We start from the raw sequence: 118,904 nt of genomic DNA on the forward strand, positions 1-118,904 counted from the left end.
CTCAAAATACGTCACTGTAACACAAACGAATGTTATTTCATAGTTCCCTGAGACAATAACTTCATGATTTTACACAATAAACCATTGAACATTGTCATGTGATTTATGACCAACTTTCTCAACAATTATGAGTATACTTCTACCTTGATACAGTTTCATGTAAGTTTTTGGATTTTGTTTTTATATTTTGCAAATAGATTGCTTATTGCAGTGTTTGAACTTCATAGAGGCATCAAAGACTGCCTGACTGCCCTGATTCTCAAGGAGTTTTCCATGGTGTCCTTTCAAAAATACAGTTTTAAAAATACTATCATAAAAAGTATTAGCCAAGGTAGTTTTATCAAATTTTGCCTTAAAAAATGTCCTCTCAAATTCAAGCCCCATTATTGCTAGACAAAGGCATACATAATTGGTCAAATACAATGTGTACTATGATGTAATACGCATAAAGGATGAAGAACACATAAATGTACTCATTACGACAAGAATTGTTTTCACATATAATACTGAAATCAAAACAATAATGACAGATTTCAGATTTGTAATAAAAATAACAGACAAAACCTCAATTAAGCACGTTGCACAATTTATCTTCATGGCATTCCAACAACGCAAACTTGTTATATTTTTTTTGTATTGATTAATATTTCAATTGCTATATACTGAAAGAAATATATATTTCTGAATTATTATACTATGTGGAAACAAACAAAATTGGGGACATGGACTGAATTTTGGAGATAAACATAATTTTACTTTTCACTTATTATCGGTATTAACAGGGTACTTTATAAGGATAATTTATCTAGATAATAAAACAATACCTAGTGTACCTACAACACTTTGTGCCTCCTCAACATGTCTTTGCATACATACATACATACATGTAGAATTGTTTTGCTAGGGAGGTTACACAAACACACATACAATCATCATAAAAATACTCCATCGTAGACATTATAGCGCTGTATTTGTGTGCGATTTGATTGATCTTCCACATCTAGTTTATCGACTCGGCTTTACAGCATTGATTATCGCACATTTATATGAAGACCTATTTTTAATATAAATCACTTATTCCGTTATTATTTTTATCAGAGATTACTGACATGATGCATATCAGTTTATTTTGAATTTTGTAATATTCCTTCATAATATGAAAATTAATAATGTGTCAGGATTGAGTTCCATGTCGTGTAGTTTTACCTTTCCACCACCAGACTTTCCCGCCCAAATTTTTCTGCATTTTTTCTTATAGTCTTTAATATTTCTAGGGATTAACCCTAATTTTGGAGCCAACAGACAAAATTTTAGTTAATTTTGATTTTACTAAAAAATTTGGCTATTTTTGTCCCAATCTTCTGAAGGAAAGTGCAGACTATAAACAGAACTATTTTGTGAATTTGTGATGAAAGAAAGGGAACTGGTGGTGAAAAGGTTAAAGTCAGTTGATGACTTGTATCTGAATCACTAATTATGTAACACTTGTGGTAAATGTACATTTTTATTCTTTATATATGAGGTTGAAGACCTCAATACACTGTATGTGTTCTGAACTCTGTGTTTTTATTTAAGACATTAACTATCATTTGTATGTAACTACGTTACTCAAGTCGTGTAATTATACTGGTGATGACTTTCACAAATTAGGATTTTCTGCATCTTAAGTAGCGTCTATAATAGACGTTTTTGTTATCTAAATAGCATTCCTCTATTTTGGAGCCAACAGACAAAATTTAAGTCAACTTTCAGTTTTTACTAAAAAAAAAATTGGTTATTTTAGTACTGACTATAAATGGGTCTAATTTGTGAATTTTGATGAAAAGAGGAAAGTCGGTAGTTGGCCAGTTCTGTCAGCAAGTATGCGTATATTGTAAAATCTGTATTAGAAGCCGTAGCTTCTATCAAAATGATACAATGCAAGAGAGGGAATGCGGCTTCTATTAGAGCATCTGCATGTATGAGAAATAATGAATTTTTGGTTCTCAATTATTCCAAAACAATGTGTGCGACTTCTATTAGGGATGTGGCTTCTAATACAGATTTTACGGTACTACATGTTAGTATAAGGGTTACTAACCTATACATAACATAACTGTATAATGTGATCTACACGATAAATCAAAAATGCATATTTTGACGCTGCATACTGTCATACTTGTAACATCCAACCAGAAACTTTTCCAGACCTTCCCAGTTTAATATGGCTTGATAAATATGGATTGCGGTACATTTAATGCTAGCAAGTTCATATGTGTAAGTTTCACAATTATTATTCAATCACTTATTGAAAAAAAAAAAAAATTGAATGAAATTAAAAAAAAATGAATGAGCAGAATCATCACATCGTGTACGCAAAGTGTTTGCATGAAATAGAACACTGTGGCATCAACGAAATTAGCATAATATATGTGTACAATGATATATTTGTATTCAGTACTATTTCAGCTGTTGATTCAATTTTAACACACTGATGTTTCACTTTTTTTCATAATATGTCCGCGATAAATGTATAATGCCATGATGTTTTCTCTTTGGTTGACGAAAGCAGACACTCGTGATTAGCCTACGGCTTGGAATGTTGCAAACCTCTAACGCCAATGTTGTTGTTGTAAGATCATTTGGCTTTGATGAGAAAGCGGTATGATTTCTTTAAAATAAAAAAATTAGCTCATTGTCGAAACGAAGCTTATGCATTCATGCTAGTCGTAATAAACATGATACGCGTCAGGAAAGATTAAAATACTGTAATTTAACAGCCCAGGGTGAATATATGGCAGAATCCGGTATATGTAGCTTTTATGAGATATCAATTTTGTGATAAATAAATAAACTTTATATAAGTTTTTGAAAAAAAAATCATGCTTCATCTTTGGGTATATCTAAAGACTCCATTACTACTGCTACATTTGTACTACTGCGCTGAACGAAACATCAAAACTGTTGATAATTTCAATTGTGAAAAACCGTTGGACTATTTCAGTATTGGCCGACAGAAACAAAAATGATTTATTTAAGAATTTAATTTAAAAACATTATTTACAGTTGAAATCACAAACATATTTATATTTTAAATAATTTATCAATCTAAATATAAACACATCATAAAGCTTGTGCAGTTACGTCATACCAAACTTGTTTATCAATAGAATTAGTGCAGCATATGGGATTCACTTGTGGCTTATGAATATTAATGAGCTAATGAATATTAATTGGTCACATGGGCAAAAATATTGTTTGTTTTTTATTTTTCAGGTACAAAAAAAAGGCATTGTACAACAAGATTTGTTATTAGAAAAATGAATTAAAAACAATCTTTTTATTTTTTGTAAAGAAAATGTCCAAGCAATACTTCCAAATCAAAATTGGACATCAAATAAAACAAGAATTTCATGTAAAATTTAAAATAGTTTGATATTTTTGAAATGTAAATGCTGCGGACTTAAACACTGCTAGGAATTTATTACTTTTGCAATGTCTATTGGGAAGGGTCAAATAAAAGTAAAACATTGTAAATGTTGCAGCCAGGAATACAGGAATATGTTACATTCTATTTTCCTGCAAAAACAGTTCAAAAATATTGACCACGATATTACTTTCGATTTTGATGAATTAACATAGCTTGCAAACAATCAAAGTTATAACATGATGTTACTTTATTTTTGAGGCTAAAGCAATATTGTTCAGTTGTGATGCCATGCAAAAAATGTTAGTTCTTTGGTTTGATATGTAATATAGGTAAAATTTGACATTGTTTCATCGCGAGAAAATGATTGCTTCGGTAAAAAACACAGATCTACCATCCTTTGTCCCAGTGGGTTAAGAATGCTATTACCAAATGAGAAAGCCACATTGTACGGTCAATAGGATTCAGAATTCTTCAAATGGTAGTGATCATGAAGAACATGTTGCAGAAGAATGTGAAATTATAGTGTTGCAATGGTGACATGATTGTAAATAACAAAACACGAAGTAATGCAGTTTTGATAAACTTTGTGTATTACATGCGTCTTCAGACTTGCACCGTAAATGCAACAAACACGCTATTATGTCCTTGGTTGTATTTTCCTAGAATCAGTTTTACAAAAAGAAGAGATTAGTTTTCGTGAGCGTCTATTTTGGGCAACGACTGTAATCATCATGATGGATTTACACAAATCTGTAGATGAGAAAAACTAACCACTTCACAGGTTTCACAGATGGTAATAATTGTCTCTTTTTTTTATTCCCAGGAGCGTGTAACTATGGCAACATCTTCCAGTATCCGTGGCTGCAGTGATTTAGCTGTAGATCCTATGATTTCGTGTAAATTGTGTCTGTTAGAACAACCACTCCATAATATGCATCAGATGCAACAGTGCAGCTGCATTTATTGTTTGCCGGTAGGTATGAAGATCACTTTAAAAAAAAAAGCTTTGTTATTTTAACGAATTTGTCTAAATGTGTGAAATGAAGTGCTGCAGTCACTGAGTGGTGCGTGTATTTCGCACGTATTGTGTATATTGCGTGGAATCCATATCAAACATTAAGTGACTTCAACAGTACTGAAAATTGACTCAAAAATAGAGGAATATTATTTAGATATTGAAAACGTCTAATATAGACGTTACTTGAGACGCAGGAAATCCTAATTTATGAAAGCCATCAACAGTGTACTTACATGACTTGAGTAACGTAGTTACATACAAATGATAGTTAATGTCTTAAATAAAAACACAGAGTTCAGAACACATACAGTGTATTGAGGTCTTCAACCTCATATATAAAGAATAAAAATGTACATTTACCACAAGTGTTACATAATTAGTGATTCAGATACAAGTCATCAACTGACTTTAACCTTTTCATCACCAGTTCCCTCTTTTCATGACAAATTTACAAAATAGTCCTGTTTGTATTTTGCACTTTCCTATGAAGTGCTGCAGTCATTGAGTCGTGCGTGTATTTCACACGTATTTTGTATATTGCATGGAATCATAAACATTACGCGACTTCAGCAGTACTGTAATTTTGCTAAGATGACATTAATTAATTTTGTTGTCAGAATCAACACTTTAGTGACTTAGACAAATGGATTTTATTGTTAGTGAGAGACGCAAGACTTCTTAGTGCCCCTCAAATGATGTTTCTTTCTCTCTCATCATCACAACTGCTGTTCCCCTAATCTATGTCACCTTGGTAACAGTGACGAACGAGAATGGAATACTATTTTTGGGAAAAAACATTTTTTGTAGCCCTCTCAAATGCAATAAAATCTTGGCATTGGAGTCTAAGGTCGAAGTCTAATGCCAAAACGATGCCTTTGAGCTTTTGTTGTTACATTCAGTTTTTGATCAGAGTTTTAGTTATTGGTTATACTTATATCAAAGGTGATACGACTTTGCTTTTATGCAGTAGCAGGTACTGTATTTTCTCTATTACTAGCACGTACAATTACATAAATGAAAGAGATGTGTCATTGGTGAATTTTTTTTATTAACAAGTTTTGATTGGTTCATGTATGATTATGTTTGAAAGGCACTTCTGAATACACTACTTATCCTCAATTCTGATTCATTACAAATACTGTATAACAGTATTTGCATGCACTTTCATAAATGACAGATATGGTGGTCAAAATAAATTTGAATGATACAATGAATTCAAATTTTGGTTTATTCACGCTTTTTTTTGGAGATGTGGTTTTCACCTTTTCACCATCAGACTCGCACTTTTTTTCTTATGGCCTTCAATATTTTTGAAAATGAACCGTAATTTTGGAACCAATAGTAAATTTTCAGTTTTTATTCCTTTTTGTACCAATCTTTTGAGGGAGAATACAGACTATAAACAGGACTATTTTGTGAATTTGTGATACATGTAGGACTTGTGATTGCACACTTAATAAAGTTTATTGAGAAGTTAAAAAAAATACATATAGACATATACAGGTACATATCTTGTAATGATAATAATATAGTATATTGAATGTTTAGAAATATGAGTGTCTATCAGTGTGTAACAATAACATATTAATAATGGATATAATAATTCTAGTAGCTCGTAGTCATATGAAAAGTAGATGAATTATCTCCACAGTTTGAGAAATTTAAAAGTTATTTTCGTATCATCCATTTTTGACCCAGAAACTGAAGTTGTTGGACGTACACATTCGCGGTGACACGCTTTTGACACTTACATCTATAGGTTAGTTCAGAATAAGTGTGCATCGATCAGTGTGTCGCTGAAGCAATCTAAATTTAGAACAGCTATAGCTCAGGGCTAGACACACAGACCGCTTACAATCGATATATCTAATGACGTGTGAACGACGCTCAGCTGACTATATCATTCAAAGTCTTCTCAAGAAATGACTGCACTTTTACAGACAGATCTGTGATTCATCACATAACATGCAGTCTGAATTTAGCGATAGATTGTGGTTCGCTTCAATTCTGAAAAAGCGTAGCATGGTTTTCGATCTGACTACGATTATCTTTTCCCCTTTTGATTATATTTTCAAAATGTAAATATTACCCAAAGAACACACACACATAAAGTAAAATCACTTTCCACTTACTGACTGCATATTAATCTTCTAAGCCATGCTGACTTGCATTTCCGCCAACTTAATCTCCACACGATCTCCCGCACCAGTGATTTGCAACACCCTCCATCTCCCAAGTGGGTAAGAATCAAGACTCTATTGATTTATTCGAAAGTTCAATGAGAGCAAGTCTTATTTAAAGGCTGCTCTTATCGAGAAGATTTCAGTTACTTGTTACAATAGGAATACGATCACAACGCTGCCCTTACTATACACTCACTGTGACCAGCTATATAAATATAAGCATTTCTTGTGTGTCAATAAGATTTACAACACAATAAATTAACTGTCTATTCTCTAGACATCAATCAGATTTATATTTTACATCACTGACTGTTGAAGGGATTGTCCCCGCAATCTTTCTGCGGACATGAACATGCTATAACCTTTTCACCACTAGTTCCCACTTTTCATCACAAATTCACAAAATAGTCTCGTTTATAATCTCCAATTACCTTCAGAAGATTGGGTCAAAAATAGCCACATTTTAAAAACATGAATTGACTCTAATTTTGTCCAAAATTAGGGTTTATTTCTAGAAATATTGAAGAAATATAAAATTTGGGCAAGAAAGTCTGGCGGTGAAAAGATACTACTGTAAATTATCAATCGGAAAGAAAAAATGAAAACTAAGTTGACGATAACCTGCCCCTCCCGATGAATATGCATACGCTGATTTCTAGTTGCATGGTTCAAATGACGACAATCGGCTTTTCGAGTTCGTCACAGTGACAGTTTTATTCGCTGTACGAACTGTGTACTTTATTACTCCAGCTGAGTGGCAACTATTGTTGCATATCGCCATGGAAATCAACATCATTATTGTCATTCTTGTAGTAAATTGACTTTGACTGTGATATCCCGCTTAGCGCCAACGTCAACTGTTGTATTATTCAGCTAATCAAATTGGATGCAGTCATTAAGTTTAATTTCATCGAAGACAAATTTTTATAAATTAAAAAAAAAAATTTTGTAGTGAAATTTTCACAGCTGTTATTTAGACAGAAGGTCACAGTGACCTTAAAAATCAGTTTAAAATATAATTTAGTGAGATATATTAACAGTAATTACTTTGTGTTTAAGATTTATTGGTTTTACACACCACAATTACTGAACGTATTCAAGCTAAAGGACACATGTAGACATAAACCGATTTTCATCACCAGTTCCCTTTTTTTCATCACAAAATAATCCCCGTATATAGTAACTTTCTTTCAGAAGATTGGGACAAAAATAGCCAAATGTTATGAGTAAATATTTACTCAAATTTTGCCTGTTGGCTTATTGGGGTTCATTTCCAGAAATATTGAAAAATATAAAGATAAGTGCAGAAAAAATTGGGCAAAAAAGTCTGGTGGTGAAAAGGTTAATTGAACTGTGAACTTTTCCCAAAGATGTCATGCTCAGATTACCAACGGCTTCATTATATGTTTTACCAATCATAGTCAGATGGCGCACACGTGATAATAAATAAATACGATATTTACTATATGGGGGCCGCCATCTTGAATGTAGCAAATCTTTTCATTTATTTCGTCACTAACGTCGTCTGTTGACGATTTATAAACCTGCAAATATTTTAGCAAAAAAGAAATGCTTCACTGCACCATTTTTGAAAGCCAATTGGACCAGAAACATGATATTTCAATGTTGTGCAAATTACTTGTCCCAACACATCATGTTTGGTTTATGTCCCATGGGGTGCGTGTGTGAAGTAAATTGTTTATTTACATAAATTTAAATATTTTAAAATAATTTTCTGTATCATTGCTTTCAAGTGACTCCTGGGTGTCTGTTTAACAACGATACGTGACGTGACATTTCAAAGAGATGTTTCATTGCAATGATGATATGTATACTTGCTTTAATGAATTGTAGATGTTCTCAGTTCGTCTCAATAGGTTAACGGTTGAATTGCTGATGAAATAGGTACACACGTCTCAATTCCGCTGTCATTTCTATCAACTCTTCGACGCCATGTTATTTTTTTTATAAATTTATAAAAGATGTCCCTTGTGTTGTTGAAAATCGTAGATTGCATTTTTCAAATTTGATTGGCTCTTAGTTGTTATATGTAGCTGTCATAACAAGAGACTGCCAGGTCATCTCTTTCCTTGTTGATAATGGATAAAAAAAATAAAATTGCTGCAAAAGGAAAATGTTCACCGAGTTATCACAGATTTGATGTCACAGAAACATTCCCCGGTTTGTGGTGGAAACAATACATTCTCTGCTTTATTTCATAAATATCACTGGGCTTTACGTGAATACACTTAGCTGTGAAAAATAAAACAAACAAAAAAGCAGCTTTTATGCCCCATGTGTAGGATGACAGTGCAGAATACTGACTAGATCTGTTTCTAATCATGTAATCACATGATCAATGTATAAGGCCCAAAGTCCTGATTTGTATACGTTTGATTCCAGAACGTGGGGGTAGGGTAGATAAGATTAATGTTGCCAATCTACCTACCTTCTCTCTCATCAAATATTGATCTATATGTATTAATACTAACCATTCAGCTTGCCATCATCTATTCTCCAGTAGGGTACACACCACGCCACCCTGGGTACACGGCACGCCACCCTGGGTACACGGCACGCCACCCTACCCTGGGTACACGGCACGCCACCCTACCCTGGGTACACGGCACGCCACCCTACCCTGGGTACACGGCACGCCACCCTAGGTACACTGTATGCCATATAAGAGTCTTACAATTAGATATACATAATGCTATTTGACAGGGATTTTATTGCGTTACACATCACAAATGGATTATAGAAATCGCACACTACAGTGTACATATACACAGCCAACATTTGCACATTGCTGTAGAAATTGCTCAATCCCCGAAGCAGACTAGTTACCATGGATACATTAGATTTACTGTAATCATTAAACTACATCTTTTACAATAAACACTGTTTGTTGGAGCCATTTCTCAAACATACTTTGACCGATCTCATTCAAAGGCCATGTATAAAGACATACTTATGCATGTTAATTGATTTTTGTTACCATTTCATCAAATATGGTTTCAAAATTTGCTGAATTCTGTTATTTATTCAAGTCCAGAGATAAAGGTCGACTTTATTATAAAAGTTGTATATTATATTTTTTTCCAGATCCAAACAAACATTGCCGACTGGCAGCCATTTTGTTTTTATTGATGCTTATTTCAATTCCTCAATAATAGATAGCTTGCATGCAAGTACTATACTCATAATATCAACAAATCTTGCTTCTCAACTTTGAAAGATAATTTATAAAAAAAAGCAAATCAACTCACTTTTCCCGATAAACATGCCCTCTGCTGACAGATTTCTTCTATAACACAAATAGGTGATGTGAAGACCGCTCAAAGCATTGATATTATTTTGATCTGTAGTTTATTTATCAATGAGGTCTATGTTTTTGAGGGATTTTGCTATATGCTAGGTGACAAACGATGTCAGTAAAACATTGATACGCCATTTTGACACTGAGAAAAGCCCTCCATTGCTCGTGGACACGGCTTATACAATTGACATATTGCAGTTCATTTTGTAGAGTTTACGTCTTGATATAAAATTAATGACTAAGTTGAGACTAATCTTGGATTAAAAAATAAGATTATGGTATCAGATTCTCGTTCTGCGCTATCATATCACGAGATATGGGCCAAACAGAATGTCTTGTACTGTGATGATCATCCAATACGAAGTCACCACAATGACTGTAACCCATTCATATTCCAGAGTTTTCATAAAAATGAAATTATTAGATTATTGAATACTTAATTTAATTTTATGGATTTTCTGGAATATATAAACCAATTAATATAAAGTGTCTCCCTCGCTAAGTTGTGGGTGTTGGGATTCAAACGAAAAACGTGACTCGAGAGCGGAAAGACTGAATAGCTTTCGTTTATATACGTTGTTCAGTTTGAAACTAGACATCACATTGCAACAAGTTTTATAGGTTTTATCAAAAGCAGTATTGGATACGGAACATGTATAGTTGCAGTATCTCGGTAATTGACAAGGCATTGGGTGTTAAATGACGAGGGAATCGTCATGGTTTGAAAAATACAGGCTTCGAATGTCTCTCACCGGCTCTTTAACAGCTAATCAAATACTTCTAACAAATACACCATGTTTTTAAGAGACACTAAATTACCTGCATGTTAATATCATGATTTACTGAAGCGCTACTTAACAAGGGGGTCACATGGTTACAGGTTATACTTTGCTCGGTTAGTAGCGCATGCAGTTATGTAAATAACAGAGGAGTGTTTATGGTCTCACTAAATCACAGTAGAGTTTTTAACGGTGTGTACGGTACTCATTGAATATCATGATACAGGATTTCCAGCTGCTGTTGCCATGAAGCAAAAAAATTGCTAAAAAATGCTGCCCATCAAAGTCAAATTATACGTCAGTTTTTTTTCACCTCTTCAAAAATCTTTCTTGGTAAATGAATTAAAGACATTCACTCTTATTTTTGTTTTCCAGTGTTTAAAAAGATATCTAACGATTCTAATAACAGAAGGCTGCGTGTCAATCATAACGTGCCCTGATGCTTCGTGCAAAGAACGAGGCAAATTACACAGTAATGAGGTAAGACTATTAAAATTGGAATCCTTTGACTACTTGAGATGATGTTCTAATCTGGAGAATGTAATAGAACCAAGGACAGAATAGCATGCATATTTCATGTATGTTGCGATTCTGGAGACATCTAATACACAACTTGTCCATCCTACCTTTGTGTTTTATTATGTACTATCATTGTCAGAATTGTCTGGCAAGCCGCACATGCAATAAATATAACAAGCAGAAATCACGACAGTGTGCGGTACAGATTTAATGCGCATTATTAAGCTAGTAGTGATTTCTATACACAACGGGATGATGCTAAGGGAAATATAACTAGTTACATTAATACATGTCACAATCCATAAAACGTCATACAATTATAAGACAAAGTAGACTACACGGTCATCAAAATTACAATAATGCGTGAAGCATACACGTTATAAGTACAAGCAGTAAATAAAGAACTGGAATTATAAGTTGTTAATACAACTGGTTAGACCTAATGAACACGTCACACAATAACAGTTCAGACTGTCCTAATTTCCGGTAAGTTCAAACTGTCCTAATGTCCGGTAAGTTCAAACGTTCACTTGCTCGACACTTGCTTCAATCCACACAATCCAGAATTCCACTTCACAGCCTTCCACTCAGACTGCGCTCCATGCTCCATGCATTACAACGGCTCATCACTCACAGGTCATCTGGAAAAGGGACAAGTACATTCCATAATACCTGCCGTTTTAAACACAACTAAAAAAACGTAATATGGATGTATTTAATCGGGCTACCGTACCCGATACAGTTGAATGAACTACTAGGAAATGATTAAACTGAAATCTCAACTTACAGTTTCTATGTGCTGGCGTCTGGACCATCTCCCTCACCAAAGGGTGGAAATTCCAAGTCTCAGGAATATCCCCAAGCTGCAAGACCAATTTGGCAGACCTCTACTCCATATTCTTGGCTGACCTAATACAGCGAAGTTACCACTGACTCCCACCAACTCAAAGCCTGAACACCTTGCCAGTTGATAGTAAAATTACGAGTCACCACAAGTAGAATTGCAGGAGATGCTCACTTCTGGACAACTGATGGACAACTAACTGCATCACACTGCAAAATTACCAAGCACACTGACCTACCGGGTACTTTGCATCACAAAAGCAGTTCTATTCATCACTCCAGCCTACTCTAGTAAACTTCCATACACCCACCTGTAAGTGCATACCACTAACTTCCAATACACACTCACATACCAGCACACTGCAAATTAAACTATGACCTGATTCATGTACACCTGCACACTAGTTACTAAGCAACAGACTAAGCACTATTGAATATATTATGTGATGAGTTTATTCAATTAAGTTACTTTTACCGTACTATGACCTACATACATACACAAATTACTAGACAATAACAAATAACATCTAAAATAGTGACAATTTGTCACAATCGTGTCTCATTTCAGTGGCAGCGTGTACCCTGTCACCAATGGCAACTATTGGGAAATACAGCCTATCACAGGCATAAGTTTCACCAATTGTTCAGAAACATGATTTTTGTGAAGAATGATCAGAAAAAAAAACTCACTAAGAGTATTTTTTTTTTGGCAATGCAATTGCAATGTCTCATAACTTAAGATTAAACTTTTTTTTCCAAAATTTACAGAAATATAATTATACACAATATGAAGCAAATAAAGACAGATTCTCAAAGTATTTTTCTTTCACAATGTAAATCTATAATTTTTGCCAATCATTTTGAGATGTGGATTTGTACGATGATTCTTGATGAATGAGCTTTACTTCTTTGGAATCAACTTTACGAACAAAAGGACGTACCACGTGATGAATATATACTTAGTTTTACATACATAATTACATGATACACAATTAAGGTGCAGATTGGTTAAAATTACAATCAATGGTCCCGTACATTGCACAACATCTGAGTGGCAACAACCCAATATAAACTTGCGCATGCACACAACTGGTCATGTCAACTTCCGTGGCAGTCGCCGTAATTGGCGAATCACCAGCACTGCCCACAGTTATAGTATATAAAACACAAAGAGGATTTAGTGCTTAATGAAAAGACACCTTTTCTAAAAGTCGCTCCCATTACCGAAAATCGACTCAGTGATGTACATGTGGGTGAAAGGCACTGTTCATATCATTGTAACTGTTCTGATTTCTATTCACCCATCAGTGTAATAACACTGCGATTTAGAGATAAACAACATTCTGAATGACTGCCAATGGTTGTTGATTTAAACCGCTTTGCTTTAATACACTCCAATCTGTCATTTTGACGTCACAGAGACATAATAAGTCGCCTGAGGGCACAATTTAATTGGAAGGATGTGTTCTCATGAGTTATAACGACTACTGTGGAATACTTTATTTTCGCTGGAATTAATTTTTGTTGAAAAGGCTTTTTGGGTGTTGTATATGGAATTTATTTTCACTGATTTTTGATGAGTTTAATGTGAAATATAGGAAAAAAGGTATATTCGCTGGATTTTATTTTCACGAAATCATCCCTTCAGCGAAAATAGCGAAAATAAAGTATTCTACAGTAAATGAAAAGTCTAAGATCATATTGAAATGAAAGGTGATAGCTGGTATTTAACCACACATTATTGATATAAATATAGGGTTTTGATTTTGGTATTTGGCATATTTTTGGGAATTCAGACTTTGAATTTGTTCTTGCTAACATGTGGAGTATCTGTAGAAAAATCAGGTGGACAACTCAAAGTGTGCACATTGATCAAAACAGTGCAGCAGATTTTCATGTCCTTCAACTATTACATTTTTTTAAATTCTTTTTCAGATTAAAAAATTGGTTGCTAAGGATACATATGATAAATATCTCAAATACAAGTTCTCATTAGGTAAGCGTTTATGTAATGTCCTATAAATTTAGTACCTGTAGTGTTTGTACTTTAATCTGATTGGCTCTAGGTGTACATGTATAAACGACAATACTTCAGTATGCAAATACTCAATCCTTTTAAAAAGAATTTGAAAAAGCTTTCAATAAACAAGCTGCTCTTTGATTGGTTAGTTGGTAAGCCAATCGGGCACAATCTTGTAGCTTCACATTGACTGAAATTTGTTGTTGTTGTTGTTGTTCCAATAGAGGTAGATCGTGATCCCAACAGAACATGGTGCCCTGCAGCTGGCTGTGAGACGGTGTGTCATGTTTGTACAGGGGAGTTTTCTAAGCCAAAGCATGTACACTGTCCAACAGTGAGTATTCCAAAACTAACAGTACCGGTATATACCTATTGCTGAAGTCGCTATAACTCGCATGATTTTGGTTCTAATCAATGCATTTTCGTTTTTTGAACGTAGTGCGGCTCAAGTTTCTGTTCCCTGTGCAAGGCAACATGGCATGCAGATCTGACGTGTGATGAACACAGTCAGTGTAATGAAGTGGCAGCTAGTACAAAGTCAGGTGATGTGGGGTAAGTAATATTATTGTACATCTGACATCATATATTCCAGTTACAGAGTGATGTCATTTTGTGGTACTGTAAAATACCTTATTTTTTTTATTTTTTTTTTTTTTTTTTTTTTAAATGTTTTTGTGCCAGGCGACAGTTCCGGACATTGAATGTTGCTGTTGTCACTCCTGACTATTTTTTTTAAGTGCAAATTGCAAGTGCTAGTGCTGACACATAGTGCATTTTGCCACAGAAGTCATTTCCTGTTTGGGACTACATGACAGGGCTGTGTGGCCATCTCCCTATCAAATGGCAATTTTAATGCTCTATCTTTGCGTCAACCAGGCTCGGTCGAACACAAGCACCTGTGGACCTTACCCAAGGTTCCCCCAAAGTCGCATTCGTAAGTGATGGAATCTCGGCCAGTGGAATTGGCATTCCCATTGAGTCTGTGGCACACTCACCCAGGGTAGGGGTCAACCCTTTGATGTTCAGCCCAAGGTAGGATTTGAACTTGGGTCTACCGATCATGAGTCTGATGCGACAACCACTATGCTACCAGTGACCTTATTTTTGCTGAAGGAATAATTCAGTGAAAATAAAATCCAGCAAAATCAGTGAAAATAAATTCCATATAAAACACCCCAAATGTTTTCGGCGAATATTAATTCCAGCTAAAATAAAGTATTTTACAGTATTGCACAAAATATCTGCATCTTAGCTTATTAAGAAATAAGAATTCCAAATATGGAAAGATTACGGATGTGTTTTGAAAAAAAAGGTTTTAACTTAAGAAATTTCAAATTTTCTAGCCCTGTGTTGGGATTCACAAACCACGTCTATTACATAGTCATCGCTTGCATTGAATCTGCATGACAAGTCCACAAATCCCATGTTAGGCGAAAAATATCTCTGTTTCTCGTTTCTACGTGCATCATTTTGAACTATGCGCCTCAAACGTTTTTTTTCCTTCTAAAGCATTCCAAAATGTGCTTGTACTCGCACTTGTCCTATATTTCCACCATGTTAGCTCAGTATTCAAAAAAAAAAAAAAAAAATCGCCTAATTTTAAAATTGTTATGAAAAGAGAAACAGAGGTTTTTTTCCTGGCCTTATGTAAATTCACTCCACGATTTGATAAATTACAGTCTGAGAATAACTTAACTTCCAAGCTGGCTTTGCTTTTCTTGAAACTGCAATTTTTAAAGTTCAACTTTTTTTTTATTTTCAGCATACCATTCACTAGTGATGAGAATGCCCCAATAAAAAGATGTCCGCTGTGTCGCGTGCCGATTGAACGAGACGAAGGCTGTGCACAGATGATGTGCAAAAGATGTAAACACGTGTTCTGTTGGTATTGTTTAGCTTCGTTAGATGTAAGTATAGTCAAACCTCGCAACTGGTAGTACGAACTAAAAATCTTTTACATCAAACAAACTGGAAAGCAATGTTTGTCTTCTAGGCTAATATTTCGCACAGGCTTATTTGTCACGAAAGTCTATTAGTACTGAATTTTGCTGAAACATACTAGTTGTTTGCAACACTTATAGAGAGCATATTTTTTTCGAGCTGCATGTAAATCCCCAAACAAACCACTAAATCTCCGATGTCATACTTCTGCTGTTGTGAACGTACATCAATCGTTAATGTTAAATAAAAAAATGTAGCCATTCGCATTCAAACTTCAATCCTACATCATACATAATATTATCAATCTGATTCAAGATATCGAAAAGGCGGCCATTTTTGTGCTGAAAAATGATCAAAAGAAAGCATTTCTGGCATTCCGGAACCGGATTTTGGTACATATATTGGAGATTATGAGACCTTGATGCACACCATTTTGTTTTTCAGATTGAATTCAATATGCCCGACCGGTGGCCATTTTGTTTTAATGAATGCATTAAATTTGATAAATAACAGGGACTGTGCCATTAGTGGCCTGTTTATTCTATTTCAACAGAAAAACCAGACAACAATGGATCGTGATGACACAATGTGATTTTTTTCACCCAGTATCTAAATTGAAAACACCTTCATCCCTTCCCTCTGAACAAAGTGATTACATTTGTTATGCGCATATTTTTAAATGATTATCCTCAGCACAATGACTATCACAGAATTAACCATAATTTTTTTGTAATGATATTTATTTTATTCGCAGGATGATTTTTTATTGCGGCATTATGACAAAGGACCATGTAGAGATAAATTAGGGCATTCCAGAGCCTCAGTTATATGGCATCGAACTCAGGTGTGTAACGAAGATGAAAATCAATTGTATTTACCAACTTATTTTTGAAGGATTGATATATCTTAAACAGGAAGTTAAAAATCGCTACAAATTCCTTCATAATATTCTGTACCAAACAGAAATGTCATGACCCCCCCTCCCCATATTATCAAACCTTACTTAGACAGCCATCTTGAATTTAAAACAATTCGACAATTCTTTTGCACCGTAATCTGGTTTGTCAGTCCATGATGATAATTTAAATTGTGATAAAGCCATTAGATATTTTCAATATTACACATGTTATCCGTAATTTAAGATTGTAACTTCATCATCTGACAATCTTCTCAGATGGTTAAACATGCCTTGTTTTCCAGCTAGACAATATATTTATGCAATAACTGCTTTAAATATAGTGAGTTTGATTGCCTATATAATAATAGGATAGTTTCTGAAAGGTAGTGAATTGTTTGAGTAAAAACTGAAAAAGAGTTCATTTCAAGAAATATTAAAGAACATAAGTAAAAAGTGCAGAAAATTTGGAAGAGAAAGTCCGGTGGTGAAAATGTTAAGACCACTGATAGAATTACCTCAAAACATAGAGAAAATTATGTCACAATAACTTACAATGATTTATATTTTGATCACAGTGATAAACTGACCATGAAGCTTTATTCAAGGAATGGCACACACACTAATTACAATTGTGATATTCATATTGAGGAAATAGCTGGAAAATCTGTAAACATATGAAATTACAGCTTTTATTCATGAGTCACTCATTAGATATGCTATTTCTCTTATGTTAGTGTAGTTTCTTCTTCCTCATTGTTATGAAAAAACTATTTTGAATTATTGGTTTTTTTTTTAGTTATTGTTCTTACTCCTTCTGTTACATCTGTTGTCATTTTCACCTAGGTGGCCATAGCAACAAGATGTTGTTGTGGGGGAAGGGAAGGTTCGGGTCTTCTCAGTCACAGAAGTGAACACTGAAACGGACACGTCATGTAACTGAAACTCAATCTCGTTTATTCTTCAACAACAACGTAATACAGATGTTAACTCGTAAACAACTGGAAAGCAACTGCTCAAAACGAGCGCAAAAACATACAATGTTGCCAATATCGCGTCAAGTAACAATTTGTAGGGCGGGAGGCGTTCTCATTGCCCGATTACGAATACGGTGTTTACTCTTACGTTCGGAACAAATATTGGCCAAATTAAAACTGGGTGTGCTAGTTTCTCATAGCATTACATGCAAACAAAATGAAATACGAAGAAAACATGGTTATGAATAAAAGATCAATAATTCAAATGAATCTCCCCACAGTTGTATTGTAACTGAACTATGACTGCATAGAATGAATATGTATTAGTAGCTAAGTGTGCATGTTTGTGTTGTTGTAGATTGTCAAAGCATGGTGGTCAAATAAATATACTACATGTATATTGTTATCGGAACTTGGATGTGGTGGTGTTATTTAATTAATTAATGTACAGAGAAAACATAGAAACATTATAGTAACCCTGTAACCAGGGGTTTTTCTAGAAAAAATCTGCAAGAGGGAGCACTGCAATTCAGCGGCACCACCAAGTGGGGAGATAGGGTTCTCCCTACCCAAGGTGTGGAGTTTTTGATAATTCTAAGTTAAAACGAAGCATTTCTTGGCTTCCTTGGGACCAAAATTACTATCAGACACGGTCACAGTTGAAGACTATGGCCACATGTGATCCTTGGTCAATCAGAATTTAATGGTTGCCAGAGGATCTGCTCCCCGGGGTAAGGGGGCGCATGGCCATGGCATGAGGGCGCTGCACCCCGTTCCCTTGTTTAAAAAAAAAAACTGCTGTGTTACTATAGGAAACTAACAAAATCAGAAACAAGTATCACTTTATGGATTGTGGTTGTTCTAAATATTGTTTATTCTCTTCGCAGGTTGTTGGTATATTTGCTGGCTTTGGTGTCTTATTATTAGTGGCGTCACCGTTCTTACTTTTAGCGGCTCCTTGCATACTGTGCTGTAAATGTAAAGTTTGCCGTTGTTGGGAAGACGACGACGATGGTATATCTGGCCTTCCGTCCTGACGACCATATATGGATACGCTGTTGTCATGCTGATGGTATATTGCTCAACTGTTGTCATGACGAAATGTGGCTTGATTATTGTCACAAGAACAATATACATGTATGATGTAGGGTTGCCATGACAATGTATGATTGGGATACTGTCAAAATAACAGTATCTACAGCTGCACTTGTTGTCATGGTGACTGGTCAACCCTTGCATAATCATTATATTTTAAATTATTGCCTAAATTAAGCACCATCTATCACAGGAGGTCACTTTCCAGGTATTTTGTTCTCTGGTTTGTTAAATTCTGTGATAAAATTGTTCAAAGGAAAAATGCTTATCCTTGAACTGTGATGTATTTTGTGAACGTTTATTCCCATCTATAGTGAGAAAAGGTTTTCTTTAAGGTGGTTCAAGTCTATCTAAAACTTGGCCCTGCTTAGCATGCTATCGAACATGTATGCAATGCATTGTGGGAAGAACTTCTCATTGTACATTATATATACTGTAGAATACTTTATTTTCGCTTGGAATTTATTTTCGCTATTTTCGCTGAAGGGATGATTCCGTGAAAATAAAATCTAGCGAATATACTTTTTTTCCTATATTTCACATTAAACTCATCAAAAATCAGTGAAAATAAATTCCAAGCAAAACGCCCAAAAAGCCTTTTCAGCGAAAATTATTTCCAGCGAAAATAAAGTATTCCACAGTAATAGAACTCTGGAAACTCGCTAAATTATATGTCAATATTAAGATCATTAGTGTAACTTATGATTTCTTCATTTAATCATACTTGCAACAATTTTGAGATATGAAGAAATAATTTCACCATGGAAACCAATGTAAAAATACAAATTTTGACCTTTTTCCATGACATTCTGGAATCTTGTATTTAAAAAGAATATTGTCTTCAGTCATTTTTTTCAACATCATGATGAAATTAAGAAGATTTTTTTTCAAGCTTGAACCATCTTAATTGCCCTTCTCACTGTCCGATCGTTACCTATACTTAAATTGCCAAAATCAATAAGTTGGAACAATATTACAATTGTGTACTATAAATGGTGTAATGGTCTGAGACTGATTCAATGTACACTAGATTTTATACAAAATATGGGCAGTTTTATGCTCATTAAAAATCTAATGCATATAAATCCCTGTAGGCACTGGAATTTATATTTCGCTATGACCTATGACCTTTTGAACGCTGAAACGATTGACATCTTACACATATCTTTTTTAAAATATTCTGATTAAATATCGACGAATTATACCAAAATTTGGGGAAAAATGTTGGCGTTTAAAAGATTGAGTCTTGTTCTCTATTGTCTGTATATAGGGCACTTTTGTATTGTATATTTTTTAAATGTTTTTCTATGAAAGCTTGTGATAATTCAACATGATGGAACATTGTAGTATATATAAGTATATATATATATCGTGTACAAGGCCTTGTTATCCCTGGTAATATCAAGAAGGGTGATTTATAAAACATCTCAGGGTAATTCAGGTCAGAAACATTTGTCACAAGTTCCAGATGTGCTCAAATTATCATAGACAACCTCGCACATATTTTTCAACTAAAACTACAATGAATTACATTTTATTTTTCATCTACTCTAGTAAGCATATTTGGAAGGAATCTTTATCAAGGGTGTTTAAATTGGTTTTTGTAGTCAGCTCAAATGCCTTCAAGAATACTGCAAGAAGGCTGCAGCTGATGGAACATATCACCATTTTTGTATGTGTTTTGTGGTTAATGCGTTTGCCCATTAATTGAATATAACAAATCGTTTAATCCTTTCAAACATCATGTAAGTACCAGGATGTGCGACCTTCAAAGGTCAAGCAAGTACCAGGATGTGCGACCTTCAAAGGTCAAGCAAGTACCAGGATGTGCGACCTTCACAGATCACTGAATTGCAGTCCTGTAAAGGGGGTAATTATTCACTGGGTTTTAATTTAGCGTATTTCGCTGACTGGAATAATGTGCTAAATTAAAACACAGTGAATATGTAAAATTTAGCATAGAACACATTATCTAAATGACGAAACCCTGAATTTAAAACCCACTGAATATGCCTGAAATGGTAAATCAGTGAAATTTAAACCCAGTGAAAATTAGTCATTTCACAGTATTTTGTGTGCAGTATACGATTTGCTGACGATTAAAGATGGCTTTAAAATGATCTAAAGTGAATAGGCTTAAATCAGACGTTGCTAACCCAGGGTATATGATTACACATGCACGATAGTATGTTTTGTCAAAATGTGCGACTACGGTATGTAGATAATAAATCAGTGGTAAGTGTATCAATAATTGTTCTCTCAAAGCATCCTCAAGTTCAAAATTTTGCCTTATAAGGACATACTCATTAGCATATTGTCATTCCACCGAAGTAGAATACACAGAGTACAAATTAAAAAAAATGTTGATTGTAGTAACTTATCAAACAAATGCCTGTTTGTTAAATTAGTCCAATTATGATGCTATTTATTGCAGTGACAGATTGTTTTTTTTTTATTTAATTTTTTTTTCATTCATATCTTATTTTAATACACTTACACATACAAAATGAAATGTTAAGTTTGTGATCATACTGTACGTATTTGAGTGTATTGTGGCAGACTTTACATGTATATATCGACAAAACATTTATCCGTTTTCTTGCATTGTTGATTTTTATTTACACAAGTGTAATCAAAACAAGATTTCATTCCTGATGGAGTTGTGGTCGCCATGACGGAGTGCATTGAAATTCTGTGTGAATATAAGCAGTACAATTGACCCATGTATGTATATATCGCTATGCATAGTATGGGACCCACACAGAGTATTATAGCATAGAGGTTCTCCACTCTATGATTTTGGATAAAAAGATAAAGCGTAATTATCATGACCATGAATACATTTAAGGTATACATTGTTATGCAAATTAGCCAATACAATACGCTATATTCTTGGGTTAAAAACAGAGACATGAAGTAAAATAGCGACCACCCCTCTTTAACCTAAGGGACCAATGTATATAATTTTGTAAAAAACATGAATATTTAAGTGTGTAGAACAATCTAGAAAAATATCAATTGGATTTTTAAGCACAGGTTTTATTTTCCGATTTAAGTTTATTCTTTGTAAGAAAATTTGTTTTTATTGCCGTTTGATGTTGTATATTTATGTAACCGTGATGTTTACCTTTGAGTAGAAAGTAAATGTTATGCTATGAACAATGTAGCAAGAGTTATTGTGATTATTGTCAACATCACACACTGGATTTTTACTCCCACACACCAAAACATTGCCAGCAAAGTTGCCGACAACAAGCTGGGACAAACAATCAACAGGAGACACCTGTACTAAATACAGGTCAAACTTAGAGGGCGCCATGGGGCAACAACCATACCACAATAAGTACAGGCGTCTTGGATCCAGTAGTGGTAGGATTTATTATTTATAACAGAAACACAATGCAAAAAAATACATTACACAAAGCAAAATGCTCAAAAAAAAAAAAAAAAAAAAAAAAAGGCAAGAAAGCAAACAAGATGGCAGTAAAAAGAGACTTAGTCTTTTCCACAAAACGAAACCCTAACTCGCATTTTTTTTCATTAGCCTAATATCTGAGAACAAAATTCACACTGAAACACAAAATGAATAGCGCCAACAGTGTTTAACAATTCCACAATGGCTGTCATGAAAAATTTATTTCAGTGACGTCACAATGTTTGAAGTCGTTCAAAATTTAGGGTTAGGGTTTCGTTCTGTGGAAAAGACTAAGCCGTCAAAAGATGCATTTCAGAAGGCAGATACAATTGCCCCCTGTCAATTATGATAAAATCTGAGATTCCACTTTTTATTTTGCCACATACCCTGACTTGTAATTACGCATTTGAGCGCGTCTATAAACTGCATCATTATAGTTATCCGAAAACAATTGTGTATTCCTTCTATCTGGGTCATGACTTACTTGCCAAACTGGGTGATCCTTCCAAAATTATTTTTTTGACATACTGGGTAGCATACTCTGATTTTGGATAAGGTTTCCTACAAGGTTCATATGTGCAACCTTTAAAATTGCAGCTACCCCAGGTACCTCTGTTGTAATTTAAACGGACTGGCCTACCAGAAGAATTATCAACTCAAGCAGATGGTCTGCTAGCAGCACGACAGTTACCAGGCTAAAAGCACAAATGGTCTAGTACTAGTAGGGGAAAATACGTTTTTCTCTTTAAAAACACAGTGATAGGATGGGGTATATCAGTCCCCCATGGAAATTTGTCACCTGAAATTGGCAATCACATTACGAAACTGATGACTAGATATATCGACAGGCTAGATGTGCATGTATTGCAAATAATTTAGAATAGCATTTAGTTTAAGTTGGCCACATAAAATTAATTCATATAGAATGGCAGCATTGACCCATTGACAAGTGGAGACTTTTTCAAACGTCCTTTTTTGAAGCTGACTCTAGTACAACTTGAGTCCCATTTTTAACTGAGTCTGTGCGTCCAATACAGGGTCGTCATCATTTGGCAAACAATGTCTAGCATTGTTATAAATTCCCACAAATAACGTATTCGATACAAGGGCTACCAACTCTTCAAAGTTAGTGACCATGATACAAAGTTGGTGCACCAAATTACATCGTACCAGTGCTGTTCAAAAAAGTAGGAGGACAACAATGTTAAAAATCGTTGCGGCCAGGCAGAAAACTTGATGGACTTGGACCACTGGGTTACCTGGTAATTTTAAACACTAATGTCTAGGCATTTCTCACCTTTTCATATTTACTTGCGAACCAGTGGAGCCTGATCAGACGAGAAAAATGAAAATTGTTAAAAAGAGTTTTTGTGTTTAGCTGTGCATGCAGTAACTGTTGGAGAGCTGTTGCTACTTCATCGTGTAATGCTTGGTCACCAAACGACGAGCACTGCTGAAACGCAGCCGTCGGATTGGATGTTGATGCGTGGAGACAGTATTGGAGGCCATGATGTTGTTGACAAGATGCTGCTGTGCATTGATGGCGCTGTTCACAAGTAGTGGAAGTCGTTAGCCTGTGTTCGTGCTTTGCTGTCTTAGTGATGCAACTGCATTTTCTTCTGCACGTATTTGACCCAATGCCGTTCTACATTTTCTTCAAATCCGTGTTTAATTCTTTTCCCAACCAACCACAGGTAGCTGGAAAGCCAATTCCACCAGTTTTTTCACATTATCTCGAAGTTCCTCCCACTGTAAATCTACTCGCTTTTCCCCCAACTTTTTTGTGAAATTATAAACTGTTTTGTCGTTTACTTCTTGTTTCAATACATTTTTGCTAAATTTAAGCTGTGATTTGAGAGCTTCAACTTTTTCTTTAGTAGATTTTAACGAGTCCAACATTGTATCTACCTGCGCAGAATTCTGCCATAGGCCCCAATTGATCATATCACTGGTGTCCTTCTCCAGACTAGCTAACTGTCGCTTTTTCTTTTCTTCCTCTTTTCGAAGTTGCTCATTCAGATTCTCCTTCTTTTGCTTCTCTATCTCCTTGTTTTCTTATCTTGTACAATTCTCTTAGATCTTTAACACTTCTTCTGGCATTATTAACCAACTTTCTAGCTGTTTCTGGATCCTTGGCAGCCAACCAATGCTTGGTTTTATTGGCGGAAAACATGGTGTAAGCCTCTGCTGCTAGTACCTGAACATTTGGTTTGAATCTCAGTAGCTGGTCCATGTACCCAAATAACCGTTCAACAAATTTGTTGTGTTTCTCCATACTATCCAACTTTGAACGTAAGCTCGGAGTTGGGTGCTCAAACTTGCCTCCTGGTAGCTGATCCTCAAACTCCTTCTCCACCAATTTTGCCAGTGCAGGTAACAGGGCACCTAGGATCATTTTAGTCTCTGAATCATACTGATTTGAAGTTACAAGACACTGGTGGATATTGTCTTCTCTGATGGCAACATTCTCAAATGGTGTATTCTTTCCAGCCATGAAATCATCTATGTTAGTGGCTGCATCTTTTAAAAATGTTAATAAGTCCAGGTAGTAGCCATTCATATCAAGAACATGGATACTTTTGTCTTCCAATAGTTTCCATAATGGTGTTGTTACATACTTGGAGACCAGTCCCAGTGCCCGGGTTCCTGCAACAAAGAATTCATTTTTCAAGGACTGTAGAACGTATTCTTGTAATTTGTTTCGAACTTGCGTTTCCAGAAAGCTAATCATCTGTTGATGTAAAAAATATACATGTCCTGCATTTGCAAACAAGATATTGAATCGATATCCACGATAAGGTACAAGTGGTACTGAAAGGAGGTGGTTTTCTTTCAAAAAATTGTTCAATTTGAGATATGTTGTAAATGGACGATGACATCCAGACTTTTCATCTGCTCCTCTAGCAAATGCCTTGCATGCTATACGCACCAAGTGTAAGGCAGCAGGCTCATTACCTTGTCTGCACTCTTTAGGTGTGTCTGGAAGACTTGGGTTGGACTTTTCCAATTCAACAAACACATTTCTTGCAGTTTCTGCCATGTGAACTAAACTATGTAATCCACAAAAGAAATTAGTCAGATTATCTGTTGCAATGCGATCATCCTCTAACAGTTGGCTGTAGCCTTCCTTGATCTCAGGCAGTACTTCCTTTCTGTACATTTCAAGTAGCTGATTAAATTTACATTCTGTGGCAGCTTTGTCACTCATCGTATTAGCAATGTGGCATAGAATTTTTTTACCAATATCACATTCAGTTTCTTGAGATCTTTGTTTGATGTCTTGTAGAACCATTTGGAATGTATCTAGGGTGTCTTGGGCTGACTTTGTTGGCATTTCTCTTAAACCAAGACAGTAATAAATACCTTCTTTGTCGCGGGCAGCAAATGCACCATACTTATCACCATATTTGGAAGTTTCATCAGTATGTAATGTTGTCTCCTCCTTGTCAGCATAGTCTTCACTAAGTTGTTTTTGAGATAGCCAGACTCTCTGTATGTTTATATTGTTGACTGTTAATGGGCAAGGCACTCTATTTGGTTTTTTTCCAACCAGTTTTAAACATGCTTCTATAACTCCACCAACATTCTGACTGCCAACATTGAGTTCCAGCAGGGTATACACACAAAGCTGCAACTCAGCTGTGTACTTTCCTTCTTCCTCATTATAAATATAAGCAACTTCTTCCTTCAAATTATCTACCTGAAACTGTAATTCATCAGCTTGTACTAGACTGTCTGTTAGCTTTTGCTTCAGGGTTTTCACGATTTCCATTGGTTCTGGCTGCTGTTGTTTTTCCAGTCTGGAGGATTTGGCTCTCCAATAGTTTTCGCTTTCTCTTACTCTCTTTAGTTGTTTTCTTTTCATTTCAACACTGTATTTAAGATGTTCTTCCTCAGCAGTTTTCTTGTCTATATCTTTGCTCAGTTTTTCTACTTCCATCACTTTGGCTTGGATCTTTCTCTCCATCTCTTCTTTCTGAGCAGACTTATCCGCTGAAATCTTCTGCACCTCAGACGCTAATGAAGCAGTAACTTCTTGGTAGGCTTCAATGTAAAATTGACTAGCTGAAGCTATGCTAGAACTTTTTACACCAGGATTGGTTGAAACTTCAGGAAACTTGTAGGGTTCCTCAAGGAAGGACGTCAATTTGAGTGCACCCTCTGCACGTTTTTTACTCTTGTTCAAATTGCGGTAGTGAATAACTAAACGAGAAACAGAACTGATGTAGGTATTATACTGGGGCATGTTGGTTTTAGGATCCTGTAACTGTAACCAAGAGGCTGTAGCAGCTTTACCATATTCTTTGAAGTGATCAATCACCATACCGTTAGTCACGAAATCTGAACTTACATGTGCATTCTCTGCTTCCATCAAATCCATGACTGCAAACTGTACAACAAAAAGTGCAAAAAAAAAAAAAAATATTGTTTAGTTCTAGGATGGGCACAGTCAACAAAGCACATATCCAACACATCACCCATGGACACGGAGTATAACTGAACCACAACATGATACAACAGTGAGCATGCAGATAACTCAGAGGAAGTCTAAGAATTGACATGCCCATTCTTCCATAACAAAACTAGAATTGTAACAGAAACAAGCCTATAATGCCATCCCACTTCTTTACAGAAATGGAATCTTTTAATTGGCTGAAGTGTCAGGATGATGGAATCTTTTAATTGGCTGAAGTGTCAGGATGATGGAATCTTTTAATTGGCTGAAGTGTCAGGATGATGGGCCCAAAATCCACAGACAACAAAAAATGTATATGCTTGCTGTTACACAACACAATGATATTTATGAGCCAAATTGGTCTGGACATCGAAATGCTTGGAATGTTTGTAGATCTTAGATCTTAGTACTGTACACCAACATATCACATTGGGTTATGGAAAGCATACATCAGTCTATAATCAACAATGAGTTGAATGAATACCAAAGATTTTATTTAAAGGACATATGTAAGAATGTCGTAGATTATATTTCATTCATGTTATACCTTGGTTATTTTATATTTAAGAAATATATTATGATTTTCCAATTTTCTACTGACGACCCAGACTTATCTGGTCTTTCTGATGTTGAATCTATTGGCAATTCAGATACTGCTGGAGTTTCATTGTGAATAGAAATATCTCTATTTTCAGTCTGAGTAAAAAACTTATATCCGCTTAAAATAAACAAATTTCTATTAAACTATAAATATATTGGAATTCCCTTGCTCTATTTACTTGACAAACAAGCTAACAATGGCCGGTTGCTATGTTACAAAGATTTCAATAGGACAACGCTTGTTACTTAGTTAAATACAGGTCAAACTTAGAGGGCGTCATAGGGCAACAACCATACCACAATAAATACACAACACACAGGTGTCTTGGATCCAGGAGGGCGAACTGAGTGTCCAGACATTTGGACGTGAAAATAATCAAATCTTATAATAATTGAATGTCAAGATAATGTCTAAATAACAACACAATTGTAACATAATGAAACAATGACAAAATAATATTGTAGCAATTACACAATAATTAAGAAATAAAATTAAAATAATGTAACAATATCAATACGATGCTGTAGTAATAACAAAATAATGGAATAAACACAAAATAAAATTTAAATAAAGACCAAATAACTGAATAATGACCAAATAATAACACAACAAGTTTCCAAATAAACACCGAACAACTGAACAATGTTCAAATAATGACACCCAGCTAATTTTGGCGGTATTCTCACCCCATAGCCCGTAACTCGAAGTTCTGTTAAGTGTCAATTGGTCATCGAGTTACAATTTGGCCATGGTTTTGGAAAAAGTGGGTGTGGTCATTTTTGTAACTCGATGCCTCAAACAATTTAGCACCTTGCCAAATAATTTCAGTACAGTATGCACTAAAATCGCATCTTCTCTTTGGTTTGATTCCTTCAGTAACATTCTTTTTTTTCCCTCTAACAAAGTGTCTGTCTTTCTTTTTTCTGGACCTTTTCTCATTTTACTCCGCGTCGCATTGTTGTATATGATAAATAAATCTTGGGATATAAAATAGCTGATGTGTTGCGTACAAACGGCATTTGTGAAATCATGGAGGTAGCTCCATGGTGAAAGAAGTACACAGGAAACGAATAATCAACATTAATTAAGCAACATTTATGCAAGTTAAACAGTTAAAGTAACACGTGGCACACGTGTGTGTTATTATTAATTTTAAATCTAGTTTATTCTGTGCTCTCGGCGGCTGTCGCTCGCAAATGTCGTAAATTACGAAATTTGGACAAGATTTACGAACAAAATAAATATCTATTAGTAAGATTTACGAACACATTTTGTACAAAATACCCTCGCAAATCGCCCTCATTTAATTGTCAAGACTCGACTGTGGTCATCACGCGTGTTACGGTTTGAGTGATTGCCATTTTAAAGTTAAACAATGTCCCGTTACTTCTAAGATTGCAAAAATTGTTAGATGGTGATCGCGATCAACACGGAACTGCCACTGAATGTATTTTTCCACTATAAAGTTATTTTGGTGTTATAGCACATGCGTAGTTTAGTCGACATGCGTTTCAAGATACCCCGCGACATTACTCTCAGTATGGGACGGTTTCGTGTCGCCCTTATCAAACACGTGATTTGTTTATTTATTAAAAATGGAGACTACGTCAAAAAGGAGTAGACAACTGCTCGACGAGTATTTTTCACGACGAGATGGACTCAGGAAAAACCGCTAAATCGTGTTCAGAACCAGAAACCCATGGGTGTCCTAACCCTGACAGCACCAAGAAACGGAAAGTTGATCGTACTGCAGCACGATTTCAGAAATAATGGAAGGTTAGCTGCGGTTCCGTAGCTCTTTGGTGCGACATACAATCCAATTTTGCCCTAACAATTTCACTCGGACGTCTTGTTTTTATTTTTGTTGTTGTATGTCGAACATGGGCCGGCCAGTGTCTGTCACGTAAATAATGCGGTCGGCAACATAGGGCTATGATGCCACAGCTAATGGAAGGTGAGACAATGTTAGCGAATCGATCGAAAAATACTATAATTTGTGTAACATTCTTACCGGGCATTCTTAGCATTGAGATCGAGTTACAAGACCGAAAGTTACTTTAGTTACTTTTTCACTTTAATTCAGAAATTTCGATGAAAATAAATAGTCATTTTGTGTCGTCATAAACGTCAACATGCGGGTTTTGCATGATGAGCACAGGAGATTACTTCATAATAATATACAGCTTTTTGATTTTTTTCTGAGAAATTTCCCGTGAACTTAGTGAACTTTTGAATGATGACTATTTTTCCCACTGTTAACAATGTGAGCTTATTATGAATATGTTTAATTAATACTGAGTTATTCAAATAAAGGTTCTGGTGTCTACATTGCATATTTTGTTGTGATGTTTTGTTGTACCATCATAAATGGTACATTTTGTGAAGCAGACTGCCTAATTTGATGTCATGAAATTACACACAAAATTAGAGCTCAGGTTGCACCAGCAAGCACCATTTTTAGCATGCTGTTCTTGTTTTCGGCGGACGACAGAGGGGACACCTCCCTCTCCTTCTCTCTTCCCTGTTGTGCTCGGTCACGGGAAAATGCTCCGCAGTTTCCAGACAAAGTTTACTAATACTTTTTTTTCTTGATTAGTAAATTTACTATTACCTAGCAAATTCCAGAGAGAGCCCAGTTATTATGTGTTCTACTCACAATAGAATTTTGAAATTTTCACTCAAGAACAAGGACGTTTTCTGCTATATAAAAAGTTTAAAAAGTGAAATTCCACTAAATGCATTTACACTGCAACGCCACCTTAAGTTGGCCAGATAAAATTAATCCATACAAAATGGCAGCATTGAACTTGTGACCTTTTTTTAGAGCTGACTCTAGCACAAGCTGAGTCCCATTCTCGGCTGAGTCAGTGACCTGTGGTGGGTTCAATACCGGGTCTTCATCAAGAACATGTGACCATGGACGTCCATAATGTGACAAAAAGTCAACAAAATCTAGGTACTTCTCACCTTTTCGTGGGTCCTGATCGTTGTTAGCTTGTCCTTATCGAGGACGAGAAAAGTGAAAATTGTGAAAAAGACTTTGTAGTTTGTGTGTTTAGCTGTGCATCCAGTAACTGTTGGAGAGCTGTTGCTACTTCATCGTGTAATGCTTGGTCACCAAACGACGAGCACTGCTGAAACGCAGCCGTCGGATAGGATGTTGCAGACAAGTTTGGAGGCCACGATGTTGTTGACAAGATGCTGCTGTGTGTTGATGGCGCTGTTCACAGGCAGTTGGTGCGTTTGTAGCTGCAGTTCTGTAGCTCGCTTGGTTTCGCTGTCGGTTATTTTGTTCGTCGTGGTGTTAACGTCGTGGTGTTTCGCGTTAACACCACGACGAACAAAATAACCGACAGCGAAACCAAGCGAGCTACAGAACTGCAGCTAGTGCGTTTGATTTGTCAATCATGATCGTTTCAATCAGTTTCGTTGTGGAAAATCCTACTTGGGGATAGTTTTGCGATGTTTGGGGTTTGACGTCTGAAGTGTTGGATCATTCTGCTTTGAAAGATTTAAGAAATAATATTCGTATTAAATATACGCATAAAACTAGATACTGCGCCATTGCAATATAATATTTAATCTCCTTTATCATGTACTGGATAAACTGAGAAAGCCGTAAGTTACTAGTATCAACAACGGCGGTTATGTGGCTAAGACGAACTGAACATCGTCCGCCTCCACGGTGTTGTTCCGTTCGGACATTTCTTTCCATAGTACTTCGCCGGAACATTCACTTTGAAAATTTAAGATGGAACTGAAGGACATGCGACAGTACTACAACCATGCTCGTCTAATACACGTTCAAGTATCCAACTTTTCGATAAATAAACGTGATTAGTAATCAGAATTAATTTCTAGTACTGCCTGAATTGCGTATTATTAGTTGTCATCAGACATATCTCTGTACAGGATTTTTTAAACAATGTCTCAAATTTTCGAAAGAATGTTCGAATAAGTTGGGGTGAATATGAATTGAATATCCATATGATCTTTTGAAAAATCAACTTAACAGTTCACCGCCACGATTATGGTGAATTGGCGAATTATCAACGAGACAACGTCTCCGATCATGAGCAGAGTTTGCTGCGTCTTGGAAAAATTAAAAGTTTAAACAAAAATCCGTGTCGGGGGAGCCCTTCGCGATGTTTCAAGTTGCAGGGAAATTCACATGTTAACTAGCTAAACGAGTTTTTTGCATATCTTTAGATTTAGATACAAACACTAGGGTAGCTGAATACCGAGGAAGGCGCGACATTGCACTTTTTAACGTTATCCGATATTATCGTCTAAAAATGTCTAAGTTAGACAGGTCTGTCTGGGCAACTATTGCGACAGTTCGTTTTTCTCCGATATTATTGATAATATCGTCTAATGATATCTAAAAAAATCTAAAAATGTCTAAGTTAGACAGGTCTGTCTGAGCAACTATTGGGACAATTCGTTTTTCTCCGATATTATCGATAATATCGTCTAACAATGTCTAAAAATGTCTAAGTTAGACAGGTCTGTCTGAGCAACTATTGGGACAGTTCGTTTTTCTCCGATATTATCGATAATATTGTCTAACAATGTCTAAAAAAGTCTAAAAATGTCTAAGTTAGACAGGTCTGTCTGGGCAACTATTGGGACAGTTCGTTTTTCTCCGATATTATCGTCTAACAATGTCTAAAAATGTCTAAGTTAGACAGGTTTGTCTGGGCAACTATTGGGAAAGTTCGTTTTTTCTCCGATATTATCGATACTATCGTCTAACAATGTATAAAAATGTCTAAGTTAGACAGGTTTGTCTGGGCAACTATTGGGAAAGTTCGTTTTTTCTCCGATACTATCGATTCTATCGTCTAACAATGTCTAAAAATGTCTAAGTTAGACAGGTCTGTCTGGGCAACTATTGGGAAAGTTCGTTTTTTCTCCGATACTATCGATACTATCGTCTAACAATGTCTAAAAATGTCTAAGTTAGACAGGTCTGTCTGGGCAACTATTGCAACAGTTCGTTTTTCTCCCATATTATCGATACTATCGTCTAACAATGTATAAAAAAGTCTAAAAATGTCTAAGTTAGACAGGTCTGTCTGGGCAACTATTGGGACAGTTCGTTTTTCTCCGATATTATCGTCTAACAATGTCTAAAAATGTCTAAGTTAGACAGGTTTGTCTGGGCAACTATTGGGAAAGTTCGTTTTTTCTCCGATATTATCGATACTATCGTCTAACAATGTATAAAAATGTCTAAGTTAGACAGGTTTGTCTGGGCAACTATTGGGAAAGTTCGTTTTTTCTCCGATACTATCGATTCTATCGTCTAACAATGTCTAAAAATGTCTAAGTTAGACAGGTCTGTCTGGGCAACTATTGGGAAAGTTCGTTTTTTCTCCGATACTATCGATACTATCGTCTAACAATGTCTAAAAATGTCTAAGTTAGACAGGTCTGTCTGGGCAACTATTGCAACAGTTCGTTTTTCTCCCATATTATCGATACTATCGTCTAACAATGTCTAAAAATGTCTAAGTTAGACAGGTCTGTCTGGGCAACTATTGGGACAGTTCGTTTTTTCTCTGATATTATCGTCTAACAATCGGAAAAATGTCTAAGTTAGAAAGGTTTGTCTGGGATAATTGTCCAATAATGATTTATATGACATTGTCGCGCCTTCATGTGAATACCGATTAATCCATAAATAAATCCATAAATATGATATGGTAAGGGTCAATTTCCTGCAGTCCTTCAAGATAACCTTGGGTGGGGATTAAATTTGCCTCAGAAAATATTTCTAACACTGGTCTTGTTACCCGTTTCCATGTGCATTTTCAGGAAGTCGACATATTACAATGTCGAACACACAGTCAGCTGGCGCACACGTGATAATAAAATACAATGTAAATACGATATTTACTATATGGGGACCGCCATCTTGAATGACGCATAAAACTAAATAAGAGACAAGTTGTGAAACGCGTTTTTCAGATTCCTACAAATCTGGACAAAAATACCAATCTTTCACAAAAATGCGATCCATTGAGGTTATATTAAGCCAACCGATAACAAAATTCGGCCGAATTCGGCGTTTTTGTGTGGAAAAATCCCTTGCATACGAACACCTAATTACGCGAAGAACCTAGAACACTAAGCCGGGGTATTTGAAACCGAAATTGTCATCTAAGCGTTAGGCCGTCGCTGATTGGCTGCTGAGCTGGAATGCCAATTTTTAGTTTACAGATCAGTACAATAAGCAATATTTACAACTGTCGGACGAAACTTGACCAGTATATTTACCTTTCAGTCGTGTATATAATGACATAAATATTTGCCGAAAATAATAAGATTTTAATTAGTAAATGGTTTGTTTCGCTAATTACAGATAATCGGAAATATGTAATCAGCCAAACAATGGTCTTACACTTACAATATTTACAACTGTTGGAGGAAACTTGACCAGTATATTTACTTTTCAATTGCATGTATACGTGCGTTGAGAAATAGCACAATTATATTGCATGAGTGAAAGATGCAGTGGCGTTATTATTATTCCCAAAGAAGAAAGTAGGCGTGTGCATGCGCAACAGATTCTACTTGTCAGACCATGCATGCGTTATAGGTACATGGAACAAGTCAGACCAAATGCTGTCTTTCTTATTGGTTGGCAGATTACAATTCATTCTACTCATTAGCATATTTAACAACCACCCCCACCCACTCCCCACCCCCAGTGACAGAGATAGAGAGCATGGCAGGACAAACCAGTCGTGAACATTTTGCGTAAATCATAAACATTACCGGTATGTAACATTCTAATCAAATTCTATACTGCAAAATGAGCAATAGTCCCAGGCATTGAACAAAGTACCAATGAATTCTTTCCAAGTGGTGTATTGTAAAACACTGGTCTTTACCCATAAGGGCAACATTGCATCACACATGTGCGAGATATATGGGTTTCATTTAAACACAGATGGCAACTTTGACTGTTGCGCAGATAAACGAGTACAGACTGAGATGTTACCAAGCTTTAATTAAGTATTTTTCAGGTGATTGGAAGGTATCAAAGGAGTCACCGGCGGTAATTAGTCCAAGTCGCGCCATGGTCAAACCTCGTACTTATGATTTCCATTATAAATTCGCATTGGATTGTGGGAAAATCAATGTTTATCAACACAAATGTCACATATGCGCAGCATGACGACCACCATCCCTTTAAAACAGCATGAAATTTATAACATGTAGGTGTAAATGAGAAATTGGTAAGCACTGATTTCATAAACAAACTCCCTTGATACAAATTTAGTCTGGTTAGTAATTTAATTTAGTAATTAAGTTTTTCTTGTAGACCTTGAACATTCTTGCCACCAGAGCTTTTTCGCGATTTGACACTGCATGCTTTAATGAGGCAGTGATGAAACCAAAAGATTTTAAGATTCTGAACTAAACTTACACATATCAAATAACACAAAATAGAAATTTTCACCACTTGCCTTTAATATCGTTACTATAGCAACAACATACACCACTACCAATACACAATAAATTGCAACAACCCCGAATGTATAGGAGGATGAATTAATTATATACAGAATTGAAAACATGTAAATATACCTGAAATTATTTCAAAAAATATTATGAAAAGGTCCTTTGATTAAAAATAAATCTCCAAATTTAAACGTTTATTTAAACAGGCAATATTCACCATTTTTAATGATGGGTGTTTTTTAATGAGCAGATGTATACACAGAACTACATACTGTAAGGTTTGTGTGGTTACAAAAAAACTGAAAAAAAGCTGTTTAGGTTACATTTGTAATTATAATGGAGATGCGCTTTTGTATTAGAGTAAATACCGTTTGGAAGCAAAGTCAGAGAGGCAACGATAAATTGATTGAAAACACTAACAAGGAGGTGATATGGGTATAAACAAATTGGTAGCTAGTACTGCTTTATGAGATATTGTAGCTAGACTAGCTAGGTGTATGACACCCCTCCTGTCAACGTGCAAGCAAGTTGGCCCTCTGAAGAGAAACACAACATGAAACCTGTACTTGTCAGATTTCGATGAGATCTGACCATCATCCGAGCCAATTACTGTAAACATTAGTTGTATACAAGTACTGTAATTGGTGAAAGTGCATTGCAAGTATTATGTGTGAGGGCACTATACTATTGAGAGAAGTATGAGGGTGCTATTCTAATGAGAAATGTGAGGGTGCTATACTAATGAGAAGTGTAAGGGCACTATAATAATGAGAAGTGTGAGGTCACTATAATAAGGAGAAGAGTGAGGGTACTATAATAAGGAGAAGAGTGAGGGCACTATAATAAGGAGAAGAGTGAGGGCACTATAATAACGAGAAGTGTGAGGGCACTATAATAAGGAGAAGAGTGAGGGCACTATAATAAGGAGAAGTGTGAGGACACTATCCTAGGGGCGGAGCAACGTCACAAGACGTTCCACGTTGCTAAGACGCGCTGCTGTGGAACGCTGGTCGAGCCGGTGAAAATTCGAGAAAACAACACAAACTCAACTTTGAAGTAATCCCGAACAACCAAATTCATATATGTTATACACGTAGGGCTAATCTTGTTACACTGTTCAGGGGACTCTCAACAACCATCCCAAAGTACCGTTTTCGGTGAGTTTTTGGCGGTGAAAATGCCTGGATGTCCGCCCCAAAGATAGTCATGAAAGAAATGTGAGGGCTCTATACCAACGAAAGAGGTGTGAGGGTACTATACTAAGGAGAAGTGAGAGGGCACTATACTAATGAGAATAGGGTGAGGGCGCTATACTAATGGGTGAAATGTGAGTACACTCACTTGACTGAGGTACATCTGCAGAGAAATAACATGCAATCAAATTAACATCACTCAAAAATAACATTTCAGTCAATAATAATTATTCTTTGCAAAACAGATAACTTCATATAAGAAATGAATATACATGAATATGTGATAGTTTCTGGGGATACATATTTTCAGTACACTGGAATACATACTAGTACATGATACATTATACACACACACACAATACAGAGATATATAGATTGTAACACTAGTAGACAGTGTAGAGAAAGCAGTCAGAAACTCAAGAAAGTTGAGTCTGAGTTGGAAACCTAACTCACAGTTTGCGAGACGAAAACATTTTCGGTCAAATTTTCATAATCTTAGATCTGGATCTACCCATACAAATAATAAATTGTCATCAGCACCAAAGCAAATTCCAGTGAAAACCAGAAACCACCTCCACTTTTCGTGGTTTAGTTTTTTCACATATACAGTAGACTTGTTAATATCAAAATTCCTAAAACACCTCTGTAAAATGATTTTATTTTTTTTTTAAATTTTCAGTTTAGACAGGTTACACTGTATGGACTAAAAAAACAAACTCCAGAAAATATCAAGACAAAGTTTTTCAGAGAATTACAATGAACATGGTTAGAATCAGGTCAGACTACTGTAAAATCTGTTTCAGAAGCTGCATCCCTAATAGAAGTCGCACCCATTCTTTTTGAACAATTGAGAAAAAAAAAATTCATCATTTCTCATATGTGTAGATGCTCTAATAGAAGCCGCATCCCCTGTGCTGTATTGTACCATTTTAATAGAAGCCGCAGCTTCTACTGGTAATACAGATTTTACAGTAATTAATCCTAATTAAAATCAACAGAAAGGTAGAAATATCCTCATTACCGGGGTATGAATGGACCTTGCACTAATAACAAATTACTTAACCTACTTATCTATGCATAAATAACATATGCTCTAGTTTATATTTCATATATTGATATGCGACCAGACTCCCAAAATCACTTTTGAAACTCGTACAATGTTTTCTTTTTTTTGTTTTGCAAGATAGTGGGGGTTGACATTTTGCCCAAAATGCCACTGCATGCTGCAAGATATGGAAATTCAATTTCATTTCATCAACATAAATAATTTAGAAATAGTAAAAAGTTGTTTCTTAATATGCACCTCTGTGCTTCTTGAATTTTGACTCAAAAAAATGAATTTACACTTGCAAAATCCATTGAGCAATTTTCAAGGGGGTCTAGCCTAAAATTGTATAATTTAAAATTGATTAAAGGTTCTGGGTGACTGATAAGGTCAATTTCATACTGACAATTGCCAGTATATAAAACTAATTCTCTTGCTGTATTAAATTCTGGTTACCAGAGATAGATTTGTTATTATCAATAACATTTATTAAAGGATTTTGTAAACTCAGGAAAATGGTATTTCTATTTACAGTTGAAGGTAGTGACAGTGATAAATACAGTAACTCTTGAGTGTCAATTTTTGTCAACATTCACAAAATAAAACCCATATTTTTTCCAAAATATCGATGAAACCTGTAGCTACTAGGACATTATGTTAATTTGGTCTGAAATTTTCAATAAAGTTATAGAAAAGAAATGGGTCAGTTTTAGCAGAAAACAAAAAATATGACACTCAAACGGCTAACATTTAGTTTGTAATAAAAACCTCACAAATGAACTGTAAACCATTCAGTAATGTAATAGGAATGGATGACTGGGACTTCATGCTTATTCTTTTTTATGTAACTTGCGCTCTCAAGCAAGCAACGTCTGAAAATGCACAGAGCCCTGTTCTCCTATATCACAGCTTTCCGACAAAACGCAGTCCTGTTCTCCTATATCACAGCTTTCTGACAAAATGCATTCCTGTTCTCCTATATCACAGCTTTCTGACAAAATGCAGTCCTGTTCTCATATATCACAGCTTTCTGACAAAATGCAGTCCTGTTCTCATATAGCACAGCTTTCTGACAAAATGCATTCCTGTTCTCCTATATCACAGCTTTCTGACAAAATGCAGTCCTGTTCTCCTATATCACAGCTTTCTGACAAAATGCAGCCCTGTTCTCCTATATCACAGCTTTCTGACAAAATGCATTCCTGTTCTCCTATATCACAGCTTTCTGACAAAATGCAGTCCTGTTCTCCTATATCACAGCTTTCTGACAAAACGCAGTCCTGTTCTCCTATATCACAGCTTTCTGACAAAATGCAGTCCTGTTCTCATATATCACAGCTTTCTGACAAAATGCATTCCTGTTCTCCTATATCACAGCTTTCTGACAAAATGCAGCCCTGTTCTCCTATATCACAGCTTTCTGACAAAATGCAGCCCTGTTCTCCTATATCATAGCTTTCTGACAAAATGCATTCCTGTTCTCATATATCACAGCTTTCTGACAAAATGCAGTCCCGTTCTCCTATATCACAGCTTTCTGACAAAATACAGTCCTGTTCTCCTATATCACAGCTTTCTGACAAAATGCATTCCTGTTCTCCTATATCACAGCTTTCTGACAAAATGCATTCCTGTTCTCCTATATCACAGCTTTCTGACAAAATGCAGCCCTGTTCTCCTATATCACAGCTTTCTGACAAAATGCATTCCTGTTCTCCTATATCACAGCTTTCTGACAAAATGCAGTCCTGTTCTCCTATATCACAGCTTTCTGACAAAACGCAGTCCTGTTCTCCTATATCACAGCTTTCTGACAAAATGCAGTCCTGTTCTCATATATCACAGCTTTCTGACAAAATGCATTCCTGTTCTCCTATATCACAGCTTTCTGACAAAATGCAGCCCTGTTCTCCTATATCACAGCTTTCTGACAAAATGCATTCCTGTTCTCATATATCACAGCTTTCTGACAAAATGCAGTCCCGTTCTCCTATATCACAGCTTTCTGACAAAATACAGTCCTGTTCTCCTATATCACAGCTTTCTGACAAAATGCATTCCTGTTCTCCTATATCACAGCTTTCTGACAAAATGCATTCCTGTTCTCCTATATCACAGCTTTCTGACATCACTGCCTTCTGACAAAATGCAGTCTTGTTCTCCTATATCAAAGCTTTCTGAGAATGTTTACGTGTACAGTAAGTTACAGAGAATGTTCTAATTACAAAGAATTTTTCCCACTGTCGCTACCAACTCATTTTGAATAACAGTCTATGGAGAAAAATGAATATTTACAGACCATTTGAGTGACTTTGACGTAAACATACACAACTATAAGTTTTTTTCTATTTCAATCAGAGAGAATTTTCTTTAAGAATGTACATTCAGACTCAAATGCAAAGTTGATGTCCGCAAAAACAATATGTAATTTGACTGCCAGGGAGTATTCCAAATTCAAGTTATTAATTGTTATTGTTATTTTAGAGCACCACAGCCAAAGTTTTGTGTAATGTTTGATACAACACAGGATTTATAAAATGGGGGCATGAAAGAGGTGTAAAATGCGACGACGGCGTCATATGCGAATTGAAAAAAGTCATTTGCATCACACGCAAGATAAAAAAAGAGTGTATGCGAAAAAACTTTTGATTTTCAGCTGACTCAGGTATGCTTGTGCTATTGCTTGTTCAAAAAACATGTATATTGTTTTGCGTTTCGAAACACAGCCATCATCTTATTCATTTCTATTTGTTCAATCAAATATTTCCAATCCTCCATTGCACTATGAAAATTCATGCAATAACTTCATCGCACATCCTAAATATCCGAGTTATATATCCTCCTTATCTTATAAATCCAACCGTATTAGCTAGATTAGAGGTACCGTAAAAACTGTATTAAAAGCCGCATCCCTAATAGAAGTCACACCCATCCTTTTTGAATAATTGAGAACAAAAAATTCATCATTTCTCATATGTGTAGGTGCTCTAATAGAAGCCGCATCCCCTATATTGCATTGTACAATTTTAATAGAAGCCGCGGTTCCTAATACAGATTTTACAGTACTCATAGAAGTAACACCTGTAATGTACATATAGCAAATACTGTATATGATTTCTTACTTTTTACTGCATGACTATCACAATGCTTTATTCAAATAAAAGCATCTGATTTAATTTACCTGATTACCTGAGAACTTAATATAATTAAACATATGATGCTTGGCAGGACAATGAAATACATTATGTATTATATTAAGTAGATGCTGATTGGTCTGTAACATTAATACTTGCAGTATTGTAACCAATCACGTGCAGTGTTACAGTCACATGGTGGGACATCATCAAGGCACCATCCAAATCTGAATTGTTCATCCATGTAGGGGGGGGGGGGGAGTTGCTGACTGGGTAAGTTCATGAATATTCATGGAGTGACTTGGTAGCTGGGTGTATTCGGGTTATTTCTTTGGCCATGGAACAGCCTTCACTCTGTAAAATTTAGTACCCGGTGGAACCTTGAAACGATTCTGTGCCTGGAAAAACATCCAAATAAAGAAGTTTCAATCATTGTGATGTTCAACCAAAGGTAAAACACTAAGATTGTAGGCAACTAAATAACAAAATGGTGAACTTGAGGAAGTACTCAGACGAAAATATCATATGAAACTGCGCTCATTTCTCTTCCTGTTTTTTTGGTGTTAATAGTAAATGTTTCATCTAGTATGGAAGTGATTTTGAGAGACACACATCAAAATAAAGAAGACCCAATCATGTGATGTTCAATCAAAGGTGAGACAATAAGATTGTTAGCAGGTAAAAAAATAACAAAATGGTAGACTTGAGGAAGTACTCAGACCAAAATATCATATGAAACTGCGCTCATTTCTCTCCCTGTTTTTTGGTGTTAATAGTAAATGTTTCAGTTAGCATGGAATGATTTTGAGAGACACACATGCTGAGATACCGGTACTTACCTTCTTGGCTTGGCAGTATTCTTTATCTGTAATCTGTGCCAACACCCACAATCTAAAAATTAGAATGCAATATATTTTATACTGAGAACAGACAATAAAGACAGACAATGGAATTCTCATTCAGTGAGTAACGACAATTTGGAAAAAATCTGTTTTTAAAATACTGTATTTGTAATTGCTCTTTTAGAAAAACATCCCTAATATAAGCGCATGTAAACCAAAAATGAATATATATACTAGATGATTCAAATATACGCTACTAATGGAGCAAATACGGTAAAGTTTTTGCTATATTCAAAACACACGTGCATAGAAGCGTACACAAACTTAACAATTACATTTATTGGATCATTAAAATGTGACTAATTTGACAATGGTAGAACACATTTTGCCGTGGTCTGAATTTAAATTTCGCATGTTTATATGTTCGTAATTTACCTGTAAGTATGTTCAACCATAGATACACTCATCACTCACGTAAACATATACACTATTAATCAGACAAATAATATCATGCTTTGTGAAATCATTTGAAAACAAACGATTTTACGAGAGAGAACCTGGACTTACTTTCTTTCTTGGCCCGGCTGCTGTATCAATTTCAATCCACTTACAGAGTCTGAGTGTATGAAGTAAAGAGTTGGACCCATAGTAAACACTACATAGTTATCCCGATACTCATCAAAACATACCAGTACAATGTCACCTATTGAAAAACTAAAACAAACAACTAGCTTTAGAAATGCATTAGAACTCAGGCAAAAAAAGATTGGGCAATTCATTTTTTGAAATTGATGTATGCACGTGGCTTTTTATTTCAAATCTGAAATTGACAAATATGATTTTTAAATTTTATATTTTCTAAAATTCTGGAAAAAAAAAGAAGCTATGACAAGCATAATTTAAACTGACACATGTGGCCAAATATATGAATATTGTTTATTTGTTTTTTGGCGTAATGCCAAAGTCAACTTTTAATACTTTTCACAACTAAAACCACACAACTGTATTTATATTTTTCACCAACTTTGATCAAGACTTGCAGGCAATTGAAAAAAAAATTACATTTGACTGAGAAAATACATAAAATGAACTCTAAAAATTAAATGACTTCAGATATCAAATCAAGGATTTTGAGGGCAGTATTCCAATAATTATAAACCAATATTGTGAAATTTTTAATTTTCGCTGTCAGAAATGTTCAAGTTTAATAATTTAAAAGCGTTTTGAGGTCAACATTTTGTGAAAATCACTGTGATGAAGGGTTCTCAGGATCTCAGTGACAGTTGTAATATCAGGGCACTGAAAAGTCACAGCAAAGTAACACAGTTGGAGTTGAAAATTTGTAGCAGTGAACATTTCTCTTGGGTCCTAGGACATGAAGTTTCAGCGACTTTCACAAAATATTCATAGAATCCTGAAAACACGAAAATTTCTAGCAGTGAAAATTGTAAGCGGTTAAGGTAGAGATGCAGGTTCGTGGGCACTTGGGAGTGAAATTTTTTTTGCTTTTTATTATCCAAACAGTCTTGGCTATAGACTGTTAAAATTTTGTACAATTGTGAATAGTGGAACATACTCAAAAAATGATTTAAAAATATAGATAACAGGTGCAAACATTCTCTCTTTTGAATGCTTAGCAAGATTTAGCAAGGCTTTACATAAATAAAAATAAAGAAACATGGTGAAAAAAAGAAATGACGGGATCTCCATAATATGCACTATATTTAACTTTTAACAAAACGATAATACATTTAAATTTGGAACTGTTACAGCCATTTTAATTATGAGCATTAGCAAACTTCCTACTGAGTTAATTGTTCTGTAAATTAGAAATTATCTCAGCTTCTTTTTAGTGCACATTCCAGAACTTTAAAAAACAATAGCTCCTAGACGCTTTGACCTTTTGTTTTGAAATTTTCACAAATGATTGACAATGTGTTTATCTTCAAAAGGCCGTCGGGAAATTGTTTTTGGTTGAACAGTGTTACAACAATCGTACAGACAACTAGCATGGGCGTTAATTTATGAATACACTTGAAGTAGTGAAATTTGAGCTGCCGCCCTGTAAAATTGACAACTGGTAGACAGTTTTCAAGACGGCACTTTCTTCATAGTAAACAGATGTACCCATAAACCAAATTTGACAGGAAACAGAAGCATGGTTTAGAAGCTATTTTTATTAAAATCACTTTTGACCAAAAAAGCACATTTTTGTGCATATTTCAAACTACAGTGACCATAGAAAAAAAATACTAAGAAAATTTTAAAATTCATACAATAAGCTTTCCGAAAATGTATAGTTTTGTGGACAAGGGAGGTCATCTTGGTTTCCTAATTAATTAATTAAAATACCTGTCAGGTAAACTGCATCTCTACCTTAAGACAAATGAATTAGATTTTCTGACCACATGCGATGCAGTAGAGCTGGACTCAATATAAGGACAGTTTCTATCGCAGGAAGACTTACTCTTTTATTGTTACTTTATCAGCTTTGATCGAGGCAGCTTTGGTCAACTGCATCTGTGAAGAGACAGACATAACTGTCAAGACTGAACATTGAATGCATTTACACCGTTGATTGATGTTGATTCCAAAAAAACATATACATATACAATTTTTTAATGTACGGCAACTGCAACACTTACACAATCACAATTACACTTACAAAAAATGTACAATTAAAAATCTAGTTTAGATTGTAAGCATAAATTAAAGTTTTGTAGCTAACAATTTTGATAAATGAATAGGACATGAGGTAAAGCCACAGAGACTCCCTAGCACCACAGGGAAAGTCACTGTGACTCCCTGAGATCCCAAGAAAAGTCACTGTCTAGGACACCAGAAAGTTACTGAGACTCCCCAGTGAAAATCATTATGACTCTTTAGAACCCCAGTGAAAGAAAATGCGACTCCTTAGGACCCAAGATAAAGTTACTGTGACTCCCTAGAATCTGAAAGTCACTCCTCTGAAACTCGTCATTTGGTGGGTTACTCAGAATATACCTCATGAATACTATCATAGAACAGTAAGAGTGTCGTCTAGAAACTTCCTGATCCCTAACTCTATTTTAGAGAGCCAAAATGTGAAAATGGAAATGCAGACGTACAGACCCCTTACCAGACGCTCATTCCAGTAACTTGATACTTTGAATAGATTACATACCAGCCTTTGATTTAATGTTGTACACTCCTCTTCTTTAGCTCTAAGAGTTACTTCTAACATGTGTATTCTATCTCTAGAATCCAAACTAGCAAACGTGATGTCACTGTCAGAGATAAAACATTTTACACATCGTGAATATAGCACATAATTAATTCATAATGATAAATTTTTCAATGATACCGTTTTTCCAAAAACACAATGTAATAATTAATGCTATAAAGTTTGACCTACTTTTTATAATACAAATATTAAATAAATAAATGACACATATGCAATTTACATGTAAAGTGACCTGTATAAAAAGACCACCTGGATATAGTGACAACATATGTGCAGTCCCAAGACAATTTACATGTAAAGTGACCTGTGCATAAAGACCACCTGCCTATAGTGACCACATATGTGCAGTCCCAAGGCAATTTACATGTAAAGTGATCTGTATAAAAAGACCACCTGCCTATAGTGACCACATATGTGCAGTCCCAAGGCAATTTACATGTAAAGTGACCTGTATAAAAAGACCACCTGCCTATAGTGACAACATATGTGCAGTCCCAAGACAATTTACATGTAAAGTGACCTGTGTATAAATACCACCTGCCTACAGTGACCACCTATAGGCAGTCCCAAGACAATTTACATGTAAAGTGACCTGTGTATAAATACCACCTGCCTACAGTGACCACCTATAGGCAGTCCCAAGACAATTTACATGTAAAGTGACCTGTGTATAAATACCACCTGCCTACAGTGACCACCTATAGGCAGTCCCAAGACAATTTACATGTAAAGTGACCTGTGTATAAAGACCACCTGCCTATAGTGACCACATATGTGCAGTCCCAAGGCAATTTACATGTAAAGTGACCTGTGTATAAAGACCACCTGCCTATAGTGACCACCTATAGGCAGTCCCAAGGCAATTTACATGTAAAGTGACCTGTGTATAAATACCACCTGCCTACAGTGACCACCTATAGGCAGTCCCAAGACAATTTACATGTAAAGTGACCTGTGTATAAAGACCACCTGCCTACAGTGACCACCTATAGGCAGTCCCAAGACAATTTACATGTAAAGTGACCTGTGTATAAAGACCACCTGCCTATAGTGACCACCTGTAGGCAATCCCAAGACAATTTACATGTAAAGTAACCTGTGTATAAATACCACCTGCCTACAGTGACCACCTATAGGCAGTCCCAAGACAATTTACGTGTAAAGTGACCTGTGTATAAAGACCACCTGCCTATAGTGACCACCTATAGGCAGTCCCAAGACAATTTACATGTAAAGTGACCTGTGTATAAAGACCACCTGCCTATAGTGACCACCTATAGGCAGTCCCAAGACAATTTACATATAAAGTGACCTGTGTATAAAGACCACCTGCCTACAGTGACCACCTATAGGCAGTCCCAAGACAATTTACATGTAAAGTGACCTGTGTATAAAGACCACCTGCCTACAGTGACCACCTATAGGCAGTCCCAAGACAATTTACATGTAAAGTGACCTGTGTATAAAGACCACCTGCCTATAGTGACCACCTATGTGCAGTCCCAAGGCAATTTACATGTAAAGTGACCTGTGTATAAAGACCACCTGCCTACAGTGACCACATATGTGCAGTCCCAAGGCAATTTACATGTAAAGTGACCTGTGTATAAAGACCACCTGCCTATAGTGACCACATATATGCAGTCCCAAGGCAATTTACATGTAAAGTGACCTGTATAAAAAGACCACCTGCCTACAGTGACCACCTATAGGCAGTCCCAAGACAATTTACATGTAAAGTGACCTGTGTATAAAGACCACCTGCCTATAGTGACCACCTATAGGCAGTCCCAAGGCAATTTACATGTAAAGTGACCTGTGTATAAAGACCACCTGCCTACAGTGACCACCTATAGGCAGTCCCAAGACAATTTATATGTAAAGTGACCTGTGTATAAAGACCACCTGCCTATAGTGACCACCTATAGGCAGTCCCAAGGCAATTTACATGTAAAGTGACCTGTGTATAAAGACCACCTGCCTATAGTGACCACCTATAGGCAGTCCCAAGGCAATTTACATGTAAAGTGACCTGTGTATAAATACCACCTGCTTACAGTGACCACATATGTGCAGTCCCAAGGCAATTTATATGTAAAGTGACCTGTGTATAAAAACCACCTGCCTATAGTGACCACCTATAGGCAGTCCCTAGGCAATTTACATGTAAAGTGACCTGTGTATAAAGACCACCTGCCTATAGTGACCACCTATAGGCAGTCCCAAGGCAATTTACATGTAAAGTGACCTGTGTATAAATACCACCTGCTTACAGTGACCACATATGTGCAGTCCCAAGGCAATTTATATGTAAAGTGACCTGTGTATAAAGACCACCTCCCTATAGTGACGGTAATGTAATTTACAGATAAAGTGACCTGTATAAAAAGACCACTTGTATAATGTGTCCAGTGGCCGCCATTTTGGTAACAGTTTGGACAAAATGAACCTGTGTAAGAAAGGCAAAACTGGTGACATATTTGGTTTTTTACAATAGACTATTGCAATTTTGTCAACAAGTCCATTTTTTTTTCATCATCCTCAAATATCTGTTGACCAATTATTATCATAATGTTCTATATAAATTAATTAATCAACCTCTGTATAAAAACTACCTGTCTAAAAGGTCAATTTCTTCAAGAACCTTGTGTTGATGGCAGCTGTATACTGTGTTGTATAACAACCACTGTCTTTGAATGTTCTTGCAGGATTTTTGCATGTAAGTATGCGTATACAAGCATGTGATTTTTTTGCTAATACAGAGTACTGTAAAACACATCTTTTTAACTAGCGTGTTATTTCAGCTAATTTTAATAGCTAATCTATAATTTCGCTAATTCAAGATGTACTGGTAGCTAATTTAAAATAATGTATATTCTCACAATTAGATTGTTGCCATTTTAGCTAAATTAGGATTCTGTTTTCAAATTTGCTAAAATTATATGCGGCTATTTCAATGGGTTTTAAAGTATTCACTCACCTATGTGCAGAAGCTGAGAGTGGGTTGTCAGTAATTGATGGTGGTCTCTCTCGGTGTAATGGTACTCTACCTTCCAACACCTCCACTTTTCTCTCCGATAAACCTAGATTGGTCTCCAATTCACTAATTCTTTGTCTCAGTTGCTGGTTAGTCTGCTGCGTGTCCGTCAATGCTTTTTGTAATTCTTCATCCACATTGGTAGTGCCAGATAGCAGGTTAGCAATAGTTTCTATAAAATCAGATTACACAAACTATTACAACAAATGTGACATCTTACATGTTAACATTTCAGTTTTCTCAAGTAGAATGATGTGAATTGCTGCCGATATCTAGTTCAGAGCGAGACACCCCCGAAGAATTTTTTCTGTTCGTTAAATAATGTTCCACAGCACCCAGTTTTTTATTGCCCAAACTTTATATACCGGTAGTCCTGAGTCCTGTCTCATTGGTATATAAGAGGAATTATTCAAGAAAATAAAAATATTGTATCGGGCTGTATAAAGCTTCTAAAAACACAACTAAAACTAAATTAAACCTTATTTCTTGTGTTTTTACACTTATTTTGTTTATAAAATGTGAATTTTACAAAATTCCATAACTATAAGTAAATGTTTTTGAAGATATTTTTTTGTTGCATCACAAATAGTTCCTGTGCGTGACTTGTCATATGCTTGGGTTCATTATACAAATGTGGACGTACAGTTTTAACGTCCCGAAGAGGTCATTGTCAACCGAGGAGCTCATTGTCAGTCGATATGAAACTGAGGTTCTGAGGGTCTCTAAAACTGTATGTCCCTCGCTGTTGGGTTGAAAATTTGTATTATTACACCCAATAAACAGAACATGTTAAATTCAATCATGGTAATCTTCCAAGTAACGCTCATAGATCTGAATGCATGTATGAATACAAATATAAAAGTTGTAAGAGTTCAAGAGCAGTGATTGAATTCTATTGAGTTTTATCATGAATGCATTTTTTAAATTCATGATTGTGTTGATAAACCTAATTTCAGCAGCTTCAGTCTGGCGAAGAACTAATTTTTACAAACACACCCTGCAAAAGTAAAAATCATGCGAAATCACTACAAAATCCTAGTTTTCCCTCCAATAACAATAATTCCCTTGACTAGTTATTAGCGTGAATCAGGTAATAATATGCAATATATAGTTTGCAGCAATAGCGCTCCCTACAGACAAGAAATATACTTACCTTTGTCTTTAACCTGCGCTTGTAAAAGTTGCTCCTGTAGGCATTTGAGGTCCTCAATAATCTTAGTTTTCTGTATTGTTACTTTACTCACAGCTTCATTGAAACTGATTTGTTTTTCAGCTTGTATACTAGTTCTCATGTTGGTCAGACTGTCTAATTTATCCTTCTCGTACGATTTCACCAGATCTTGTATGTCCGCGTTGTGTTTCTGTCTCTCTAAGTCCACAGCAGCCGCAATGGCATGCTCCCTCTCCTCGGCATAATCAGCACGCAGCTTGTTAATCAACTCTTCATATTTTCGACGTTCCTCTTCCACGGCTGATAAAACTGAACTCTGCTTGTCGGTGAAGAAAGACTCTTCCATTTTGCTTACAGCCTGCTCTTTTTCAGTGTCTGTCTGCAAAAGCGTGAAGTATTCACTTTTCTCGGACTCGTATTTTGTTTTCAAGTTTGTCATTTCATTTTCATGCTCTTTACCTAGCTGTTCACGTAATTCTTCCATTTCTCTCTGTTTTTCTCGCACCATATTCTCCTGCAATTGTCTCATTTCCTCAGTAAATTTTTCTTCGATTTCGCGGTTCAACCTCTCTGCCAGTTCTTCTTTCTCCTCAGCAGCATCCTTCTTTGTTTTCTCCATCATTTCACTAAATTCTAACCTCATCTCGTCAATTGCATCCTTCTTCTGACTCGCCATTCTCTCTTCCAGCAACTCAACATCCCGTTCGTACTTTGTAGCTGCCTCTTCCATTACTTTTTGCTCCAACTCAGCGGACTGGCTTTCAAATCGTTCAGTCAAATCCAGCTCAACCTTCTCCTTTTCCAAAGCCAGCTGCGCTATAACCTTTTCCTTTGCCTTAACATCAATCTCAAGGTCATTAATCTGTTCTAGAAGCTCCTCCCTAATAACTTTAATAGTCTTCATTTTTTCATCTTCAGCCGAGGCTTTGATTTCAACCAGTTTAACCTCATAATGTTCCTGTAAAGTCACAGCATTATCCACGCTTGACTTTAGTTGATTTTCATACTCCTGTTTTTCCTTTTCTAATGCTTGCGAGTTCTCTTCTTGTTCCTGAAGTCTTGTTTCCAGGTTACGCTTTACATCATCATGCTCCTGCTTCATCCTCCCAATCTCATCTCTTAGTTGCATCCTTTTCTCCTCTTCCAGTTCTTGAACTGCTTTCAAGGCTGTTGTAAATTTAACATTTGCTTCTTTTACTAAGGTAGAAAACACATGTTTACTGTTCTCTACCACATCTTTCAAGTTCTCAAAATCGCTTTTAAGAATGACTTTGGTTTCATCTAACATATCAGAGAGTTTCTGTGCTTGTTCCTGCTTTTGTTGCAACACTCCTTTCATTAATGACAAATCATCTTGAGTTTTTACAAGTTGGATTGACTTTTTCATCAGAGTGCTTTGTAAATCGTCTATATCTATATCCTCTACCATCGTCCTCTCCATCTGCACTGTAGTGTCAGTCAACAGACTTTGCGATGCTGATAAAAACTCGTCATTGTCTGGCAGCAGTGAAACAAATGGCAATGAATCGGCACTCTGTTCGGGGAACTCCTCCATTGTATTGGAAGATAGCTCCTCTGACATCGTTTGAAACTCGTCACAAACATTCTCAACTTTTTCAAAACTCAAACTCAGTCTCTTGGAGTCATCTTCTTTGTTGTCTGTCAGTTTGCAAAGTCTTTTCTCTAATGATGCACTCTCTTCAACCAGAGTGATCTCGCTATCCCCGGCAAGTTCCTTGATTGGACTTCTATCAGTTAGATTTTTTAAACTCAACACCTTTTGGTGGTGGTCATCAAAGTCCTCTTTAATGTCTTCCACATTAGGCACTCTACAGAAGAAAAGAAAATTTGGTGAAAATTGCATTTCTAGGTATATGTATGACCTGACATAGGCAGTGAAATTTATTACGCCCTCACCTGTGGATTAACTCAGACATAACCTAGTAGTTTTTTGTGTTTTTTTGTGCCAGGCGACAGTTCCGGAGATTGAATGTCACTGTTGTCTGTCCTGACTTTTTTTGTTGTATGTGCAAATTGCAAGTGCTAGTGATGACACATAGTGCATTTTTGCCACAGAAGTCATATTCATGTTTGGGACTACATGACAGGGCTGTGCGGCCATCTTCCTATCAAATGGCAGTTTAATGCGCTATCCTGGCGTCAACCAGGCTCGGTCGAACACAAGCACCTGCGGACCTTAACTAAGGTTCCCCCAAAGTCGCATTCCTTAGTGACCTAGTAGTTTGCATCCAAGTAAATCCGTCGAAGAGGGCACAAGCTAGGTACATGTAGAACTTTGTAGCAAGACTCCCCCATGGTTTTAGTATCACAATATTAGTTACAGATAATTTTGCAACTTGGTAAAAAAAAAAAATGTTCCACACAATACACAGGTGGATCAGCTACAATGCAGGGAGAGAAAATGACACACACACAATTCTTTACTTTATGAGTGAACACAAACAGATGCCCGTATAACCAGATTGGTAACCAGATATATCTGTTTTTGACCAAGGTCGTTAGAACAGCAACTCCTTATACCAATTTATACAAATCCATGGTAAATCTTTCTACATTCTACTACCATAATATGTTTTTTTTTTTTTCATTTTCACGAAAGCTCACTTACTTAAGAATATCATTCAACTCAGGAACCAAGTCTCTTAGTTTGGTGATGTCATTCGCTGAGATCACTGGGAGGCGAGTATCAAAAGATTCAGGAACGTCAGCCTGAGAAAGGAAGATAGATAGAAATTAATTTGAATCTAATATTCACGAAATATTCACTCATAAGAGAATACTCATAAGATTTATTGGGGTCTTGTATCGAATATTTGATGGTCTGAATTTGCATATATGCATAGTAAAAAACAAACAAGGATTCACAGGGTTTTGCCTTGTTATGAAATACTGCGAGTCCCAGTAATTCAGAACACATAAGAATCCATATATGTTGGAACACTATTTAAAAAACATAAACAAATTCAAATTCAAACCCACAATTCAATGGGAATATGAAACAATGTCTTGCAGTCGGTCATGCCATGGAAGGTACTAACGGAAGGAGCCACGATGCCTATCAAGTGGCCACTTAAACCTCTTAATTGGCTTATTTCCTTTTGTTTCAACCCAAATTAATCCTGATAAGGACATTGTCTAGCTCATCTTTGATGTCCATGTTTACACAAGTAACGAGTTAGCGGAGTATGATACAACCACGCCATTTTTTTAATGTGACTATGAAATATATGCGCATTAAGAAACTATGGTCATCACACATGCGCAATTGGTTTGTTTAGGTGTAAAAGGTCAAAATACGTATTTCACAACTGGAAATTCAACTGATGAATGTTTGACTTCAGAAATTTCCCATGTTTTAAATATTAGCAACTGTAACTAGAACAAGATTTCGAGTGCATACAACAACAATTCCTAAGGACTCCTAAGAAATATTATCACAGAGAAAGTGTCGAGGCATGCTCTTCTTTCGATACTATCTTTTCTGTTGGTGTTCGCCGATGTCCGGTGGTCAAACATTTCGACAGTTTCGGGCGCCAAACCCACGCACTGACAATGGTACCATTGAATAATGCAATCGTCACAAGCATCATTGATTAAGTCTCATTACCATTACAAATACAAAATTCACGATATTTCATCAGTTCTTCTTCAATCAATGTTATATCTGACAATTTTCCATTAAAGTTCGCCATTTTCAATATTGTACATGCGAGGTACGACTATCGCTTCCGAACATGCTCTGAATATTACCGAATGCTTGAGATTAGCATAACCCATTGTACGAAGGTGTTAAAAGCTAACAAGAACAATGTTTGTGAACAAACATTGACAAACGATCATGGGGTAAAGCTAAAACAATAGCGTCGTGGCTCCTTCCGTTAGTACCTTCCATGGTCATGCTGAAAAGCCTCAAAATCTGAACGACGATAGAGTTTCCTTAAATTTGTACAAATTAAAAACCATAATACATTTCACATAGTAATTTAAAAAATCACCCAAATAAAGCTTTATAAATACTAAAAGAATGTGATTTTAATAATTCGCTAGTGCAATGTAAGTCTCCAATAACAATATTACAACCTCAGTAAAGAAACATTGACAAACACATTTTCAAACATCGCATACACATACATACACACATCTTCACATCATACCATCATTGTGATGACACACATTGGATTAACTTTTAATATAGTTGCAATATAAACTTGATTAAAATGCGTTCTTATACAAAGTGGCATTTCATTTGGAGTTTAATTAAACTCAATTACAATGCAATTCAATGTAGAATTGCGTTTTAATTCAAGTTTATTTAAATACAGGTTATATACTGTGACTTAACATAGAAATGTTTGTGAAGCTTAGGTTTAGTAAAGAGGGTAGGTATGGTACAATTATATTAATATTAATACAAGCCATGCATGGCACAGTCCCTGTTAGTTATCAAATTTAAGATATATAGTTTTGTTTATAGTAATATAGCTGGAACATAAACATGTCAGGAATATGATTATGCTGATTGTTTAACATTAAAATGATTGACATTTGTATCTGATCGTCAAACGAATATCGAGAGATATTGTTTTGGAACAGCATTAATTAAAACAAAATCAGACATTTTGAATACATGTATAATGAATATACAAAATTTGAACATAATCAAAGCATGTCAAAACATGTCAGAGATGTGGCTCTGGAAGCCCATTCATTAAAACAAAATGGTCGCTAGTCAGCCATTCTGAATCTGATCTGAAAAATAAAATGACGTGCATCAGGAACCTGTAATATCTAATGTATGTACCAAGTTTGAACAAAATCCATTCATGAATGCGTAAGAATGAGGACTAATAAATTGTTCCATACCTTCCCCATTACTAAACCTAAGCTATAGAAATTTGACTTCATTTTGATTAAATATTAATAAAAATAAAAATAATGAAAATCGTGAGGGTCGTCACAATGTAGGTCCTGTCATCACAAATCAGTGTAAAGTTAAATTGATATCGTCACAACATTGTTACCACACGCACACACACACAAAATAGTTGTATCACTTTCTCTATCAATGGCTAATAGTAATATGATGATATAAATTATTCTGGAAAAAATTGTACTTACAACGAAGGATGATGGGTAATCGTCTAGGCCTGGGAATAAGGTATGTAAAAAATGTTTTCCCATGACTTCAGCAAATTCCATTCTCCTTGTGATTTCTTCACCTTGGATGTGACTACATTCATCACTCAACTTAGTCGCCCACTGAACATAAATAAATTAGTAGATTTGATTCAGAGAAAATTTTTCATACCCAGTTGTCTGCGTTCGACCAAACCTGGCTGCGACAGGACATTAAACAGTTATAATGTCATTGTAAACATACAAATGTAACCCCATACACAGAATATGAATTCTGTTCCAGGAGGCATTATAAAAGTAAGATTACCCCATACAATTATCGGTATCTTTCTGTCTTTTTCTCCAATAAATAAATAAATAAATTATGGATATGTATAAAGTGTTACTGAATCTTACTAAAGAACACAAATTGTATTTGTTCTATCACAAGTCATGCATGCACTTAGGTGAATGACAGCAGTTTGTTTATGGTCAAAATAAGTCATAGTTTAAATGGCACAGTATACAATACATGTAACTGTTGGTTTACATGCGCTTCTAATAGAGCAAATATGGTGGTATTAGTGAAAACATAAATAACATGAGTACTGCCATGTTGTAAGGCTTCATGTTTAAAAGTAGTTTTAGTTGAAAATGAACGTTTTTCCTTCAATCATATTCTCTGTGTGCAATCACATATAACTTAACTTGCTACCATTAAAAAAAATACTCGGAGGGTTGGGTTACTTAATATTCAAAATTCTGAAATAAAAGTATAGGGTCATGGAACTAAGTTTTGCACAAAACCTCCTCAAAAATTGATCAAAAATGCGTTTTTTTAGTAGTTTACAATTGGTGCCTGGATCCTATGAAAAATGTTCCAAAATGGCTGCTTATTTTGCATACATGTATGTTTTTGTTTTAACCAAGGTTCCCCCAAAATTGCATTCGTTTGTGAACGAATCTTGACTCTGTGGCACACTCACCCAGGCTAGGGGTCAACCCTATAGGTGTTCAGCCTAAGGTAGGATTTTAAACTTGGGTCTACCAATCACGAGTCTGATGCAACAACCACTATGCTACCCGAGAGATTGGTTGCATATGTTTTCTTGGAAACACACCTTTGGGCCTTCTTTCTCCATAAAAACCTTGATTATAAATTTAACACATTTTTAATTATTTACTGTGATAATTTGTTCCGTGTTTAATTGTAGTGAACTAACTTAACACTATTGTGGCACAAACACCTTGAATAATGCTAGTCACTAGCACACATGTTGAAACGTGCAAAACCACATAAAAATTGTACAAAACTCCTAAAAAGACTGTACCATATTTATTTTGCACTACGTACTTCAATAAACTTTCCAGCAAATGTTCTTCTTCGATAGACTTCCACCACGGCCATGGCATACAGCTTAGGAGACAAATAGATCTGTTCAATCACCTCTAAACGACGACGAAGCCTTTTCAGATTCTCATGATAGATCACCATCTTACTATCAATATCTGAGATCTGCTTTTCAACGTACATTATCCATCTACAATAAAAAAAATACGTAAATGATATCAAAATCACTGTTCAGGTGCAAAGAAATTATTTTTGTTGGTGGAGAACATGCAAAGTAATAGATTGGCAATGGCGTTGAACTGGACTACATGGATGGTTAGTTGAAGATAAATTTTAATGTTTCACAAAATAAACCAATATAGTTATTTCCACATTTTTACAAATACTTTGGTCATGAACTGCAGCCATATTTTTCCTGCCAACATTTTGCAAATTTAATATATTTTCTGTCAGTTTTGTCCTAATTTTGAATCAAATTAACATCATTTTGTACAGCATATGAGTCCTATCGTAATCAATTTTTTTGATAACAAAAATACAGGAACAATGATGTGGTTTTATTTTGTGAAAAATGACAAAAGTAGATTTTAGTGTTAAAAAGGTTGAAAGTGCATTTGCACTTAGTATGTATGAAAAAAAAAAACCTCTCACTGACCCCTACACCGGTAAGCATCATACTGGATTTGCAATGTGTATAGTCATGGGAAATCTTATTCAGAGTTCCAATATTTCAGGATTTGTTGCCAAGGCAACTGATTTTATCATTTTTTATTGTGATTTCAATAATAAGAATCCTGCATATGATACAAAGAGAGAACAAACTTTAAAATACCTCAATCTTGCATGCAGATTAATGGATAATTCTTCTTTAGCGAGAATACATCTTCGTTTGATGTCTCTTAATTGACTGTGATTCTTTAGCATCACCATCAATTGTTTCTGATGGCTGGTACATAGATCCGGTAATATAGATGGGTCATTCAGATTGCTAACTCTGGCTTGATTTTGTACAAAACCCTGTAACAAAAAAAATTATCATAATTATTATGACGTAATCACGAGAATACCGCAAAAGTATACACTCGGGCAATACGGGATCGCATCAACTTCCACGCATTAATCAATATGATTCCGTACTGCCTTCGTGCAGTGATCTCATGATAACCTTACGAAAGAATTTAATAAAAGATAGTAAAGCCAATGAAATATATTGGGAAAATTTAAACAACTGCATATACGACTTCATATACCGGTAAATGAACAATGTCACCAACATTGAATACATTCAAGGCTAAGGATATCTGTAACCAAACATTTACAAGAGACTGACAAGAAGTGTGTACGTTACACTCAAACACTACGGTTATTCATATAATTAACTTTTACTTCAAGCCATATTGTCAACGCTTAGCATCATCTACAAAACCATTTTGTACAATTTGTTATGACCAGTGTACATTGCTGGACTAAACAGAGTATTATAAAGTTTAATAGTCGTGAGGTTGATTGCTTGCAAGTCGTGATCAAAACTGGTGAAAATATCTGAAACAACTTATTTGAGTTTTGTAAATACTGTAAAATCTGTATTAGAAGCTGCATCCCTAATAGAAGTCGCACCCAATCTTTTTGAATAATTGAGAATCAAAAATTCATCATTTCTCATTTGTGTAGGTGCTCTAATAGAAGCCGTTTCCCCTCTATTGAATTGTACCATTTTAAAAGAAGCTGCGGTTTTTAATACAGATTTTATAGTAATAACAAAAGCTGATCTTAGTGTTGAAGAGTCTGGTTGAATTCCACGCAAAGAATATATATTACATGCGTTGTATGCATCTCATGGAACTTGAACACTACACAGTACAAATGCCATCACCCCTGAATAACAATGCTGCTCACCTGAGCCATATCTCCTTGTTCTTGTACTATCTTCTTAGCACCAGCCATCAACTGTTCTAATCCAAATAACCTATCACCCAAACCTTTGATTTCTTTCATGCCAGGATTGTCTACAGCATCTATTATAATCACATGACAGCTATTGTTATGTATCTAATAGCATCAAAGGGTAAATTTCTAAGGGCATGCAGCCAGCATGCTGATATCAAATTGAAATCTCACTTTGACAAGATCTCATGAGAATATGTATTGGTTTGTAGTATTGGTAATTACAGTCAGTCATTGTAATCTTTCTCATATGCTTTATTTTATACAAGTGGATGTTCCAGTTCTACACAGTGAAGTAAAGGTGTTGGACAGCTAGTCAACTTAGCATCTCTATGTGCATCTTAATGTCAAAGTTATAAGTTTTAACAAAAATATTCCCAGTGTGTTTGTGTGTCCATAATATGATATACATTGTAAGTACAGGTCAACAACAGAATAGTCTGCTGTATTTGAGTTGTATGTTAAAAAGGAGATGTTTATATCTGAGTCGCACCACCTTGAATGAATGAATAAAAAAATAATTTATTAAAAATAATTCATAAGAATATGAAAATTGCTGATTGTTGTCAATCAAAATGGCTGCTGGTGAACCATATTGTATTGGATATTGTATTGTACTTCCACTGATATGTGCAAAAGTACAATTTCCAGAGCATCAAGTTTGGACCTGATTTGACTGTGAATTACAGATATACATCAAAGTGTACACAAACAACAACAATTTGTATCAAAGAAAATAGCTTCCAGTTGACCATCTTGAATTGGATCACGAACAAATCAAATTGCATCTGTAGAAATGGACAAATGAACAAAATGCAATGCATAATAAGCCACCAGACTATGTCCAGTCTAAAAACAAGGTATAATCTTTTTATATATATTTTGTCATGACACAGGTAGTGTTCTTGCCCATATTACAATTCATGATGTAGCTCTAAATGAGGCTGACATTGATTTTATGCAGTAAAAGTTTTACCAGCTGACTGTCATTTTCCAATGCATATTGACGGAAAATGTTATTGAAAATATTATTAAGTTTGTAACAGCTGAAAAAAACAGATGGTTTGACAGCAAATAAGAATGAAAAAACATTGATTTTTTAAAAAAAAACCTACCTAAAGCCGTTTTTATTTCAGCCATCATGTTTGTCAACACTGATTCGTCAAACTGTAAAATAAGTGAGAGTCAAGTTCAAATCTTTTGTTAGAATAGCAGTATGGAAATATAAGAAGTTAGCACAGTGGATTAACACATGAGGTAACATTCATATATGTAGTAAGCAATGGTCAGGCTTTTTCAAATTACATATCCATGCCATGATTTACTGTAAATTATTTTGACCAAATAACATTTCCTAGTTACTATTGGTCTTGACCATTTTTTTTTGTTTTCTTTTCAAATGTGTATTAAATTACTTTATTTTGTACAGTACATTAGTAGCTACTGTAAAACTCTTTATTTTCACTATTTCAATATTGTGACAATATTCACTCGGTTCATGAATTTATTATGAAAACAATGAGTTCTGTAGTTTAGATATTCACAGGGATCAATTTTCAATCATCATCATCAAAAAGAGTAAAATTTAAATCCAGTCAATAATTAATGCATCTACTGTAGTTTTTTTAACATTTGTTTCCATGTGATAGTAAAACAACTGTAAAACAAATTTAGATCAAGTTTATAGAAGGATTCATTAAGTTATATTTTCTTACCTGTTCAAGAGCTTTCACACACTGCTCTGCCATCTGCTGTAAAGAACTTCTTTGGTCCTAATAGAACAAAGTATAAGAAGTCAAATTAATCATTCAACAGTGATTGAACTTTGGTATTATAAGGAGAGTTACAACCCATTTAAATAGTTTCTTACGCAATAATGTGACTACTATAAATCTGCATTAGAAGCTGCATTCCTAACAGAAGCCACACCCATTCATTTTGAACAATTGAGAACCAAAAGTTCTCCATTTTTTATATGTGTAGATGCTTTAATAAAAGCTGCACCCCCTATATTGCATTATACCATTTTAACAGAAGCCACAGCATTTAAAACAGATTTTACTATACTTCAAAATGCTATTCTATAATAATTCATCTGGAACAGCTCGATAACAATTTTGTTTTTGACTTGTTGAGTAAGTATTTACTTTATTGATAGTGTATACACTGACATAAATAAAATAGGGATATCTATGGATTAAAAACCATATTTTTATGATTTAACATATAATAAGTACACTTTTATCAGAATAAATATGGTACACACATTACTGTAAAACCATATATTTTCACTGACATTTAATTTCACTATTTTGATGTTTTGAGCATATTCACTGTGTTTGAATTTCACAATGAGTTTTATTGTTATTTTACATGTTCAAGTAGATTTAATTTAGTGGATTTTATTTATCAGAGCAGGGGTTTTTCTAGAAAAAACTGCAAGAGGGAGCACTGCAATCTATGAGTGCCACCAAGATAGGGTTCTCCCTACCAGGGTGTGGAGTTTTTGATAAGCTAAAATGGGCCATTCTATGGCTTCCTTGGGGCCAAAATTACTATTAGACAGGTCACAGTTGAAGACTGTGGCCACATGTGATCCCTGGTCAATCAGAATTTTATGGTTGCCAGAGGATCTGCTCCATAATGTATGAGGGGCATGAGGCCGCTGCGCCCCTGTTCCCTTGTTTAAAAAAATCCCTGCAGAGAAAATAGCAAAATTAAAACCTAGTGAATAATTAATGCATTTACAGTGTATCCTTACCTGGTTGCTTATCCACTGTAGTAATGTCACACTCTTGGATAAATCTTCCACGCCATCCGTGGTGTTTTCAGCGCGAGTCAAACATGGTAATAAAGGTAGTTTTAAAAGTAATGCCAGCACACTTCTAAAATCATGTAACATGGAGAAATATTGAGCCCTTGTCTTCAGGAACTCTTCAAAATTCTGACGGAAAATATTCGATCTTTGTTGAAAAGCACTGAAACAGATAAGTTTTGGTAGAGTCAGTCGTGAATGAATCATCCTGTTTGACAGAACCTCGCCTTTTAAAAATGGTCGAAGATTAAAAGAATAATTCACCTAAAAGGACTGAGGAGAGATATATGCTGAAAAATAATTTTGCATATGATCAATTTTTATATTTTTTGAGCGAGTCTTTTTAGCTCAGATTGCAAAAATTTTGAGCAAGCAGTCACTTGTCTCAACGGTGTACAGATTTGCAGAAACCTTATAATGATTTTCATAATTTTATCATTCATGATTAAAAATACAGTGGTGACTTAATACAAAAAACTTGGAGAACTACAACATTTTTTCAGCCTGATAATTCAGAATAAGTTGAAGCTTACCACTGATTTTAAGCGAGTTCAAAATGAATTCATATTTTTCCCTACTGGGCATGTTACTGCACATATATGCAATGCATTATGAGAGATAACAGTAAATAATGGTGATAGGAGTTATCACATTATATTACCATATTATTAAATATTAATTTCATTAAATGTTTATTTATTAAGATTAAGAATCATATCAATAATAATTCATTGTCTGGTGGCCACCATTTTTTTTTAGTTTAAAAAAAAAAAAAATCTTCCATTCAGTCTAAACACCCCTAAATGACAAAACATAAATATGCTCAGAAAATTTACAAATTTACAGAAATATAAATTAAGTTTGTATCTGACCGAAAAACACCTTATCGATAATATTTATAAAACATTGACGACCAATGACGAACAAACTCACTATGTGGAGATGTTTTTTCAATTTGGTACAAACTCAATAAGTTGCTAAATGAAGTGACCTACCTGCTGATATCTTCTAAATTAGCCACTACAGCAGCCCAGCCTTGTTGCTGTAAATGCTGATCATGAACTAGACTCTCACAACAGATGACTTCATCTTTTGCCAAGTCATGCATTTGCTGCAAGGAGAAAAATATTAAAAGAAAGAAGAAAAATATTAAAATATGAATGACATGACAAAGTGTTACTATTGTGATTAATCATTCAAAGATAGAGTTAACAACAACGACGACGAGAACAAGATGACTGGATACTCTCAGATTAGTATAATTTACAGCATGGATCGACACAGTAAAATCTGTGTATATTCTTAGTGGTCTTTATAGACAGGTGGTCTCTATATGGAAGTTTTTATTTTTTTATGAATCATAAACTCGTACATTTGACAATTATTGAACAGAAAATAATCAGATTGTACTGTAAATAGCAACAAAAACAACTTCATTTGGGTCAAAATTAAACAAGTTTTACTTGGGGATATTATTTAAATCATTAACAAAGGCGAATCAGCAAAAATATAACTTAACCTTTTTGCCACCAGTTCTCTCTTTTCATCACAAATTCACAAAACATTTATATTCTGCACTTTACTTCAGAAGATTAGGGCAAAAATAGTCAAATGTTTTTAGTAAAAAAGTGAAAATTGACTCAAATTTTGTCTGTTGGCTCCAAAATTAGGGTTCATTTCCAGAAATATTGAAGAATATAAAGAAAAAAGTGCAGAAAAATGAGACGAGAAAGTCTGGTGGTGAAAAGATGGGCACATAAGACAGACTATCTTTATACACTGATAGCGAATTATGCCTTGGGACTGCCTAAAAGTGGTCACTGTAGGCCACTATTAAAATATAATAACTGTTTCCCAGAGGTGTCAAATTCATTCAAACTTGTTCTGAACATCTCATAGCCAGAAATTGAAAAGTGCCTGTCAAAAATGAAAGATATTATTTACTGGTCTGTAGAGATGACCTGCTATTTTGTAAAAACTAGTAATTTTCAAACAAAATTTATCATGTCAAATAAAATTGGGTACCTGTCTAAAGTGTGGAGTGACTGTCTAAAATGACAGGCAGACAAGTGGCTGGCTAAAATCCTGTATACTTGAAAACAAGACAACTTACCAAGGACAATTGTACTCTGGATATAACAGTTTCATATGTAGCAGGCATATTGAGAGAGCCTTCTACTTGATATTTGAGATCACCGTCAGACCCACCATACACACTAGGAGACGGTGGTGATGATGACTCTATAGTACTCTTACTGAATAAATAAATTGGATTGGTATCCTATAAGAAAACAAATCAAAATTTTAATGATATGTATCGGTGATTAATATTGGAGTAAAATGTGCATATTTTTGACCATTGTGAAAGTGGAAATCAATGATAAACAACTAATTTTGCAATTTTATTTTTCCCAAAGAGGCGTAATATTCTGCTCAATCTGGCACAGGGTGAGCTAAAATTGTCATTTACATATCTTTTCGAGGAGGCTAACCCTGCTAAAGCACATGATTTTTGGAGCTGAGTATCCTGGGCACTAAGTCAGACAAGTATGGTATTTGTATGAGAATGAGGAATTCTTAAACATTCAGTATACAATAAATAGGATTTGTTTGTTTATATGCACTTCAATTAAATACATGTATATGTCACTTATAAGAGTATAATAATTGAAATGTACAAGTTGAAGAATCTTTTTTGAACTTAGATCTCTGTCATTTTACATAACCACGTGTGCCACTATTTAATAGAGCACTCCAAGTTACAGATAATATGTTTATTATCTTTATGTTACACTGCTAATTATCAAAATCAATTCACTCACAGAAATAAGACACTAGGCAAGTGGAAAAGGCTGATATTGTAGAAATAAAAATGTTCATGCGAAGTTTTGTATTAGTAGTGATTTTGAACAGTTAAATCTCATTTCTTTTGGCCATTAAAGCTAGGGAGCCTTAATTCATAATTAGCAAAAAAATTAGTGTAACATCTCACTGTTAATCAGTCAAGTTTAAAATCGACCAAGGCATGTCAGATATATAAATCTAGAACTGCTCGGAATCGTGAAGTACTAAACTGGGAATAAAACACCAACAAGGCTAGGATTATTTGTAGAACAAGCTTTCTAAACCCATTGTACACAAGAGACAAGATTTGACTTACAGTGCCTGCGCTGTAACTGCAAACCCGCATGGAAGGGTCTAAATTTTCGCCACCGCTAATCAACAAAACTTGTTTATCAACCGATATTTGGTAATCATCCGATATGGCATCCTGTAAATGTCTTACACTGTAAATTAAAACAATACTGGAATAAACACACATTATCAAACAATTTCATTAAAGGGGAACCGATACTATAAATAGGGGCAAGATGGCCACCGCAATTAGTATGCTAATCCGAACCAAGCCGCTCACATCATGGCGGGAGCTCCGGGAAATGTGCCATTTGCGATGTTTAGAGATCAAGCTGTGATTCCAAATACATTTCTACAGGGGCATGAATACATGTATGTACGCTAGCGTTTACACTCATCTGGTTGGGGTTTTGATATACAAAAGTTGTTGTTTTCGGTCGAAACGTGCTGCGACAAGTAAAAAATCATGTATGCAAAATGCCTGTCAATCACAGTTTGAGTAAGCGAGCATAATAAGCATTCATTTACTTAGTGGACAGAGGCGGAGTCAATTACCCATGAGCATGTGGTGCAATCCATGGGATTGAGCGGTTCCATTTATCCAAACACACCATACATAGTAGTTCTAGTATAACCAAGTCTCTACTACTCTGGTGTCATTATTTGATGGTCATTTTCAAATAAGCATGTTAAAGTTGCACTCTAGGCATGTTTCAATTCTGCTACTCTCACCGCCTAGTGGAATACACTATATTATGTTCTTTTATTTTCAAAGACTTCAACAATAACAAATTTTATGCCACCCCTAAAAGAATACTGGTACTCAAATATATTTAAAGTTGGGGAGTCTACGCCTGCGCATGTGTCAGATGGCCATAGCATGTCATTGTTTACAAACAAGCGTCTACCCATGAGCCTTTGTGTTTTTAGCGTGTATTGTTATCATCGCTTTGGACTCAATTCCCGTGTGTGCGCAGGTGACGACTCTCCCGTTTTAAAGTCAGCGATAAACAACTACTGGTACTAGTACCATATTTGCTCTATTAGTGAGCTCTATTAGTATGTGCTCATGGAAATTGCAAAGCTTTTCTATGATGTATATGCGTTTCTGTTGAAGATTCACTTCTAATAGAGCAAATGCGATACATAAGTTTTATGTTTTTAAAAAAACTTACCTCTCTACAGCAAGATTCATATCAAATGTTAGCATAGTGCCAGTGTCAACAAGGAAGACATACAGCATCTTGACGGGTAGTGTATAGTACAGATTTACAATGGAAAGTCTGAATAAAGTCTCTTTCAATTGTTCAGTTTGAAATCCAGCACTTCAACAGCAAAGCCCAAAGACACATCAGTTGACTGATACGCAATTACAAACAACTGTACAGTAACTAATACTGATGATTATTCATTTATACTTATTTCAGATTTTGATATTTTCAGAAATCGCATAAAATTTAGATGTTTAGTTATAAATTGTATCAAGACACAGTATCTTAAGGTTGTTGAGTTTAGTGGTTGTACAATATTCTATTTAGCTCTGGAAGAACTATATCCTTGTAGTGTCTGCTTTGTTTTCTTTATAGCCCACAAGTTTTATATGCTGTTGTTGCCAGTCCAGTTATGGCCACCAAGCTGACATATCTGCTGAGACAAAAATATGAGGAAAGCATATCAGTACTGTAAACATTGCAAAAGACAAATTTTGCGGAGAGTGACAATTTCTTTGGGGTCATACGATATGAAATGTCAGGGATATTTGCGAAAATGTTGTCATCACAAATGTGATAAAATCCTAAATTTGTGAAAATTTCTTGCAATGCAATATATCTCAGGCGCCATAATATTTGTCAACATACTGTAAAATACTTTATTTTAGCTGGAATTAATTTTTGCTGAAAAGACATTTTCGGTGTTTTGTATGGAATTTATTGTCACTGATTTTTGACAAGTTGTTACTAACAGTAAAAACGTATGGTACAGATAAATATTATTCAAATACATACATGATAAAGCCGTAGGTAAAAGTGGTGGACTGTAACAGATGGTATCAAGTTAGTATTACTAGTACATGTATACGGATCATGGCTAGAGGAGGTGAACACACTGACTCAGCGATTAATTAATGTGACAACACATTTACACCAAATTGAGTCACCTTGGTAAGATTTAACCAATCAGATGACAGAACAGCTGTTGTTGACCGTCCGAGGTCATATAAAACGTACGTGTTTCTATTTATTTTCAAATTGACCAAAAAATAAAAACATTGACCTTACTTGGCAGGGACTATGTCACACCACTGATTTAAAATGCAGACTGCGTGGCTACCCCGAGGGGCGGGACAGATCGTGTAGAGAATGGTGATCGAATCGGGCGACAGTAGACGACTCGTCGGTTGGTAAACTATAATAAATCGAGTTGCGCTGCAATGTTCAATAAGGGCGACCTACAAAAACAGAATTCTTGCTCATAGTCATGTGGTTAAGTCATGATTAAAGTCAGCAGACATTAATTTCCTGTAAATCGTAAACACACGAGCAATTTACCTTGTGCCGTCATCTTCTAAAATATACACAACTTCGCGATCGATCACGACGCCATATTTAAAGCACCCCTTAGCCTCGTTGAATTTTAATTCAATATTGAAATTATTCAAGAGATATAATAGTGGCATTCAATAAAATGTATTACAAGATATCGAAATGAGTGGGAAACTTGTTTATTATCCGAAACGGGAGGAAAATATAAGCAATATTAACATTGATATACATTTCTACTGAGTTACGTGGCTTTGCGCCCCCCCCCCCTCTGTGCCGTCACCTGTAGTCACACATTCGTTAATTTGTAATTCAATACTATGATAAACATTTAAGTGTAATATACAAATTAGACATCAAAGCATAATATAAATGTTGTGAACCAACATTTTGTCAATATTTATGCATAACTATAACCCAATTCCTGGATCTTTTCGAACCATGTTACTAAAATAACACCGTTCATGTCAGCCCCAAACGCGTACTTTGTACGTTTACACGAGGAACTACCTGGTTTGCTGTTTGTTTTTGCTGGAAGTATCAGAACATGGGCGACCGATACAATATTCACAGCCAGTTGGAGCATTTACAGTCGAAGTACATCGGAACTGGACATGCTGACACCACAAAATGGGAATGGCTGACCAACCAGCACAGGGACAGTTTCTGTAGCTACATCGGCCATTATGACATGCTCAATTATTTTGCCACTGTGGAAAACGAAACAAAGGCCAGGGTTAGATTTAATCTCATGGAGAAAATGCTTCAACCATGTGGACCACCGCCGGATAAACCTGACGATCAGTAAAAGCACACGACAGAAGTTGCCTATCTTCAATTAAATGCACGTTACTTCATTATAACTTGGCTAATCATAAAACCGGTGTCTGTCTTGAAGACTGGGCTACGTCACGAATGTCGCGAAGTCCAAAAACAGGAACTGACAATGGTTTCTTGGATTACCACAGAGCCCAAAACGACAGCAACAATTTGTCTTTGTTTTGATTGTTCCCGTTCGTCTTCGAACAAGTTTTGTGGACTGGCTGAAAGAAAAAAAAAACTGTAGTCTACAAAGCACTTTGCGACAATGATTGCAGATTATCAGAATGAAACATTGAACTGGGGGGAGGGGTAATTTTTATGGTCATTTCATATGATCATGGTTTGAGTTCTTTTTGTAGCTACATGCTCATAGCCACTCAGGTGGGAGGTTATTTTCAACATAGACCGAAGTGCATGTTTTCACCAAAAACATCCCTAGGGCTTAAACTTCCAAGATAAGAGCGCAACCATTTTTGGGCCAAAATTTATAAATGACCTTAGCATATAGGAAATATCATAGGACACCTAGCGATTCAGTGCCTCTGTGAAGTTCAAATTTTGTGTTCATTGTTAGTGTAATTACTCGTCATAAATACATTTAAACTTGTTTTTGTTTTTTTAATTTTACAGGAAGTTATACATGATTTCCAAATAACACTGATCAGAGTTTTATAACAACACATCCAGGTTTTGTACAATTTTTAAAGTGAGAGGGTTGTCACCTGTGCACACGTAGGAATTGAGTCCCAAGCGATGATAACACACACTAAAAATGCAAAGGCTCAAGGGTAAATGCTAAAAAGCGGTTTGTTTGTAAACAATGACACGCTATTGCCATCTGACGCATGCGCAGGTGATGACTCCCCTGCTTTTAAAGCATCCACAGTTGTCATGCAGCACAAAATTGAGATTCAGAGTACAATGTAATAATCATGCTTTGTAAACATCGTGTTTTACTCGTATCAAATGCAATGCTCTGCATTGACTATGGTGCCTTAGGTTTTCAGCAAAAGTAGAAATATTGAATGCATTACTGTTTGACATTTTAATTTATCCAGAGTTGGTACATGCAGATCAAACTTGATAATTACATGGAAACAACTCAGTTAGTGACATAGGTGTTCCGACTACAACACAGAAAGTACTCTGAATCCATAGGTAGAGAAGCAATAATCGCATGATTCTGTTGTCAGACCTCATCTGCAGCGAGTGATAACCCGTCAAAAATTAGACATGTGCTTAGAAAGAACTACACGTAAAAACTTACCTCTGTTTTGTAGTTTGCATGTAATGGTATTAATTATGTCTTGTGGAGACATGACTAATAAACACAGAATGTGAATGTGTTGTTTTTAAGGTTGGCACATTATTTTCACGATTTTTCACCTTTTATTTGGTAATAAATATAATAGTTTAATTGCATCATTTCATATTTACTGCACTTTATTGCTACCATGGCTGCAATTTCATGATCAAATTTTAGAAATATTATATTTTCAAATAACCAAGGCTGCGTAGAAAGATGTCTTGTGTTAAACAATAATAATTCCACATAGAAGTTGTGATCAACATTTTGACCTTCGACCTTCAAATCTTGTCACTACTGGTATACTATAGTGTTACCAATTTAGCTGTAGGGCAATTTGTCTGCAAAGATACGTCATTTAATCCTGAAAAAAATTTTTACAGGCTAGCCAACAATATAGCAGCCAGCACCATAATCTAATTCTTGCGTTTGAGGAGGAAAAAATGTCAATGATGCACAAGCTTTTTAGTTAACAATACAGGGACTTCTGTGCATGTGTTAGTGTGTCTGTTCGTTAGTTTGTTTCGTGCATGTATCTGGACCTATATCTTGGACAGTTTACATTCAAACTTCACACATACATCATGCATAATATTAAACATATGCACATCAATTTGTTTCACAATCTGATGGCCAAATGGCAGCTATTTTTGTACTGAAAAAATCATTGAAAACGAGCATTTTTGATATTCAGGAACCAGATCATGGAGGTTTACAGATGGATTTTGTTCAAACTTAGTCCTACATTGGACATTATTGGGCCTTGATGCACGTCATTTTGTTTTTCAGATCGGGTTTAAAATGACCGAATGACAGCTATTTTGTTTCAATGAATATGATTCTAGTGTCATATATCTGACATGCTTTGACTGATTATGTTCAAATTTTATATATTCATTAAACATGTCATAGATATACAGATGTATTAAAATGGCGAACAGTGGCCAATTTATTTTAATTACTGCTGTTCCAGAGCAATATCTCTCAAGTACTCCTTTGATGATCAGATACAAAACCGAATGTCAACCATTTTAATGTTGAAAATATTATAATCAAGCATCTGATTCTGAATCTAAATCTCTGACATGTTTATGTTCTAACTATATTACTATAAACAAAACTATATACCCTAAGTTTTATAACTAACAGGGACTATGCCATGCATGGCTTTTTAATCTTGAATGAATCATTTTGTATTACATAATGGCTATTTTCAGCAATTTATATTCAAGAAAGTGCCGTTATTTGGACAATCATGGTCATTTTGAATGAACCACTTGTGAGATCCAATGCAGTCCCTCACCAACATTACTAATCACGTGACAGATGCATCTGATTTGGTGGCGCTATATATCTATATAGCATATAGCATTTATATTGGCGATGTTCATACTAGGCTATTACATTATAGTACAGTCGCATTTCTCGAATGTATGTCCTCGTCCTCTTGAAGGACTTGGTACAGTGTGAAAACGGATAACAGATTTGGGTGGCGCCCTCACCGTCGCTTGCAATTATAAGTTTACCTACACGCTCGTCACCGATGGCGTAATTAAACGTCACTATTAATTCTGTCAAATTCAAAATTCCCCTCAACACTACCAGTATATAAATAATGGAATGAACGCACAGCTTTTGCACATGTGAGACAAAATTGGTACTGTTTAGTAAGTCAGTTATGAATAGGGCTCCACTGGGTCAGTGGCTACTTCAGGGATACCTAAATAAGTACCAAGATTGATTTCCCTGAAGAAGAAATGAAATTCGTGACTCATGGACGTACTAGATTTTCTAACCAATAACCGACACAGAATCGACTCGCCATTACATCATGTATGCACCCGTATGTACGATGTAATTATCGATTCGTGACGTTGTATGTTGGAAACTTAGCACAATTAGTCATTCACTTGGAGTTCATTTTGTTTACTAGTATATTTGTTTTGTTAACTTCCCATTGTCATTCATTATTTGAAGTGTAGTATTCGTTTCTGGATAAGGTTGCTAGATATTCTCCTGGGGAGAATCCCGAAATAATATGTTGTGTAATTCGGATACTTTAGGCAGACACACGTTGGCAACATTTAAAAATTCACTTTTTTCGTTGGCAATAAAGATTTTTTTTTAAAAGTTAAAAACTAAGAATGTTATCAATAAATCCAAAATTTATTTAAATTTAAACGTACTTTTAACGTGTGACTATTCTTTATTCAAATGTTTGCTCGTTTCCGTTGCTCTTCGTTTCTACTTAAAAGACGGTAGTCGTCGCGCCACGCATGCGCGAGATATATGGGTTTCATAAAAAAAAGATTACTGTTGTAGAAACTGTGACCAAGCTTCAATTAGGTATTTTTTAGGTGATTAGAAGATATCGAAGGCGTCACGGGTGGTAATTTAATGCAAGTCGCGCTCAGGTCAAACCTCATACATGTGATTTTCGGGTGGATTTTCATCAGCAGAGCGCACTGAATTGTGGGATAATAAAAAAAAAAAACCTCAACATGTGTGCACATTTTAAGAATTCTCCACAAAAATAATTGAACCTCTGTAATTTGTGTATAAAACAGATAGCATCAATGATTGTTACATCGTTATTTTTCCTCTATAATCATTATTATAATCTATTTAGTTCGTGTTGAATTGTGTTTGCAATACAGTGAATTATTATTATTACTCTGTGTTTTTATGTAAATTTGCCAACAAAATCCTGACTTATGTGTAATGAGTTATACCGGTCTTGTTGGGTTAGTACAAAATGGAACATAATATGTAATTTGGATCCGTTTTTTTTGTTTTTGTATAGCTAAAGAACACAATCGACCGTCGCTGTACACTGTATCACTGAAAACAAAATCGAATACATCGCCCTCTCTCGATGGCATTGCACTAAATAATAACTTGTGACGTCACCTTCTTTTAACCGCAACAATAATTACATTTGTTCATTTCGTGTATGCTTCTAATTCCATGTGAAATTATTTCAACATTAAATTTGATTCAACTAACTTTTTGTCCAGCAACACGCGCAATTCAGTATGTAATCACGCTACGTTCAGTGTGTTTCACGTTTTATTTGCCGAAATTTATCGTTGAAAAAAAACAAAACAAAAAAAACATTTGATTTGATTGATTTTTGTTTATAATAACATTTTGTTGACCGATAGGTGATTAGTGGTTACAATTGAAACACGATATATCGGCAATCATCTTTTGAGCATACAGCGCCCTCGTGTGGCAAACCTTACACTTCCTCAGTCTGTCAGGTTCCCCCACTATTGGATATACTATTTGTACAAATGAACACAAAGCAATATCACTTTATTTAATATGTGTATATATTTTATTACAAAAAAAGTCATATTTACATATCCTGAATATAATAATGCTGTGAACAATAAGAAGAATATACCAGCTGTACTAGGCTGGCCTAAGAGGTATATCGTCGCTAAAACGTAATAAAAAAACCGCTTTTTATGAACTCCGAGCGTCACCAAAAAACCGCTTTTTATGAACTCCGAGCGTCACCAATTCCAAAAAGAAAAGGATCGCAAAGTCAGGAACTTGACGTGGCCGTTAATGGTGCACTTTGTGTATTGTTTGTTCCATTTGTTCGCACATAGAGGTAAAACAAAAAACTTCACCGTGACGCCTGACTCGGGGCATGGTTATTTGTCGCCTGTTTAAAACTAAAGGCGAATATATTTCGAATTTCAAAATCTCAACATTATTTCCCTCTGACGTCCAACATAATAGGACGACTTCTTGAATGGGACATTTTCGTAATGATGACGTAACCAGAGCCATTGTTGTTTCCACTTTGCTCATACTTAGTACGGCCGCTGTTAAATGAAGCTCCCCCACCGGCACAACTGCCGGTGTAATAATCACCGGAGCCCCCTCCAGAGTAACCGCCACCACCGCCAGGTCCTCCCCCACCGGAACGAGTGCCTCCACCACCGCCAAACCCGCCGTCCAAGTTTCGGTTTCCGCCCTCGCCGCCTAATCCTCCTTGGATGAAAGCGTGTCCACCGTGCTTACCGTCGTTATTACGCCACCCGCCCCCTCTCGTCAACAAACCTCCCCCGCCACCTCCAGAATATTTATAATCAACCAAGGGGGCGCCGTTCCCATTTTCTCCACCGGGGAAACCACGCCCTCCTCCAGGGTTACCAGTCGTGGATTTGCTGCCGTCGCACAAGTCCGACCGCGATGACATCCAGAAAGTACCTCCGCCACCACCGGCGATAACGAGAGCAGTGTCGTCTTCTAGCGTGACAAATGTACCGCCGCCGCCGCCACTTGATAGGTTGCTCTCACCATTCAAACTTTCCTGTCCTACCAAAATGTGCAACTCGGTTCCTGTCGAAATAAACGAAAATGTTCACTTTAATAAAAAAATATTAATACAAAATTTGATCAGTCGTTAGAACGCGTGCACAGACCTATCGACCGAGAGAAACTGGTCCTGTACCCCTCAACTTGTTTTGTTTTGTTGCCATCATATAGTTCATACGATAATCATCAAACTAATGTTTAAACACAGACCATTTATTGGTTCAATTGTCAATAAATAAATAAATAAATAAATAAATAAGATGAATAACCAAAATGTCTTCTTTTTAACGGGACGAGAAATCTTGCACTAGGACACAAGTTTGTCTTAATCTTCCAATTTACGGCGTCCTTGGAACCTTCCAACGCCAACGACGAATCGGGGTATACTACAATAATTACCATCGTTTATAATGCCGCCACGTTTACACGATTTACATGGACGTACACCTGAATCAACACATAAATATGTCCTTCATTTTTTACTATTATTTGGCAATTTTACAGCAGTTCTTATCATGGGGAGCAAAGATCATGAACAAAACGTGGAAGCGCTTTAATAGCCCTATTCCATGCACTCCGCCGGAACATCCCGGTCGCGCAACGCATTTCCCGTTTGAAAAAACTACTGAACTTGAAGGCGGAAAAATATAAAGGATATTGTTTTTCCGTAATACGATATGTTTTCAATTATTAAACCTGAAATTATCCCTAAATGTTGTATCATATTACCTAATTGTCTATTACTGATCGTGTAGTACAAGTGATTGAACTCGTCCTCAGCGGTGCGGACTCGTCAAATCGCATCAGTACATACATAAACTTGAAAACACGTACGTTCACGCAACCAGATCACACCTGACCACGTGACTGGTTACACTGTGTATGTGCACAACAGCATGTAGTATACGTTTGAATGTCAGGTGACAACAATCCCATTCTTTACGAAATGTTTACGTAAAGAACACGCGGAATGCGTGCTTCCGGTGTGTGTGCTTGTTTTTTTTAGGATACTGATTTTTCTATTTCCTATGTTTTTTCCTCGGTTTATTTTCAATAAGACTGTTAACGAGTTGTCTGTGCATTGATCAACCCCAAAAGAAATTCACGTAACACTGCGAACGGTAATCGAAAACCGATTAATGGTAAGCCGATTAATTATTGGTTAGTATAGTTAAAAGGCAGATTATACGTAGTCGACACGCCCTTCAGATAAGAACATATAACGGTGACCCACATTGTCGAGGTCAGGGGTTATTTACGTCACGCAGCAAGAATCCTTCGCAGCCCAAACGAGCACTAAGTCCAAAAAAATGTAGATGTGATTGGGTTAGTTTCTAAAACTGTCAAGTTTGTTTCTGTGTTCTCATATGTGAGACAAAAATGGGCTAGTATCTTACCATATATGGTATGGTAGAAGACATTTCAATTACTCCCAAGATTACAATGGCAATTCATACCTTGGCTATGTGTCATACGATAGCGATATGATGACGTTTTTTGCTTGAGTACGAAATACAGTACGATAATTTCTCTTCGTGCGGATATTAAAATCGTAGTTTTAATTATAGGTATATCAGGGTAGTCGAATAAAATAAACGGGCCTTGTGTGTATGACTGTTTTACTGGTGGAAAACAGATGACCATGCCTTGGAGTTCGGTTATTGGGGGATACTCCTCTCTGACAATGGCGACATTCGGGATTTATCGGGATTTCGTAAAATAACATTTACATTAATAGTGCGTCTTATATTTTTCCATGGGACAGTGTGACCCCCCCCCCCCCAAAAAAAAACACACCACTACCGTCATGGTACATCATGAAGTCGTGTGTAATCACTTGCTATGTGGAATGGTTCTACTTTACACGAAAAGGGACTGGACTGTCAACTGCTTTACCTTAAAAGGGAATGTCAGTTGGACGGTGAACTGAGTCCCCGTCGGTACCCACTAATGTGATTTTTATTTGGGAATCGTATACAAACCTTTGGTTAAATGAAACGTTCCTCGAATGGTTGCTCCTTTTCCGCGATTTTTAAGGTACTGCTGCCCATCATAGCCACCTGCTGCACCTACAATAAAAATAGAACAATCTGTCAGAAACATTCAGAATCATCGACTTATCTAAATTCCAAAAGATTCTTCAGAATGCATGATAATATTGTTGAAAATATGGTTACTTTTTCTTTTAAAAAAAAAATCAATTACCCAAGTTGCAAACTTTAATAGGCCATATATCAAGATCGGATAAACCTTCTGACTGAAAAAGGACACCTGGTTTTACGACTACCTCACATTCACCCGCACTCAAATGCGTACCGGGACGCAACCGAGTCAGAAGGCGAGCCACGCGAGAATGGAAATGCAAACAAACATGTTAATATTTGCAAATATGTATTACTAGTTTACTTATATTTTATCGATAACAAGTCTAATTTTATCTATACTCTTGTAATTTTCATTTTTCCGGGGTGAACAACGAACAACGAACCGTAGAAAGGTATGTAATCAAACGCATTGTTCGAGCGTTCAATTGTTTCTGTCCAAACTGAGGTCAATGACTGATGTTGGACGCAGCGTGACACATGTGATATCCTAGCGAAAACTACATTATCCCACATTTCCGACGGCACTTGATTTCACGTAAATACAATAACCATTCTTATATAGGGTCACACGGTACAATGCACAGTGAACCGTCATCAGCCATGATTTCTTTTGTTTTGTGTCGGTGCCAATAAGTCGTTGAAGGAGGAAAAAACAGATGTTGCGGTTGTCAAGGAATTGAACAGTAATACTCTAATTGTATTAAATCCATATTTCAATGCACAGGAAGCAAATTCTATTATGTGAATACTTCGTACTTAGTTAATTTCATAATTTCTTCAGGAAGGAAATCTTTTATGAACCTTGATTCTGAACCGCAATCCGACACCGGAACACTGTTATGCCGTGGAAGATGTCGATTTTGTAGACGGAGACTGACGGGGATTTTGTAGACAGTGGCTGACGCGATGAGTAATCGTGGCCGATTAAGTGAAGTGAAAGTGGGATAATACATGCACGTATAGAGAAACCATGTTTTACAAATAATAGAATCTCTCACCTCAAGAGCCTGGGACGATATTTTTATAGACGAGTTGGGGAGTGTGAGACAAAAATCTCAACGAGTGGGAAAATGTTCTTTCCCGTGACGTTGCAAACACTGCGACAGACACTTTTAAATTCCCGTGACGTTGCAAATACCGCGAAGACAGACACTTGTAAGATTCCCGTGACCCTGTAAGCACCGGGGCAGTCACGTGTAGTATTCCCGTGACTGATTTGTGTGTTCGGTTAGATGGAACGTAACCACAGGCGTACCTAGTACGCTATCTAGGAATAGAACGGAATTCCACAACGTTCTGAGATGGATATAATGTGTCGCCAAAATGCCACAGTGTGTAACAGTGCCGTTCTCGTGTGCCTTCGTAATTTCTGCTGGATGCGGCTGGTTTAATCTTCGGACCGATTGTTGTTGTTGTTGATTGCTAGCCCCGAGTAGTTTCCTTGTAACTTCACGGCTAGCTAGTGTATGAATCCATTGTTTCCGTGAGTTATGTTGAAGACTCGGGACAATGGGAAAAACTTTCAATATTTTAACGTGTTTTGAATGATTTTGTTACAAAACGATGAAACAATACACTAAAATTTGCTGTCGTAGTAAAACAAAAACAGTTGTTCGATGTAATAGAAACAGCGCATGCGCAACGAATTAGCTGTACGTATAGGTTAACTCTTCATACAGTTGTAAATCTGTTCAAAATACACGAATTCGTTGTCATAGTAATACCTTTATGAAAGATATGTTTTGAATATGTAGGTTTTGGTAGGTTTATATAAGTCATAGCTGGATTATGCCGGTTGGGATAGGTTTTGGTGAAGATCCTCTATTGTAGGACCTATGATTTATAGTACGTAGGATATGGTTGTTGCATGTGAGGTTATGGTCGTTTCAAAGACGCATATAACATGCCATGCTTTGGTTTAAATAGGTTATGGTTGGTGTATGTGAAGTCATGGTCGTTACAAGACGTATGTAACGGGACATGTTTGGTTTAAGTAGGTTACGGTTTGTGTATTTAAGATTACGGTCTGAAGGATTTATGCTTTTAAGTGTTTTCAGAGTGGGTCACATGATATGACGTTAATCCCTTAATGTATTTCCTAAATCCTATAGCCACATGTTGTTCTGTTTGAGATCACACGTGATCCGAACCACACCGGAAGTGAATGACATCATACGCAACCGATTCCAACTCGATGAAACAATGTCACGTGTTTTTCTGCCAAGAATTTAAAGATGAATATTTTCAATATTTCACCTATTATAATAGTAAATTTAGTAATAATTGTACTTAATATTCTCATTTTGAATTTTGTGTGTGCTAAGAACCACATTCTTGCATTCGAAACCATTTTATTAAATATAACTGTTCAACCATTGAATGTAAAATGGCGTAATAATACGTACAGTGAGCAGTAAACTAGATCTACCTTCGGTACGTGAAGTAGTTGGTTGGTTGGTAGATTCAGGGACTATTTTGGGATAACTATATCTAATTATAAAATGTTTGCATTGACTGATTTTGGTCGCACAAAGTCCATATATGGCGTAAGACCACCAGTATTCTGGTTTAGATGTTAAAAATCGCATGATCAGATAATTTCAAGCATGTTTCAAGGTCGCCATCACCCGTTGTACCAGAGATCAACGGTCACTCACCATATCAATAATGTTTCAAGATATAATTGTTCGTTTCAACTTAAACACTGTTACGCCAGACATAACATAGATGGCGTCTTATCGCCATGTGTTCAGGGTGGTGGTAAGGTTCGCGTCGAAATGGTATCGTATTGGTGCCAAAAAGCACTTTAAATGGCGGCAGTCGTCGCGCGGCGTCCTGTTCGATGTGGGACTCATAGCGACGTATACAACGCGTGTAAAATACATTGTTTATTTACATGAAATTCGAACACGTGCTGCGCGACGACCACCGCGCTTTAACATTTATATGATTTGACAATATGTCACAATAAACAACACAGAGTTAAATTTAGTCACAACTCCTGACACAACAGACCCATAAATCTTTATAAATTCCAAAATTCAAACTGAAACGAGAGGTTTCTATTGGATGTTTTCAACTGACGACTATGCACACTGCGCTCGTTGATTGGCTGGCTGGATTCGACTGCCATTCAAATTTATAAATATTCATTAGGATGACGGAAATTCGATTCGTTGTGCCAGAAGTAATCTATTTCCAAGTTTTATTATCGGACAACAACTATTTTTGGCTTGACTGATGTTAAATTCAAGTTGGCAGCGAGCCAACCTACCTGGCTTGCGTCACACAGCGTGGTGTAGATAGCATGAGAAATACTAGTACTACGCAGATAAAATACTGGTCTGAATAAATCAAACGAGGCTAATCTTAACAAGCAGGCGTTAGTTATACTGATAGAGACTCCATCAAGTTGTCTCTCAAGTTCGCCGATCTAAATCAGTACAGGGGCGATAAGTATTCGCCAAAAGAATACCCACCGTGACACATAGAACAATTACATGCCAGGTCATATGACGTGTTGAATATGACGTGTTGCTTTCGAAACAATATCATGGGTTTACAAAAAAAAAAAAAAAAAAACTGCATTATGCACGTTCGCCAGTTGCGCCCACTGATTTTCTTATGGTTGGGTGGACTTGATCACTTGAGAATTTTGCTGACTTCGGGAACCATTGATCATGCAGCGTGAAATGAAAGATGTATAGTTGTAACTTTTGAATGATTCACACTGTAATTAAACTACTAATATTGCAGCATCGTTAATTCAAAGGAGTGTTCAGCGCACCCATGCATACGAGACCAATCCTGATTTAACCACGCAAATGTGACGTGCGTACCCCGCCACGAATACACGTGTCGTTATAAAAAAAAAAAAAACTATGTCCTTTACGTCAAAAATATCAAGGCTAAATTCGACCTTGATAAGCGTTGGAACTGGCACGGCGGATATTGTTTTATTTTTGTAAGTAATAAATTAATAATTGCCAATTCTTTTTATTTTCAATTTGATATCGCATTTAATAGGCTTCCATTTACCATCGTATTTGGGGCGAGGTCAAAGCGCGTATTTATAAATAATTTGAATATTCATAAGAAAATCATCAAAATGGGTAGAATGTGCACACTGCTTATCTGCTTATAGAAAACCCGTGAAGAAGAAAATACCGGCAACAAATGTTTTACATAATGCGTGCAAAATTCACCAATCAAATATTCGGTAGGCGAATGGCCAATCAGAAACTACACACCTGCGGCTTCTATGATGTAATCACTCGAATGAGGTACTGTGAATACCTGAATACCGTCATTCAGTCTGACTAAATGTTCGTGATCTTGGCCGCTGTAGTGGTCGCCCAGTGAAGTGGGTCCAAATCGCCCGTACGTACCGAGAGTGGTGAAGCGTGCTGTGAATTGAAAAGGAAATTAATATGAAATTAGTGTTAATTAAAATTCATGAAATTTGGGTAACTGGAGACGATTTTATGTGATTGCTGACAATTATATTCCAGTGCATATATTTAATCCGGTCATATCTATAAAGGACAACAATCGAATACAGGCGATATTGCCTGTGACCTTGAAATTGAGTTTGGGCATAGACCTAATGTATATGGATTGACTGTACGGATGAGGGGCGGGTGCACCTTTTAAATACGTTGAGTTCAAACATTTTTTACGAATCGTGATTGGTTTCTTCTAAACCGCCGTTGCATAGAACTAGATTTCGGAGTTTGACAATTTCTCAGTTGAGTCGAAGCTAATATACGTAAAAACAAAAATAACAAAAAACTGTCAACAAACAAACTGCTCTCTGATTGGTCTGAATGTTAAGTGTTAGGATTGGATAGCCAATCAGACCGCGGCAAAGACTCGTAAGTAGCTTGACTTGAAAATGATAACGTGCTGTTTCATTCAATAATGGCTCTCTAACTATATATAGTCAACATTTTTTTGGTCAGTCACGGTTGCTGGGCTGAATAAATTGGATGAGTGCCAAACGAGGACCACGCCGCGTTCTGATTTAGACTTGATATGAAGATAGTGGGCGTTGTTCACACTCAAAGGTGTCAGTTTAATAGATTTTCTATGAATTCAATCTCGCTGCAGGCAGGCACATTCTTTCGGTTCGCAACGTATGTAGAGTGACACGAACCCATTGGGACTGACGCTGTCATCGGATAGTTTGAATTCGTATCCAACAGCGATAAAATTTACAGCCGAGCGCCGAATTCAGTATCGCGACTGCTTCCAAAATTACGACATATTTTGTGTGATAGGCGTTGGCGCAGCAGAGTCCACAACCATGCACGCATTTTACCGCAACAAAATACGATCCTACTCCAAGAGTAAAACACGAGTAGTCGTATCGAATTTAACATTTATTCACTGGCAGTTGTACCGTGAATTTCTACGACTTCAGTGACCCAACGTTAAATTGTTTTATAAAAAAATGCGCCGTTTTTTTTCCGAGTTGCGTTTCAGATTAAAGTTACCTGCAGTGGTCCAGTGGCCCTGGAAATTGACAGGAGTTGTATTCCGGCAACAATGCGTTGATTCTACGCGGTATTCAATGTTTACGCTGCGGGGTAAAATATGTTAACTAAAATGGTATAAACATACAATACTAGCCAAAGCACAGCTTACATGCAAATATCAACAATTTTACACATTTATATGTAAACACGTGTAGAAATAGCGCGCAAATGGACCCAATATTTCTATATAAGATGTTTATATTGTTATTTTCAATAAAAAAAGAAATAGTTGGATAGTTTTTAAATGTTTCGGTGAAATATGTATTTCGAAGTACCGTGTTCCAGCATAGACCCTCCAGTCTATGGTTCCAGTAATCATATTCTAAAAAATATTATCGAATTTAAGTCAATTTTGAAGAATACAAAAAACGAAGACTAACATGGCAAGCAATTATAATCAAACACAAGAAACTTCAACAAAAGCGAAAGAAACAGCCTTTTAAATAGCAACGAAAGTTGTAAAATAACTTTAAATAAGAGTAGGCGTTCTTACCTGTGAAGCCACCACTACGACTGGCACACTGGCGGAGGGCTGCTACTTCACTGGCACACGTTTCCATTAAATCATCTAAACCCTCGGAGAAACCGCGTTGTAGAATTAGTAAAAGCCCGTAAAAGACTAACACGGGTCGTGTTCTGGGTGAAATCATTGTTAAAAAAAACAAACAAATATTTTTGAAATTGTAGCAGTGCGTCGAGGTATCGAGAAACACCCGCCACTGAAAATACCGGACTCGAAGTGAGCGATGTTACGCTTTGTACTGCGTTCTCAGTTGTGACTAGTACTCGAGATTAGCGTTCAAATATAAACACTCGGTTCGCCCACGCATAGAGAACTGTACGTTCGTTTGTCTTTTATGTACGTGTAAACCAGACGCGACGAGTGTGTGCACACAAGGTGCTTGTACCCCGGATATGCGACGTAAAGAGTGAGTAACGCTCATATGACGTCATCGAAATTAGCGTACCGTTATTAACCGAATTACTTCACTGAATTACAAATTCCGACAACTTTGAAATGCGCCGCGCCGCGTCTACTGTTTGTAATGTGAATTGCGGAACTACTTTCTGGAAATAGTGACTGCTGTCGAAATCCGGTTTTCGCGAGGAACGTGCAGAACACAATTGTGTTAAATTAAATCGACATTGATGACTTTCAATGCCGTTTCAGTTGTCAATGACCGATTCTTTTATTCTGAGGACAAAGACAGATCAAATACTATTACATTTATACGTGTGTCGTGACTGGGCTATTGAAACTAACTGGTGACAAAGAATGACTTGCTAGAACTGTCCTCTCGGGTCACTATGGGTCGGATGGGGTCGGGAGGGTCACGATTGGGGGCCGGGCCATAGTGTTTACGTTGTATACGCACCATAGTGTACCGCCCGCAAACTGGTGACGATTTTCACCGAACATTTCCGACAATGATTTTCCACGAAAATCCAAAATTGTGAATGGTTTCCACTGACGTCACGACTATTTGACTATTTTCGGGTATGGGTTTCAAAACAGAATTCACATTTGTGGGCGACATACCACTATATCAAGTATATACATATATGCGACATTAGACTATCATGTGACCGATACGCAATACATAAAAATGCCTAAAACTGCAGCAAAAATATTGTTTTGACGCTGTCGCTGTTTGTACGTGTACTCCACGCCGAGTCTGGACATTCACGGTAATTTGCGGCAGTGTTCGGAAAAATAGACTAATACAGTTGTATAACCATATTTTAACATTTTGAATGTATTGCTGAAGAAATTAAGAGGTAACAAAATTACACAAGCATTTTATAAAAGGAAAAACACAAATATTTACAGCAGCACACTAGCTCAAAAATACTAGCAATCAAAATATAATCTCCCATCTATGTGTTTCTGATGCTTAACCATATATTAATTCATATGCTAACATATCTGGTGATACCCCGCGTTTTGACCTCTGTAACTTCCTTCAAGTTCACTTGGGCCGAGTGTTGTGTCTAGGGGATTTTGTACGTCCGTGGGAAGTCTGACCTACTTTGAACACACACCATTACACAATGTACTGCATTAACTCGGCGTATTAACAAAGACATACTTAGTCCACTGCATACTGAGTGTGAAATAGAATCTGACTCTTCTGGCCTGTCACATGACCAAACTTTATACACAGCAATATGTCCACGTAAAGAGACGTACAAGGGAAATTTCTATCCCCAATTTAGTTTTTGTTTGTAAAATATGACATTTCATTCTAACAATTTGCAATGCTCGCCTCAAATTGCTTCTAAAATGACAACCATTAATCATATTTTTCGTCCTTTATGCAGCAGCCATATTAATATTACCTGTCTAAAAGGAAAGTTCTATTACTCAAACTTACACAAGTCGTGTTTGAGCTTTTGCCAACTTAAGGGGTCCAGTTCCCTCTGCAACACCGCCACTGTTGCAAGGTTTACTATTAGTGTTTTTATTGGTGTCTGTTTTGCGGCGCCAGGAAAGGGATACTATTTTCGTTGTTTGGTGTTAAAAACCAAACACACATTCGTAAACTTAACGTACTTTGAACTCAGAGATAAACAATACCAAAACTCGGTACCAAACAGGAATACGGGAGAAAAAGTATACCTGCTGAATAAATAAGAATACCACACTGTCAGTGATTAAAACACGTATCACATGATAATAAAAAATAACCAAACCCTATCTCTCGCTGATTACTAGTATTACTTGCATATGGGTATTTATGAGAGTCACAACAAGTCCCGAATCGAATGTCAGATTTTCGAGATTTTCAGAAAGTTATTTTTTATTAGGCGGGTCATTCTACATAGTTTCCGGACCCCGTGTGGTCCGGTTTCCTGACTCTTGCAACCCAGCAAATCAACCTGGCCGGTTACGGTAGTTGGCCACCACTGAAAACAAATGATCAGGTTTCCTTGACGTTTACACTATGGCTGTATTTAGTAAAGTTGTTGACACAACTCAGATAACAATATAAGAAAAAGTTGATTTTTGGGCCACTTATCTCAAAATTGTGTTAGGTGTGGTGAAAAAATAATATATTAGATGTGTACTAATGGTTGTATAGAATTATTAAGGAATGTTGTTATTGACTAATATTAACGTTTTTGAAATAATATTTTAACATGGCTTTCTATAAAAATTGATTTGTTTTTTCATTTTTAGGCATTTCTCTCCGAAAAAAAAAATGGACAGGGAAATGAAACAAACAAACTTTAATGACATGTCTCAAATGAATAATTAAATACGTTCTTACGCTTAAATATCCACAAACAATCAAAATGACAGTATTCATTTCACGCGTTATAAATGCAGGATCTACTGTAATACGTTAACGGGAAATACCAATATACAAATATACACTGTACAAATAGTTATTGTTTCCACACGATTAATTACCATTAATTAATTGTCAGCGATCTCTATAAATCTTTCTCTATTTAACCTAAAACTTTATTTGTTTTAAATTACGAATAAAACATACGTCCACTGAAACAATTTCCGATTTAACAGGTTCCGGAAATTATATGTATAAATGAGAAAACGTGGTTTATAGCAACTTTGAAATTGATACTCATACTAGGCTTTTATATATATTAAACAAAAAAATAATCTTACATTTTTTTGAACCTACGGCGTGTTTCTTGTCACGCGGAAAACATCACAAAATCCTTTATTTTTTGTATATACATATGTGGTATATCGTATGCTTTATTTGAAAAAAAAAACGAACATTGAATACAGAAATACAGATATGAAATGACCTTGACTTATGTACGCTACCGAAACAGACAGGGTCGAAATCATTGAGACAGCTTTGTTTGTTCGATCGCTACGCTCTCTTTAACGTGACAACACCTGTATTTAAAGGTTGATCTCCGCCTCCGCGGCGTTCGCACAGGCTTCCGATCACGCGTCAAGTTATACAAAGACGTCTTCTGTTCATAGTTCAAGTAGCACCCCCTCGACACGTCGATTTACTGGTATTATCCAACCATTCTCAATCCCGGTCAACTCAATGATCTCATTTGCCCCCACCCACGCTCCAGCAGCGAGGAGTTGACGATGGAGGTTGAAACGTAGACTGACTTCAATCGCGGTGATTAGTGGGCAAACCTCCTCTTTTGCCATATACAGAATTACAATCATGTCTTGATTGCGATATCGCGGTGTCACGAAATGTCTTCGTGCTAACAACTATTCTTTCGCAATTACGTCAACAGTTTCAAGAAACTCTAATTTTCGCTTATTTAATAAAAAAAAAAATTAATCATCTCGACTGAAGCCAATCTAGTTGAAGAATGCTCATCACACGGTGTTGTTCTAACTACTGACTTTCTTTTCCTTTAGAATGTGTTGGGGTTGGTTTGTTGTAACATTTCCACTTACAACACAATCACACACCATCTGTGATATTTAGAAAACCGTTCTCAGGCTGGACAACCCCGTATCTCCACTTCGGCTTACAAATCTTAACGAGGATTGCAAGTATATTAAAGTAAAACACCCAAATGACGCGGGATGTTAAAGCGGGGGTGTCGTTACCTGCACATGCGTCAGATGGCCATAGCGTGTCATTGTTTACAGACAAGCGTCTACCCATGAGCCTTCGCGTTTTTAGCGTGTTTTGTTATCGTCGCTTGGGACTCAATTCCCGCGCGTGCGCAGGCGACGACCCCCCCCACTTTAATATAAAATATTAAGTTTTATCCAGGGACAAAGCTTTATTCTTTACTCGACTTCCTGCTTTCACCAAACTGTACGCCATAAAAAAATCTTTTCATATTCTAAATATACTCAGTTTTTACTTATTTTGCAGCAATAACGACATACAAAGAACAACTAGTACGTGTCGACAGGGCAATTTTATTTCACCCAAGCGAAGTATTCGACACGTGTACATTACGTACCACATTAAGATTACTAAAACATGCAGCGTGAAAAAATGCTTGTTTCATGTTATCATCCAATGATATCACCTCATCGTCGGGATAGCTCATACGAGCGATGTCACGGGCTAGCAATATACTCATACCGGGGATGAGTTGATAATGCAGCGCCAATACCCATTAATACTCGATCGTATCAAAGCGCCATCCCCAAGATACGATGCACAATATATAATGCGCGTAAAATAAAACTGGATTGAGCATCTATCCGTCTTTAATGCTTCGAGTATTACCCATATAATAACAATATTTTTATTATGATATAACGCACAAATATCAAAATTATCGATAAATTGTATCATGATGAAAATATGTTTACGAACAATTTATTAATTATTTATAATTAAGTGCATCGACGACCAACCAGTGTAGTTCCGACCGTGGCGAATTTTGGTGATGGATATTACGTTTTCTCAACGACTCTCTTTTCGAAATAATAATAGGCATTACTAATACAAAACGGCAATGAATCGCGGTGACCCAAAGTTGCTATTCCGGCGTTTTGAAAATATTAAATAACTGTGACCATGGCAACTATACGCGTAACACTCAAAATGACGAAGTGCAAAATGGATAAATTGAACTGAAAGTATTTTACTCTAGCGATGAAGGGTCGGGCATCAACAACAGCATTGACACGTGAAAACAATATCGTTCAAAGGAATCTGTGTTTGATTGTGTAGTTGTTTTTCATTTGTAATAGATTTAATCAATTATAATTATTTTTGATTGGCAAATGACTGCAGATCAAAACAACATCTACGCCGTCAAACAAGATCATTTCACCCGTTTACGTCAGATGCATTCGACAAATTTACCTATTTACGACACAGGTACATTCGACCCATTTATGACAGGTGTATTCGACTCGAGCTCGTTTATTAATTCAAGTCAAGTACAGTGGCCTATTTTACCCGTTTATTTCAGGTGTATTCATCACATTTACCCATTTACGCCAAGTTCTATACTTGTTCGAGGCGTTTGGCAATGTACCTACTGCCATTTTAAAATCGTGACACTGGTCTCCAATTTTGAAGCTCAGTAGTCTCTTTTTCTGGTTTTGGCAGTCGTGCAATTATAGCTTGTTTTGAGTTGCTAAAATTCCATAGTACATAGCCACTATTAAAGAATTAATTAAAATATCACCAAAAATGCAATCCCATAATGTCACATAAAACACTGGAAATAACCTATCACTACCCGTAGATTTGTTTCTTGGTGAATTAGTAGGGGCCATGTAAATTTCATCTTTTCTAAGCAGGCCATCGCATACATAAACATGATTGAATTAGGCTCTTGTCCAATTTCGAGATATTGTCTTCATCAAAAAACAAAGAACCCTCCTCATAGAGGTATACAATTATTTGGATAATTACCTATCTTTTTCAAAATTATTGTTTTGCTCTTTACCCACTCATTTCCAACTTTTAATTCTGTTATATTTTTTTTTATTAATAAAATTCTGTTTTGAATTTTTAAAAAAAAATGGTAATATTTATCTCTAGAACTAAATGTACTCCCCTGCACTTTCCTTTCCATCACTGTAGTAGGCACAGACAGAAAGTGAATACACGCAGTGCTTTAGGTGAAGAGGTTCATTGACACATCACAGACTGGGGAGCGTGTGATAGCAGTAACCCTACGCCTTCACGCTCCTAGACGCCGGGCTGTTTTTCTTTCAACTCATTGAAACGGTTTATTTCGCAGCATACTCATGCAAACAGTGAGTGCTATTCATGATGTGACGGTAGTCTGTACTTTATACAGACAGTACAATAAAGTCACGACTGTATATAACACCCCCGTATCAGTAGACTGCACACCCCCTCATTCTTTAGGTGTCCCCACGCGGGGGACTCCCATCCGCTTCTCAGTCTTTAAAAAAATCGTCTGTCTTGCTACCTGTTAACCGACATATTAAGTACGTCTGTGTTGCCATGGAAACCGGTTAACCTAAATTCTGACTGTGATTGGAGAATATATAAAATACAAAAGCATTACTTTCAATACAGATGTACGCAGCATATAGGCTGTACAAGGACATTCTTTGAAGGCCGTTTGGAGTCAATATTATAATGCGCCCTCTATCGACAAAAACAAAAACGAACCAGCCTGGTCCACCTCAGGCTGTTGGTCCCATCAGATATCGTAATCGGATAGGTGGTATTCACTATGGAGAATCAACACAGAATCGGTGGGTTCGCGTGTGCGAAGGATTTGAAACAGAAATCAGTATCCTTCTAAACTGAACAGATTAATTAGAAAATATTATAAGATAATCAACAGTACATGTGTTATGCATGTACCAAGTTTCAACTCAATGGATCAAAGCGTTGTCATGATACAGAATAGACATGCTGAAAATACTTAGTAAGGTAATTATTTAATTAGTACGCTCTGATTAATTTCAAAATATCGATCTACACAAACAGTATGCATGTACTCAGTTATAATCCACTTGTAAATCCACGATACAAACAAAACACGATGATGAAAATAGTTAATTAGTATACAAATGTACAAGAGTTTTGCATGTGCCATGTTTACACCCATGGAGTAACCCGTTGTTATGATACAAAATAAACATGCTGAAAAAAATATGCAAATTAAAAATTAATATGCGCATAGTAATTAAAAGCTGATATTAGATATTGTTCTACAAAAACAGCAATCGTGTCAATGCACCAGTGCAAACCGATACAAATATGCACAGTGAACATGCTAAAACTGATTAATTTTTATGCAAATAACCTGATTAACATGCAATGATTTGTACCAAAATCTCATCAGGACTGACGTTCATGATATAGTAGCTGTGTATCAAGTTACATTGAAACCAAGAGATATCAGTGAAACGAGATTGACACACTTATGAACAGGCTAGCGGACATACGGACAGACACACAGACAGACATAAAGGTGCGACCTAACCTTCCATGCAAACACGGGGACCAATAATGAATTGTTTCATTATGCGATCAATTCAAACTGTCATCCAATTGCCCTAGGGTAAAACCCCAATCGACACATATTTCGATTGGTCGCCTACACTATAATTATTTTCGTTGCCTAAAAAAACGTGACAAAATTGATCCATATGATATGTTGGACAATATTGAAGTTATGTTGCCATTAATCCTCCAAACATCGGCATACGATACGCCGATGGGAACGAATGGGGGAGGGTAGTTACTTTAATTAACGTTATAGGGACAAAATGTGTTCACTCTATATTCCATATTGGAACTGCAAAGGATTATTGGATAGAAAAATTGAACACTAGAGGGCGTTGGGGGCACATCGTCTCCATAGAGCCCCATCTTAAAACCAGCTTTTTACCTCCCCTGTTATATTGTTGAACTTTCCTTTAATTTTACTGGGAAGATTGTTTTGAATTTATTGTTTTTGGCTGCAAGCTGTTTAACTATAGACACCATAGTGATATGTAAGTGTATCTGATTTCTACTCATCCATTCATTCTTATTTATGTTTTATTATTGTCCGTGTCATAGTTGAAAAAAAAACCATACACTTATCTTGTCTTTTAATAAGTTTGGTTGAATTTAAATCAGTTTAATCAGCGACGTGCCTTATTTCAGTTGTTGGATTTGCGTGTATATGGGTTGTCATGCCCAAATCATATTCTTAGTCGTACGTACTAGAGATAGGAGCTATATTTCAGAATTTACAGTTCCCTAATTGTTTTACCTTTCTTCAAGCTGTAAATTTTCGAGTGTCCTCGCTGCGTTTATCAACATTCTCAACATTCTCAACATATCAACATTATCAACATTATCAACATTATCAACATTATCAACATATCAACATTATCAACATTATCCACATTATCAACATATCAACATTATCAACACAACCTATTCATGCTTTATTTCCAATCATTCCCGCAAAGCATTATGTCTACAAATTGTGGTTAGACTATATATTTATGCCAAACTGGAAACCAATCAGTAGGGTATGAGCATTGTCCTCTCTGGTCAAACATTCGAAGGTCATGTTTAGTAAGAACATTATTGACGTATTTATTCCGACAACTGTCAAATAAATCTTTGGACCCAGAAAAGCATTGAAGGCTAACAACATAAAGCTCCAAGATAAAAGATGCCGGCAAGTGTGAGAAAATGCAATTTGCATTTTTTTTAATCATTTTTCTTTCTCTAGATACTAGTATTCAACTTTTCATCAGTTTATGTAGTCTACCATCTTGATTTTTCAGCAAGGGTTTATGGGTGAAGTATGACATTATATCTACTGTTGTGAGAAATTGAGAAAATGATTTCATCTTCATCTACATTATTGTAAAACGTACACTCCTTTTGAGAAGTGGAGGGGTCATCTAAGAGGGGATATATACCAGACCAACAGTATCCGGTCAATGTTGAGACACTGATACCGAAAATGCATGATGTATCCCGTTCAGGGGATGTTTATCCTCGTCTTCAGTTAAAGCCTTGTTTTGGCAAATTTAACAAAACCATTTAAAAAAAAAAAGTTGGATGAAAACGAAAACATCCTGGAGTAGTATCAGGGGGAATCCTTCTCTTCTGGGGTTCTCCGCACGTGTCAGGGGGAATCTCGTCTTGTCTCTATATCTCGTCCCCTTGAGGTACGGGACCGGGAAAGTCACTTAAGCTTTACAGTCAAATAAGACACACACAACAAAATACGTTTCAACTCTCGTCTTAGTCGGTCAGTCGAGCACTCTATAAGACACAGTGCCCTGGGAAAAGTCCCCAAGACTATCGCAAGGCTGACCCAAGACTGCCTCTAGACTGCGTCAAGACTCACCCCAAGACTCTCCAGGACTGCGTCTGTTCTGGTGTACTCCCCAAAACCAACCAAAAACTTTTTATTCATTTTCAAAACCTTAACCAATTACAAAGCAGTAAAAAGACTCTGGGGCGTAACCTTCAATCATACAGCCAATCACACTAAGTACTGAATACGTCATATCTTTTGATTAATCGTTCACTACATTAATAATTACGAATACCAACTGTCAGAAATAGTAGTCCGAATAGCGACGGCTATCTCGTAATTAGTTCCAAATCACAGAGCCAAGTTCCGTCCAGAACCTCAAATGGGCCGAAACGATGACAGACATAACACAGCCATTCGCTCGTAATCAACTAATTAAGTCGATCAACAGACGCGCAAAAACAAATTCATCACAGTAGTGGAAAAGCAGATATATCAGAATATCCGAAAGTTGCGCAGAGTGAATACAACCACTGCAGATTTTAGAATTAAGTAATGATAACGTTATTTATTAAAACAATATTTAGTGAATATTTTGGAAATGTTTGGTAAATTTTGTTTTTGTTTACTTCATGTAAACATGGAGATAAAATATAGACCTCCATGATGGTAACCACAACCAGCCACCGCTTGCTCTGATTTTGTTTTTATATGAACCGATGTTTTTAATTTTGTTGTGATAATATCATTTTAAGGTGAAGATCGATATGTTGGCACCAATGTTGTCCATAGACCCCCCCCCCCCAGTAGACTGTAAGGTCAATGGTTTGTCTGAAGGCCAATTTTCTAATTCGTCCAGTCACGTTAATAACATGTGAATTGCATCTGGTCGTTAACGTTGTTGCCTCTTCGATCGCGTGTCAGTTTTTCATTAGCAGCCTCTGTTTTCTAGCGACGATAGTTTAAAGGTTCAATGGCCTGAGAGTAAATAGACCATTTTCCGTTCACTGCGAGAATCACGCGTTATGCGTGAAATCGAACGTAAAAACAGGACAAACAAAGGTCATAGCGTCGTAGTCGCGTCAAACATCGCGTGGGATTCGACAAACGCGAAAGTATTTCGGGGACATTTCCATGCTTAATAATGTGCTGTCCACATTTGATGATAGGCAATTTCGATTAAGTAAGGGTATTCGGAAGCAATATTCCTATGTCGAAGATCGGCCGGTCAATGGAAGCTACGAAATAAAGAAATTCTAGTTCAAAATCAAATCGTTCGATTTTTGCGGCAGACGTTCGACGCGCGTCTTTCATGCATCTCGCGAGATCTCGCAATTGTACGGAAAATCACCTATTAATCCGTAATCGTTTTTGTGGTGACCAAGCTTAAGGATACCATAATACGTCTATGTTCAGTTATAGATATATATATATATATATATATATATATATATATATATATATATATATCAGCAGAGGTACATTACTTGGGGTTTGCAACTCGCATAGTACTGTATGGTGACATCATGTCAAGATCCCATTCAAGTCTCTTCTCGTAGATAGCGAGACTGAGGCTACGACCTTCTGACATGACGCATATCAATGTTCAAGGTTTGTAATGAAAAAATAAACTTTTCTTGTCACTATCATAGAGAAAAATGTAATATAGTACATCGAAAATGTACAGAAAATATAGTTCTCGTAATCCGTCATATCGTGGGCAGCTATTTTGATCCACCTGGACATCCCAGTATCCTAGTTACCTCGGGCATGCGCATTCGCATTTTTTCCGAGTTGGAACGCTTATGCGAGAGCGAGATTGTGACGGGATCTTGGTATCATGTCACCGTAGTTACAAACCCCAAGTAATGTACCTCTGATATCAGTTATGTTACAAAAGAAGTATGTCGTTCAATGCAGTCAACAAAGTGGCGGCAGTGTTTGTTTATTGCAAAGCAAATACAATTTCATTTAAGGTAGACTATTATTTGTGTTGAAAATTACGATTTTCACATTTATTTATTAATTGATGAAATGCACTATAAACTTTCATATGATAAAGTCAACATCACATATAATGTCATGTAAGTTGGTTAAAATGTATATTTTCTGAAGGGAAGCAAGGCAGCCTCAGTAGTGTTTTCCAAAATCAACAACACAGGTTTAATCTGTGTGCCTATAAGTTTCAAAGATAAACTCAAGACAAAGCAATGTTAGGATGCTGCTGATCTGCACTGGCTCGGAAGATGAATTCTGATTGGCTAAAAAAACAAAAGACTTGTGGCGTTGAATGCACGTGCCCTTAGGATGTGTTATCAGTAGCTATCTGACACACAATGAGTGTTTCCAAACATTTGAGTGGTTTGTCCCCGCCCCTGTTTGTTTCACAGATTAGTCATTTGCATATGAATGTGTCAGACATAAGGTCACACAGCCACTGAAAAAAATCATTGATTTTGGTGTTTTCATGTGCCGAATTTATCCAATTATAGCTATCCCATTCCTTTATTTTTTTGGTTTCTAATAGCCTTACACATTTGGATGCCCCTACACATGGTAAAACAGACCTTGATGGGAAAACAAATTGATTGTGCCGATAAACAAGCTTGAAAATCTGTGCTGTTACTTCATGGACGTTTTCTAGGAGTTTATGTTTTTCAAAATACAAGGTCTTTAACAAAAAATAACGTATACTTATTATCGTCGGATTAACACCAAATTTTCACAGCTTTAAGGTGACAATGAGAGGAACTTGAATGTGTCCAGACAAACTATTTCACCGATTATTTACCAACGAGTTGTGGTTTGAGTTGGAGGCAATGTGACTAAAACAGTAATTGAAATTCAGCACACTATTTTTTAAAACGCGTTGCTTGAATAAAACTGACCAGACATATTCAATTCACCAGACTATTGAACAACTAGGAAAAGTGAAAAAAATACTTCTTATCGCCAGCATAAATGCGTAATTATTTTTTTTACAGAAAAAGTAATTTTTCACCTTTGATTGAGTAACGCGTCGTAGAATGCAGATACGGGCATGCAAAATACACTTGTGAAAAGCTTGAAGTCTGACGATTCTAAAAATATATACTTTCCCGGGTCTATTTGTAGTCATTTAGTCACAATTAGAAGATGAAAACAAGTATGCAAATAATAGTCCCGCTACCTTAACAGCGTTAAGTGCATGCAATGGTGTTACCATGAGATACATTCAAGTTCTGCTTTTCAAGGCAAAATAAACAAAACAAGCTAACTGGTTTAAATTTATATAATTTCTTAAACTCATAAGCGAGATAAAATTGTGGTAATTGGGGTTAGTGCAAACCGCACAGACAAAAACTCTGCTCTAATACGGTGATAACGAGGGTGAATAGCTATTCGTCTCCAATATAAAATTGATTGCGTTCAACACAGTATTCACAAAATCTATTTTCAAGGGTAAAATTGTCATGTCTTCCCTTTTCAATACGCAAGTTGTGAGAAGAACAACGTAATCTTGACAATGCAGCTCTAAATTTGAAAACATGGATACAAAACAAATATTTTCTTGAACAAGTGACGACTTAAAATTGTGATAGGAACGGAGTTTGGGGGAGCATTTGCCATGTATACTATATTTGATTAGTTTTGACCACAGAAAATCGTGTTGAATCGAGTCAAACGCCTTTACCAAATCAATAAAATGTAATTGTTGACATCAGAACGATCACCTTTTTTTATGTAGAGGCGAGATAATGGCTTTACACCAGGTTGCTGGAAAGTTACAACTGCAGAGTATGTTCATATTGAATAACAGCAATAAGACAGGACCAATGTGTGTCATCGTTACCCGGAGCTTTGGTGTTTGGCAAGCTTCTGATCGCTTTCTCAATTTCCAATATAGTTATATTCGCATTTAAGTCACGTGGTAGTTTATCAATACACCGGTCACAGTGCTCGTCGTGTAGTTCCAGGTTAATCACAGCTGTTTTAAATTCATTGGAAGGTGAGATTGGTTTGTTCAACAAGCCAAGAAAATATTTGTACCGACGGTCAGATTTAATTTCAATGATTAAAGGCGCATTAAATTTAATATTTCGCAAAAGAGCCCAGAATTTTACAGAATTTCTAACAGTTTATGTTTTTGTTTGTCTATAAATATCTGTTTCTTATTTTTACATATTGCTTTGAAATTATTTTTAGCAAATAGATAATTGGTCAAGTCACTAATGATATTTGAACGTCTGAATTTGTTTAGTGGTTTATATTTTTCTAGTTTAGCTGCGCTGTATTCTTTATCCCACCACGCTGGTTGGGATTGGTTCCGGATACGGGATCTATTAGTTGACTACATTTCCGATGCAGCGTGATCAAATATTTCAGTCAATAATGTATATTGTAAAAGGCCTATCAGATTTTGTAGCATTCTCTTCATTTAAACTGAAATCCAAACCATTCTAAATAACCCTCGATCAGTATGACATAATAAGCTGTCAATGTGTGAGCCACATGTAACGAACCTGACAAGGTCGCATGAGTTGCGCCCTCCGCGGTGCTCTAAACCCCAAAACAGCGAGGTCTGATGCCGTTCGGTGAGGGCGCTACTCACGCCTACATGCAAGTGGCTTTTAAGAAAAGGTCATAGGACTATTTTAATGCTGCATAATACACCATACAACAGTAAATAGATTTCTTTTGAATACATGGCACCGAAGTGGCCAATCATGCCTTTTGTACTAGCGCCCTCGGCCTCAAGAAACGAAGGGGAAATAAAGAAACTGTTCTCACCTATTGGCCTCATTCACAATGCGATACCATATTTATAAAAAAAAATCTTGACAGAGGGCGTTTATGCCACTGTGCGTTTTCAAACGTACTTTTGTTAGAAAGTAGGTCGACTCATTTTAAACTTTGATATGTGATACATAAATATACAAAAAATAAGTGGTGATATTGTCGATAGATTGGTGTACTCATAGACCCTCTCTTTTAGAGGGTCTATGGTGTACTGGAGGGTCTATGGTGTACTAGAGGGTCTATGGTGTACTAGAATAATTCAGACAATTGCATTCGTTCAGATGAGAATGTTTGCAGTTTTAAATTCCTCATACATTTCTAAAGGCCATATAATGACAAATGACTTATATAACGACAAAGGCGTCGCGTGACCTACCACCCCTTGTAGTTCGCTTGTCATTCTATAACCGTCTTCTAACATGGCTGCAATTAAAGATTTGGGGATTTTGTGGATGTCTTAATAAATCAATTAAAAAAATAGTAAAACAAATATAGTACAGTCTCAGAAACACTGCGTAAATGCGGAATCCTCGTTAGTGCGAGAATCAGAGTAACCCCATAGGGTAGACACAGTCATGTGACCAAAATCTTCCAATCCCCGAAGTCGATTCCGACGTTCTACTGCATACTAGTATATTGCCCATTCCCCTGTCACTAAACAACAGTGGTAAAAAACGCAGGCAGAATGATGCGATTGAAAGGAAAACTCCCCCTTTTAGAGAATCAGTGCCGGGCGATGATGTTACCGGGGACATCGCAGATGTTGGAAATGAAATCCCGGCCAAGTCACCAGTCTCGACTCGGACTTGCCGATCAGTATAGCATTGGGACACGAACTGAAGCCCATTGGTCCGAGACGTCATGGGAAAAAAACAAGGTCAAAAATGGTACGTGTATACCAGGCTGGCTGCATTATAATCCGGGGGTACTTGGGACCACAGGGATGACATGTGGGCTTTAAGTTAGAAGCCTACTCACAATTTTTGACAAAATTGGTCATAAATCGCATGACAATGTACATTAGTTTATTATGTACAATCATGAAGCTAATGTCCCATGGTACAATGAAATAGCATTATTTTGTGTGTTACAGTTAAGTTTTTTGAGAAACGTGTCCTTATTTCTTGAAAATCGCTATTTTTTAGAACAATTCCATAGAACACAATGTTAAAGAAAAATTGCATTTTTGACACTTTTTAAAACCCAGATTTTTAAAATAATTCAAAACAACAAAAAGTACTCCTTCATTAACAATATATAATTTTTTTCAGCCTATGTCACCAGGCTACATTTTGAGATATGTACAATAAAGGTCATGGATGTAATCTAGGCCAGTCAATATGTATGAATAATTATGATGACAAACCCACATCAATAGACCCATCTTATCTAACATAATTGTATTTTCATAGCTAAGACTGGCATAATGGTCTATGAAAGTTGTCTTATTAGCTTTGCCATGCAAGAAAACATATAATTAGACACCAGAATTGTCAAAATCGGCTATTATGACAGATTTTATGAGTTTGACCCTTCACAAAAACTGTGTTGAATTTTCAACATTTTCGGTCATTGTGACGTAATGCAAGGTCAAAACTAGATCAAACAATATATTTTTGAACTTAACTAGTCAAGACGAGTAAATTGATATGCATCTCAAAAGGATTGGACCATTTTAAAATTTTAACCCAAAAATGGCCAAAAAATTATTTTTTATTTTAACTTCGCCCTGACGTGAAACCTCACTATATACAGATTTAGCATAGATGCCTGTTTGTAACGAAATATGACGAAAAAAAAAATGTTTAGCACTTTTCTACCTTCTGCTGTCTGTTTTCTAATGAATGTTATATTACGGAGTCACTAAGTTTGTGAACAAATGTTTTGCATAACCTATGCTTTGACATCTTTTTGAAATTCAAAATGGCCGCCATTCATGTATGTATATGTTAACATTTTATTGAAAACGGTCTCTAAAACAGTGATTTCACTATAGATTTTGCGTCTGATATAAATTAAGTCACATTGTACAGACTGAGACAAATTGATATAAGTCGGACTATAATCCTTGACCTTAGAACATCTGTGACCTGAGTCGGTGAATTCATTTTTGTTGCACAGGTAATCTCTATAATTTGAGTTCGGTCTGTTGTATTTCAACTTACTATAGTTTATTGTGTCAGATACAATTGCCCGTATGATATGCTAAAACAAGAATGATTTCATTTATTTTGGCGGATTTCCGAGCTGTATATGAAACAAAAACTGAAAACTGTTTCTAACGTCAGACTGAGCGAAAGTTCAGATTATCATTTTTATATACTAGTATTTGATATTTTTCAACGCTCATATTTTAAGTTATTTCGTAGTGCGAAAACGGAATTTTGTTGTAATGTTTAATTTCGACGACGTGAGCTTGTCCCTTTTTATGCGACCACTTTCCGTTTTCGTAAAAACTGCACAGTCATTTCGTATATATTCTATTGTTCCGATCTAAGCGTTGCTATGTGGAACCGCACACACACATTAGACATATCAGGGGGGGGGGAGTTGCATGACACGATTGGTTGAAATACTCGTCTCATTTGCATAAATTAATATTCATGAGCAATGAAGAACTCGTCTTTTCAGTAAAATTGTGCCAAAATGCTTTCCGATAGCATACATGTTAGTTCTAAATTGATTGATTCTATCGTTACGAGCTGAAAAAATAATCGCAAAAATGATGTAAAGGTATTTTTTGAGACACGTTTTCGATCAGACTCCAGCTAACTGTTGAAAGTAAGCACAGGTTTTCTCTTTACCATAATCTTAGCAAGTTACGAAATTAATGGAGAATGCAGAGGCACGTTTATATTTCACTCTAGTACTATTGCTCAAAATTGCTCAAAATGTTTTCGGTGACTTTTATCAGTGACAAGTTACCTAATTAGTATGCATTTCGAGAAACCACAGTGTGTGTGCATGCGCAGTTTGAAATGGAACAGTTTTGAACGCAATAAAATCACGCGTAGAACTCGGGCTCCAGCAAGAAATTGTGGCGTCAAACTGGTTGTCGGTTGAATTGTTTTGCAATAGACATAATTTTGGAGCCTGTTTTTGTCTATGAAATGTTTCTAAGTTTTGTTGAGGATTATTCTGTAAAGAAATTGCTTAAATTATTTCATCTGTTCGTAAACGGGACGTTGTTGCTTTGACGGTGGGCTACGGAAGACTGACGTCGAAACGTTCCATTCAGATCGGATGGCGCCCTCTCGTGCCAATTCCCCCCCCCCCCTGAGACATTTTTGACTTTTACATTAAACATTTTGCATTTGAGTGTTCATACAATGTTTATTATGTAATACAAAACAATTTAGTACTAGACTAATAAATCTTCCTGTTGCCTAAAATAAATTTGAGGGCTGTTTGGAGATAGAATTTTCGCCAACAGTCAAGGTATTAGTTACATCGATCGACGCAGATATCTGCAATTTCCACCTTCAGAATCGCTGATTTGGCGTAGCCTAGAAACTAGCCATTCCGAGCACGCTCAGGACGGCATTTACTTTAGTACGTAGTTTGATTTGACGGAACCTTGGACAAGAAAATATAAATGAAATGTTGATAGAGGGCGCCATGTATGTCCGAGACTGTGGACAAGGTTTTGGTCCGTCATGTCTTGAACCTGAATACTGACACATTCAATCAATTAAATCTCAGATATGTCTGCAAACTTGGGTGGAATACCCGCCTACTGGGATAAAGGCCTTCAAATGAAAGCCTCAGACTGGGAGCGAGTATGGGAGGAAAGAAAAGCCGTTTTTGAGATGCCAAAAGTTCATAGGTAAGCCAAAACAATGAACAGTGACATTATTAATCAGTGAATGTGTTATTGTCATGGTCAAGTTCGTAGGATTTTCAGTCATTTGTCACACTATTTTCTAAGAAATAAAATACAACACGCTGTCCAATATTTCGTGATAGCCGTGCTAGTACGGGGTTGTACGCAGTAATCCTCGGGCGGAGGTACGCCACAAGACGTTCCACCGTGACGTTGTTAGATGCGAACTCCGCACAGTTCGGTACGTCTTACTTATCATCACTGCACAAAGCAGCTTTGCATAGAACTCATTTGCATATTCGAATATGTTCGAACTACAAGACCCTGTCGGTTAACAAAGTTATGCGTAAGTCACTTGGTGACTTTAATCACTTTAATAAGACGTTTCACGCCCCGACTCCGAATAAAATGTTCAGTTAATTAGATTAAAATATACATGACTTGCGTTAGAAAAGTACAATCCTTTCCTACATGCCAAAGCATTAGTTTCTACTATAAATGACTAACTTTATAAACTTACTAGAACCTGGCTGTTAAACGCGCAAAATCGAACCCGTTCAAGCCAGAAATAGTATTGAAATATTCACCAGAATACAAGATGAATGGAAATGTTAGGAAACTCCTTTCAGTGAAATTAGTCTTTAATGTTTCTTTCCCAACTATATGCGTTAACAGAACGTTTTTTCTACCCAGTATTAGTGTATCACGTGCGCCATTTCACTACAGTAACATTACCTTGCAAAACATAGTCCGCGATAAAATGGTTCGTATTCACGTTTTTTACTGAAGTCTGACATTAATAAATAGTTCGGATGTCACATACGTTTTTTCCACTTTTTGTAGTTCGGTTTCAAATGAAACAACCGCTGAAAAATGGCCGTGTGTAGTGAGGTGATTGACCACAAAATTGAAGGCTGCCTGTGGTAGAGGCACTATGCGTAAGGCGCAAAGGCGAGGGAAGGAGATTGTGTTAGATGCGCTCCACTGTACCCGAACTCCGCACAGTTCGATACGCGTTACTTATCATCACTGTACAAAGCAGGGGGGATTGGCACGAGAGGGCGCCATCCGATCTGAATGGAACGTTTCGACGTCAGTCTTCCGTAGCCCATCGTCAAAGCAACAACGTCCCGTTTACAAACAGATGAAATAATTTCAGCAATTTCTTTACAGAAAAATCCTCAACAAAACTTAGAAACATTTCATAGACAAATACAGGCTCCAAAATTATGTCTATTGCAAAACAATTCAACCGACAACCAGTTTGACGCCACAATTTCTTGCTGGAGCCCGAGTTCTACGCGTGATTTTATTGCGTTCAAAACTGTTCCATTTCAAACTCATAGTTGCTGTCGACATAGGAAGTAAAGTAAGCAAATAACACCGAATAAACGGCAAGGTAAAGACTATGTCTAATTATAGCAAACACGTACTGCGTGCGTGACTCGAACCGGCGCTCGCGTACGGCACCTAATCGGCTAGCTTCACGCCACTACACGTCTTCCCCTCGGCCACCGGGCATCCCCTAAAAAAGGATTACGTGCAGAGAACATGAAACCCGTCTGTGTGGCGCGGATCGCGTGGACGGGTTTCATGTTCTCTGCACGTAATAAGCTCGGTTATTAAGCATCCTTTTTTGGGGGATGCCCGGTGGCCGAGGGGAAGACGTGTAGTGGCGTGAAGCTAGGCGATTAGGTGCCGTACGAGAGCGCCGGTTCGAGTCACGCACGCAGTACGTGTTTACTATAATTAGACATAGTCTTTACCTTGCCGTTTATTCGGTGTTATTTGCTTATGTTCCATTTCAAACTGCGCATGCACACACACTGTGGTTTCTCGAAATGCATACTAATTAGGTAACTTGTCACTGATAAAAGTCACCGAATACCTTTTTAAGCTATTTTGAGCAATAGTACTAGAGTGAAATTTAAACGTGCCTCTGCATTCTACATGAATATCGCAACTTGCTATGATCATGGTAAAGAGAAAACCTGTGCTTACTTTCAACAGTTAGCTGGAGTCCGATCGAAAACGTGTCTCAAAAAATACTTTTACATCATTTTTCCGATTATTTGTTCAGCTCGTAACGATAGAATCAGTCAATTTAAAACTAACATGTATACTATCGGAAAGCATTTTGGCACAATTTTACTGAAAAGACGAGTTTTTCATTGCTCATGAATATTAATTTATGCAAATGAGACGATTATTTCAACCAATCGTGTCATGCAACTCCCCCCCCCCTGGTACAAAGTAACTTTGCATAGAACTCATTTGCATAATCGAATATGTTCGAAATACAAGACCCAGTCGGTTAACAAAGTTATGCATAAGTCACTTCATTACTTTAATCACTTTAATAGGACGTTTCACTCCCTGACTCCGAATAACATGTTCAGTTCATTAAATTTAAATATACATGACTTGTGTTAGAAAAGTGAAATTCTTTTCTAGATGCCAAAGCATTTAGATTGTACAATAAATGACTAACTTTATAAACTTACTAGAACCTTTGTGTTCTATGGCTGTTAGACGCGGAAAATCGAGCCCGTTCAAGCCAGAAATAGTAATGAAATATTGACCAGAATACAAGATGAACGGAAATATTAGGAAACCCCTTTCAGTGAAATTAGTCTTCAATGTTTCTTACCCAACTATATACGTTAACAAAGCGTTTTCTTCCACGTTTTAGTGCATCACGTGTGCCATTTCACTACAGTAACATTACCTTGCAAAACATAGGTCGCGATAAAATGGTTCGTATTTACGTTTTTACTGAAGTCTGACGATTTTTTCATTGCTCATGTATAATAATTCATGGAAATAAGACGATTATTTCCACCAGTCGTGTCATGCAACTTCCCCCCTGCTTTGTGTAGTGATGATAAGTAACGCGTATCGAACTGTTCGGAGTTCGATCACGAATAAGTAATATCACTGGATATGTTGCAGAATGATAGACCAGGCGTGGTAATTTTGCGTCGGACCAAGATTTAAGAATAACAAATCGAAAATTGCCGAGGCTGTGCCAGTCTAAATTCCATCCTATGCCAAGAGTTGTTTGATATTGATCGCTTGTGTTTCTTTTCTCCACATTTAGTAAGTTGATCGCATACTATGATCAGCTTGTGGACAGTAAAGGCAGTGATGCCCGTTTTTTTCTTCCACTCTGCGGCAAATCACGTGACATGAAATGGTATGTACTAAAACTTGGTGATCCAAACAACTGAACTAAGCTTCGGTAGATATAAATTATAAGACTATGTAAATTTAAGGTTTTCTATTTTTTTTAGAAAGATGGTCATAAACAGCATTGGTTTATTGCGTATAATCATGAGCTATGTTGCCATGGTAACATGAAACAGAATTCGTTTGTGCATAGCAGTACTGTTTTTCTATTAGATCGAATATAGAATGCTGCAGTGTAATAAAAAGACATGTCATTTGTTGTCACTTTTTAAAGCAAGTTTTTAAAAATAATTCAGTATCAGTCACGGTATTGAATTGCCTCACACCGTGTTTCCCGCCTACATTTTGAAATATGGTAACCGTTAATTTCTATATAGTCAGTCAGAATATATTTTCTATATAGTTTTAGTCATAATTGTTTCAACTTAACTTTTAGCCAGTAATTTCCGCGCAAAATTCGGTTTACATGTATAGTATTATATTGTTTCAACTCTTGCCCTCTTAAATTCTTATTTCGAATCGTTATTGAATATTAATTTTAAGTTTAAGATTTGCGTACGTAGCGGGAACGTAACGTGTTGTTCTAATTTTGTTTGCGTTGTACGTCCTCGGGTGTAAGAAAACGTATAAAAGTACAAGCGCCCACAACGGGAACGTAACTGAAACAGAACCATCACCGAACCATGTAAACCCGACTCTCATTGGGCAACTATAAAATAACTATCCAATAAAATTTGTTCTGTCATTTCACGTCCGGAATCTAAATTAGTAGTTAGTTCCCAGACATTTGACAGAGCTCTCGCTATTTCCATTCACTCTGCTGAGGTCCCAGGCCTGTTTGCTGAAACCTCTTTCAGCAGATCAATGTCATGTGTTACCATCCATCTAAATACATGTCTTTTCGCGAGAATGGCCATTTTGAAATGTTTAAGAATAATTCTATTAGTTCCGTTTAAACTATAGTAACTGGTTAGCACACGTCGCCTTTCGAAAAAATGCCCGGCGTCGTATGCTTTGTTTACATAACGAGTTGTGCAGTTTTCAGTGGGTATAAATATCAGCTAAAATGCAACCAATATTTCTTATTACACCATAAATATATAAAATCACTATAATCTGAAACGTTCTATCAATGTTAGTAAAACTTAATCAAAATTGAAAGTGAGAAAAGCTCTCGGAAATCAACTACGAGTCAGTCACCGTGACCTTGATCACGTTCAAAACGACTGCCGTAAGACATGGCAACCGATGACGTCATTGGTTCGCGCGGAGGTCATGCACAAAGTAATGACGTATCCGTTCTCGTTCCGTTCTCGTACGCGCATCTTAAGACAAGATTATAATAGTTACGCTGTGTTTACCATTGCATGACTGTGTCATGTTAATGACTTGTTTTGCTGATACTTACATACTATATTTGTCGTGTTCAATCTCTTACTATACATATGGCTTGTGAAGTACAATATACCATTTGCGGGTTTCTGCGTCACGTGGTATTTTTTGGCCGTATACGTCATAATTTTCCACCATTCTTTCGGCCTCGTTCGTAGTTGGTTCTTAAGATAAACCCCATATATTTGCATTTACTAAAAGATAACAAGTTACGTTCTGCAATATGCCGGCTTAGAACATCATCCCACAACCTTCGGGTTGATCTGACCGTAAACTAAACATACCGAGGAATATGAGAATCTGTAAATCATGTAATCTAGGGTTGGTTGAGGATGAATACCATTTTTGCCTTGTATGTGCACATTATGAAAATCTTAGAAAAAAATATTTACCTATAATTTATCAGTCAAATCAGACTTATGAAAAAATTCTTCGTTTAATGCAGTTTGACAACTTATCTGTACTTCAAATTTCGAAATTTGTATTGTACGTTTCTAAACATAGAGACAATCTACTTAACCAGTTGTAACTTCAAGTTGTAGATTCAACAATTATTTAAAGGAACCCCTCTTTATGTATGTTTTCTATTTTGTTATTTATTGTACCATATGCCTGAGGCCAGTGTACTGAATAAAATTCATATCATATCATAATCCCCCTAATATTTGCGGGTAAACGTTCGACCTATAGTACTATGAAGGCAATGGTTAATCGCTTTGTACGAATTTTGAGTAAACGTTGACTCTGTGACGTCATCGTTAATGTTGTGTCCTACAGCGTTACTATCGTCATCGTTAATGTTATGTGCTACACCGTTACTGACGTCATCGTTAATGCTATGTGCTACAGCGTTACTGACGTCATCGTTAGTGTTATGTGCTACAGCGTTACTGACGTCATCGTTAGTGTTATGTGCTACAGCGTTACTGACGTCATCGTTAATGTTATGTGCTACAGCGTTACTGACGTCATCGTTAGTGTTATGTGCTACAGCGTTACTGACGTCATCGTTAATGTTATGTGCTACAGCGTTACTGACGTCATCGTTAGTGTTATGTGCTACAGCGTTACTGACGTCATCGTTAGTGTTATGTGCTACAGCGTTACTGACGTCATCGTTAGTGTTATGTGCTACAGCGTTACTGACGTCATCGTTAATGTTATGTGCTACAGCGTTACTGACGTCATCGTTAATGTTATGTGCTACAGCGTTACTGACGTCATCGTTAATGTTATGTGCTACAGCGTTACTGACGTCATCGTTAGTGTTATGTGCTACAGCGTTACTGACGTCATCGTTAATGTTATGTGCTACAGCGTTACTGACGTCATCGTTAGTGTTATGTGCTACAGCGTTACTGACGTCATCGTTAGTGTTATGTGCTACAGCGTTACTGACGTCATCGTTAATGTTATGTGCTAAAAGCGTTACTGACGTCATCGTTAGTGTTATGTGCTACAGCGTTACTGACGTCATCGTTAGTGTTATGTGCTACAGCGTTACTGACGTCATCGTTAGTGTTATGTGCTACAGCGTTACTGACGTCATCGTTAGTGTTATGTGCTACAGCGTTACTGACGTCATCGTTAGTGTTATGTGCTACAGCGTTACTGACGTCATCGTTAGTGTTATGTGCTACAGCGTTACTGACGTCATCGTTAATGTTATGTGCTACAGCGTTACTGGCGTCATCGTTAATGTTATGTGCTAAAAGCGTTACTGACGTCATCGTTAGTGTTATGTGCTACAGCGTTACTGACGTCATCGTTAATGTTATGTGCTAAAAGCGTTACTGACGTCATCGTTAATGTTATGTGCTACAGCGTTACTGACGTCATCGTTAACGTTATGTGCTACACCGTTACTGACGTCATCGTTAATGCTATGTGCTACAGCGTTACTGACGTCATCGTTAATGTTATGTGCTACAGCGTTTCTGACGTCATCGTTAATGTTATGTGCTAAAAGCGTTACTGACGTCATCGTTAGTGTTATGTGCTACACCGTTACTGACGTCATCGTTAGTGTTATGTGCTACAGCGTTACTGACGTCATCGTTAATGTTATGTGCTACAGCGTTACTGACGTCATCGTTAATGTTATGTGCTACAGCGTTACTGACGTCATCGTTAGTGTTATGTGCTACAGCGTTACTGACGTCATCGTTAGTGTTATGTGCTACAGCGTTACTGACGTCATCGTTAGTGTTATGTGCTACAGCGTTACTGACGTCATCGTTAATGTTATGTGCTACAGCGTTACTGACGTCATCGTTAATGTTATGTGCTACAGCGTTACTGACGTCATCGTTAATGTTATGTGCTACAGCGTTACTGACGTCATCGTTAATGTTATGTGCTACAGCGTTACTGACGTCATCGTTAGTGTTATGTGCTACAGCGTTACTGACGTCATCGTTAATGTTATGTGCTAAAAGCGTTACTGACGTCATCGTTAGTGTTATGTGCTACAGCGTTACTGACGTCATCGTTAGTGTTATGTGCTACAGCGTTACTGACGTCATCGTTAATGTTATGTGCTACAGCGTTACTGACGTCATCGTTAGTGTTATGTGCTACAGCGTTACTGACGTCATCGTTAATGTTATGTGCTACAGCGTTACTGACGTCATCGTTAGTGTTATGTGCTACAGCGTTACTGACGTCATCGTTAGTGTTATGTGCTACAGCGTTACTGACGTCATCGTTAGTGTTATGTGCTACAGCGTTACTGACGTCATCGTTAATGTTATGTGCTACAGCGTTACTGACGTCATCGTTAATGTTATGTGCTACAGCGTTACTGACGTCATCGTTAATGTTATGTGCTACAGCGTTACTGACGTCATCGTTAGTGTTATGTGCTACAGCGTTACTGACGTCATCGTTAATGTTATGTGCTAAAAGCGTTACTGACGTCATCGTTAGTGTTATGTGCTACAGCGTTACTGACGTCATCGTTAGTGTTATGTGCTACAGCGTTACTGACGTCATCGAACAACATAGCTATATCCGAGTGCGCTAACACTTATTATAATACCACTATAGGTTAGCAGACAAAGGACATGACGTGGTTGGTGTGGAATATGCTAAATTGCCGTGTAGAGAATTTTTTGAAGAACAACGATTGGAAAGTGATACAACACCAATGGAAGACGTTTCTGGTGGCTTCCTTCACAAAGTACGAACGAAATTTAAATTATATTCATTGTCTTTGTAAACTGGGCTTAACTACACAACAAAATATGATAACAGTATTGAAGCAGTTGGTGATTTTTTTTTATATAGAATTTTATATACAATTACAATTAATTAAAGCCTCTCACAAGAGTGTTTCTGATTGGCTAGCCAATCCTAACACCAAACAGTTAGACCAATCAGAGAGTCGCTTGTTTGTTGACGTATTCGTTTAGAATACCTGTAACATAACACTCTTTAAATATTATTCTCTCTCAAAAAAAAAACAAACAAAAAACACACACACACATACAATATCATTCTTTAAAGGGCGGTGGTCGTCGCGCCGCGTCCTGTTCGATATGGGACTCATAGCAACATATACAGCGCGTGTAAAATACATTGTTTATTTACATGAAATTCGAACACGCGCTGCGTGACGACCACCGCGCTTTAAGATTATGTTTCTTCTTTTTTTTCAGAGTAGTGACGGTAAAATCAAAATTTTCCAGTGTGACTTTTTTAAATTCAAAAAGTGAGTGACAAGATAAGTCATGGAAATTTGTTATTTATATTTATTTTCATTTATTCTGTTGTTATAACAATAGGTCAGAGATCCCGCGTTATGCGTGAAATCGAACGTAAACAGGACAAACAAAGGTCATAGCGTCGTGTGATCTCCCAGGCAGAGTTCTATTTCTACGAATATATACTTTCGGTGATCTAACCGCGAGGAACTCTGGGAAGGAGAATGAGCGTCGTAGTGACATCAACTTGAAAACATCGCGTGGGATTTCCACGCCTAATAATGTGCTTCAAGGATTTGACGATGGTCAATTTTGACGAAGTAGGGGTATTTCAGAGCCGTATTCCCCTCTGAAAGATTGTCATTCGGCATTGAGCTGTAAAAACAAAATCAAATCATTCGATTCATTTTGCGATAGACGTTCGATCCGCAGCATTACGGTTTTAACGCATTGCGTGGGATATCTAGTTATATAATGAGGTTATTACGAGGATACCTCAAAGTATGCACGAAGACAGTACAGCTGGAGTATTGACCGACGCGTAGCGGAGGTCGAAGCTCGGCGTACTGTCTGAGTGCATACTTTGAGGTATTCTTGTAATGACCTTATTACTATGATATATGTATGTATATGTATAATATCAGAGGTGCATTACTTGGGGTTTGCAACTACGGTGACATGATACCAAGATCCCGTTTCAATCTCGCTCTCAGAAAAATGCGAATTCGCATGCCCGAGGTAACAAGGATACTGAGATGTCCAGGTGGATCAAAATAGTTGCTCACGGATGACGGATTACGATAACTATATTTTCTGTACATTTTCGATGTATTACATTTTTTCACTATAAATGTGGTAATACATGTTTTATTGTTTTATTACAAACCGCCTATGTCATGTCAGAAGGTCGTAGCATCAGTCTTGCTATCTACGAGATGAGACTTGAATGGGAGCTTGGCATGATGTCACCATACAGTACTATGCGCGTTGCAAACCGCAAGTAATGTACCTCTGATAATATATATTATTATTATACATCTTTTCCTTCCAAGGATACATCATGGGAATGCCGAAATCCAAAAAGTTTAGAACAGAATCAGCAAACTTCTTTGTGTGGAGTCCGGTCAAACTCCGGTGGCAGCCATGTTTGTTGTTAATTATTAGAGGACGCTTACGCGCGTAATCATTCCATATTTGGAATTCGCATTCCCTTATATGGTAGGAAGAAAATACCCCGTAAAATACCGCAAAATTACGGCACTCTGTAACTTACGTTACGGTGACAGATGTATAATAACATATTGTGACAGTGATAACACTACTTGATCTACAGTAATACATGTAACACATTTGGATGAAAAAAGATATCAATGGCAACATTACGAGAAACTCTCAAATATCAGAATAATACTCAGTAATGCTTTAATTTTCATTTATATGTACAGATCTCATGCAGGAAACTTTGATGTGATTTGGGACAGAGCCTCGTTGGTAGCCCTCAATAAATCAGACAGAAAAAAGTAAGACTGTATTGTACTATATATATTATTTTAAACATTGCACCGCTTGCGATCAGCAACCATCAGGTTGTTTAAAGCCTTATAGCCATTTTAAAGCAGAGGGGGGTCATCACCTGCGCACGCGCGGGAATTGAGTCTCGGGCGATGATAATAACGCACGTTAAAACGCAAAGGCTTATGGGTAGACGTATGTTTGTATATAAAGACACGCTATGACCGTCTGCCGCATGCGCAGGTGCCGACTCCACCGCTTTAATTAAATAGTCTCGTTGGTGCACTGTCGCTGTCTTTGCATTAATGATATTCGTCTGCCTAATTCGGATGATATGAATTCAACAAAAATTCGTTTTTGCGAATAGAAATATGTACTACAGTTGAGCATACCAATCCACGTTACAAGTTGTTACATTAAAGGGCGATAGTCGTCGCGCCACGCTTGCGCAAGACATATGGGTATCATATAAACAAAGACGGCGACTTTGACTGTTGCGCTAATCAACGAAACATTTTAATTAAGGTATTTTTAGGCGATTGGAAGGTATCGAAGGAGTCGCGCCCAGGTCATTTTGTGATTTTCATTAGAAGCGCATTGAATTGTGGGAAAACCAATGTTTATCAACACAAATGTCGCACATGCGCAGCGCGACGACCACGCCCTTTAAAGTAATGCGTATACACGTGATTTAATTGCGTTAAGATGTTCTATTTCAAACAACGCATGTGTTCTCTTTGATTTCTCTAAATGCGTACTAGCACATACAACTTGTCATTGGTCACAGTCACTTGGGGGCTGAAAATCAATAAATACTAATTTTCAAAAAAAATCATCCGCTATACGTATATAAATAAACAAGTTGTGAAACACGGCACCTAGTAAATCGACACCCTGTCGGTTTCAAATGTTGATTTCTTACCTTAAAATGCGAAACAAAAAGTGCAGAGGGGGTCAGGTGTTATGTTAATAACCATTGTTCATAATCGCTAACTAGGTTTTATTCAAAACTGCACAAATCGCGCGTTTTCTGGTGATATCCGACAATTTCATGATCGAAAATGGCCAGCAGCCAGAATCAAGGGGATTCGCACAGAGTTCTGGGTAAATCAAGTGCGCATACTCATTTTCAGCCAATCAGGCGTGCCGTAACAGCGAGTATTTCCTTCATTAAATTAGTATTTATTGATTTTCAGTCCCCAAGTGACTGTGTCATTGGTAAAGCTTATTGAGCACCTGTTGGGCATAGTACTAATTATTTAGTTTAATGCTGTATTCAAGATGGCGGCCCCCATATAGTAAATATCACATTTATTTTATTATCTCGCGTGCGCCAGGTGACTATGCCGCCAACCGTTCACTGCGCACGCGCGCATGCACGCACGCGCGTGACGACCTATATACCATCGCCACAATCGTCATCATTATTCACGTTTCCAGATATGTTGATACAATCACTCCTTTGCTGAAACCTGATTGTCTGTACTTGTTGGAAGTGTTTGTCTATGATGGCAGTTTTATAGGTAAAACTTAAACTGTACTAAACTGTATTATTGAGAAACTAAGGGTGATTCTCGTTTCAGATCTATCTTTCCATAAAGCGAGTATGTCTCCTTGCAAAATTTGCACTCTTCCTGTATATCATTACCGACTACAGTACGACAGACTAAGTGAATTTATTTAAATCCATTTTTCATGATACATAATCCTCGCAAGAAAGTATATATGAATAGATTTTAACAAATCAGTTTTTTTAAAGTTATTTACTCTTATCTGATTATTCCGAAACTATTTCATGTCATCAGGTCCTCCACACAGCATTCCAATTGATGAAGTAAAAGAATTATATGGTAAGTGTCACGTGACCTTCATCATCTTTTTTACGACATACTTACCTACCGACCTTTCTAGCTAGTAACCCACCTTGCTAGTAAATAACACCGAATAAACGGCAAAGTAAACACTCTGTTATAATATCAAAGTAAAAATGTACTGCGTGCGCGACTCGAACCGACGCCCGCGCATGACACAAACTTGCATAGCTACACGCCACGGCGCGTCCCCCCGGCCACTGGCTTGCTAGCTACCTTTCTTGTTAGTTACATCACAGGGAGTTGGACAAACTTATGTATTTTAATGAATTATTAAATAATAAAATGTTATATAACTTTACTTTTACCCCTTACATTTAATTATTTAATAATTTATTAAAATACATAAGTTTGTCCAACTCCCTGTGGCTACATATCTTGCAGTGGCGGATCCAGCATAATGTATTGGGGGGGGGGGGCTTTGCTTAATATTACGGAGCGTAAATCGCAGAGAAACTATGCGTATACATCCAGATGATATGAATCGTCATGCGTTTGGAGGGGGGCATGGCCCTCTGTTCCCTCTGGATCCGCCACTGACACCTTGTTAGCTAACTAACTCACTCACTAACTAATTATTTATCAGAACTTGTTTTTTCGATCAGTTACCAGTTATCAAGTCCATAAAATCTGGTAGCGGTCACTGGTAGCATATTGGTTGTCGCATCAGACTCATGATCGATAGACCTAAGTTCAAATCCTACCTTAGGCTGAACATCTAGGAGTCGACCCCTACCCTGGGTAAGTGTGCCACAGACTAAATGAGAATGCCAATTCCACTGGCCGAGATTCATTCACTAACGAAAGCGACTTTGGGGGAACCTTGGTTAAGGTCCGCAGGTGCTTGTGTTCGAACGAGCCTGGTTGACGCCAGGATAGCGCATTAAAATTGCCATTTGACAGGGAGATGGCCACACAGCCATGTCATGTAGTCCCAAACAGGAAATGACTTCTGTGGCAAAATGCACTATGTGTCAGCACTAGCACTTGCAATTTGCACTTACAAAAAAAAAAATCAGGAGAGACAACAGTGTCATTCAATGTCCGACACTGTCACCTGGCACAAACATTTAAAAAAAAAAGTCTATCAAATCTAAATAAAGGCGATACGCGGTTCTGAGTATTTAACTGTTTACAACGCATAGGTTTACATTAGATTTTTGGTTCTATCATATGTTAACCACTACACACAGTATCCTGCCGCCCTTTTGTAGAAAAGAAGTGTTCAATTGTTTCGCTTACAGTCTTGATATTGGCCATCTTCTTTGCTTTTGTCATATTGGCTGCGCGTGCTGATTTGTTGTTTGCTTAAAGCGCGGTAGTCGTCGCCCCACGCATACGCGAGATATGTGGGTCTCATATAAACAAAGATGGCGATTATGACTGTTGTGCAGATCAACGAGTACAAACTGAGACGTTACGAAGCTTTAATTAGGTATTTTTTAATAATTCATCAGACATGACTCCTGTTAACTTATGAAAGACAGTCATTTTTACCTTGCCCGTACCATCAAAGATGGAACGGAAAGGTATATTAAGGGAAAAATTTTGTCCGGCGTTGTCGTTGTTGTTGTTGTTGTTGTTGTCGTCGTCGTTAATAATTGTTATTGTGTGCATGATAACTTTACTAATTCTATTCCAAACTTTATCAAACTTGGTCACCTTATTCATCAGTATAAAGTCTTCCCTGAGTTTGAACAACAGATGTCCTGTATGAAAATATCATGCAAAAATTGAGAAAATCTGATAAAATATTTTGACTGTTTCTACTTGACTGATCACTGGTGATACACATCAAAGATCACTGATCTCAGTGGAAATATGCATTGTTGTACGTGTTCAATGAAGCAAATAATTTATCTTGTAATACTATCCTTGGTAATGTATCTCAGAATCCCATACTGGGTTTCAAAACCAACTCATGGAGAGATTGCACAGTCTGATATACATTTGCAAACCTTCCAATAAAATCTTTACAGAAAACAAGAAAATCAATATAAGCACTCCTATGAACTGGGTGCCAAACTTTGATCAAGATCTGAAGCTAATAGAAAATCTGTTTAGTTCGAAGTTATCAAATCAAAAACAATACATAAAAAATACATAAAAAAGCAAAACATTTCATCCACATTTTAAAAAGAAAATTGTTCTAAAATATAATGTATTCTGTATTTGACAAACAGTTCATTCGACAAATGAAAACTCACAGGAATATGTTTCAGCTATTAAAACAGAATGATAGAGTTTTTATAATACTGGTTTAAAAACGCACTTCAAAGATTGCAGAGTTTGAAGATGTAGATTCTCAGGAGGCAACAGTACTGTTGACTTCTCCCTCCACTGGACACCAACTAACTATTTAAGTTGATTTGCATACAAAATAGAGCTTGCAGTATGATAGCTATTCATAAAGGTTTTTTTTTTTTACTTTTCATATAATACAGTAGTCACACAATGAGGCAGTTCATATTTGTCTCAGTGAATCATTAATTTTTGACAGACACCTGTACAAAATACTTGGACAAAAGCCAGCTAAGATTTTCTGTTATCTTGCATGTTTTATGAAACTATTCACGTCTAAATGCAGCGATGAGGCATCTGAATTACTTTGAATAAAGCTAGAAATTATGTCCCTTAAAATAATTAAATAAGGCACCAATGGTTTTTGTAAGATATTTACATCTTTTAAGGACATTCGGTAGACTGATTCCCCACTGTTGGTTCAACCCCAAAACTTGTTTGTATTCAAAATTAATTATTAAAATGCATATTTATATTGAAACAAACTATGATAAAGAGAATTATATTATATAACAAAGGGCAAGGTCACCAGAGTTCAACTATGTTTCTTTTGAATTTGTGAAAAGGCCAATGTTTAGCGAACTGACCTGTTTATTTTATAAGTGAAACCATATCAATCAACGGTACAATTGTTAATGACAGTTGGGTATATATAATACTGGCACACTTCTCAGGTATATTCATGACATTGCAGGGGGTCGACGGGAATTACTATTAAGCAGATGGCAACAGATAAACTCGCAATCATTTAGTGTAATTATTGTCAGGCTTTTATTATTTATTTTATTTCGGGTTGTCATCCAGATTTACACCAATTATGTACGCTTCTAAATGTATTGTCTTTGTTATGTTTAGTCAAATATTATTTAATCATTAGTTTGACACTTGACACCGTTATTTCTATTATATATGTCAAGATTCAAACAAACATGTCCGACAGGAGGCCATTTGTGTTGTAATTCATGTCTTCTAGACCGATTCCCCAACAATATATTGCATTGATTCATTTAAAGGTTTGCGCACAAGTACATACATACATACTTTATGACATACATTTTCATATCAATTTTTTTTTCGACTGACTGTAAAAATAAAAAAAAATAAAAAACAGAAAAAAATGAAATGTTACTAATTTTTAGATTTTTACAGATTTGTGTGAATCAAATGATTGGCTTCAAACATGACATTGATACTGTTGCTCATCCATTAATTTCATGACTTGATTCAGTCAATATTTTTTTTATGTGTCGTACCCATTTCTGAAAAAAATATTAAATTTTCAAAATCTGTGCAATGGCATAATATAACATTTTGTTTGAATGAAATTCCCATGACATCGTATTTTTTCTTCAAATATAAATTCTTTTGAATATGAAAATAGACTATGTCATTCACAATGATTTATTTATCTGAAATTTTAATATGTTAACATTTCACAATAATCATTGTATATTCTGAAATTTTTTTTCTAATTATTTGACTCAAGTCAGAATTTGTGAGCTTCTACTGTGAAGATCAACTCTGATTGAAAAGATGAAACAAAAAAAAAGTTAAAACAGAAGAATGGTAGTCTTCCAAGAACATTGTTCATTTGATTTTAAATGGTATTTTTTTTATTGCTTTTTTTTGTTCTTTTTGCAGGAAATTTCTTTAATGTCACTGTGCTGGAAGAGAATGATGCTAAAAATGCTGAATGGGTGAACGAAATAGAGACTGAAATGACGACGTCTGCGGCTACTTTATTGCTGCAACCAAAATAGATGATTTGGTTCATAATGCAACGTCACATGCTGAGCTGCTACTTTGTAACAAAAACAAAAACAGTTTAGTTGTAAATAACACCAATCCGAGAATGTCTCACCTGTTTGTTAGAATTAATAAATGAAAGATTTACATGCGTAAGCTCAGACAACTAATAAGCTATTAGTTGTCTTGAGGTGTAAGTGCTTTTGTTTTTTGTTAGCACTGCCAACGGTCAATACTGACATTGTACACAACTGTTCTAAACATCCAAAACAAGATTTGTTCTTTCAAATCAGCATTTTTTCCCACGGCGATCTACATTTCTGTCTACTCCAGTTAACATTTCGGAATTTTCAGACAAGATATAAGACTTTCTCGCCAACACGACACTGTCCCGAATGCATTGCCTTGGAAGACAGTGTTTTTAATTTACCAACTCAAACTTAACTTCCCGCCTTTACATACTTCTTTTCGCGTCAAACAACTCCTAATTTCAATACTCCAACAATTGTGCAATTACAACATACTCGGTACATGCAATAACAAAGCATGCAAACAGTTCCGTGAGTAGTGTTACCATAACAACATCACGTACGTATTTGTTTCACATGACGTTGTATTGTCATTTGTGATCAACAGCTTGTACTAGTATGTTTAAAGTAGACATAATAATAAGACTTATTCAGTACTTTGCAGCCACCGGCCCTATGTACAAATGTGAAAATATAAAGTAATTCTATTGAACACTAGAAAGTATATTTAACAAATGAAGATAAAATATTTATCATCAATATAGATAATAATTATAATAATTATTTCTCAACTCCCCGTACTTAAAAACGCGTGTTGTAAAAAGCGTGCAAGGTTCCTTTGTATTTGTTTGTTGTTGGTTTTCAATAACTGTATAAACTTTGTACGGTCTAAGTGATTAAAATAGTATCATGGTGGAATATATTTCTCTCTTAAATCCAAATACTGTGGACAATGAAGTAGGAAATGAAACTCGTCTTCAACAAGATTCTTACAGAATTTACATAATCTATATATTCTTGGTACATTTTCTCTTCTTCCTGTGTCAATATACAAATTGTGGGCTGAAATTCGAAAGTTCCATAACTCCCTTCTTAAAGAGTTTTTGTCTACACTGGATATATATTCTTCAGTGAACCAATTCTGGATATCAATATTCACACAATGCTGCTTAAATGAACTGTAAAAATATAGGTTCATTCCCCACTCCTTGTGAAAACCACATTTCCTCAACACCACAGGTTAACAAAAGATATTTGACAGATAAAGCCCAGCATTGTTGATTATTTTCAGCTTTATTGTATTGATATTGATAGCATTGATATACATATCTACTTTGATCCATACCTATAATATGTAACCAATATTTAATAATTCCTATATACATTTGTACTTTGCGGGTATACCGCCCCAATTCTCCCCTTATAGCCACATTAGACGAATTTCTACCCACTTTTAGGACATATTTGCAAAATTCATTATGCACTCTTTCAATGGCTTTTGCATCATGGAACCCCCCCATATTTCACATCCATAAAGTAGTATAGGTAATATTTTTGTATCAAATATTGTAAACAGTATATCAATAAGTAAATCAGTGTACTTATTGAAACATGGTCTTTTTAACCCCAAAATAGATTTACTAGCTTGCTGCGAGATTGTTTGTTGAGCTTGGAACCATGCCCCGAATGAGGAAAATACAACACCCAAATAATTATAAAGAGGTACCACATCAATTTTACCTTCATCAAAAAACCACTTCTCGTAACTTTTCAACTTTCCCCCTCTCCTGAATACAATATTTTTAGTTTTGGTAATATTTACACTTAGTTTACATTTATGACAAAAACATGATAACTTATTTAATAGCCGCTGAAGACCAATTACACTACAACTAAACAAACATAAATCATCAGCGTACAATAAAAAGTATGATTGCAAACAACCAATATAAACTGCCGAGTAAACATACGTCTCGAGGTTGTGTCCAAGGTTATTTACGAAAAAGCAAAACAAAAGTGGGGATATTACCCACCCTTATTGTAGACCGCAATACGGCAACCGAGGTGGCTCACAACATGGCATTTTATAAAACCATTTTTACAATTCATTTACATTTTGAAAACTCATTTTTATTTTATTATAATCTTTTTTAAACACCATTTTCGGTTATGGAATCGATTTTTGTAACCCACTTTCGTTTCAGGGTTCTGTTTTTATTTTAAAAACCAATTGTTTAAATCCATTTTCATTTTTGAAATCCGTTTTCATTTTTAAAATCCATTTTCAAAATTCATTTTCGCTTTCAAATTCCATTTTCATTTTTAAAATCCATTTTCATTTCCAACTTCCATTTTCATTTTTTAAATCCATTTTCGTTTTCAAAATCCATTTTCATTTTTTAAATACATTTTCGTTTTCAAAATCCATTTTCATTGTTTGACCTGTGACCTCGCCCTCTGACCTCATACTACGTGACTAGGAATTGTAACTCGGATTCTGGCATTTTTGTTATTTCCACCAGTGACGTTTCCATAATATAGACTATAACCTATTTGGCCATGGTTCCACGGCATTTTTGGATACATAGAGGCGTCGATGTCTGTACGTACACCATGATGGCGCTGCCTTGTATACCGACAGTCCCGGGGGAGTCACTCAATATTAAAACCTTACACTATGTGCGTTCTTGCTAAAAAATAATAGGCCCCTAGGGCTGGCAGCACATTGGCAAACCATACCCGCTATTGCGGACGCAATGTAAATTTAGTACCCCCTAGAGTAGACATATTGAAGAAAAAAACACCCCCTATTTCAGACATATATTGAGAACATCCTACCTCCTGTGAGGATTCTCTGCCGTTTTTGCACTCAAGTGGAGTGTGATCAACTCAAACAAGTTACTATGTACGCAACTCCTGATGGTGTCATTCGTTGTTTGATGAAGAAAGATGAGAACTATTGACATAAGTATGAATATGATCATTTATGATCATTTATTTGATGCACACAACTTTGCCAGGATTCTTATTCCATCAGATACCATTATCATGTTATATTCAACTTCGATAGACTTTGGCATAAATGCAGGGCAGAAAACCCAGAAAAAAGCAGGAGCTGAATGAGAATAAGGCCGAGGAGCGAAAGAAATTTCGGAAGTGTGAATGATTCCGGGGGATGACTTTGTGTATGCGGTTTATACGCACAATATTTACAAAATATTTGCCGAAAATAATAATATTTAATACGCATATGGCTCGTTTCGCTAATTACAGATAATCGAAAATCTGTAATCAGATTCAGGTCTGACACGTAGCAATATTCACAACTGTCGGACGACACTTGACCAGTATATTTACCTTTCAGTCGTGTATTTGACACCATGAAACATTTGTCAAAAATAACGGGATTTTAATTAGTGAATGGCTCGTTTCGCTAATTATAGACAATTTTTTTTATGAAGATTTATACACGACTGAAAGGTAAAAATACTGCTCAAGTTTCGTCCGATAGTTGTGATTATTGTACCTGTAAGACCCTTGTTTCGCCTCGTGATTGCAGATTTCCTTTAATTAGCGAAACGAACCGTTTACTAATTAAAATCCCGTTTTTTTCGACACATGTTTTAGGGTGTTAAATACACGACTGAAAGGTAAATATATTGAAAAGGTTTCTTATTGATGTCATGGATCATAGAAGAGATTATGTAGATTAGATTTATTTTTTGTACTTCCTTTTAAGTTTGAAAGTGTCTGTTTCCTTTTCATTTATATAGTATGTGCTTTTTCCAATAATTTTTATTGCAGCTCCTAATTACTAGTTAGTGAACCCCTGATGTAAAGGGTAGCACATAAATAAATAAAAATACTGCTCAAGTTTCGTCTCCGGTGGTGGTTTATTGCTTAAATATTATTTTCAGCAAATATTTTAAATATTGTGCGTATAAAACTCATTTTCACTGAATACAGTTTAATTTTTATTATGTGTGTTATTTCGTTTCGTTTCGTTTCGTTTCGTTTTGTTTCGTTTCTTCGATTACAATACGCCTCCGTATGCTCGTGTTGGAAGTGGCGGCAAAGTCCCAGTGGGAAAGTTCGGGCGGACGTTTGCGGCCTGGTCGGGGCTATGGGTCCGCCAATTCGGGGCCTAGGGCGGTGTATGGGAGTGGTTGTTACAAGAGGGAGCCTACAGCGGGCCTATTGCAGACATTAGAATTTTAAAGCGGGCCTATTTGCTTCTCGCGCGGGCCCGCTTTAGAAGGTGAAAAACACCCCGCTTCCCCGCTAAATTTGGAACGCACATGGGGTAGTAACAGCATATAGAGTGACCCCCCCCCCGGGCCGACAGTACTTTATCCGGTACGCCATGATAACACAGCAGAACCATGGCTATAACTTATTCTAATCTGAGTATAAACGTTACAGCTGATAAAATGAGAGCTCCAAGGTTGATTAGAAAAGGTTATAGCCGTGGTTTGGCTGCGTTTTGGTACGATACCGGGTAGGGTATTGTCGGTAAAAAAGGCAGCGTCGCCGGTGGACAAGCTTGACCACAAATGCATTTGACGCCAAAGTGTAAGCCGACCGATGAAGCCAAGAACACTTTATGGACCAAAATCGCCGCGGAACCACGGCTAAAGTTATAGCCTGAAGAATAACTTACGTAAAGAAGACTTACCATGGAAACATCACTGGTGGGAATAAAAAAACAACTATCAGTTGAAATGATATACAAAACACAAATCGAATATCGAATCGAAATGATAATCTTGGTAAAACAATTAAAAACAGTTAAAGTTAATGCGATAGGCGGGAAACAACAGCGATTTTTATGTAAATTCTGATGGAAAATGTGCTTCAACGTGAAAAATACGTATATACCTATACTTCAAATGTCAACAAAAACGTGAAAATAGATTTTGAAAACGAAAATTGATTTTAAAAATGAAAATTGATTTAAACAATTGTTTTTTAAAATAAAAACAGATATCAGAAACGAAAGTGGGTTTTAAAAATCGATTTCAGAACCGAAAATGGTTATTAAAAAGGAATTATAAAATTAAAATGAATTGTAGAAATGGTTTTATAAAATACCATGTTGTGTGCCACCTCGGTTGCCGTGCACTAGATTATGCTCTGGTCCACCTGGCTCTGGCCATAAAATCTGAGTAGTCCTTTATTATACTACGAAACAAACACCGAGACATACTACTCACGAAACAAGTTGCAGCAAAATTAACCTGGAAAAAATCTACTGAATAACCTA

At 36.4% G+C, this 118,904-nt stretch overlaps 6 protein-coding genes across 6 annotated transcripts; 3 read left to right on the forward strand and 3 right to left on the reverse strand.

The window, feature by feature from the left end:
• The first annotated feature begins 4,234 nt into the window (after nucleotides 1–4,234).
• Nucleotides 4,235–22,164, forward strand: LOC102802280 (putative E3 ubiquitin-protein ligase RNF144A-A). The gene is made up of 8 exons (XM_085493281.1): nucleotides 4,235–4,382; nucleotides 11,084–11,188; nucleotides 14,006–14,066; nucleotides 14,315–14,424; nucleotides 14,530–14,642; nucleotides 15,853–15,997; nucleotides 16,786–16,875; nucleotides 18,791–22,164. The coding sequence occupies exons 1-8, from the start codon at nucleotides 4,245–4,247 to the stop codon at nucleotides 18,938–18,940; spliced, it is 912 nt and encodes a 303-aa protein (XP_085349407.1). The 5' UTR covers nucleotides 4,235–4,244; the 3' UTR covers nucleotides 18,941–22,164.
• Nucleotides 22,165–22,352: 188 nt separating this feature from the next.
• Nucleotides 22,353–30,656, reverse strand: LOC146731624 (uncharacterized). Its single transcript, XM_085493280.1, has 2 exons — nucleotides 30,438–30,656; nucleotides 22,353–26,803 (listed from the first exon to the last, which is right to left on the reverse strand). Exon 2 carries the CDS (start codon nucleotides 26,792–26,794, stop codon nucleotides 24,425–24,427), a length of 2,370 nt encoding a protein of 789 aa, XP_085349406.1. The 5' UTR covers nucleotides 26,795–26,803; nucleotides 30,438–30,656; the 3' UTR covers nucleotides 22,353–24,424.
• A 4,274-nt stretch (nucleotides 30,657–34,930) lies between these two features.
• LOC102802022 (RB1-inducible coiled-coil protein 1-like) lies at nucleotides 34,931–64,300 on the reverse strand. Its single transcript, XM_085493214.1, has 19 exons — nucleotides 64,145–64,300; nucleotides 62,995–63,121; nucleotides 61,948–62,115; nucleotides 60,830–60,945; nucleotides 59,781–59,997; nucleotides 58,735–58,791; nucleotides 58,135–58,186; nucleotides 56,972–57,090; nucleotides 55,908–56,092; nucleotides 55,079–55,265; nucleotides 53,728–53,868; nucleotides 51,218–51,318; nucleotides 48,571–50,417; nucleotides 47,361–47,589; nucleotides 44,321–44,423; nucleotides 43,625–43,677; nucleotides 41,725–41,871; nucleotides 41,155–41,206; nucleotides 34,931–40,713 (listed from the first exon to the last, which is right to left on the reverse strand). Exons 1-19 carry the CDS (start codon nucleotides 64,210–64,212, stop codon nucleotides 40,639–40,641), a joined length of 4,044 nt encoding a protein of 1,347 aa, XP_085349340.1. The 5' UTR covers nucleotides 64,213–64,300; the 3' UTR covers nucleotides 34,931–40,638.
• A 1,679-nt stretch (nucleotides 64,301–65,979) lies between these two features.
• LOC146731625 (splicing factor 3B subunit 5) lies at nucleotides 65,980–67,753 on the forward strand. Its single transcript, XM_085493372.1, has one exon. The coding sequence runs from the start codon at nucleotides 66,057–66,059 to the stop codon at nucleotides 66,315–66,317; it is 261 nt and encodes an 86-aa protein (XP_085349498.1). The 5' UTR covers nucleotides 65,980–66,056; the 3' UTR covers nucleotides 66,318–67,753.
• Nucleotides 67,754–71,227: 3,474 nt separating this feature from the next.
• LOC102806979 (uncharacterized) lies at nucleotides 71,228–80,375 on the reverse strand. Its single transcript, XM_085492681.1, has 4 exons — nucleotides 80,108–80,375; nucleotides 78,328–78,483; nucleotides 73,955–74,041; nucleotides 71,228–71,996 (listed from the first exon to the last, which is right to left on the reverse strand). The coding sequence occupies exons 1-4, from the start codon at nucleotides 80,262–80,264 to the stop codon at nucleotides 71,362–71,364; spliced, it is 1,035 nt and encodes a 344-aa protein (XP_085348807.1). The 5' UTR covers nucleotides 80,265–80,375; the 3' UTR covers nucleotides 71,228–71,361.
• Nucleotides 80,376–94,782: 14,407 nt separating this feature from the next.
• On the forward strand, nucleotides 94,783–113,726 carry LOC144356667 (putative thiopurine S-methyltransferase). The gene is made up of 7 exons (XM_085493142.1): nucleotides 94,783–94,961; nucleotides 97,777–97,900; nucleotides 105,527–105,659; nucleotides 106,138–106,190; nucleotides 107,628–107,702; nucleotides 109,500–109,544; nucleotides 113,508–113,726. The coding sequence occupies exons 1-6, from the start codon at nucleotides 94,811–94,813 to the stop codon at nucleotides 109,522–109,524; spliced, it is 561 nt and encodes a 186-aa protein (XP_085349268.1). The 5' UTR covers nucleotides 94,783–94,810; the 3' UTR covers nucleotides 109,525–109,544; nucleotides 113,508–113,726.
• Nucleotides 113,727–118,904: the final 5,178 nt, after the last annotated feature.

Source organism: Saccoglossus kowalevskii, chromosome 18 (assembly GCF_978046115.1).
Source record: "Saccoglossus kowalevskii chromosome 18, keSacKowa6.1, whole genome shotgun sequence".
Taxonomy (NCBI): Eukaryota; Metazoa; Hemichordata; class Enteropneusta; family Harrimaniidae; genus Saccoglossus; species Saccoglossus kowalevskii.

Coding starts and splice junctions, on each gene's coding strand:
- LOC102802280 (XM_085493281.1), top strand. CDS start 4,245: ATGGCAACATCTTCCAGTATCCGTGGCTGCAGTGATTTAGCTGTAGAT. Junction 4,383..11,083: donor GCTGCATTTATTGTTTGCCG/GTAGGTATGAAG, acceptor TTTGTTTTCCAG/TGTTTAAAAAGATATCTAAC. Junction 11,189..14,005: donor GCAAATTACACAGTAATGAG/GTAAGACTATTA, acceptor ATTCTTTTTCAG/ATTAAAAAATTGGTTGCTAA.
- LOC146731625 (XM_085493372.1), top strand. CDS start 66,057: ATGGGCGACCGATACAATATTCACAGCCAGTTGGAGCATTTACAGTCG.
- LOC144356667 (XM_085493142.1), top strand. CDS start 94,811: ATGATGTTACCGGGGACATCGCAGATGTTGGAAATGAAATCCCGGCCA. Junction 94,962..97,776: donor AAAAAACAAGGTCAAAAATG/GTACGTGTATAC, acceptor ATTAAATCTCAG/ATATGTCTGCAAACTTGGGT. Junction 107,703..109,499: donor AATAAATCAGACAGAAAAAA/GTAAGACTGTAT, acceptor TCATGTCATCAG/GTCCTCCACACAGCATTCCA.
- LOC102802022 (XM_085493214.1), bottom strand. CDS start 64,212: ATGCTGTATGTCTTCCTTGTTGACACTGGCACTATGCTAACATTTGAT. Junction 60,946..61,947: donor CCAGAGTACAATTGTCCTTG/GTAAGTTGTCTT, acceptor TTCTCCTTGCAG/CAAATGCATGACTTGGCAAA. Junction 47,590..48,570: donor AGCGCAGGTTAAAGACAAAG/GTAAGTATATTT, acceptor CTGATTTTATAG/AAACTATTGCTAACCTGCTA.
- LOC102806979 (XM_085492681.1), bottom strand. CDS start 80,264: ATGATTTCACCCAGAACACGACCCGTGTTAGTCTTTTACGGGCTTTTA. Junction 74,042..78,327: donor TTACATCATAGAAGCCGCAG/GTGTGTAGTTTC, acceptor TTTTTATTGTAG/GTGCAGCAGGTGGCTATGAT. Junction 71,997..73,954: donor AACGTTTCATTTAACCAAAG/GTTTGTATACGA, acceptor TTATTTCGACAG/GAACCGAGTTGCACATTTTG.
- LOC146731624 (XM_085493280.1), bottom strand. CDS start 26,794: ATGGATTTGATGGAAGCAGAGAATGCACATGTAAGTTCAGATTTCGTG.